At 46.9% G+C, this 144,179-nt stretch overlaps 1 protein-coding gene across 4 annotated transcripts; it reads left to right on the top strand.

The window, feature by feature from the left end:
• Window positions 1–38,306: 38,306 nt before the first annotated feature.
• On the top strand, window positions 38,307–127,643 carry LOC142576542 (monocarboxylate transporter 12-like). Of its 4 annotated transcripts, none has more exons than XM_075686708.1 (6): window positions 38,307–38,615; window positions 116,696–116,867; window positions 119,203–119,349; window positions 120,058–120,201; window positions 123,526–124,404; window positions 126,559–127,643. In XM_075686708.1, exons 2-6 carry the CDS (start codon window positions 116,738–116,740, stop codon window positions 126,783–126,785), a joined length of 1,527 nt encoding a protein of 508 aa, XP_075542823.1. In that variant the 5' UTR covers window positions 38,307–38,615; window positions 116,696–116,737; the 3' UTR covers window positions 126,786–127,643. The 4 variants fall into 4 exon arrangements, with proteins under 4 accessions (XP_075542823.1, XP_075542821.1, XP_075542822.1 ...); XM_075686706.1 differs by lacking the exon at window positions 38,307–38,615 and adding an exon at window positions 38,682–39,065; XM_075686707.1 differs by lacking the exon at window positions 38,307–38,615 and adding an exon at window positions 85,983–86,284.
• Window positions 127,644–144,179: the final 16,536 nt, after the last annotated feature.

Raw genomic sequence — 144,179 nt, 5'->3', positions numbered from 1 at the left:
TTTGCCTTGTCGGTGGTGCCTTGCGTCGCTGAAAGTCTCGGCATGTCTTGACGTAACGGGCAACGTCGGTGATCAGGCGCAGCCAGTAATACCTTTCGTGCATCCTCGATATCGTCCAGGGGAATCCGAGGTGCCCGGCGGTCGGATCGTCATGCAGGCCATGCAGAACTTCTGGACGCAGCGCTGAGGGAGCAACAAGAAGGTAGTTGGCGCGGACTGGTGAGAAGTTCTTTACGAGTAGGTTGTTTTGAAGTGAGCACGAAGACAATCCTCGCTTGAATGCCCTAGGGACAATGTCGGTGTGCCCTTCCAAATACTCGACAAGGTTTTTTAGCTTGGAGTCTGCTCGTTGCTGTTCAGGTAAGCCTTTAGCAGTTATTATTCCAAGGAAGGCGTCTCCATGAGTCGTTTGAGTTATTCAAGTGTGTCGGCGTGCGGCGTGTCCCACTTGAATTCGATGTCACATTTAGTTAGATGTGTCAACCGCTCAGTGATGGCTGAAAAGTCCTTGACAAAGCGCCTGTAGTAGGCTTACATGCCAAGGAATCTACGCACTGCTTTCTTGTGGATGGGCTGCTAGAACTTTGCGATGGCGGCTGTCTTCTGTGGGTCGGTGCGGACACCATATTTGCTGATGACGTTGCCCAGGAACAGAAGCTCATCGTAGGTGAAGCGGCACTTTTCCGGCTTCAGAGTGAGCCCTGATGACTTAATGGCCTCTAGTACTGTCGTAAGCCGGCTAAGGTGATCGTCGAAATTTCCGGCAAATACGACGACGTCATCAGAGTAAACAAGACAGGTCTGGCACTTCAACCCTGCTGACACCGTGTCCATGACGCGCTCGAACGTTGCAGGCGAATACCACAGTCCGAATGGCTTGACCTTGAACTCGTACAGGTCGACTGGCGTCATGAAGGCGGTCTTTTAGCGATCTCTCTCGTCGACTTCTATTTCTCCAGATTGCTAGATGTCCCGGTAGCCTGACTCGAGCTCCATCGACGACAAGTATTCAGCGTTGCAGAGCGTGATCTCTGTCCATGGGAGGATGTATACGACCTTCTTTGTGATCTTGTTAAGCCGACGATAATGCACGCAGACACATAGGGTTCCGTCATTTTTCCTCACGATGAATACAGGAGATGCCCACGGGCTTTTTGACGGCTGGATGATGTCGTCGCGCAGCATTTAGTCAACTTGTTGCCTAATAGCTTCACGCTCTCGTGTCCAAACTCGGTAAGGGCTCTGGCGGAGTGGTCGATCGCAGTCTTCGTTTATTATGCGATGCTTTGCTACTGTTGTTTGTCAAATCCTCGACGACGTTGAAAAGCAGTCTTTGTGTTGTCGAAGCAGACTGCTGAGATGCTGCTGCTTAAGCATGGGGAGACTTGGTTTTATATAGAAGTCTGGTTCGGGAACTACGATCGTCGGGGTAGATGCGGCAGAATCCGACAGGACAGACGCACCGCTGGTTTCCAGAATTTCCTCGATGTAGGCGATCGTCGTGCCCTTGTTGATGTGCTTCAACTCCGGGCTGAAGTTTGCCAGCAACAGTTTCGTTTTTTCCTCTCCGAACTGGACCTTGGAAGCCAACTGGCGACCCTCGAACAGGCCCGGCGAGCCGCGATCACCAGTGGAGCCCTGTCAGAGGGAACCACCCAGGAATAAACCACGCAACGGTTTCTGTAATAAAGTTCATCCTCCTCCTCCGTGCAGCCGTGCGATCCCTGTCGCGACACAAATTTCACGGTCGAGTAGTAGACGTAGGTCACTCTCGATGGTGCCTACTACGTCAGCGGGTGTTTCTGTGCCGAACGAAATAATAATGCTGGAGCGCGGCGGGTTGTTCAACTCTCTGGCGGTATCGCCTGATCTTCCGACAGCGTTATCGATTTCGACTTCCGGTCTATGATCGCGCCGTGTTTGTTCAGGAAGTCGATGCCCAGAATGACGTCTCATGAACACTGTTGGAGAATAACGAACATGGCAGGTTAAGCGCGGTCATGAACGGTAATTCTTGCCGTACAGATTAGAGTCGGCGTCTTCCAGCGGTGTGAATTTGAGAGCCTTCCTCTTCAACTGGGCGGTGACATGTCCACTCATTACGGAGTTATCGGCCCCTGTGTCCACTAAGGCGGTGACTGCGCCGCCGCCGAGAAGCACGTTGAGGTTGGTGGTTCCTTGTCTTGCGTTACAGTTAGGTCTTGGCGTCGGATCACGGCTACGTCGCGTTCACCTGTAGCTAATACGTGGCGTGGTCAGGTCGTCTTTCGTCAGCGTATTATTTGCTTCCAGACGTAGCGACGGCGGCGTTTCGTTATTATGTCATCGAGATAGTATGTTCGGCTTCTTTTCGTCGGCGGCGGAGGATATTCGTCAGTTCGACGAAGAGCAACCGCACCTCCATCGGTTTCTGCTTTTAGTTTTCCGGATATTGTCTCGCAGAGCGGCGCCGGGCTGGGCCAGTGTATGGACTGTGCTGCGGTGGTGCCAATCGAACGGCCGTCGAGAGCTCGACTGAGTAGCGGCGACGTAGTCGGCAATATCGCGAGGGCGTTCACCTTGCTGCGGGCGCAGAGCGTTGACGGCGAACCTTCGTAGTCCCATTTCGTGGTATGGGCATCGGCGGTAGATATGTCCGGCTTCCCGGCAGTGATAGCAGAGCGGGCGGTGGTCGGGAGCAAGCCAAATATCCGTCTTCCTCGGGGTTTTGCACTAGTCGGCGGGCGGGTGTGCTGGCGGCGGCGGCGGTGGTGGTGGTTGACGGAATTGTGGCGTTACAGGGCCCTGGTACAGTCGCCGAGGGGGACCTTGGCGACGGGCGACGGCTGTGTAGGTCATCGTTTCCAGCACGGGAAGCGACGATTCGGGCTGCACTAGGGTAACAGCCAGTGACCGTCGAACTTCGTGCTTGACGATGTCAGTGACTGAGGACACCCGAGGTTGCGACGAAGAGAACATCTTGCGCAGTTCGCGCACAATAGACCTGATGGACTTTTCGAGGTCACTAGAGCCCAGTGCTTGGATGGCGCACTGCGGCGTGAGCACTTGGCGGTTATATTGTCAAGTGCGCATTTCTAGAGTTTTCTCAATCGTCATTGCCTCTGTCAAGAACTCAGCTACGGTCTTCGGTAGGTTGCGGATGAGTCCGGCGAGAAGTTCTTGCTTTACGCCTCGCATCAAGAAGCACACTGTTATCTCTTCGGACATTTCCGGGTCGGCGTACCGGAACAGGCACGTCATCTCCTCGGTGAAGATCGCTATTGTCTCGTGGGGTAGTTGTACTTGGTGTTCCAGTATAGCTCCGGCTCTTTCCTTTCGCACGACGCTTGTAAATGTCCTCAGGAAGCCGCTGCGGAACAGGTCCCATGCTGTCAGGGTTGGGGAAACCATGTTCTGGCGGCGTCTTCTAAGGCGAAGTATAAATGCCGCAGGTCTCTAGCAAGCTTTGCAAGTATTCAGATGATCCGTGGAAAGTCGGTAGCTCCATGGGCTGTTGCAGAACGATGGGGGACGCTGTGGCTACCACTCGGCTTGTCTTGGCCCCAATCTTCTTGGACTTCTCAGGTAGAAGTCCGTGCTCCCGGAGAGCTGTTTTAGCCGGCGGTTTGCTCAATTCTCAGGGACTACGTTGGTGTTCTCTTTGCGGTCCGGGCTTGGATTAGGGCTGGTCGGGGTCGTCCGCTACATGAAAGAAAAGCACCTCCACCAGATGTCACGTGGCAGTGACGTACAAAGAACACAGTAGAAATACCGTGACAGACGAAACTAACGTTTATTGAGCGAACCCGTACCCACAAAAACAGGCTACACTTCAAGAACGGCGACAGCGGCGAGCGCAGTCGGCGATCGTGAAAATCCGATCAGCGGGTCATGGAGAAAAGTTTGGACAAGAGCGAACACTCCCATAGAGCCCAGCGGCCGAATTAGCTGCAGCGAACCAAATCGTCGGCATTAATACCTGAACCACACTTCCGGTTTCGGTTTTGGGCGCGCACGTTTTGAACGCTAGCCGGTGCACGTTCCGCCTGCTGCGCAGATCGACTTTCTTTTTTTTTTGCTTCGACAGCTCAACCGCGCGCAGTCTTCATGCGAAATCGTTTTATTATTGAGTAAAATTGATTGCAAATGATCCTTACAAGCCTCCATCGAATATGTGCCACGTGCATTTTCATAAAGGCGCAAGACGCCTCGTGAAATGAGGAAATGTTGATTTTATTCTATATAAATGCTCGTTGCTGGCTTTTTGTGCATTCATCCCACATTGCGATGATGTGTGGTGTTTTATTGAGCAAGGGCCAGGTATGGCCAAAGAGCACCATGACAAAGGTAATGTTAACGGGGCATTGTAAGTTGTGTAGACAACGAATTAGAGGATGAATTTATCGTGGTATATGAGACATGGCTGTAAAAAGGCCTAAAATTGGTCGCTGTGGATGGCGTAAAATATATAGTTGCTTAAATAATGACACTGGCTAAGTAGCTCTCTGGGCTATGGTAATGGGGTTTCGTTAAAAGCATGATGCAACAAAACATAACATTGACAATTTAGCTTCAAAAAGTCTGAGTACAGGGGCTGTTATACGTGCGCTAAAAATTCCCTGGCCAAATGATTTCCAGAGTGTTTGTTTGAGCTAAAAACTCTAAGACCAGTTTCGGATTAAAAAGCGGTTCATTGCTAAGAAAGAATTTTGGGTGAAGAGGTATATTTTCGGGATATGCAGAAATGAAATGCTTTTTCCTCTGTCATTCTATTGCAGGGCATTGAATGAGAACGTGCAGGACTGTGAGATTTTGGTCGCACTTACTACAAGTCGGAGGATACCCCCCAGTCAAGAGGTACGAGTGAGTGCCGTAAATGTGTCCTATTCTTAATCGGCAAAGGAGCACTTCGTTATATCGTGATGTTCTTTCCGATAGCCAATATCCTAATTTCGGTTTTATCAAGTGCAGTTTATTTGACATCTGAGCATTCCACTGTTGCTGCCAGTGGATTTTCAGTTTGTGACGCAAGTATGCTTTAACATCTGTGGCTGGGATGGGTATGTTTATGTCCGTGTCAATAAAAGCTACTGAAGTAGCTTTCTCGTCAGCAGCTTCGTTGCCTTTTATGCCACACTGGCCAGGTACCCAGCATAGGATGATCATTTGTATAGCACTATAAGCTGAATATAGCAATGTATACAGTTCATTAAAGACAGTGTTTTTATGTTTACGTACATTGATTAGGGCTCGCACTACACTCAATGAGTCTGTGAACACAATAGCCCTAGTCAGATTCGATTGCTTGATGGGCTTTATTGCAGAGAGTATTGCACATGCTTCTGCTGTAAAAATACATGTATGTGGGTTCAATGTACCGGATAATAAAAAATGCTGGTCCTAGTGCTGCGAAAGCAACATCAGTAGGAGACTTAGAGGCATCTGTGTAAAAATCAGCACAATAATACTTCTGCTGAAGCTCAATAAAATGTGAGCGTATCTGTGCCTCAGCTGCTCGTGTTGATATTTCTGCAAACGACACGTCACATTCCATAGTCTTCCACTCCCCGGGCGGTGGAAGGCGCGTGGTTGCCATTATGACATTCTCTACAATCGACGCGCCCGTTTCTTCGGACAATGCTTCCAACCGAAGGGACAGTGGAGGTTTAGTGCTTGGGCGGTTACGGAAAAGCCAAGCCATAAACAGGTCGCAAATAACTGAATGACATGGATGATGGAAATCTGATTTCAGCTTGAAGGCGTAAGAGAGGCTTAAATATGTTCTTTGAAAATGTATGGACCATTCGTTAGATTCAGCATACAGGCTTTCTACGGGGCTAGTCCTAAACGCACCAGTAGCGAGACGGATATCCAAGTGGTGGACGGAATCGAGCATCTTCAAAACATTAGGCATGGCAGAGTTATGCACAATGGGTCCGTAGTCAAGGCGTGACCGTATAAGACTTTTGTACAAGCTCAACAGGCATCTTCTGTCACTTCCCCAAGATATGCGGGACAAGAGCTTCAGTAGATTCATTGTCCTCAAGCACTTCCTTTTCAAACATTTTAAGTGTGGGGTAAAAGTTAGTTTGGAGTCTAAAATAAGGCCTAGAAATTTAATTTCATGACTCACAGATAGCCGTTCTCCATTAGGATCAATAACGAGTTCCGGTATTACAACTCTCTTATTGGAGAAAAGAATGCATGTACTTTTGTCAAGGTTTAGTTTAAAGCCGTTCTCGTCTGCCCAATTAGAGAACTTATTCAGGCCAAGCTGCACTTGTCGCTGCCAGATGCTAAGATTACATGACTTGTAACCTATTTTGATATCATCCACGTATACGGAATAAAACATAGTACGTGGTATGATAGTATGGAGCGAATTCATTTTTACAAGGAATAAAGTACAGCTCAGCACTCCACCTTGTGGCACACCAGTCTCCTGAGTAAATGGACAAGATAGGACGTTACCAATCCCAAAATGAAATGTGCGGTTGCACAGATAATTTTGAATCACGTTTAGCAAGTTACCTCGGACGCCCATTCCAGCTAGATCACGAAGGATTCCGAAACGCCAAGTAGTATCATATGCTTTCTCCATGTCTAAATGTACTGGCAAGAAAAACTGTTTCTGCACAAAGGCATCGCGGATATTTGTCTCGATGCGGACAAGTTGATCTGTTGGGGATCTATGTTCCTTGAAGCCGCACTGCAAGGGATCTAGTAACTTGTTACTTTCAAGAAAATGCACCAGGCGCCGTTTAGTAATTTTCTCAAAAAGCTTACATAGGCAGCTTGTTAGAGCTATAGGCCTATAGCTGCTGGCCAAAGACGGGTCCTTGCCCTCTTTCAGCATAGGGATTATGACTGCTTGCTTCCAGGCTCACGGGACTTAGCTGGCAGAGAATATGGCGTTAAAAAGAGAGAGGAGTGTTTTGTGTGCTTCGGGGTGTAAGTGTTCAATCATCTCGGAAACTATTCGATCAGTTCCAGGGCCCGATTTATTACAACTGTGTAGTGCAGTCTGAAACTCCGCCATATTAAAAGGACGGTTGTAGGATTCATTGTTCTTGCCTTTTCGATCCAGAGGTAGTCGCTCAGCTTGTTGCTGGTGTCTAAGGAATGAATCGGAGTAATGCAATGAGCAAGAAATGTTTACAAAATGTGCCCCTAGAGAGTCAGCTTGTGGCCTTAGAAGTATTTCCTTTCGTGTTTACTAATGGTACAGGGTGAGTTTGCCGACCTTTGATTTTATTCACTCTGTTCCAGGCTTTTCGTTCGTCAGTATAAGAGTTAATGCTAGAAATATATCTTTGCCAGCTTTCCCTTTTGACACGGCACCGCGTTCTTCTACCCTCAGACATTATTTTCTTGAAAATGATCAAATTCTCTGAAGTTGGAGAGTCTCGAAGGTTGTTCCAAGCATTGTTTTTATTTCTACGCGCTTTCTTGCAGTCCTCATTCCACCATGGACCACGTCGCTAACAGGGCGATCCATTTGCTATGGGGATACATATCGCCGCCGCATCAACTATGCCACTGCGTCTTTGATAGAAAGATTACAGATGTCATTCCATGTCAAATGTGTCAGCGCCCTGTATCGTGTCCAGTCAGCACAATCGACTTTCCACCGGGAGACATGTAGAGAGCCCTCATCATCTTTTGTTAGTTTGCTGACAATGGGGAAATTGTCACTCCCTTGCGGATTCTTAATCTTGTTCCACTTCAGATGCGGCAAGAGTGGACTCGATGCGAAGCTTAAATCGATAGATCAAAATGTTTCGTTTGCGACACTGTAAAATGCAGGAGAACGTTAACATAATCCTAATCCATAAGAAAGGGCCAAAGATTTGAAAAATTATAGACCGATCAGTTTACTGTCCGTTGCCTACAAAGTATTTACTAAGGTAATCGCAAATAGAATAAGGAACAGCTTAGACTTCTGTCAACCAATGGACCAGGCAGGATTCCGTAAAGGCTACTCAACAATATACCATATTCACACTATCAATCAGATGAGAGAGAAATGTGCGGAATATAACCAACCCTTATATATAGCTTTCATTAATTACGCGAAAGCATTTGATTCAGTCGAAATCTCAGCAGTCATGGAGGCATTACGGAATCAGGGTGTAGACGAGCCTTATGTAAAAATAATGGAAGATATCTATAGCGGCTCCACAGCCACTGTAGTCCTCCATAAAGAAAGCAACAAAATCCCAATAAATAAAGGCGTCAGGCAGGGAGATGCGATCTCTCCAATGCTATTCACAGCGTATTTACAGGATGTATTCAGAGACCTGGATTGGGAAGAATTGGGGATAAGGGCTAACGGAGGATACCTTAGTAGCTTGAGATTCGCTGGTGATATTGCTTTGCTTAGTAACTCAGGGGACCAACTGAAGTATGCATGCTCACTGACCTGGAGAGGCAAAGCAGAAGGGGGGGTCTAAAAATTATTCTACAGAAAACTAAAGTAATCTTTAACAGTCTCGTAAAAGAACAGCAGTTTACGATTGGTAGCGAGACACTCGAAGTGGTAAGGCAATACATCTACTTGGGAGAGGTAGTGACCGCGGATCCGGATCATGAGACTGAAATAATCCAAAGAATAAGAATGGTCTGGGGTGCGTTTGGGAGGCATTCTCAGATCACGAACAGCAGGTTGCCATTATCCCTCAAGAGAAAAGTGTATAACAGCTCTGTCCTACCAGTACTCACCTACGGCACAGAAACCTGGAGGCTTACGAAAAGGGTTCTACTTAAATTTAGGATGACGCAACGAGCTATGGAAGAAGAATGATGGGTGTAACGTTAAGTGACAAGAGCAGATTGGGTGATGGAACAAACGCGAGTTAATGACATCTTAGTTGAAATCTAGAAAAAGAAATGGGCATGGGCTGGACATGTAATGAGGCGGGAAGATAACCGATGGTCATTAAGGGCTACGGACTGGATTCCAAGGGAAGGGAAGCGTAGCAGGGGGCGGCAAAAAGTTAGGTGGGCGAATGAGATTAAGAAGTTTGCAGGGACAACATGGCCACAATTGGTACATGACCGGTGTAGTTGGAGAAATATGGGAGAGGTGTTTGCCCTGCAGTGGGCGTAACCAGGCTGATGATGATTATGATGATGAAAATGTAGGATCTTTCCCATTTAGCAAGCAAGCATCTGCATTTACGAGGAAGTTTTCAACTAAGCGGCCTCTGGCATCACAACGGCGGCTTCCACAAAGGGTGTTGGGTTCATTAAAATCTCCAACGACAACGTAAGGTTCGGGCAGTTCATAGATAAAGGTGTGAAATTCTGTTTATGAAAGTTGTTAGTTCGGGGAGATATATACAGAGGTAATTAAACAGTACCGCACGGACTGCAACTGCCTCTAAGGGTGTTTTAAGCTGTAGTTGCCGGAAAGCAACACCCTTATCTACAATTATTGCCACACCGCCAGACAAGGCAAGAACGTCGTCGCGGTCTTTTCGATAAACAGCATACTGCCGGAGAAAGTTTGTGCGTGAAGAATCAGGATGCGTTTCTTGGACACACAGCACTTTTGGATTGTACTTATTTAAGAGTTCCTTAATGTCATCTAGGTTGTGGCGTAATCCCCTGACATTCCATTGTATTACCTGCGTGTCCATAATGTATGTGTTTTGTGCTGTCTGTCTAAGAAATATAGATCAGATTCGCTCACGAGACCTTTACAGGCGCCACGATGCGAAATCTCTTTCTTCCCGACGCGCTCGAGGGAGCTGCGCCGTTCCTTGGGCGTCTGAGACGCCCGATTTGTGCTCGTATCCATCACCTCGTCTGAGGCGGTGAATACCGCCGGGCACCTTCGCGGGAATGTTGGGCCGACCTGCTCGGACGGTGACCCTGGGTTCAACAGGCCGAGGGTCTGCTTGTCCTCCTTTGCGGGAGCCGGTACAGCACTAGCTGTTCCAGCCGGGGGGGGGGGCGCTGATGGGGTGACCGCCGTCACACTCCGTGTGACTTGGGCGGCCGCCGAAAGATGTAGCGCTGCCCCCCGGCGCGCCACATCGGTGTAGGATGGACTAGACTGGCTGATGGAGAAGCGCTTGCGCGCCTCTTGGAAGGAAAGGCTCAGTTTGACTTTTATATGGAAGATTTGTTTTTCTTTTTTTTCAAGATCGGCAAGAACGGGAGTACGCGGGGTGATCCCCTTCACAGTTAGCGCAACGGGTGGTGGAAGTGCAAGTGTCGGACGAGTGCTCGTTTGATGCACATTTCGCACAAGTAGTGCGCCCTCGGCAGCTTTGCGAACCGTGCCCGAACCGCTGACACTTGAAGCATCGGTGTGGGTTAGGAATGTAGGGCCTTACACGGAGTTTGCAGTATCCTGTTTCTATTGAGTCTGGTAAGTTGATGGTTCTAAACGTGATGATTATATGCCTGGTTGGTATTTCTTTGTCATCTTGCCTTATTTTTATCCTTTCTACCTTGACGACGCTCTGTTCTTGCCATCGTTCTAGTAATTCCCTTTCGGTAAGTTCGAGAAGGTCATCTTCCGAGATGACAGCGCGCACTGTGTTCATCGACCTGTGTGGTCCTACAGAAACGGGAATGTCCCCAAAGGCGACAAGTTTTGAGGGTTTGTCGTATTGTGGCTTGTCACCAACTTCGAGTAGAAGATCGCCACTTCCCATCTTTGTTACTTTATAACCTGGCCTATAGCTTCAGTGAGAGATTTGGCTACAAGAAATGTGATATCATTCGGACTGTCTTCATTTCGTGCTGACTGTGGACAACGTGGTACTTAGGAAAGGACACTTTCGGTTGTATAAAGAAGTTGAATTGTGCATCGGTGCGCCCCCTGTTCAGGGAGCGATCAGGTAATGGGGGAAAAGCTTCTGCCATAAAAAATTTGAAAATTCGGCGGCAATGGTGGCCACCCACCACCAAGCCCAACACGGGGACGCTACAAAATTGGAAGCCTGCAGACGCCAGCCATGCATCGCCACTATAATCTAATATAAAATACCCATGGTTGGATAATTACTGCAGTTTAACCCCTGCCGCCCAGAATACGGAAGTGAGGACAAGTGAAGAGAAGACAGGAAAGATGAAAACGGCGAGAGAGAACGACGAAGATCGGAGAGGAGGACAGGAAAAGGCGACTGCCGATTTGCCCCAGGTGGGTCAGTCTGGAGGCGCCGTCTATGTGAAGCAGAGGCCAAAGAGGTTTGTTGACTCCGCCGGGAAGGCATAAAGGTCCGAACGCCCGGCATAGTCTCAACCCCAGGATCCCTCCTTCCCCAGACACGGCTGAGCCACGCACGGCTACACGCGATAGGGGCCAACCTTCGTGTCCTCCGGTAAGTGGTGTCGCAACGCACCAAACGCCTGCCGACGCAGACGCCCCTGCGGGCATCCTACATTGTGGCACCACTTAAGCAGCAATAGTTCCCGTCAGAAACTTGACCGGACGACGTCAGCTGAAAAATATTTTATTACAAGCAAGTGTCATTCTGGTATTTATATACACGAACAATACGTGTAGAAGCGAGACGTGGAAAAGCGGTGAATGGGCGGTGCTACAAACAAAAGCAGTTCTCTTTTACATACACGGCCTATAAAGTACCTGACTCATCCCTAACACTACCGTACAAACCACGAAAACCTTGTATTTCCTCTTCTCAGCCATTACTTCCTGCACATTAAGAGCAGGAATACACGGGCTACTGCGCGTTTACGGAACGTAGCTAGAACCGACGCTATAGAACGCTACGAATACACAGAGGTGGCCACAACAGAGGCTGTAAACCAGACCATGGTGGACGCTTGCAGAATTCCTTCTACTCGCACTCTAGACAAATGCGTGGGTGCAAAGCCTGTCTTCAGTCGTTCAGAAGACAGAATTTTCGACTTACTTGTGGTGTTTGAGCTCCTTGGTGTTATCTTTTGCGTTCTGCCGGCGCAATCAACACACTCCCGTGTTATCACTCTTGGCAATTGTTGGTAGCGTTTTCCACAAGCGTGAGTAGTGAAAGACGGCTTGAATTGGTTGCGGCGCCATAAAAATTGTCGCAAACTTGTCGCAATACGATTCAGTACGCGCCGAACTATGTCACCATGGCCGAGATGTTTTTTTGAGCGTCATTACAGGCGCGGCGAGCGTGCCTCATAAGCAACAAAAGTAAGTATCGAAATAAATTTTGGACAATGTTGGGCGTCATAGAAAGCGCCACGAACTTCTTAGTGCATTAAAGTACGAAACTTAACTGCGCACCACGGCCGAGCTGTTCTTCGCTAACAGCGTCACAGCACCTGGCGCGCCCACTGCGCTAGAAAAGTACCCCAAGAAGTAACTAAATTAGTCACAATAATGTTGGGGGTCTACGAAAGCCCCAAAAATTGTCGCTGTAAGACTCAGTACACGCGAAACTGCGTCACAGCGCCCTGTGCGATTAGCGTGCCCTCAAACTACCGAAATAAGTTAAAATAATATTGGAGCTCATAGAAAGCGTCGCAAACATCGCCCAGTACAAGTCATTGATTAAAATTAACTGCACCACGATGGCCGCGCTGATTTTCATTAACCGATTCACAAGTCTAGGTTAGGTGCCGAGCGATAAATAAATCAGATAAATGCGTCCCAGACTGTCGAACAAAATTTCTCACCTTGCCGTTGTCCAATAGTGCAGTGATGCCATGTCGAAGTTCAGAAAGAACGCAAGAATTCGCCGGGAGTCCACCCAACCAAGCTAAATCTAAATATAGAAAAACAGGCAGATGGGTCGCCGAACAGGCCAACGATAACATGTGCAGCCGGTCTCGCTCGCTTCGGTGGTGTGTCTGAAGAATGACCCATGCAACTGGCTCGTCATTCGCCGATTCGCCTTTAGCTGGGCGACGGAAGTAAGCCGCAAATTTTAATTTATACGCAGCTATTTTTACTTTTGCCGGGAAATAAAAAAGTAATACGATTTCTTTTCACCTCATTTCACATTCTACCTATTTTTCTATGCTCGCGGCAGGAAACGGCCGGCGTTATAAGTAGCGTCACGTGTTTCCTGTTGCCACCTTTCGCCCCGAGTGTGCCCTCTTCTTTAATTTCTCTATGAGCGGCTCCAGCGCGTCGGCTTTTATACATCAGTCGTCGAATGATCCAGAATAATCACTGGGACCCACGTGTCTTCCACAAAGTTCTACTATATTCGGGTCACGCGCACATGCGATCAGATTACACATGGTTCCCTCACAGACAGCGGATGGAGCCATGGATAACATTTCAGAAATGTCCGATACATGCGGGTACATTCTGCGCTGTGCGATAACATTTGTTAGGCGGTGAAACGTGGTCGCCCGATAACGCTAAACAAGTAGACGTGTCAATATGAGCAGATGTTGACGCACCATTTATGGCGCCGGTTTCTCCGTAGCTCTTGAGTTGGTCTAACGTACAACATACAGGGTTCAAGATTTCATATCAAACAAGCTTTTCATAGAAACACGAGAACTTGATAACCAGCGTTTTCACAGCAACACTATGATGTAAGAAATGCATGGTGCATATAATATTCAAGTTAAATTATTGAACAGTTCTGTAGAAGAAAGTCTCAAAAAGACAAATGATACTGTTATCAAATAATCCCTTACAAAAATTTTTATAGAAAGTCTATAGACAGTCTATAGTCTTTAGACTTTCTATAATACATTTTGTAAGGGAATAGTCTGTAGTCAGTGGGTGGTGCATAAATCATGTAAATGGATTATCACATATAGTCACAACAAAATAGTCAACATAACATAATCCACCAGCACACACATGTATACAGCGATATTGAAATGAAAGGAACATTAAAACGTTTAATAACAGCCAACAATTCCGCAGGCCTCGAGAAAAGCTTTTTAACGCTTTTAAAGCGTTCTTTGGCAAGCCCGCTGTCGGCCAAGGACCCAAAAGTTTCTTTAAGCTGAAAGGTCTGTGGTCTAATGTAATTAGGGTTGATTTAAGTCGGCGTCTTGGTGCGTCGTGATGTGGGCAATCTAGGAGGTGATATATATCTCAATTTACAAATCCACAATCACATTCAAGAGTTTCCGCACGGCCAATTCTATGTAAGAAATGTTTTGTGTAGGCAGTGCCTAGCCTTAATCGATGAATGAGGGTTTCCACATTTCTGTCTAATGACTATGGAAATTTGAATTCAATAAACGGATCAATATCATATAAGTCCGAGCTCTCACAATTCTGGTCAAACTACGTATTTCCGCACAACTTGAAAGACGTTGCCTTTATAATAAAGCGTAATTCATTCTATGATATCGGGAGCGGAACCAGATCTCCTTTGAGATGTGCTTGTCGTACTGCTTTGTCGGCTGCTGTGTTGCTAGGAACGTTACACTGCCCTGGCATCCACCAGAATGCTATTTCATGCTTAGCTTGGCTTGCCTTTGTGAGGTCTTGGAGTGTTTAGTATATTATAATATCGCTGATTTTTCTTTCCTTTTGTGCTGCAGAGTAATGCTAAAGTCGCCTGTGAATCGCTCAACATTACGTGTTTTCGCACATCTCTTTCAGAAGTTATAAGCTTTATGGCACATAAGATTGCGAAAACGACCCGCCGTGGCTGCTCAGTGGCTGTGGTGTTTGGCTGCTGAGCACGAGGTCGCGGGATCGAATCCCGGCCACGGCGGCTGCATTTCGATGGGGGCGAAAACACCCGTGTACTTAGATTTAGGTGCACGTTAAAGATCCCCAGGTGGTCGAAGTTTCAGGAGTCCTCCACTACGGCATGCCTCATAATCAGAAAGTGGTTTTGGCACGGTAAACACAATAATTTAAATTTTTTAAAATAAGATGGCGAATAGTTTAGCCGTTGTCTACGAAGTCACATCAGATAAATGGTTTTGCTTATTGAGGTGTGGTGTAATGAATTCTAAAGTTGAAGAGGTTGCTTTATACGACCCATCTGGTTAGACGTGTCCGTATCCTGAATATTGCATATACATCTTGTAAAGTGCTTGTTGTTGAGCAGCTTCAACGAGCATGTCTTTTTCTAGCTATCCCGTCTACTGACAATTCGATTTGGGAAGTGTAAGCAGCGATGGAGGATATTCGACATTTGATTTCCAAAATTAATTTTCTCGCCATATCTGAAAATGTTCTCGAATTTCTTTGTGAATAAACCTTCTATTTCATTTCATTATGTCTAAAGCCAATGGGTGGCTTTTATGCTGTGTTTGAAGGCGGAAATAATGTCGGCATGTTTCTGAAGTTCTCATAAGTGGAAACGGTGATTGGCGAGACTCAGCTATTACAAGATAGCTAGAAGTCGCTGATTGAATTCCTACACATATGAGTAGTCCTCCAGGCAGAAGTCTTTGAAGTCGCCCTTCTGACGTGTGGGAAAGTCCGTGTAAGACGGGCACGAAATACGCTATAGTCTGTCGTATGGATGCATTGTAAACAGCCAGCATGAACGGCACTCTTCCGCCCCATGATGTGCCTGCAGGTCTACGAAGTACAGTCAATATCGCATTGAGCTCGTTTTCGAATTTTTTTATGTGGGGTGCCCAGGATAGCTATCAAGTCCAATGCCAAGAAATCGGTGCCGCCTGACGATGATTAGAGGGTGTTCTTCTTGTTCTTCTCGATTAAGAGTTAAATTTTTTAACTACCCCCGAGTGAAGGGGAGTGCAGCTGTCTTTGCGTGTGATAGAACCATTCCTTTCTCGCTCTGAAAGATTGGTTAATGATATTTATGCCGTGCGGTGATACCATCTGAAGTAATAGAACAATAAACCCAGATGTTCAAATGCACACATCATCTTCATACAGTGGAAATCTTAGCTGTGGTGGCAGTCTTGTTAAATAAGCCATGACGCAGTTAAAAAGAAAAGAGCTGAATACGATTCTCTCTGGTACTCCCTGTTTGACAACATCTTCAGCACTCTTTCCTTCAGCCGTCTGAATAAATATTTTACGACCTAATAAAAATTCAGAAATCAATCGCAAGTACCTGCCAGACATTCCGAGTTCTAACATACTTAGCAGACCATTAATGTGACTAAGAGTGTCAAAGGCCCTCTTGATGCCTAGGAAAATTGCTACTGTGACGAAGAAGATGGGCAGGCTGAAAAGCCGCGATGCCATCGCGTGGCACGTACCCAGTTCGTTCGCTGGCTGCGCCCTACCTACTGGTACTGAGTTTGTCGCTGCTGCTCTACGAGCCGAATAAACCCCCCTTTACAATTGGTGGAGCTGCTGGGTACAACCAGAATTCTGGAACTTCGTAATTGGACACTGCAACCCGTCTTCATATGGCCGGAAGAAGGACCACCACAACCACAACCCGCTGCCCCGGTGACTACCATTGTCTGCCCCGGCCCGTTGCGGCAACGCGACCCACCCATCTTCAGTGGTACCGAAGACCATGACGTCGAAGACTGGCTCGCTGACTACGACCGGGTGAGCATCCACAACCACTGGGACGACACCAAAAAACTTAATTACGTGTCGTTTTATTTGAGCGGTGTCGCCAGCGTGTGGCACCGCAACCACGAACGTGATCTGACGACGTGGACGGCCTTCAAGACTAACGTGACAGAGGTATTTGGGCGCCCCGCGGTTCGGAAGCTTCGCGCTGAGCAACGTTTGCGTGGCCGTGCGCAACAGTGCGGGGAGACATTTACGAGCTATATAGAAGATGTTGTCGACCTCTGCAATCGCGTTGACGTCGCAATGCCTGATGCCGAAAAGATCCGCCATATCTTAAATGGCATTGAAGACGACGCCTTCCAGATGCTGTTGGCGAAAAATCCCTCGACAGTCTCTGAACTCGTCAGTCAGTGTCAAAGCTTTGACGAACTGCGCCAACAACGCGTAGCCACCCGCCAATCTACACCTCAGGCCACTTCAATGTCGAGCTTGGCTGCTGCCCCGGATAACACTTCGCTGCTGCTACAGATCAAGGAGTTCGTTCGTGAAGAGGTGGCTCGTCAGCTTTCCTTGATTCCACTTGCACACGGCCAGCCGAGTACTCCATTGGCGCCCGCTCTCCAATCTGTCATCAAGGAGCAGGTAGCCGACCACATTTCGCCTTCTCTTCAGCAGGCTCCGACGGCCGCTCCCCTAATGTACGCCGAAGTCGCGATGAGGCCTACGCCATAGACCTACGGCCCCCTTCGCCCACCTTTGCGCCCGCCCGTACCCCCTCCAGTCCGTCCACTGGTGAACTATGCGCGACCTCAAGACCATTGGCGCACGGAAGACAACCGTCCGATTTGTTTTGATTGTGGCCGTGCTGGACACGTGGTACGTCACTGTCGCCTCCTTACACCGAACGTCCCCAACAATGTGCGTCCATATGCGCAACGTTTCCAACAACGCCGCAACTATTCGGACACCTTTGAATCTCCTTCTGCCGTCGACACCGCATTCTCTGCCGCTCGCCGTTCACCTTCTCCTCGCCGCCGCTCGATTTCCCGCATGCACCGGCGGCGGAGCCCTTTGCGCCAGGAAAACTAAATATCGCAGTTCAGGAGGCGAGAACTGCGGTGCCAGCGAAATGTATAAGGCCTCACACTTCCCCGAAGAATGCTATTGAAGTCGAAATCGAAGGAACATTGACGCTAGCACTTGTCGACACCGGCGGTGCACTTTCAGCGATAGATGCCCGTATTTGTCGCAAGATCGGAAAAGTGACGACGCCGCTTTCTGGACTGTCGCTTCGAACTGCCAACGCGCAGCACGTCGAGCTATCCGGCGCCTGCACTGCTCGTGTCGTAATTCAGGAGGTCCTCTATATCATAGAATTCATCGTGTTGCCATCATGTTCACACAACGTCATATTAGGTTGGGACGTTCTCTCCACACATCGTGCGATCATTGACTGCGCCCGCGCTGAAATCGAGCTGTTTCAGTTTTCAACCGATATTATCACTGACCATAAGGACCATTGTCGCAAAGTCGCTGTTTCAGACGACACCGTTATACCTGCCTGGTCTTCCACTCTTGTCAGTATCTCTTGCGAATCTGTAGATGATGGCACAGTACTCTTCGCTCCGTCCGAACTCTTAGTTCGCCGCCGTTCACTACCACTGCCTTTCGCCGTCCTCGAGTTCAAAGCTGGCGCCTCTCATGTGTGTCTCCAACCCATCGGCTGAACCAATTACTTTACGCCGCCGTGAAAGCCTTGGCAGAACATAGCCACTGACCTCATCTTCAATATTTGACACGATGGACGACTCCACTTATCTTGCTGCTGTCGAGGCATCGCCTCCTCAGTCACTGCCGCGTTCTTTTACGCCAGCTATTGCCAGTGACCTTACGACGACGCAGCGCGACGAACTTCTTCGCTTGCTCCAAGGCTTCTCTTCGTCTTTTGACTGCCAAGCAACCTCACTCGGCCGCACAACGACTGCTTCGCACACTATCGACACTGGGAGCCATGCACCAATCCGACAGCGTCCCTACCGAGTATCGGCGACTGAAAGACGCGTTATCAATGACCAGGTGAACGATATGCTCAATCGCGATGTCATCCAGCCTTCTAGTAGTCCTTGGGCATCACCAGTCGTCCTAGTTAAAAAGAAAGACGGCACCATACGATTTTGCGTCGATTATCGAAGGCTTAACAAGATTACCCGAAAGGATGTATGCCCGTTGCCACGTATTGACGATGCACTTGACTGTTTGCAAGGAGCGGAGTTTTTTCCCTCCTTAGATTTCCGCTCTGGCTACTGGCAGGTGCCCATGGCTGACGCTGACTGTTCGAAAACCGCGGTTGTAACACCAGACGGCTTGTATGAATTCACTGTAATGCCGTTCGGTCTGTGCAACGCGCCCGCCACCTTCGAACGCATGATGGACGGCATCCTACGCGGCCTGAAGGGGCATACTTGCCTCTGCTACCTCGACGACGTTGTTGTCTTTTCTCCTAATTTTCCGACTCATCTTCGGCGTTTACATCAAGTTTTGACCTGTCTCCGGGTTGCTGGTCTCCAGCTTAACTTGAAAAAGTGCCGATTTGCAGCTCGAAAACTGACTATATTAGGCCACGTTGTCTCCAAAGAAGGCATTCTTCCTGATCCTGCTAAACTTCGCGCCGTATCCGAATTTCCAAAGCCCACTAACTTGAAAGCACTACGCAGCTTCATTGGCCTATGCTCTTATTTTCGACGTTTCGTTCGCTATTTCGCTACTGTGATCGCACCACTAAACCAACTTCTCCAAGGCGACAATGAACTCATCATCATCGTAAAGGCATCATCAGAGGCTTTGTCGGAAGCCTCTGATGATGCCTTTACGACTCTTCGTCACCTACTCACGTCTTCGCCAATCTTGCGCCATTTTGATCCCAGCGCACCTACAGAACCTCACACTGACGCCAGTGGTGTCGGCCTTGGTGCCGTGCTCGCACAACGCAAGAACACTAATGCCGAATACGTAGTCGCCTATGCCAGTCATGCCCTCACGAAACCTGAGGCCAATTACTCAGTAACAGAAAAAGAGTGCCTGGCTATCGTATGGGCTCTTCAAAAATTTCGTCCATATCTCTACGGTCGACGCTTTGACGTGGTGACGGATCATCCCGCTCTTTGCTGGTTGTCCAACCTAGAAGACCCGTCGGGCCGCCTCGCTCGGTGGGCCCTCCGAATTCAGGAATATGTTATCCGTGTCGTCTATCGCTCTGGACGCAAACACGCCGACGCCGATGCCCTCTCACGCTCCCCAGTTACTTCAGACAGCAGCACTTCTACCGACAGACATGACATCTCACGACTTGACATCCTGGGCATAGCATCAGAGCAACGAAAAGACCCATGGATAGTCATGATGTTTGACTTTTTGTCAAATCCTCCGGCAACTTCGGCACCTCGAGCGCTACGCCGACAGGCGCAGCATTTCACAATACGGGACGGACTTTTATACCGCACCAACTACCACAATGACGGCCGCAAATGGCTCTTAGTGGTGCCTCGCCACCTACGACAAGAGTTCTTCTCCGCTTTTCATTCTGACCCGCAGTGTGGTCACGGTGGAGTGTCAAAAACTTACACACGGCTTCGCCTACGATATTATTGGCGAGGGATGTACACCTTCGTCCACAAATACGTACGCTCCTGCATTGCCTGCCAGCGACGCAAGTGTGTCCCGCATCTCTCCACCGCACCTTTCCAACCACTTCCCTGCCCAGTTCAGCCATTTGACCATGTCGGCATTGATATATATGGGCCTCTTCCATCTACTGGCGCAGGCAACCGATGGATTGTTGTCGCCGTAGATCATTTGACACGGTATGCTGAAACCGCCGCCTTGCCTGCCGCATCAGCAAAAGACATCGCCTCGTCCATTCTAAACAACTTCGTTCTCCGCCATGGCGCACCTCGTGAACTGTTGAGCGATCGGGGCCGCGTATTCGTTTCAGATGTCCTGCAGTCACTCCTATCTGAATGCCAAATTATTCACCGCACTACTACTGCTTATCATCCACAGACCAATGACTTAACAGAACCATTCAACAGAACTCTTCGTGACATGCTATCAATGTATGTTGCATCTGACCACTCCAACTGGGACCTTGTACTTCCGTTCGTCACTTACGCATATAACACTGCCTCTCAAGCCACTACCGGATTCTCACCATTCTTTCTGCTTTACGGCCGCCATCCGTCCAGCACCATTGATACGGCTCTCCCGTACCGGCCAGACCCTGCTGAATGCTCACCTGTTACTACGGTTGCTCAGCACGCCGAGAAATGCCGCCAACTGGCCCGTTCTTTGACGTCTGCTCAACAGTGCCGCCAAAAAGAACGCCATAACCTCAATCCTCCCCCTCACCCCTTCCCCGTCGACTCACTAGTGTGGCTTTGGGTCCCGCCTGTTGCTGCTCCTGGCCTTTCGTCCAAGCTCCTCCCGAAGTACCACGGATCCTACCGCGTGGTTGCAGAAACATCACCCGTGAACTACGGGGTCGAACCCGTATCGACATCTTCCGATCTGCGTCGTCGGGGGCGAAAGACTGTGCACATTGACCGCCTGAAGCAGTATTACGATCCGCCCACCTCTTACTAGGTCGCCAGGATGGCTACTCTTCAATTCCGGGGGTGATTGTGACGAAGAAGATGGGCAGGCTGAAAAGCCGCGTTGCCATCGCATGGCACGTACCCAGTTCGTTCGCTGGCTGCGCCCTACCTACTGGTGCTGAGTTTGTCGCTGCTGCTCTACGAGCCGAATAAAACCCCCTTTACACTACCATCAAGTTTCCACATGCACTTTCGTGTTCCACACAGGTTACTATATCCAATATTGCATCCATTGCGCATCTGTGTTTTCTACAACCAACTAAATAGTTGGACTACGCATTCGTTCCATTACACCACCACTGATGTCACACGTTGATCATTTTTTTAATTACTTTGCATAAACAACTTGTCAAACTAACTGGGTGGAAGGATTCAAGACACAAGGGCATTTACCCGCTATTAAAATTGGCATGAATTGAGCAACTTTCAAAGAGTCTGGTACAATTTGTTCTATTCATAGATTTTTATAGATGTCTTATAGAGTATTTGTACCTGTCGGCCGAGGTATCTTACAATACTGTACATAATACCATCCGGCCCAGGAACAGACTTTTGGCGACATGAGACAATTGCGCATTGAAGTTAACCTAATGTGAAAGCAGGATCTAATTGAGAATGTTGTACCCAATAGCAAGCGTGAGTTTTCTGCTTAGCGCGCAAAATTCATCTGCGACTATAATCTTACACGTGTCCCGAAGTACAGCCAGAGCACGAAATGGGAAGCTCTGTGTTAGGTCCGTTTAAAGAACGAATTACTAGAAAAATTCGTGGGACAGACGTGTGAGGAGACAGCGCGCCGCAGAAATCGCGCCAGCGCAGTTCGCTTAAATTTTCCATACATCTGCGCATTACAATTGTCTGAGCGTTTTTGCGCGCTTCTAAACATCCGCTCCGTCGGTGCACTCTTTTCGATCGGCGTCTAATGGTATCCGGTGTTCATACTCTCCGCCAACCGCCGCATGATTGTTTGGAAGTGAGACATTCTTCGTGCATATGTTCACATTGTCTCGCAAAAAGCAATAAATCTTTCAACCGTTCTATGTCGATTAATTCGATCCTTTAGACGGTACCGAAAAGCCTTCCAGTTGGTTAGTCTGCTGTAACGCCTAATATCATTGTGCGTGCTAAGGTGATTTATATCGATAGAAAAATTATAATTTCCGCGCGTTTCCAAATACGTTGTCCCTCTCACACCACTGACTACATCTTGTGAACACAGTGTGCTATCTGTGGAGCTTCAATAATTATATCCACGAAGCAATGTTGAGGAGCCGTTGCTTAACACAGCCAAGTTGCATTTGTCTATGGCCAATCAATAGCGTTACCACGTGCGTCAGAATGATCGCTGCCCCAGATAATGCTGTATGCATTGAAGTCGCCGCATATAAATGCATTAGAATTGAATCTTGAAGATATCATCATCATCATCAGCCTGGTTACGCCCACTGCAGGGCAAAGGCCACTCCCATACTTCTCGAACAACCCCGGTCATGTACTAATTGTGGCCATGTCGTCCCTGCAAACTTCTTAATCTCATCCGCCCACCTAACTTTCTGTCGCCCCCTGCTACGCTTCGCTTCCCTTGGAATCCAGTCTGTAACCCGTAATGACCATCGGTTATCTTCCCTACTCATTACATGTCCTGCCCATGCCACCATTTCTTTTTCTTGACCTCAACTAAGATGTCATTAACTCACGTTTGTTCCCTCTTCCAATCTGCTTTTTTCTTATCCCTTAACGCTACACCCATCATTCTTCTTTCCATAGCTCGTTACGTCATCCTCAATTCGAGTAGAACCCTTTTCGTAAGCCTCCAGGTTTCTGCCCCGTAGGTGAGTACTGGTGAGACACAGCTATTATACACTTTTCTCTTGAGGGATAATGACAACCTGCTGTTCATGATGTAAGAATGCCTGCCAAACGCACCTCAGTCTATTCTTATTCTTCCGATTATTTCCGTCTCATGATCCGGATCCGCCGTCACTACCTGCCCTAAGTAGATGTATTCCCTTACCACTTCCAGTGCCTCGCTACCTATGTTAAATTGCCGTTCTCTTCCGAGACTGTTAAAGATTACTTTAGTTTTCTGCAGATTAATCTTTAGACCCACCCTTCTGCTTTGCCTCTCCAGGTAAGTGAGCATGCATTGCAGTTGGTCCCCTGAGTTACTAAGCAAGGCAATATCATCAGCCAATCGCAAGTTACTAAGGTATTCTCCATTAACTCTCATCCCCAATTCTTTCCACTCCAGGTCTCTGAATACCTCCTGTAAACACGCTGGGATTAGCATTGGAGAGATCGTATCTCTCTGCCTGACGCCTTTCTTTATTGGAATTTTGTTGCTTTCTTTATGGAGGACTACGGTGGCTGTAGAGCCGCTATAGATATCTTTCAGTATTTTTACATACGGCTCGTCTACACTTTGATTCCGTAATGCCTCCATGACTGCTGAGGTTTCGACAGAATCAAACGCTTTCTCGTAATCAATGAAAGCTATATATAAGGGTTGGTTATATTCCGCGCATTTCTCTATCACCTGATTGATAGTGTGAATATGGTCTATTGTTGAGTAGCCTTTACGGAATCCTGCCTGGTCTTTTCCTTGACAGAAGTCTAGGGTGTTCCTGATTCTATTTGCAATTACCTTAGTAAATAGTTTGTAGGCAACTGACAGTAAGCTGATCGGTCTATAATTTTTCAAGTCTTTGGCGTCCCCTTTCTTGTGGAATAGGATTATGTGAGCGTTCTTCCAAGATTCCGATACGCTCGAGGTCATGAGGCATTGCGTACACAGGGCGGCCAGTTTCTCTGGAACAATCTGCCCACCATCCTTCAACAAATCTGCTGTTACCTGATCCTCCCAAGCTGCCTTCCCCTTTGCATATCTCCCAAGGCTTTCTTTACTTCTTCCGGCGTTACCTGTGGGAGTTAGAATTCCTCTAGACTATTTTCTCTTCCAGTATCGTCGTGGGTGCCGCTGGTACTGTATAAATCTCTATAGAACTCCTCAGCCACTTGAACTGTCTCATCCATATTAGATATGTTTGCCGTCTTTGTCTTTTAACGCATACATGTGATTCTTGCCAATTCCTAGTTTCTTTTTGACTGCTTTTAGGCTTCCTCCGTTCCTGAGAGCATGTTCGATTCTGTCCATGTTATCTTCCTTATGTCAGCTGTCTTACGCTTGTGGATTAACTTCGGAAGTTCTGCCAGTTCGATTCTAGCTGTAGGGCTATAGGCTCTCATACATTGGCGTTTCTTGATCAGATCTTTCGTCTCCTGCGATAGTTGACTGGTATCCTGCCTAAGGGAGTTACCGCCGACTTCCATTGCACACTCCTTAATGATGCCCACAAGACTGTCGTTCATTGCTTCCAGACTAAGGTCCTCTTCCTGAGTTAAAGCCGAATACCTGTTCTGTAGCTTGATCTAGAATTCGTCTATTTTCCCTCTTACCGCTAACTTATTGATCGGCTTCTTATGTACCAGTTTCTTCCGTTCCTTCCTCAGGTCTAGGCTAATTCGAGTTCTTGCCATGCTATGGTCACTGCAGCCCACCTTGCTGAGCACGTCCACATCTTGCATGATGCCAGGGTTAGCGCACAGTATGAGGTCTATTTCATTTCTAGTCTCGCCGTTAGGGCTCCTCCACGTCCACTTTCGGCTATCCCGCTTGCGAAAGAAGGTATTCATTATCCGTATATCATTCTGTTCCGCAAACTCTACTAATAACTCTCCCCTGCTATTCCTAGTGTCTATGCCATATTCTCCCACTGTCTTATCTCCAGCCTGCTTCTTGCCTACCTTGGCATTAAAGTCGCCCATTAATATAGTGCATTTTGCTTTCACTCTACCCATCGCCGATTCCATGTCTTCATAGAAGTTTTCGACTTCCTGGTCATCATGACTGGATGTAGTGGTGTAGACCTGTACAACCTTCATTTTGTACCTCTTATTAAGTTTCACAACAAGATATATACTAGAGCTTCTATTGAAATACAGTTTGAACGTTGTAGATATACGTTAATCACTGTTATGCACAGCTTACCAAAGGATACTTTACATGCAATGAATTCCAGAAAATCTCAATCACTGGACTGGATTTGCAAGATGGTAAGTCCTTTCTGACGCACAGGAGCACTCTGCTAACAGCACCTTGACGAGACGTCTTCTATACCGCATAATTTGAGAGGGGAAAATTGTTCCCGATTCTCGCTCCTTGAGTACAAATTATTGGCAATTTGTATTGTAGAAGCAGTTTACGAAAGTCAGTACGTTTTCTTCGAAGACTGTTAGCATTCCACTGAAATATGGGAAGATTTTCGGAGAGGTTATTTATGTACTGCTTGCTGCAGTTTTAGCCCGGAGTGTTGACACACTAGTGCTTCCAGAGGTAACAAGGCTTTCACTTCTGGTAGGTTGTTTGCTTCCGGCAGAGCAGATAGGATTGCCTTAAGAGCTGCGAAAAGCATTGGCAAAATCAGATGCGTCACTTATGCGACGGTATGGTGGCTATTAACTGGTGTTACATTTGCAGTAGGTGCACAAGGTCGCTAAGAATGATGTGCGCCAATATTGGAGCTTTCCGGTGTATTACTTTCTGCCTGTTGTCGTGTGGGCTTCCGTAGCATTGACGCCTAAGACTGGGTGGGCGCTTGATTTTGATCCTCTTGATTGGTCTCTTGATTGCACTTTTGGTTGCTCTCTTGAGGAGTAAAAGCTTGTTGTTTCTCTTGGCTCTGGAGGTTACGGTACCCGCTTTGGAGGGTGACTTTGTACTGAATGAAGAGTATCAAGGTTTGGGGAGGATTCACTGCATCATGATTCTCTTCCATGGATAAGGTCTCGTCGACACATTTGCGCCACTGCCCTGTTCTGAGGGCAGCCTGTGTAGGAGGTGGCATGGTTCTGTTAACAGTTCACACATTTAAGCTGAAGGGGTGACTTAAAACTCCATGTGGTCATGATCTTCTGATCAGATTTTGCATCAACGTGTGCTGCGGCAGTTTTTCGCCATGTGCCCAAATCGCTGGGCTATTATAGCAGCTAAGTATTGGTCCTAGATATTCATTGACAGGTAAGTAAATTCTCCCTGGAATAGGGCAATCGTCTCTGAAAGCGATAATTACTGTGGGAAGTGGACGCGACTTTACTGCTCCAACTTCCTGGCGGTAATACTTTATCTGTCTGCGTGCCGATATATCTCCTGCATATTTCAAGAAGTGTAGGAGTAGCTCTTCTGTATACTGCAGAGGGACATGTCTTTCATTGCCAACATTTCTCGTATATGACTCTGGGAAGAAAGGGCTTGACGTCTAGGCCACCTACACTAGAAAGCATGAGAAGGCGTTTTGCGGATGCTAAGGAAGCAACGCGGACACTGAAAGTTCCATCTCTGGTCGTCCTGAGAGACTGTACTTTTTCTTTGGCAACCGAGACTCTTTTGGCAGACACTCGGTTTGGATTAACTTGCCACAAAGTAGCACCTTCTCTTTGGGCCAAAGATAACCGGGATGCCTTCTGCTTGTTTTTTTCTTATACGTGACCAAAGTAAATGGCGCATCCTCACCGATCTCTTCTGGACCACTTACCTCATAATTCGATGTTGTATCGTCCTACTTGCTGTCCTATATTTCGAGTTGTGTAAAACCAAAGGTGCCGGTTTTGTGGAGCTTTGGGAAACCTGCAAGCCCCGAGGCTTTTCATTATGGACTGTAGTATCATTCATATGGCTTGCTACACTTACACGAGCATAAGGCTCGTGATGCAGTTTTGGGCTTCCGCCCACTGTAGTGGCTGGGTAATAATGAAGTTATCAAAAAAGAAACGTCCCGGCCCGCTGAATCTTCACCCGACGTCTAATATAACTAATTTATATAACTCAACTTATATGTTGTGAAGATGCTCCGGTCTCAGTATGCCCTATGGCAAGCAAAACAATTTTGTTGTGAAAAACAGAAAGCATATTTAGCGCCATCAAACAAGGACGGGAGGTTGACGACACCACAATGCACTAACTTCAACAACTTGATTTTCAGGAAATACACTTATATAACCGATGCACAGTGGCGCCACCTCATCCAAATCTTAACCGTCCAAAACAGCCGTCTCCATATCTAACAAGTTGACCGAAGGGGCACTAACACACGTATCACTATTCTGCCAGGTAGCCTGAGCCTCAATATTCTCTCGCACGTCTTTATCTTTGTGCATCGCAAGAACCCGGCAGGATCCGTACACCGGCGCAGAGCCGCATTCTTGACAGTGAGTTGACAGATAACCGTATTGCTTATTTTTCACGTTTAGGCTATGTTCCCGTAATCAGTCATTAAGACATCTCCCTGTCTTTCCGATATATTTTTTCCCACAGGACAGCCGAAGCTCATATACAAGAGCTTCTACGCAACCCACTGGTGCTTTTCGATGATTCGTAGAGCATCCGGCAGCTGGCTTACGGTACGGGTCCGTTAATCGACACATTTTTGCCAGCTTTTCTGGTGCTGAAAAGATCACTTTTGTGTCCACCCGGCTGGTCATTTTCTTAAGAATATGTGCCGTTCTATGCAGGTCGGGCACTACCGCTACCTTCCTTCTGCGTTCCGTCCGTTGATTTGCCGCGTCCAGAATTGTGCTATCTGACCTGCACCTTTTTCGCAGCCCCTCTACGACCGAAATTTGCAGTGATTCCGGAAACCCTGCTGCTGATAACCTTCCCGACTGGTCCATATGACTCGTATAGATCTTATGGTGGCAAGACTTCGTTAAAGCATTTCCAAAGCATAAGTTGTCAATGCTCCTCTTGACGAGCTTCGAGTGGGCTGACCGATACGATAACAAGGGCTTATTTGCTCTACGCTTATACTCCCAACACGTGTGCCGTTCTATGAACTCGAGCTGAATATCTTGGAAACGCAGCACGTTATCGGTGGGCTCTTCAATCGTGAGAGTAAGTGGACTAAGACCTGCAGAAAAATCTTCGTAAAGTTTGCCTACTGTAAAACGTGCGTCTGGATCAAAAAGGACGAGATAATTGTCAACGTATCTGACAACTTTACCCACCCTGTGCTCCGACAAGGTACGGGACAGGTTTTTGGTGTGGTGAGCTAGAAAAATGTCACTTAGTATGGGCGCCAAACAGCGAATTGTGTATGGATCCCGCCGGGTTCTTGCGAAGCACAAAGATAAAGACGTGCGAGAGATTATTGAGGCTCAGGCTATCTGGCGGAATAGTGATACCTGGGTTAGTGCCCCTTCAGTCGACTTGCTAGATAAGGAGACGGGTTTTTTGGATGGTTAAAATTTGGATCAGGTGGTGTCACTGTGCATGGGTTATTTACGTGTATTTCCTGAAAATCAAGTTGTTGAAGTTAGCGCATTGTGGTGTCGTCTCCCTCCCTTCCTTGTTTGCTGGCGCTGAATGTGCTTTCAGTTTACCGACGCGCCCAAAAAATGGCAATCTGAAAAACAATAGACTACATGAACGGATGGCGGCGTAAGGCTCGTTAAAAACATTTGCGTTGAATATCTTCCTGTGCTTTGACACGAAAGACGTATAAGCGAGTCAGTTTTGCAAAATGTGCGTTTGTCTATTAGTTTGTTTTACATACTTTTTGGTTGTCTACAGAACCCATATTGCGATTACTCTATTAGTGCTCCTTCTGATCAAAAATAATTTTTCCAGTGTATTTACGCGCTCCCAGGCACCTCAAGCCACCTTCAGCCGATTTTCATCTGAGTGTCGCTCAAGAGAAATTAAAACTACGCCTTTTTTATTCATGTAACGAAAGATCCTTTGATTATTTGAATATACATGCCAAATTACAAAAGCCAAGACCGCATTTTGAAGTCTTCTGCATCACTAAATGAAACACGTGTTTTCCCAATATGATTCGATTCAGCATAAACTAGTTTTATAGTGAAGCGAGTAACCCTACTATTCAAGCCCTCAGAAACATGCTCCAAAAGTGCTCCAAAACCCTAAAATGACAATTTTACGCTATTTTTACCAGTCTAACGAAGGAACTCTACGTTACGCAAAGTTTACATTTCGCTAAAATATGGGAAATGTTATGTCTTATGTCTACACAGAATTCAAAGTGTTTCGTATAGTCACAGCGTGCGCCCGAAAATACGCATTCAGGCGCTCCAGCGCTATGATTGACCTTTAGGAGTGGAGAAAAATTTAGGTCACAGCACTGGCATAACTGCAAATACCACCAACAACAAGTTTAGCCGAAATTGGCCAGACAACTGTGGCGAATCCCTGTGCGACTATAAATGCGTGTGCACCAAGTACTGCTTCTGCAAAAAAAGAAAAAAGAATGCAAGCAACCTTTGGAAAGCGGACTGGTGCCCTTATCAGCTAGCTTCTTATGCTTTTCTATGAGTTTATACCTCATAGAAATGCGGGACCTCTCAGGTGCAATGTGTCACGAAATTTTAACGTTTCTGGCCATTACAGAAGCGTAACAAGTATTTCTTGAACTTGGTAAAATACCAGCAGAAACACACGAGAAGGGCACGACGATGAAGATGACGGGCCAGTTAGTCCCGCTGTCTTCTTCATCTGGTCTGTCGTGTGTTTCGACTAGTTTTTATCCGTTTTCACAATGTACCCACTAGCCCAGTTCAGCGCTTCGCTAATCTTGAAGCCTCGTTTTATCGCTATTTTAATTTATTATAGGAAACTTGCCCAGTGAGCTTGGTGAGCTCCACGCAAAATGCTGTATTTTTTGCTGCTCAAGTTGCCGAGGTCTACGGGCTTACATGACCGATTTTAGGAAACCGGCCCGCTAGTGCAGTGTAGTATGCGCGGTTTCATTTTTTTTTCGCGCTACTCTCCCTGTATATCCCCTTGCGCTCTCTATCTTTGTATCCTCGTATCCCCTTCCTCTCGTGCAGGGTAGCCATCCCGAACTATTTTTGGTCATCCTTCCTTCCTTTGTATACTGCAAGCCATTTCTCTTTCGCTTTGTAGTATTTGTGGCGATTCAGAAGAAAGAATTTCGCCTCTTGCGGCCACGTTCAGAAAGTCGAGTCCCACACAACCCGCCTGCATAACTAACGAAAATGAGACACCCCTCTTCTGCCCTCGTCTTCGTAAGATAGAAAATCTGTTGCCGCCTACTTTATGTGCCTGTATCTCTCCTTCTGCATTCAAGTTGAACACCTGGAATTCAGGTCGACACGTAAGCCAGGAGCAATGCTGCTGTCTAAGCGTCGGTACGGGCGCTAAAACAGCGAGGAAAAAACGCTGTGAGTTTCCATGTGGAAGCGTTTTTGTGTGAAATATATCAAAAACGTTAGTCAAGATTATCGCGTCAGTAATTGATGATTTAACCTTTTTGCGCGTTATAATGAGGGAAACTCAGACTCTTGAGGGCGCCTATTGCTTCGCTACGCTATAAGCGAATACCAGTGGATAAGGAGGGCACTGATCGGATCACTTGGAAGTGATGCACCCGTACTCGAATGGTGATTTAGAATGCACCATATTTTGTCACTAACGTAAGCGACAATATTGATATTATAAACAACCTCATGGAGAGATAGTACATGCGCAATCCAATGTTTGCTGGAAACGTTACAGCTTTATGCAGTCTGTTGAAACACGCAGGTTCTGTAGCGTATATGTGAAAAACTAAGTGATATAGCAGTCTTTACCAAACCAGCCGGAATTAATGTGCATAGAAATGGCTTTAACCGCGTAAAAGTGGGGACCGAAAAGTGCCTGATGTTATAAAATACAAACATACGCCTAAAACGCTTCATTGAGATGCTTTATTCCACTGTTGTAACCGTACCCGCATTCGCGCTTCAACTAGTTCTAGAAATCAGACTGCTGCTTCAGCACCTCGTCGAGAAAACACACGAAATCATGTTACAGTTGATTTCGAGCCACTGTGGCATAATGGGCAGCGAACACGCTGATGCAGGAGCACAATCTGCACATGAGGAGGGTAAGATTCCATACCATTCTCAAGAAGAGACACAGCAATAAAAATTCGTGGGCTCGCAAATGAAGCCATAAGATATTTATGGAAAACAGGAAGACTGAAGAACACACGTGTGCACGCACTGGACCTGTCCCTTCGACTTCGACCCTCATCTGGACTCTCTCGACTCGAGACAGCAGTACTTTGTCGCTTGTGGCCTGGTGTCTTTTTCCCAAGATCGTCTGCCTTCCGAGTCGGTATGGACGAAAGCGTGGCTTGCAGTCACTGCGGTGGCGAGGAGGCTATAGAACACGTACTTTTCCACTGTCCTCAGTACAGCGCGCACCGACTGTCGCTAGCGGCCGTGTTGGAACGCCTTGACGACAGGCTACTTTCAGAACAGAGAGTCTTGGAATGCTGACATGAACTGCCGTCACACCGAAAGTCGGTCAAGGCTTTGTTCACCTTTTTACGTGGCAGCGGCCTATTAGAAAGGCTATAATGACCGCGTCCTTTTTTTCTCTTTCTTTTTGGCCCTGCTCTTCTTTCCGTATTTACTTCCCATTTCCCTTCCCCTAGTGCAGGGTAGAAATCCGAAAGCTTTAACTCTATGAATCACCCTGCCTTTCTCCCACTTGCATCTCTCCCTCCCTCCCTCGCTCCCTCCCTCTCTCTCTCTCTCTCTCTCTCTCTCATTGACGCTTCGTCGTGCGGCGGTATCGCATTAGTTTAAGTAGGCTGCCATTGTCGCCGCAATTATGTTTAGGGTCCCGCATCGAGATAATTTCTTAGCTGTATCGATGTAATTTTTCTGCACGAGTTGTGTGGAATAAATTAGCCCTTAGTGCCCCAAATTCATTCATGCCGGGTCGCAAACGATTCTGAGAGCTTTAAAATGTTGAAACTGAACCCGCCTTGTCCGCCTAAAACAATGCGAAGCTACTCAGGAGCAGCAACAAACATATCAGTTTGTATTCTTTGCAGCATAAGCAAGAAAGGTTGTAGGAGAAATCTCAGCGCCGGTGCGACGAATGTTACGCCTGCCAGCGAACGATGGTTTCCGCAATCTTGTTTTATAGCAATATCTGATAGGTCACACAGCAAAATGAATCGCTAAAGCTCATTTATTCGCCATAGAGCAGATATTTACGAAAAAAAAAAGAGAAAGAAGGAAACACGGCACAAGAAGACAGGTGCAGTCACTCAAGGTAGGTGCAGCAAAATGACATTGAACACGACTCCAGGATTGTGCCTCTTCACTATTACACTTCACTCAGACGAATATTCCTGCACGGTTGAGTTTCATCGTTATATATTAGATTTTTCTGGACGCTTTTTACTGAACTTGCTAAACTACGCGTCCTACATAGATGGAGAATTTTCGCAAGTACGCTTAGTGTTACTAGAAAGGCTTTCAATAGGCGCGAAGTCAAGCGCATTTCCATAATTATACTACACGAACACTCGCATGCCAACACCTTACCACACTGTAGGTATTTCTGGAGTTTACAGGTCGCTGGAAGGCGTTTATCAAGAGAGTTACAAATATAAGCGTACGAACTAGAGATTGACTGCGAATTTCTCAGGGAATGTTTCTTTATGCCGCTTTTGACACCCACCAAACGACCATAGAATAAGTTCCGTTATCAGGAATATTGAAACGTGATAATTTTACTGGCCCTATTTCTAGGAGTGAAACTGAAACTTCAGCGAAGATTTTGAGTGCTGCGCTCTACTGAAGAAACAAGCGACCAGAACTTCGGCGATGCTTCCAATAAACGCCACAACACGATTTCGTGATTCGAACTGCTACCGTAGCGCTTACGCTGGAACTGGCGGCCCAACCGATTCGACAATTCTGCCTTGGCCAAAATCAATTGCAGCTAGATATGACCAATATTACCAAGATAGTGCGGTAAAAAACACGACTTTGGTGTAGAAAGCGTAATTTTCGAACCAGTTTCTCTTCACGTCAGGGCATGAGGACAAGCTGAAATGAAACCTATGCGTCTATGTTACTTGTCTCTCCGGGCGTATTTGATGTTTTCACCCAGTTTTTTTTTTCAGTTTTTATTTCGTCCGGAAAAACAAGGCATTATTTCGGTAGCTTCCACGCGATACCATTGTTCGAATTTTACACGTTACCGCTGGTAACGCTGAATGTGCCTTTCTACGGGCTTTGTAGAACTTGCGCCTCCACGATTTTTTATCACAGAAAAAATAAGCCCGTCCCAGTAAACATGGCGGAGCTTCCAGCGGCAGCTCCCAGCGAGTGCCGATTAGCCAGCGTCCCTGAAAGCTCGATCAGCACAGGCAAAAGCGCCTTCGCGGCCTGGCCGCTGCACTTCTCGGTTGATGTCTATCCCTGCTTATATTCATTGTCTTAACTAGCGTCCGAATCTCCTTTTACTAGAAGCACTGTCCCCTTTCAATTTCACACCCTTGCAGGTTTATCTTTTGCAACGTGCACGATGCTGTAAGCCCTTGCTTGAAATCATTCGTGAGATCGGTAACCCCTGCGGCATTTTACTTTGCGATTCCTGCCCCTGGTCCCTGCTGTACGGTAATTACTCCTCCTCCCCATTTCACCACTACATTTGTGGTGATAATGAGACAATGGTAATCCTTCATTGTGTCCCACAGGTGTTGCTCCGAATTAGCTGTCCCTTCCCTGACCGGTTTCCGCGGAACCGCGCTGATTGGACTCACTCGCCGACACCTACTTTCTCCCTTTTCACCGGCACTACTCTAAGCACGTCGGAATCTCCCGCAGAGACAACTCGATCCTGTTACTCTAGCTCGTCTCCGCAAGCTGAGCCTGAGAGATCGTTGCCCTCCTCCTCTGTTCTAGCTGCGCCTTTCCCACTGGATGCGCACTGGACACGCACACTGAATGCTGCCGCCGTGAAGTGCACGCGTGGCACGTGTGTGTCTATGCAGGGTGTTTCAGCTAACTTTAGCCAGAGTTTCAAAAATATGTCGATGCACTGTAAGAGGACGCGACCAAATGCATCTTGCTTACTTTTGTTTAATAATAATATTTGGGGTTTTACGTGCCAAAACCACTTTCTGATTATGAGGCACGCCGTAGTGGAGGACTCCGGAAATTTTGACCACCTGGGGTTCTTTAACGTGCACCTAAATCTAAGCACACGGGTGTTTTCGCATTTCGCCCCCATCGAAATGCGGCCGCCGTGGCCGGGATTCGATCCCGCGACCTCGTGCTCAGCAGCCCAACACCATAGCCACTGAGCAACCACGGCGGGTTTACTTTTGTTTGTCGTGTGTCACGCTATTTATTGTATTTGGCATGATTTGATAATTAGTATACAATAATTGACGAACTTCTGAAGCAACGAAGCTGGGGAAGAAATTCTAATTAGAAAGTTGCAGAGCGGTTTGCACAATGTCTGAATATACAATTTCTGTCTTTCTATCTATTAAGTAGTACCGTTTTTCAGCTTCGGAAGCCCGCGGAATGAATAAAAAAAAAGAACACCACGTGACATGCCCGCTTGCGTGTCGTGATTGCACTGCTCCCAAGCGTTCCGCGCACAAACGAACATAGCATTTAGCCGGGTGCGCTGCATCTGCTTATCGCTATCGTGAACTGCCGCGAGGGAAGCACATCACTGGCGCAAATCGTACAGCCAACGCCTTCGTCACTGCCCTGTCGCCTTTTAAGCGGCAGCACGCCCTTTACGCGGACAGTTTTCGAGCGTTGCGATCACGGTGCGCAAGCGGGTAGGTCCCGTGGTATTTTTCTGTATTTCGCAGGCATACGCAGTAAAGTGAAAAACAATATTACGCAATAGATAGAAAGACAGAACCTGTTTTCTCGGACATTTTGCAAAGCGCTCTACCACTTTCTAATTTGAATTTTTTGCCTAACATTCTTGCTTCAGAAGTTGGTTAATAAAGATTGACTAATTGTATACTTAAGAAAATGCCAAAATACTGACACATACTACATACAAAAGCGAGCAACATGCGTTTGGTCGCGTTGTCTTACAGTGCATCGGCATATTTTTAAACTCTGGCTAAAGTTAGCTGAAACACCCTGTATATATTCATACAAGGTTGTATGTAGATATCTGACGCGGGAATTAATACCGCCCATCACTGTAAAATTATTGAAGGACTATTTCTTTTTGTCATTAAGTGCATCACACACTCAGTAGCACTGCCCAGTGACCGAAACTAGCGTCACAGAGTTTCACTGATGCGCGGCACATAACCAATAATCGAATTTGGGCCGCTGGCTGGTTTCAAACCCGGGTCCCACGGCAGAGAAGCTGCATAAATGGACAGCCAGTAAACCAAGTTGGTGGGAAAAGGATTAATCGGGCGACAGACAGACAGACGGACGGAGGGACAGACAGACAGACAGACAGACAGACAGACAGACAGACAGACAGACAGACAGACAGACAGACAGACAGACAGACAGACAAACAAACGGACGGACAAACGGACGGACGGACGGACGGACGGACGGACAGACAGACAGACAGACAGACAGACAGACAGACAGACAGACAGACAGACAGACAGACAGACAGACAGACCGGCAAACAAACGGACGGAAGGACGGACAGACAGAGAGACAGACAGACGGACGGACGGACAGACAGACAGACAACCGGACGGGCGGACAGCCAGACAGACAGATAGACAGACAGGCAGGCAGACAGACAGACAAACAGACGGACGGACGGACAGACAGACAGACACACGGACGGACGGACGGACGGACGGACAGACAGACAGACAGACAGACAGACAGACAGACAGACAGACAGACAGACAGACAGATAGACAGACAAACGGACAGACCGACGAACAAACGGACGGATGGACGGACGGACGGACAGACAGACAGACAGACAGACAGACAGACAGACAGACAGACAGACAGACAGACAGACAGACAGACAGACAGACAGACAGACCGGCAAACAAACGGACGGAAGGACGGACAGACAGAGAGACAGACAGACGGACGGACGGACAGACAGACAGACAACCGGACGGGCGGACAGCCAGACAGACAGATAGACAGACAGGCAGGCAGACAGACAGACAAACAGACGGACGGACGGACAGACAGACAGACAGATAGACAGACAGGCAGACAGACAGACAAACGGACGGACGGATGGACGGACGGACGGACAGACAGACAGACAGACAGACAGACAGACAGACAGACAGACAGACAGACAGACAGACAGACAGACAGACAGGCAGACAGACAGACAAAAGGACGGACGGACGGACGGACAGACAGACAGACAGACAGACAGACAGATAGACAGACAAACGGACAGACCGAGGAACAAACGGACGGATGGACGGACAGACAGACAGACAAACGGACAGACGGACGGACGGACGGACAGACAGACAGACAGACAGACAGACAGACAGACAGACAGACAGACAGACAGACAGACAGACAGACAGGCCGAGAGGCAGGCAGACAAACAGACAAACGCACGGACGGACGGACAGACAGACAGACAGACAGACGGACGGACGGACGGACAGACAGACAGATAAACGGACAGATAGACAGACAAACAGGTAGACAGACAGACAAGCGGTCGGGCGGACGGACAGACAGACAGACAGACAACCGGGCGGTCGGACAGACAGACAGACAGACAGACAGACTGACAAACGGACGGACGGACAGACAGACAGACAGACAGACAGACAGACAAACGGACGGACGGACAGACAGACAGACAGACATACGGACGGACGGACGGACGGACGGACGGACGGACGGACGGACAGACAGACAGACAGACGGACAGACCGAAAAACAAACGGACGGACGGGCAAACAGACAGACACAGACAGACAGACAAACGGACAGACCGACAATCAAACGGACGGACGGACGGACGGACGGACGGACGGACGGACGGACAGACAGACAGACAGACGGACAGACCGACAAACAATCGGACGGACGGGCAAACAGACAGACAGACAGACAAACGGACAGACCGACAATCAGACGGACGGACGGACGGACGGACGGACAGACAGACAGACAGACAGACAGACAGACAGACAGACAGGCAGGCAGGTAGGCAGACAGACAGACAGACAAACGGACGGACGGACAGACAGACAGACGGACAGACAAACTGACGGGCGGGCGGACAGACAGACAGACAGACAGACAGACAGACAGACAGACAGACAGACAGACAGACAGACAGTGTCCTACGAATGGTCATCGCATTCGCACTTGTGAAACGTGGGCTTGGCCTAAAAGCACTTGATCTAACCCTTTTATACTTACGGCAATAACCGCAGCGTTAACACGGATGACACGAGAAAGTTGACGGGGCGAGCATCGTTTAAGGCAAGTTCTGTATAGCTGAACACCCTGCACTGAACAGAAACTGACCCACATTTTATGAACAGATTGGGTGATTTAGAAGGGACTCAATGACCTCAGTAATTTGCTTTACCACAACTGCGAGTGAATAGAAGAGAAAAAGGAGACGTCATGTACAGAAATGCTTTCACCCCAAATGAAGTGATTAAAGATGTTATATGGTTGGCGCAGCCGAGCACCTTTCAAATTTGGCTAGACCAACTTTCTGTTCTAATAGAGTTAAATAAATCGATGGTGCAAATGCAGGCGTCACTTTGAACACCGATTCCCTTCATACAGATCCAGAACACCAATAAAATCGATCGAACAACGGCTGGAGGCCGGGCAGATATTTTTGTGTTACCGGGCAGATATTCTTGAGCACTGGTGCCCCTTTTAGGCCGAGCCCGCAAAACGCACTCACAGCGCTCGAAGCATCCTTGCTGACCGTTTGTTGCAGCTGGGGCGTAATTTGCGCCCCAGGCGAGCGCGCCGCACGCTGGGTGAGGCCACGCACCGGCAGGCTATACCCGCAGGTGCGCGTCGTCCCGTAGTCTGGCGAGCGCTCTTTGGGACACTAGCGCCGCTATCGTCAAAACGTCGAACTGTAGCTGCAGTTCTCAACGTACCGGCGCCCAGACGTGACACCGAAATGCTCCGCTGTGGTATTCCTCCAAGGCTATCTAAGTCGTTAGCGCTAAGCGAAGCGGAGAATACGCGAAGGAAACGAACACCAGAGATAACTTAGTTCTGCGCGTATCAAACTAAGGAAAAGGAAGTAAGAGAGAGAGAGAGGGGGGGGGGCACCCTTCAAATGAACCGGATGATAGGCACCGAGGCGTGCCGCGGAAAAGAAACGACCACGGGAACGATACATGACTGTCAGGGTGGCCGCGCGAACTGCCGGGTTAACGAACGCACGGCAGCGGGCGCCTTTACAGCTAGCAGCTCGTGGACGCCAAGGTCGCGCTGACGCCTATGAAGAACCATTCACGCACGCAGGCCACTCGAGTGGGAAGGTCGAGAGTCCCTCGCGATGGCGGACCGAGGGGCCCCGCAAAAACAAGATACCGCCCAGACAGCTGTGTATCCTAGCCAACTTGCCTACAAAGCCATATCTTCGCCACGTCTTCGCACCCGCGTCGCCCTTTTGAGAGGAAAACGAGGGTTAGCGCCGAGAGCGTGGACGAGTGCAGAAGGGCGCCCTCTCGCGAGCTTCAAGAGACTTCAGGCCATCGTTTCACTGCGAGGTACTGTCCCAGCTCTCAAATCGCGCGCTCCTCACACGACCCCGTTCACAACGACTGCGTACCGATAACTCATCGCTCGCAAAACGAAACGAAACGGCACTGCAGAAAAAAAAAAGAACGGCATTGCACCTTGGCCCAACTAAACAAACAGTTTCGTCAGCGGTGAGAATGCGGGAGGAGAGGTCTGCAGACCTTGTCTTGTCTACGTACACCCGACGCTCGCTCAGTCCCCCTCTCTCTATCTGTGCGTCTCTAGGTAGGGGAGGGAAACAGCAGCCCGAAGCCTAATGTAACAAGAAAAAAAACTAAACTACTAAAGAAACACATGCAAGCCGAGAAACACCTCGCCGCAATTCGCTTCGCTTTAGAATGCAATGCGCGTATATACCCCCAGCTACCCCGCTACGGTCCTGACGGCACGGTAAATCCATCTCTTCACAAGTGGTCCCCGTAAGTAAATTTTCAATTTCTTTTTGTGGCATCTGGTCATCGATTTTAAGATATTTTACCGTCGACTTCTCTGCCGAGGTTGTAGTTCATAGGGAGAGAAAGGCCACTTTAAAACCTTTTGTAAAATGTGTTGAAATCCTTCTCCCGCATTTAGTAGACTTCCACTGTATCTAGAGCTGCGCGCCATTTCTTCTTGGAACAAATGCTACCTGAAGAGTCGTATGTGTTTTACGCATCAGGCACGTCGTTACGTGGAGAGTAAAATACGTTCAGTTTTTGTCAATTCGTGCAATGCGTATGTGAGATTAAGGAAAATACGCTTCCGCGATGGCGGGACATAAAACGTAAACGCCCTTCTTTTATAGTGGCGGCAAGTTTACTGTTTCGTATCTCAAGTTGCTGTCTCCTTAGTCTTTTGCTCCCTCTTCTACGTGTTCCGTGTGTATACGTGGTGATAATTTTCAAGTTTTGTGATATTTTTAAGTCGCCTCTGGCAGATAACATAATCCTAGCCTTTGAGCTGGATTATCCAGTGGAGCGGACATGTACCAAAATCTGAAACAGATATTGCCCCTACTGATTAAAATTTACTAATGAACTTCTTACTTTATTATTTGCCGCAAATATTGCGGATCACGAACTTTAGGCCACGAATACATACATATATATATATATATATGTTCTAAGTGTATATAGCTTGCTAGGCACATACACTTGGAACAATCTCTGAGCATGGCACGAGTTTCAAGTTATGCGCCATCAAACTCGCGGTAAAAATGCACTGTTGTTTCAGTTAACCTTCTTTTTACGAAACTCGGTTTTATGCATTGAAACACAAAACTAACTGTAACGCCCATGTATTTAGCCACACACTTTGGCAGTGAGTGTATTGAAACTAGTATCATCTCGAAAATAAATTTTAAGTGTATACGCCTTGCGAACTCACCGGCTAGATTTCGTAAATCGCATTGTGCCACCAAATAATTAATTAAGAAGTTAAAGCGCAAATTTTTCTCAATTAGTTGAATATGTGTTTAGAATTTTTTGTGAAGGTAATGTCCGCTTTCTTGAGAAATCCAGCTCAAGGACTAGAATTATGCTATCTGCCACAGGTGAGATTAAAAAAAATTCGGTAATACCTAAAAAATTATCTACTCGTATAATCTGCGCTATCCTTACGCAACGCCGTAACCGTTGGAAGGCGAGCAAGGATAAGTGTGACAGGAGAAAAAACCCACTTTTGAGTGCTCGCGGAGTCGTTGCCCTCATAATGACAATGCAATTAAACAAAATGCCGGCTTTCAAATCTCGAAACTAGTCAGTAGGGTCATGAAGGACGATGTTGAGGATTCCGGAATAATTGTAAACACGCAGCGTTCTTTAACGTGCACCGAAAGCGCGGAACTCGGGCGTTTTGAAATCCGCCGTGTTGTATTGTGGCCGCCATGGTAGGGACTCGAACGCTCGACCTGTCGGCGAGCAGCAGAACGCCATAACTGTTAAGCCACCACGGCGAGTCCATCGCAGTAAGAAACCTTGCGCGCTGACAACAAGCTGTCCGCACGAGCTACAGCATGACATAAAAGCGTCTGCGGCATCAGCCTCAAGGCAGTATTCGCCCCTGATAATCGGTGCTCGTGGCAGCCGCAGGAAATTTATGGCCTACTTAACATTTGCTCAATGACGTCTTACTTCAATTAGGTATAATTACCGGTTCGTCATCACCGATTTAGAGCGAGTTGCCTTCCGGCAAAGGAAAACGTTGGAGGGCGTTCAGGCTTCGTCTTTAAGAGTGGCACGCGATAGATTTAAGCGTTTCCTGACCGCTTGTCACGCCTCCCGGCAACCGCAGCTTTCACGCGGTTGCGTGGAGGCGAACGCGACGACGTTGTTACAGGGAACACAGCACGGTGTACGAATATGCTTCTTACACCGTGGAACACAGCGAGCCGCCCCGCCCGGAAAAGGGGGTTTGCTTTCGAGTTTCCGCGTAACAGAGTTATGCTTTCAGGCATATTCAAATTCAACTCCAACGCAATTGTATACGAGAATATATTACGAGTATACGATTATACGAGTAGATAATTTTTTACGTATTATCGATTTTTTTTTAAACTCGCCTGTAGCAGATAGCATAATTTTAGTCCTTGAGCTGGATTTCAGTAGGGTGCGTTTAGGTCGTACTTTTTACATTTTTTCTACGCATTTTACCTTGAGGAACGCAATTACTTCAGTAGCGCATCTACGCCACCCGACCGGGCCTCCATGGTTGTGGTGCGGATTGATCTTTCGCCAAGCGACGTCCGACACCAATATCGCATTTCTTGTGGCACGGGGCCCTTAACGCTAGCACGTTAAAATTCCACCACTGTGGCCACAGTACTGTCATCTCTAATAGCCGACCGCGCCCCAAGACTTCGCGTATTCTACAATGCGGAGCCCTGTCCTCGGGGGCACCCACTCCGAGCGTCAACGAGGGCGGCCGAAACTCTGCGCCGTAGTTTTATATATGAGCACGGCAATCAAAGTATTAAAGCCAAACCGGCAGGACTGGGAAATATGCTACATAAAACCGGAGGGAGCAAAACCTGCTGTACTCCCAGTGGCCACACGACTCTTCCAATGACAATAGACAGTTTCAGCCGAGCCTCACTTACGCTTCGCACCGCTCGCGTTTGTCGCGCCGAGAAACTGCAGGTAGCCCAGCAGATTTCGCGTCTGATAGAAGCGTCTTGCAAGACGCCAGCGACGCGCTATCAGGTCGGCTGTAAAACGATCGAGAATCCTAGTAGACTCGTGCTCCACACAGTCGGCGCTGTACGCGGAGCGATCTTCGTTCCGCTACCGGCACCAGAGCTGTGCGCAACCGCACTAGCGTTGCCGCTACGTGGAAGTAACAAGGATATTCCAGCCCGAACCCCGCGCACCGTAAAGCTTCACCTAAAACAGTATATTTAACGTTCGCACAACGCTCTCAATGCCTGCGGAAGCTAATCTTTTCTCGACACCTTGCAACATCTAGTGATTACCGGTCGTTTCCTGTTGTCACCCCATTTTTTTTTTCACTGTAAGGCGGTGTCGGCTAGGCATAAACACCCGACGATTTGACTGCGTTTCTCGGCGGATTGCTGCCGCGGTAGCTTAGCGGCTGTGGTGTTGTGCTGCTATGCCCGAGGGCGCGGTGAGAAATCGCGGCCGCGGCGGCCGCTTGTCGATGCAAAAGCGCCGGTGTCACTTGCATTGGGGGCACGTTAAAGATATCCCGCTGGTCAAAATTAATCCCCCACTACGGCGTGCCTCACGATCAAAGCGTGGGTTTGGCACTTAAAACACCAAAATTCAATTCATTAGAGAAACGTGGTATACATCAGACGAGGAAGCATTTCCAATGCCTGGTTATCAAACTTTCTTTTCGAATCTATTCTTTTCGAACACCACACACGACTTCGGCGGCAATCCTAATATTAGACTTTTACTAAATAGGCCCTAGTCACGCAGCCTTCTGATGGCTTTCTTTTCATTTCACTGCTGAAACAATCATAGCACCTACAGGCATCGGCGCTAACTCCGAGAGCTTGCTTGCCTTGTTTGTCATAGATAGCGCAGACAGATATGCACATTGTGCTGTAATTGCAGGAAACATAGGTGACCATTCGCACGTGTACACGTTCTCTATAGGAAATCATGCATCTAGAAGTTCGCATTATTCTGAGTCATTTCGTATTCAAGTAATTAATCTGAAAAATAAGAAAAACATATCGCACAGAAATCGAAAAAAAAAATTCAGCTCTGTAGACTGCACAGAAGCGCGTCACGGTTACAACACATAGATATGCGCACTTCTAAACATTTAGGAATGCTGTCTTTCGAATTAAAAATTAAAACAATAAAAAAATTCGGAAACGATGACTTCCAGATGAATGCCTCCGAATGACCGGTGATAAAAATTTGTTATACGCAAACTTTGTGAAAACTCGGGAACCCCTGCATTTCTCTTCGTTAAAAAGAAATACCCAAACCTTGTGAATAATTTCCGCCAAGGACAAATACTTCGAAAACCTCTTTAATAGACCGGGAACTCAGAGTGAAATCACGGGCGCGAAATAAATAAATTTGTACTACCAGAACCTGGTAGTAGAAGTTGGCAGCTTATAACAAGTCCATTATTGGTGACACATCTAACAAATGCTTGACATCTCTAAACGTAAGCACACATGAAGTAAACGTAACTTCCTTTCTGAGAGCTGTAACCGGCACTCAACATTTTTCGAACCCACAGCACAATAACAGGTACACTCGACTTAAATGTCATTAAAGAAGTGCACCACGTGCGATATAAATGGACTTGATATAATGGGCCTATTAAACTTGTGACTTTTCATTGCAAGGACTTACTCACGCTTAGAATCTATGTTTATTGTGTTGCGTCTTCCCTGAGAAAGTACAGCACGCGAAAGTGATGGTTTTATTTCAGTCAGGAAACAAGGACGAGGGAACAAGCTATAAGCAAGTATCTGTGCTAAGTGTAATTTCTGAAGGCCTAGAAAAGATAACTTGCGAGAGGATTATGCCATTTTTTTATAAGTATACTATCTTATGAGATACGCAGTTTGGTTTCCGGCATGAAATGTCTACAAAGCTCGCTCTGTGAGCACAAAATTAATTCAGCCCAAATAACTTCGTCAGCAAGTTATTCACAATAGGCCCTTTGATACACTTTTTTCCAAGCCTTTGATTGTACAAAGGAACAAAACCCTATTCGCAACATTTAAGTATTAGGGCTTTCGCGGTACTCCCCTTGAACTTTACAAATCACACCTTCAACACGGGAAATATTGCATCGCTATTAGATTGAAACTTTTGATCAGTAAGAACACTAGCAAAAAGCGTTCCCCAAGGAAGTGTACTTGGACCTATTCTTCTAAATATTTTTAATAAAAAAATACTGGTAATGTTAGTAATCAGCGCAATTCGCAGTCTACGCGTTGATACTAGCCTTTTTTTATCATTCGACGTTGCGCATTTTACAGCGTTAGCAAACGCGACCTTAAACCTATCATATAAGTGCAGTCATTAGACTTCACTAGCGTACATTAGAAATAAAACCAATGCTGTACTGTTGACGCCTTCGCAAGAGCACGTAAACTATAACACTGCCCATTATCTAATCGCGCAAAAAGATAGAATGGCTCGATAAGGCAATAACATTTAGAAGAAATTTTCAGAAACATTTAATTCTTGATACACAAGTTGATTATATTACGTCTAGCCTAGTGAGAACATGCGCCATAACTCTAACGTGAAGCTATGACAGTCTATACAACCGCTATAACAGTTATAAAAAGGTCTCTTCCTTCTGCATGGTAATTATTGTAACTAGTGAAGTGTACGACATCGCAAGGAAGCATTCATATTGAAAAACATAAGAAAGACGTCCGACAGACTGCTAACGCTCTACTTAATGTACCGGCACTGGAAATATTACGCGCGTTTAATGTGTTGCCCACTGAGCACTTTCATTAATATAACCTGCACTTGAAAATATTGTATATATATATATATATATATATATATATATATATATATATATATATATATATATATATATATATATATATATATATATATATATATATATATATATATTTGGCCCTACGAATAAGGCACAAGAATATTTCGCAAGAAACGCGAAGTCCTCGTAAGAATTCAGAAATAAATGGGTTTCAAGAATTAATTAATGTTAAAAGCAATTGCGGTACCAAGTACGAAGCGCATTATTCTGGTTACATGCTTCTAATACTGAGTTATACAATATCACTAGTAAGTCGCTATAAACAAGTTTAATAAATAACGGTAACGTTTAGGCTAGAGCGCCGAATTGGGGACCATTGGGGTGTTCAGGGTAGGACAAGAAACGCATGATAAATTTTAGCCAGAACAAATTTGTAAAGATCAGCGAGGCCACCATGCGTAGGCTGCAAACTGCTTTCCGAGTATTCGATGTGGGGTTAAAAAAATAACGTAAGAAGGTGGTCACGTGTGATTTTTGTGGTAAATCCCTATTTACATAATAGCCACATTGCATAGTCGTGACAAAGAACGCATCGAGCCTAATTAAAGGACTTATATAGCGTGTAGGAACCACAGGATATCTAGAGGAAACAGGAGATGAATCAAAATGCCACACGTACATTTCAATAAAAAACGTGCGACATTATATATATATATATATATATATATATATATATATATATATATATATATATATATATATATATAGTTATTGCTAGAGAATATACACAATATTTATAAGTAATATTAAGAATACATGCAATAAATATAACTGGAGACGTTGCTTTGACATGATTTGATTGGACAGTACTTAGTTAGCACTCAGCGTCGCGAACCCACATGGTATGAACTTCTAAAAACTGACTTCAGGCGTTATTTTGAACAGTTCTTTTTCGAATGCACGCGTGCAGTTGTAGAATGAAAATCAATGTTAGACTTCGTGTTCTCAGAGAGACGAGTTGAAAATGATGTCCTTATTGTGCAACTGGCCTCACGAAGCTTAGTATAGTTTATTTACAGATAAAGCTTAATGTTGTATGGCCCAAAGTCAGTACTATAAGAAGCATGTTCGAGATTTGATAAAAACGATGACGCGAGCAGTATGATTTCCTTTGCTTTAGACACATTCACTCTTCACCGCGAAAACGCATAAAGAAGGCATTCCTCTCCGAGCCATCGTATCGGAACGTGACACGTGGCAGGGGATGGTCTCTAAGTTTCTGCAGAAACACTTGCGCTAGCTCAGATTTCAGGACCCGTTCATGATAAGGAATTCTGAGGAGCTTATCACTTTTCTTCGTGATCGTGAAGGCTCGAGGGAACCGTTGTTTTCGTTTTCCATTGATGTAATTGACCTATTTTATTCCATTCCACAAGATATATTGGCTTGTGCCATTAGAGATTCCATTGATGACTACAGCCCTGTGGCCTTTCAGAACGCATGTGGTGTAAGTGTGGACGACTTTTTAGAAATTCTTCATTTTTATCTGGCATCGACCATCGTTAATTTCGAAGGAAAGAACTTCGTCCAAAAGCGCGGAGTGTGCATTGGTTCTTGTATTGCACCTTTATTAAGTGACATATATTTATCATATTGTGACAAGCGAATTGCTGAACGTATTGACACAGCCTACTCGGCTAAGATTTTTAGATATGTTGACGATTTTGCCATTTTTTTGAAAGGGGTTGGGGAGGGAGGCGGTTCAACCGCAGTAGAGCGTGTTCTTGAAATTTTCCGAGAAAGCGCGTTTGGGTTGAGTTTCACCTTTGAATTGCCTTCACATGGATGCCTGCAGTTCCTGGACATTTTCATTATTATTGCTGGAACCCATGCGTGCTGGAGATATCAGCCTCGATCAAAAAAAGGTATTTTAAACTACCAGTCTGCTCATTCGAAGCTTGTAAAAAGGGGAATTGCATAAAACTGCCTGCGGGCTGCTCTTGATAAGTCCTGCCAGCACGAAATGCAACATATCGTGTTCTTACAGTTGCAAATACTGCACAACACAGGATTTCAGTATGATATGGTCACCTCGGTGCTGGAAACCCTTGCCAAGGAAGCGCGGGGCCCATCAGAGCTCCGCGCAAGCGTAGAGCCGCAACGTCGTAGACCTGTTGCCATCCCGTATTACCACCAAATATCCCACCGCCTCAAAAAGGTGGCTGAAAAATGTGAAGTACCGGTGGTTTTCACGGCGCCCAAAAAAACTGGCGGGCATGTGCAACATGGTGCAGGGTAAGAACAAAAGAAATGAATGTGGTATCAAGCACGTCGAGAGGTTCGTCCCATGCAGAATAGGGGTAGTGTACCAGATACCTCTCTCTTGGGGCAATAGCTACTTAGGGCAGACGGGACGGTGCCTAAACGTCAGACTGCAGTAGCACCGCGCAGGAGCAGAATGATTGGCGGGGGGTGGAAAACTGGCTGACCATTGTCGCCACTGTCGTAATTGCACGCCTAGGTTCCGCAACACTATAGTCTTGAAGATGTTTGCGTCACAACTGAGCCGAGAAATCTATGAAGCTTATTGTATGAAAATACAATCTGGCAGCTGCGTAAGCAGCTCTTCAGTGTCATTGAGCGATAAAGAGTTCAAATATTTACAAGCAAGTTTGTGGCACTCACGCCCGCATGCCAACGTCGAGTGATGGCTGTCTGATGATTAGCAAGTGTGATTATGTTACTTGTATAAATGTGGGATTTCCCGGAGTAAACCTTAGTTGAAGTTCCGCGCCTGTCTTGTGTGTTCCTTCTTTGTACCTTGTTTTTGTGCGGTTACATGATGCATTCCAATAACATTCAGTCAAATGAATGAAGTCAATGCGACATCGATTGCATTTGAAGGCGTTATTTTTTATTTCATGAATAGACGTGTGCCACTTCGGAGGAGAAAGAGAAGCAAACACAAGGCAAGAATGACTGGTGGAATCACAGGTCTAAAACGAACAATTAGGGAGGGAAAGACAGAATTTAAAAAAAAGTCATCATAAATTTTCAGTCTTGGGTATTCTATGGCTCGTTAAGTTGGCTGGTGCTATGAGACGAAATATTATGAGCTAACAGTACCTGATTTCAATGAATCATGATCCGCAGTGTTTTTCACTCTCTCGCCGAATAACGAAGGTATCAGTGACGTAGTTGTGAATGATGAACTTGTGTCGGACTGCTCGCGTATTGCAACCTAATTAATGGACTTTTCAATCTATTTTTGGTGATACTTCTACAGATGTGTCAGCCTCCGCACTGAAGTCTCTGAATATTTCAACAAGCCTTATATGCAGGTTTCATATGAGGGAGTTTTAGTTCTTTTAGTAAATACTAATGGCAAAAAATACATTTGTCCAGACGGTACACCAAGGGCCTTCTTACTGATGTATGCTCAATGAGTAGCCCACTATCTGGAGATCATTTTTAATGTTTCATTGACACAGAAACGGGTTCTAGATGCCTGGCTAGTAGGAAAGGTTATTATTGTACACAAATCTGGTAAAAATAACGATTTTGGAAAGTATCAGCTTCAACTTTAACTTTATTATTTCTTCTAGTAGACACTAGAAACGTCCTCCATGGCTAAAAGCTGCCGTAAACAGTTTGAGTGAACCCAGGAGGTCTTGTAAACGAAAGTGCGATAACAGGCTGTACTTTGTAATGCAAACACCAAACGGACTAAAGCAGTTCATTACGTTCCAAAGTTGAACAAAATCAACTTTAACTTCATTCATATATAAGCCTCTTGAGATGAAGCTAAACATTCAGACAGAATTGCCTGTCTGGTTGGGAAAATTGATTAGGACTTTGACAGTGACTCCAACCAAATAAACTAAATTATTAGCCCGATGTTTCGGAGCGCATTCGGCTCCTCCTTTAGGAGGTATTCTACGGAGGTGGCGGTGTGCAGCTTTTAAAAGGTCCTTCGTAAAACAAGGAGGGGAGAGCGCGGAAGGTGGGGAGGCACTTGACTGAGAACCTTTTCTTGACAGACGGGAAATGCGAAAGGGTGGGATGGCTGCGGCGGTGCTGGTCGGCTGGGATGACCGATGCTGGGGGCGCTTGACTTGCGTGAATGCCGTTGAAGGGAGGGGGAGCGCAGACGTTTCAGTGTTGACGGCATAGAATGGTGATCTACCTGTCTGGGCGTCTTTTTTTTATTTTAGTTGTGTCGCCAAGGCCATAGATATACACAGATGGTAGGTTGCCCTTGAGGCGGTTTATATTACCTGCTTTATTCTCAATGTGCCACGACTCCAGTGGGAGCATTTTGCGCTAGTTCGTCTCTGTTTGAAGGATTTGGGTCTCTCGGAGAGCAACTTTGTGGCCGGCGTCTTCGGAATGTTCAGTGACGGCGGTGCGTATTTGGTTGCATGTTCTGATGTTACTCTGATCTTCTCTCATTCTTTCTTTTAGATTTTTGGTTTCCCGAACGTACGTCGCCGGACAGTCGGCACAGCTGATTTTATAGATGACGCCTTGAGCATTCTCTTTTGGCAGACGGTCTTTTCGTTTAGGAAGAAGGATACTGAAATTGTTTATAGCTTTGTGCGCGACTATTAAGTCTTCTTTTTTTCAATATTCGGCTGAGAGCTGCGTGGGCACCTTTGGCGTATGGGAGGGACAATCGTTTCTGGGGTAGGGGGAAGTCAACTGTTAATGGTCCTTTAGTTTGTTTTGTATTCTTTATTGTCGAGTGGTCCTTCGGATTAAGTCCTTTGTGTCGCCATTCCTTTTAAGTTCATTGAGAACCACTCTTCTTTCTTTGTTATGACCTGATTCCAATGAGAAATGAGCTTCGGCTCTATTTAACAAAGAAATTACAATAGACGCCTTGTGGTTTGCCTGATGGTTGGATTCAAAGTGAAGGTAGCGGCCTGTGTGGATTGGTTTACGGTAGACTGAAAATATTAGAATGCTGTCTCTTCGTGGAAAAAGAGGCGACCGAACCGAGCTATCGCATTTCACGCAAGCTTCTTCTTCCGTCAATAATTTAGCAGGGAAATCACCGAAAATCGCCGAGATTTTGCTACCATTCTCCAAAGTTAGTCATTGTAACGGAAATTCAGGTCCCCATTGGAGTTCCTTTCACCTGTCTGTATACCTGCCTCGGAAGTTAAAGTAGGTATTTGACAGGCACAGCTAGAGAAGGCGGCAGCTTTAGTCTACACTCAAGGGGTTCTCTCGTTGAGTGTATCATCTTGTTCTAGGGCATCCTTAGTTAAGTATATAGCCACTTGAATCGGTACGCTGGTGAACAGAAAGATCACATAAAAAAAGACCAGGCATTCATCCTCTTAGATACGTGTGTTTGATGAACTTCTTGAAGATGCGCTCATGCTGCGCTTCCTTCCGGTGAGTGGTGATGTAATCTGGTGCAAGTATGTGGTTAGTGATCGCAGTGGGGAGTACGAAATTCCACGATTGGCCGTAAGGGCATTCTGGGCTCATGGAGTTTTAGCGAACCGTAAAAAGCTGCGGTGGGTCCATTGCTGCACATCAATTTAGGTAAATATTTGCAGAACTTGGGTGGAATTGGCAAACTAAGGCTAGCATCCCCAACAGTTAACCAACGCGTATAGTTATCTTGCGTTATTGTTACCATACGCTAATATCATATGGCATCCGTCCCCATCGGGATTAATTAACCAAATTCCGAAAACACTAAGTCAAGCCGCAAGGCTAATTCTACCAGGTAGTTTGAAACTGACTGTTTCCGAAATGCTGCAATTGCTTGAAGTGCCTACTTGGCACAACGCCGGAAACTAAGCAGTCTTAAATTTTATGGCGAAGCTGTCTTGCGGAAAGTGTGCCGTCGTTGTTGGAGCTAGCTAAAAGCATCATCATCGGCAATGGCTCAAGCGTCGTCGTCTTCTTCCAGAGCTGGCTTGGTGGCGCGCCTCGGCGCGACCGCGCGAACGCGCTCGTGTCACTGCTCGCGCGTTCGTCGTCTTCCACATCCCGCTCCGTTGCCGCTCGTCATTGCAGCAAAGAATTTCACTTCTCTTTTGTCGTCGTAATGTGTAGGCCGCGTTCACGGTGGTATGAGCCATTTGTCAATGGAGTATGAGCCATTCATTGTCGTACGTGACGGGTACATTTAATTTTCAAACAAATTAATTTTGATGAATCGCAAGCGGCAATGTCGGGCCCATGCTCCTAACCGCTCCGCCGAGCAAACTCGGGACAGCGAATCCAAGCGACAACGGCAGACTGCGGGCATACCGTAGCTGACGCCATTTTCTCCGTCCTAGCTGAACGTGCGTGTAACTTCATTAAGAAACACAATGAGGTCAATCGTCTAGCCAATGCAACCAATCTTAAAAACGATTGCAGCGCCCGCACCTCCAGTGGTGAGCCACGCGCCCAATATACGCAGCTTTGTATTAGTGGTTCCGCAGATTCTATCCCACCTACAACTATGGGAAGAGCACGAGTAGTGCGTACTCCCAGGACGAAGCTGCCTACCACGAGCGCCTGCGAGAGTTCGCTTGTGAGCGAGCTTGTCGTCTTAAAGCCTGCCTAAAGAGCAAAAAAAAAAGCACTGGGTGGAATCCTTCGCTATAAGCCACATTACATACGTTGCTGCTTTCCACAATTGGAGGCAGTCCTAGCGAAATAAGATCAATGCGCTCATACGCATAGCGTACATGGCTGCACTCGGACTTCTCGACTGCACAAGCACCGACAAGTTCCTGGCCCTGGGAGGGCATAACACCCTGGAGGGAATCGCCGAGGCGCAGAGGACCGTTCAGCTCGCGCGGCTGTCGGAAACAAGAACGGGCAGACAAGTGCTGCGTGAACTAGGCCTGGGGCCAAAGGAAAGGGGACCCGAAAATACAGAAGTACCTGTACCGGACGCAATTAGTAGACGGCTACGGGTATGGCCGGTGCCAAGAAACATGAACCGTGAGTTCCACAACGAGCGGCGGGAGGCGATGGTCAAGGCGCTCATCGATCTCCATGCCAAAGACAGGGGTGCCGTGTTTGTGGACGCGGCAGAGTATCCACATGACAGAAAGGCATTCGCCGCTGCAGTCGTTGGGGCATCGACCGGTGCAACGAGAACAGCGGTGAGTGTGCGGACTCGAGGGGCGCATCCAGCCGAGGAGGTGGCCATTGCCCTGGCCATCGCCAACCCCGAGTGCACGACTGTGCTCTGTGATTCTAGGACGGCAGTGCGAAATTACGCCAGAGCAAGGGTGTGTGGTGAAGCCGCGCGTGTGTTGCGTGCGATCAGCCTCGCGAGTTCAAATCGGTGTGTCGTGATAAGTGGTTTCCGGCCCACATGGGCGGCGATGTGTCGGATCGCGGCAACGCAAACCACAACGAGACGACGAACGCGGCGGCGCGAGGACTAACAAACCGTGCCGCTGCTACTGCGGTCGACCCGTCGTGGTGGTGGGAAACCAAGGACAAAATGACATCCTACAACGAAATTGTGAACTGGTACAGACTAGAGCAAAGGACTATGCCGCCACCTCATCCGGGCTTGACCCGTAAGGAAGTGGTTTTATATCGACAACTTCAAACGGGGTCGTTATTCACCCCGGTGCTGATGAGGCACGTGTGTCCAACTGTTTATGTAAGTGACCTGTGTTGTTTGTGCCGAAAGGAAAGAGCCACTGCAGCTCACATCCTTTGGGACTGTGCTAAGGATCCGCACGAAGCTGCAACGATAACAACGATCCCGCCGCTCTTCGAGGCCGCAACGAGGTGCTATGATCAACATGTCCAAGCCCAGGCCGTCCAGCAGATCTCGGCGGCCCTCGAAAGGCAACGACCGAGCGAAACCGGAGGGAGGCTGCCACCCCAAAATAGGAGCAGGCGCGGTTGACCAAAGGGAATAGTGCGGCCGCAGCCGAAGTAGAGGCGCCACACGCCGCGAAGACGTCATGGCCACGTCACGGTGACGCCTCCCTGACAGGGGAAAGGCTAACCCTTCTGCAGGCATTCATAACGAAGTTTCTTCACTTTACTTCACTTCACTGGGAGAACGACAAAAAAGTACTCCTAAAGCATGCTCACCACGCGAAGCACGCAAAATCGAAAATTCGTGAAAGAATAGTGGAACAAAAGATTTACTATGTAGACTGCTTGCGAAGTCTGACTTGCGTGGTGTAACTCGGTGCGTAGTGACACTCGCTGTAACTAACACAGCTTCGCTGTTCGACCATCTTCGCAGCCTGGAAGGGACGTTGATTTCTTTTCTGGCTGCCAAAAGAATGCGTCAATTTCACAACCACACCCTACCTCATTTCCAAGCAAACTAGAAAGGTCAGATCAAGCCATCATCGCATGTTTGCAATTCCACGCGCGTTTCTTGATGTGTACGCGTATTCATTTTCATCACAAACGATTAAAGAATGGAACTGTTTATCATTATCCGTTGTACATTTCAGTAGTGTTGAAATTCTCGGCGAACGAGTTACAGGTATTTCATGAAATGTGCGTTTTGTAACTAACAAGCAGACATTCACATAATTGCTGAATGTATCCTGCAGTTGGGTTGTTGGAGAAGTATGGGAGAGGCCTTTGCCCTGCAGTGGGCTTAACCAGGCTGATGATGATGATGATGATGATCCTGCAGTATTTGAACGGGATAGCGTTAAGGGTCCCGTGTCGCTGAAAATCCGGTGTCGGCGTCGGAAGTCTTTCTGTGAAAAATATTTTTGAACCACCCATACCCAAGCGCTCCATGTGTTGCAAGGAAGTTACTGAACTAATTGTATGTCTCAAGCTAAGGTACGTAGAAAAATCGTAAAGTACGACTTATATACAACCTACAGACATGTTAACGGCGCATCGTAATTTGAATATAGGAGAAAACATAATTATGTTACAAGAAAACTCAAATGAATCCCTTTTCCAGTGGTTCTACCATGCATAGAAGGGCCACTGCGCCCACCATTTGCGTGCATCGGCGCGTGAATATATCGGAGTCCACGAAGAGGCGCGCCCGTTTTCTCGAAACGCTTCCAGATGGCGCTCGCCTCCGCCATATCGCGGCCCACGCAAGAGACCGCGTTACTACCAGAAAGCGCGCTTTCGTGCGTAGCGTTTGCCACGAACGTTTCCCGGTAAACGTTAAGGTTACATACGCCACAGTTACCGGGGAGCATGAGAAGTAGTCGGGGATCTTTGAATGCTATCGCGTTCCACTCTTAAAGGCGAAGCTTAAGCGTCCTCCAAATTTAAGCCATATGTTACACACACTACCATTGCCATAGTGATACATATATCTATGCTATCCGAAGTATAGTCCTTTTCTTTTTCGTTTCCTTTCTGCGTGTTCTGTTCCCTCATATTTACTTTGCCATGTCATGTTGCTGCATTTCACATTGTTACGACGGCCAACAGCATCCTACTTTATTTTGCAATGTCATGGTTCTGTATTCACATTGTTATGATCCAGACGATCAACAGCGTCTAGAAATAAATACTATGCATGAAGTCGGAACTAAAACCTTACCTAATTACGAATGTATCTACTATGTAGTTTTCTACTAAGGATGGTGGTGACTGCTGACCACAACGTACACAATATGACACTTTACTATAGGAACAGCGCCAGTCGGAACTGACATAACTTCCAAGATATTAACGTCAAACGCGCTGATTAACAAAAAAATAGCAAAGGTGATAATGACGCTAATAAATAAATCTGGTGCAGAATTATCACCAAGAAATAACGAGGCAAGAAAATATTCACACATTCGATTTATCACAATCTGATATTTGCAATATTGCCTTTCATTTTATTTTATTTTTCGCACTGTCAGCGTGGGTGTCAGGATTAAAGTAGCAGTGGGCGGACGTAGTTTTTATTGGCAAAACAACTGCAACATATAAAATCAGAAGACCCATAGTGGCAAAATAGAAAAATAACTAAACACACTGAACTTGCGTTATCTACAATGAGGGGCAGCATTATACAATCTGTACAACACATAGAATAAAAAATACAACGATAAATAAAAAGAAAAAAAAGAATGAAGAGGCAATGATAAAAATAAATTTAGGACCGTTTCCAGGGTGCAGTTACATATAAATAGACAGTTTCACATACTATAGCATCATCTGATGGACGATTCCACTCACGGAATTTTCTTTGAAAAAATGAATATTTGATGGTATCAATGCGATATATAAATTCTGCAATTTTCTTATAGTGACAAAAGCGCACTGCGCATTTCGATGCTGGTCTTATGCACAATGTCTTATTAATTCCAATTTTTCCATGAAAAATTAAATACATGAAATTCAGCCTTTCCATATTTCTGATTTGTAGCCCCTCGAGTACCGCTTTTTGTAGGGCGAATGTGGGTGACGTCTGCCAGCTATAACAATGAAAGACAAGTCGGATAAGTTTTCTTTGAACCCTTTCTAGTTTTTTATGTTGAACGCAGTAAAGCGATTCCGCACTGCAGCTGCGTTGAAGTCCAACGCCCGGCGTGGCTTTTCCAAGCCTCCTTTTTGGATATCGGAGCTTCTTCAGGGCCCTGTTTTCGATGTTTTCGACATGGTCATTCCATTTTAGGTGAGGTGTGGTTATTATTCCTAAGTATTTATTTCTAGAGACGTCTCACAAAGCATGACCATCAGTGCGGCAAGTAAACAAAATGCGACAGTTTTTTCCGTGTCACTCTCAATATGAAAGTTTCTTTTGTAGTTCATTTTCATCTGCAAATTTACACACAGGGTGCAGGGCGGCTAAAGTAGGATTTAAGGATTATTGATTACTTGGACGGCGAATTTTCCGATGTAGCATGCAGTCCTCCGCAAAATATATATTTTTACAGATAACTTTTCTATGATATCACTGATAAATATAAGGAGAAACAATGGCCATACGATACACCTTGAGAAACACCTGATTTCATGCGGGCTGAGCTTGAGTTCACACCATCGACTGCTATACATTAGCTTCCCACGGTAAGATATGCTGCTATCAACCCAAATAATGAGTTCTTTTTCGGAATTCGTTTTAGTTTAAGCAATATTTTCTGGTGACTCACGTAAAATTATAGTGACCCACGGGGAAACATCCGACCACAGCGATATGCACTATGTTTGAATGCAGGGGAACTGTCTCTGGCGGCCAAGGCGTAGGGCGGGTACTAATGTGAGTGGTTGACCTGACGCTTTGATTTCATTACTTCAGTAAACTGTAGCGGCAAGACTGCTGAGCCGATAATGAGCAGATAATTGAGGTGTTCGTCAACTAAAGTTGCCCTGTATCTTGACGTGCTATTTTTTTTTTTCGACGGAAACTTTGCTTACGAATACAGATATTGCCGGAAAATGGCGGGTATCAGCGGACTTATTAACTGAAGTTCGGGAACTCTTCAGAGCCTAGATTTTATATAAATTAAGTTTCATTCTTTGTAATTGTATTTCAAGAAGTCATTTGGCTGTAGCTCAATTACATCTCAATAGGCGAAAGCTAGCGCACCTATATCACAGATAAATTGATTATGGAACATTTCTAGTTCCTTCTTTATGGCATCAAGGTCTGGGAGGTATTCGCAAAGTTGTGTTTGCAGATCGCCGAAGCTTGAATTCATGAACAATACGGGAATGCTCTAATATTTTTTACTTTTTCCCCAAAAAATTGCGTTTTGCCCTGATACTTTTGATGTCCATGCGCAGGTCACGAGTGAGCTGTGCCTGTCCTAGCAGCTTGAACATTCAGCTTATCGCATTCAGGCGGTACGTTAAGTCAGTGCAAAATGCTAGCGTCTAGAGCCACTCCTAACTAGGGAGTAGTGTTGTGGCTCGGGACGGTAATTCTGCGCAAGGAACTCTTTATTTCGTCACCAAAGTTGAACAAACTACACAAACTTTCTTTAAATTGGTCATGTAGCCGTCGCGATGCATGCGTTGTCATACCGCCCTCTTGATGCCATCGCAGTCGTTCCATCGTGGCTACGTAGCTTCCACATCCGGCTAACATGATGCCATCGTCGTCACGTTGACGTCGTCATACCACCTATGTCCTTCCATCAACGTCAATCCTTCGTCATTTTACCGTATATATGCGGTGGCCATCGATAGTGATTATGCCGCCATTGTCGTACCATCGACATCATTGCGTCATCGTCAGACATTTGCTATCATGCATCCGTTGTCAAACCGCCGTCGTCATGCTGTAGCGGTCGCGTCATCGTGGTCCCTCCAGCCTCGTCGTTCACCTCTCGTCTTGCCGTCGGCGTCTTACAGGGTATGTGATACAGTCGTCATCGAACTATTCTCGTCGTACACGCGTCATAATCTCATTCTCCTCATAGAAGTTTCATGCCATCTTCGCCACTGTGACATCATCGTACAGTCATCGTCATGCATTCATTGTTCACAACAACGGTATGCTGCTGTAGTAATGCCATTGCCGTTGTTCCATCTTAGACATCATTATTTCAACATCTAGCCGCCGTCATGCCATCGCCGTCACACCATCATCTTTCCAGAGTCATCATCATACAAATGTCATCATGCCGTCGCTGCCACACTGATGTTCTACCGTCGTCTTCCGAAATGTCATTACATTGTCGTCATGCGTCGTCGTCATATCGCCTTTGTAGATCAATCAAGGTCATTGCTCCTTAATAATTCTTGCACAATCATATTGTCATGAATCAATAGCGAAGATCCACCGTTGTCATACTGTCATCCCCATGCCGCCTTGGTCATATTACCATAACCGTACACTCGCCGTCATTCCATTGTCCTTATGTCGTCGTCGTCGTCACGTTGTCGTCGTTATACCATCCTGGTAATTTAAGGATCAGCATCTCGTTGTCACCATGCCGCCGTCGTCATATCACCTTTGTCATTGGAATGACGTCATCCCTTCTTCGTCGCTCTTTCATTGCCGCAGCGTTGACGTCACGCAGTCGTCGCCATGCCACCAACCTCACGGGCGATCTTGGCAAGCGAGTGCCATAGCGAGATGAGAGGAAACCGGGTGATGGCGAATATGGCGATAGAACAAAAGTCTCAGAGTGACCAGTACAGATAATAAAAAACGTGACTTTAGAAATACGGAGTGTCGCCCCATTGCTCGAACAGTAATTGTATTACCATCGACAGTCATGGTGAGGTGAATTTCTGTAAGCTTGTCGCACGCACCGTCAGCGTGTTCATCGTCCTTATGCTTCTTCGCAAAATCAACCAGTAAAGCCACAAGACAAGATTGTCCGTCCACGCTAAACATTTGATCGTTGCCCGCGGCATCAGAGACGTCTTGCCGTCTTGAGATCCGTCGTGTCGTTGTGATTTGCGGCTGTGGCCATTTAGCAGTTGCTGTAATCATTTTTCTGCCATGGTCATTATGTGCGGTTGTCTACGTGGCTAGCTTCGCCATCGCTCTCGGCGCCATTGTGCGCGTCGTCTGCATTATGCCCCGGAGGCTGTCCTGACGGGGGATTATTGAGCGGCTTGTCTCTGCTATAGCATGTCCGTCCTCCCCCAGGACGCCAGAGAAAAGACCACAAAGGATAAAGATCCGGACCGGTTATCAGCCTTACACCGCTTTCACGTTGACACGCTATATCCGCGGCTTAGCATAAACAATGTACCCCGATTTCACAACTTTGTGCACCCCGCACAGACGCTGCGATCAAGGGGCGGAACTGACTAAGGTGCGCTCGTCGTACGCAGTATCTTAGCCAAAAGTTCCTACGCTGAGATAAGGGTGCAACCGAGGTGACAGCGCACTTACGGCGTCACATGAGAGTGAGGAGGAAGCAAAGCTCAGGTTAAACGACAAGAAATGAAAGAAGTGCCAAGGTAAATATTTTTGGTAGCGAAGCTTCCATAGAAGCACAAAACTTCAGAAGATGGCGGTTCATCAGCGGTTGATGAGGCTTAGCGCCACCTGTGTGAGGAGCGAACACATCCAGCGAAAAAAAAAATAATGGGACGCCATAGCCGTTAAAAATAGAAGTGACGTCATCTTGTTCTCAAAGGCTCCAAATTGGTTATCGGGGCCTGCCGCTACATCTGTGTATTTGAATTCCTCCCCATTCGACTTGGTGGGCGTCCCGAGCTTTCAGAGCAGAAAGCGATGCAGTAAAAGGTCAGCCGTAGGGCTCTCGAAATCACACTCCTGCACAGAGCATACTTTCTTTGGTGGCTTGCGAAAGGTTCGAGTGCAGTGTAGTGGTCCCATCGTCGGACCCAAGGCCCGTCGGCAAGGGCAGTCCCACGCAAAAAGCTAAAGTAAACAATTATCTGGCGGTCGTAACTCCCTACTTCCCAATAAATAGGTTAAGCAACAATGTAACCGCCCGCGCCTCAAATTCAGACAAACGTCGAGAAGTAAAACAACACAACCTGTAAGGGGGACGTGTTGTACGAGCGCGCTTTTCTGCACACTTCGAGAGATGCATTGCACTGCAACTGATAGCAGTGCTGAAAAAAAAGATATATATGTATTGATAATGATAACGCTAAATGTAGTTGTCTTTTCTCGTCACACGAATTTAAATTTGAATGGGAATCTTATTTTCCTGGAATTAATATAGTTATGTCTCGTTTTAATGAAAAAACGCCTTTTCTTTCCCAATGTTTGCTCCATCCTCCCATAGTCGCGCTTCAATCGCAGCTCCCATAGCCATCCTTGCTGATGTCGGTGACAATTTGTTCTGAGCCGCTTTCCGCCCGAAGCTTCGTGACCTATTTTGATCGACCTTGGGAAGTGCGGTCAACTGATAGCACGATCGCACATCACGCATATCTAGTTGAGAGCATATTTTTACGGCAAATCACTGCACACATCTATTCGACAGCTGCCTTTTCCGGGCGTCTGCTACAGCGTCGACAAGCGCAACAGAACTCGCGCGTTCACCGCATCGCCGTTGAAACAATTGCAGTGGAGGTGTTGCGCTGTTACGCATTCCTCTCACATTTCTGCGACAGGCAGGGCTGATTGACACATGGTGACATATTTGGCGCAGAAAGCGATGCTCTGTCGGAGCAACTCCCGGCTAGGCTAGGCTAGGCTAGTGTACTAGATTAGGGGTAGTAGGCCGTGAGCAGGCTCCGCGGGGAAGCAGTTTTCCGAGAAAGGTAAAGGTGGCGCTGCTGCGCCTTTCACCTGAGCACTTCGTGCATGCATACGCGATGGGTGTCTCCTCGACCGGCTGGAAAAGCGTATTTCAATACAGTCTACCGTGTTCTCTAATATACAGGAGAGAAGTGGGGGAAAGAAACCGAACTGCTTAGTTTTCTTCTCTTGTTCTTTTTTTCTTGCGAGGACACAAGTTCAAAAAGCTTCATTGGTACATGCGAGTCCAAGCACGCGCCGGTATCACGACTGGCTTATCGGAACCTGCTTCGAAGAAATAACATTAAGCGTACAGACAGGTTTAGTTCTGCAGAGAGCGCTTTATTTACACAATAAAAAGAATGGGCTCCAATACTTGTAAATGTGGTTGCACAGCGAAGCTGTAAACGACCGCTAGAACGACTATCCGTTGCGACTACCCGTTGCTCGTATGAAAGTGTAGTTACATCCCTCCCTGCTTCGTATTCAACAGTCAAGCTGCCGTAGCCGCGGCAGCTAACGCAACGGTAATTTTTACTGGGAAACGTATGCCGGGAGCGCTATGTGCTTCGTATTGCATGTACGCGTATGAGTGTCTCATCATCATCATCATCAGCCTAGTTACGCCCACTGCAGGGCAAAGGCCTCTCCCATACTTCTCCAACTACCCCGGTCATGTACTAATTGTGGCCATGTTGTCCCTGCAAACGTCTTAATGTCATCCGTCCACCTAACTTTCTGCCGCCCCCTGCTACGCATCCCTTCCCTTGGAATCCAGTCCGTAACCCTTAGTGACCATCGGTCATCTTCCCTCCTCATTACATGTCCGGCCCATGCCCATTTCTTTTTCTTGATTTCAACTAAGATGTCGTTTACCCGCGTTTGTTGCCTCACCCAATCTGCTCTTTTCTTATCCCTTAACGTCACACCCATCATTCTTCTTTCCATAGCTCGTTGCGTCGTCCTCAATTTCAGCAGAACCCTTTTCGTAAGTCTCCAGGTTTCTGCCCCATATGTGAGTACTGGTAACACACAGCTGTTATACACTTTCCTTTTGAGGGATAGTGGCAACCTGCTGTTCATGATTTGAGAATGCCTCCCAAACGCACCCCAGCCCATTCTTATTCTTCTGGTTATTTCAGTCTCATGATCCGGATCCGTGGTCACTACCTGCCCTAAGTAGATGTAGTCCCTTACTCCTTCCAGTGCTTCGCTACCTATCGTAAACTGCTGTTCTCTTCCGAGCCTGTTAAACATTACTTTAGTTTTCTGCAGATTAATTTTCAGACCCACCCTTCTGCTTTGCCTCTCCAGGTCAGTGAGCATGCATTGCAATTGGTCTCCTGAGTTACTAAGCAAGGCAATATCATCAGCGAATCGCAAGTTGCTAAGGTATTCTCCATCAACTTTTATCCCCAATTCTTCCCACTCCAGGCCTCTGAATACCTCCTGTAAACATGCTGTGAATAGCATTGGAGATATCGTATCTCCCTGTCTGACGCCTTTCTTTATAGGGATTTTGTTGCTTTCTTTGTGGAGGACTACGGTGGCTGTGGAGCCGCTATAGATATCTTCCAGTATCTTTACATATGGCTCATCTACACCCTGATTCCGTAATGCCTCCATGACTGCTGAGGTTTCGACTGAATCAAACGCTTTCTCGTAATCAATGAAAGCTATATATAAGGGTTGGTTATATTCTGCACATTTCTCTATCACTTGATTGATAGTGTGAATATGGTCTATTGTTGAGTAGCCTTTACGGAATCCTGCCTGGTCCTTTGGTTGACAGAAGTCTAAGGTGTTCCTGATTCTATTTGCGATTACCTTAGTAAATACTTTGTAGGCAACGGACAGTAAGCTGATCGGTCTATAATTTTTCAAGTCTTTGGCGTCCCCTTTCTTATGGATTAGGATTATGTTAGCGTTCTTCCAAGATTCCGGTACGCTCGAGGTTATGAGGCATTGCGTATACAGGGTGGCCAGTTTCTCTAGAACAATCTGACCACCATCCTTCAACAAATCTGCTGTTACCTGATCCTCCCCGGCTGCCTTCCCCCTTTGCATAGCTCCTAAGGCTTTCTTTACTTCTTCTGGCGTTACCTGTGGGATTTCGAATTCCTCTAGGCTATTCTCTCTTCCACTATCGTCATGGGTGCCACTGGTACTGTATAAATCTCTACAGAACTCCTCAGCCACTTGAACTATCTCATCCATATTAGTAACGATATTGCCGGCTTTGTCTCTTAACGCACACATCTGATTCTTGCCTATTCCTAGTTTCTTCTTCACTGTTTTTAGGCTTCCTCCGTTCCTGAGAGCCTGTTCAATTCTATCCATATTATAGTTCCTGATGTCCGCTGTCTTACGCTTGTTGATTAACTTAGAAAGTTCTGCCAGTTCTATTCTAGCTGTAGGGTTAGAGGCTTTCATACATTGGCGTTTCTTGATCAGATCTTTCGTCTCCTGCGATAGCTTACTGGTTTCCTGTCTAACGGAGTTACCACCGACTTCTATTGCGCACTCCTTAATGGTTCCCATGAGATAGTCGTTCATTGCTTCAACACTAAGGTCCTCTTCCTGAGTTAAAGCCGAATACCTGTTCTGTAGCTTGATCCGGAATTCCTCTAGTTTCCCTCTTACCGCTAATTCATTGATTGGCTTCTTGTGTACCAGTTTCTTCCATTCCCTCCTCAAGTCTAGGCTAATTCGAGTTCTTACCATCCTATGGTCACTGCAGCGTACCTTGCCGAGTACGTCTACATCTTGTATGATGCCAGGGTTCGCGCAGAGTATGAAGTCGATTTCATTTCTAGTCTCACCATTCGGGCTCCTCCACGTCCACTTTCGACTAACCCGCTTGCGGAAAAAGGTGTTCATTATCCGCATATTATTCTGTTCTGCAAACTCTACTAATAATTCTCCTCTGCTATTCCTAGAGCCTATGCCATATTCCCCCACTGACTTGTCTCCAGCCTGCTTCTTGCCTACCCTGGCATTGAAGTCGCCCATCAGTATAGTGTATTTTGTTTTGACTTTACCCATCGCCGATTCCACGTCTTCATAAAAGCTTTCGACTTCCTGGTCATCATGACTGCATGTAGGGGCATAGACTTGTACCACCTTCAATTTGTACCTCTTATTAAGTTTCACAACAAGACCTGCCACCCTCTCGTTAATGCTATAGAATTCCTGTATGTTACCAGCTATTTCCTTATTAATCAGGAATCCGACTCCTAGTTCTCGCCTCTCCGCTAAGCCCCGGTAACACAGTACATGCCCACTTTTTAGCACTGTATATGCTTCTTTTGTCCTCCTAACCTCACTGAGCCCTATTATATCCCATTTACTACCCTCTAATTCCTCCAATAATACTGCTAGACTCGCCTCACTAGATAGCGTTCTAACGTTAAACGTTGCCAGGTTCAGATTCCAATGGCGGCCTGTCCGGAGTGTCTATATATCATCAATTATGCACGTGGTTCGGATGCTTGTTTTAAGCTTGTTCTTTACTGAAACGTATGCTGTTCTGTATGTTGTGTGCGTGATTCCAGAGAATATGTGCACTGTTCGCTTCCCTTTGGTAAGTGCTTGCAGCTTCTCCTTTACGGAGATATGAGCCATAGATTATGATAGTTTTCTGTCGACGTTACGCGACGAAGACATCCCGGGATCCTAGCCATAGACAACTTCGCTGTAAAACAGGACGAAAAGAGTCGCGCAGCACCTGTTTTGCTTCTTACATGGTGTGGGAGAGTGGTTGTGATATTAACGTACGGCAAACATACGTCCGGCAGACAACGTCGCCTTGCGTACTTCCGGAGCTCCTGAAGACATTCTTTTCGATCGTGACAGCTTAAGACTGACTGTTAAAAGAGGCGTAAACATGAGAAGCACCACCATAGTTGGGAAATTTATGAGCAGCCCAGTGCTCTGTCGATTCACGAACATTCCATAAGTCAAACGACATGTACTGCACGTCAATTGCCGGCCCATCCGTTTGGGGCTCATCAACTTGCAAGCAAGGTTTCTTAGACGGGCCACACACTACAGGTTCTGCGCACATATTTTTTCTTAGAGGTCTTTTGTGTGCTGGCACCTTCGATAGGTACTTGGGAACATGGAATGGTCGGTATTGCATCCAATGAAAGCGACGTGGAAACGTGATATTCGCCCTGCCTTTCTATCAATTACGTGTACATAGTCTCCTGAGACGTACTTTTCTTCGAACTGTAGCTCACACGCAGCTCCAGGGACTTATCAGCACGGTGAATGTTCCAATTCCAAGCACAGTGCCTTTCGTCGTCCTCGGGGACATTAAACAGCTTCGGCGCGTTCTTCACGCCGCCCTACGCACTTCTGCAACCGGGAGCGAAGCAGTCGTTCTTCCGACGACGCTTCGTCATGTCACCTCATCGGTGAGAGCCGAAACTGCGCAGGAAATAATAAATGCGCACACAAAACACAGAACAACACAAAGACGTGGACGAGCGCAGGCGAGAAGCCATAACGCGCCAGCGCGGCGGTGGCACGAAGGGCCCCAGGTGAAATAAAGCCTTAAGGTGAAAGGCTCCACGGCGTCGCCTCGCGACGGCAAAGATTTCCAGGCTTTTCGCTTCACGCGCGCGCGTTGCCCGCGCCTTCCCTCTCGGCCCACTACCCCTACTCTATTGCGCTGTACTAATATATCACCACCACCATGTTACAAAGCGAATAAATGTCTTTATTTCGATACTAATTACGGAAATGAAAAAAAGAAAGTTATGCAGATCCCACGCACTGTGGGAATCGATGTAAGCGAAGCATTCTGTGCTGGATAGTTTGATTGACGATAATTGGCTTGATGTTGACGCCTAAAGCTTAATTTCTTCAACGTTTAGTCTACCAAGAGAGTAGTGAGTTGATTTTAAACGATACCTTGCGGGCACCGCTGCTGTTTGACTGCGTAGTGCACAGAACACACAGGGCGAGGTGTTTGAGGCGTTGTTGTGCGCCATATTTTATAACCTCTGAGAGGGTTCAGCGTTGTCATATCCTCACATGGCACATCGCATTGTGGCAGAAGTCTTAAACTTGAATTGGATTATGGAGTTTCACGTACAAGAACCACTTTATAATTATGAAGCACGCCGTAGTGGAGGACACCGGAAATTTCACCTGCCTGGTGTTCCTTAACGTGCACCTAAATCTAAGCACACGGGTGTTTTCGACCCCATCGAAATGCGGCCGCCGTGGCCGTGATTCGATCCCGCGACATCGAGCTCAGCAGCCCAACACCATAGCCACTGTGCAACCACGGCGGGTGGTGTTCTTTCACGTGTCCCAAGATCTAAGTGCACGTGCGTTTTCCACTTCGCCTCCGTCGAAATGTGGCTTCCGCGATTGGTATCAAATCCACAACCTCTAGCAATGCCATAGACGCAAAGCTAACGCGGCTGGCACAGAAGTGTTGAGTTGACAGTCGACCGCCTCCGTAGGGTCTCCTGGACCCTGCGGTGCGCTTGAATTCATGTGCAGCGTGCTTCTCAGCGTGCTTCTCAGCTTCTCTGCAGCGTGCCCCCCCTATGCAGCGTGCTTCTCAGCAGCAGCAGTAGGAAAATCGACGGAAGAGGCAAAGAAAGCTTCACTTTAAAAAGCTATGTAATATATAGTTCGTATGGCCTAAAGGGAACGGGCCCAGTACAGGTACGTTCACCGGTATGGTATGCGATCGCGCTGCACACGGTTGCAAGTGCAGTTCTAATGCGACAGATAGGCTCAATATCAGCTCCCTCGGCAGCCCGTACTGTCTAACGTGTTGGTTGACGATGTCGTCGACCGCCATCTGACGACGAAACGCGCACTCCATTCGCATAGGATTACTGTCAAAGTCACGCAGAGCTACTGAAGCAACCACAAAAAGAAATGCGTAAAGAAGCTGTAGCTATAGAAACTCCCAAATTATGACATAAAACTTCACTATTTACAATTCACACGTGCAAGTTTTGCTGTCTATCGCACTTTCACATCCCACCTGTCTTGATCGCTTCTTCCTAGCTTCTCATCAGCTGAGAAAACACGGGAATGCCTCGCACAAGCTCAACGGATTGTTCTTGCAGGTTCAGGCGCACCCATTCCCACCGCTAATAAATGATACGTTGGTTAAGTCAGCGCCTGGAGCCCCCTAACTATGCTGTCTGTCAGAACTCAAGTGCCACCTCATACTAGTCAAGGCTCATGCCCGAACATGACCACAATGCTCAATGCCAACGCTGCCGTAAATTTATCAGCCTCAAAGGAAATCAAGTGCAGGTCAGACAAATGCGCAGCACCGTAGATGCAGCACGTACCGGTTCAACATTGTAGCTGGTTTCGGTTCAAGTAAGTTCAAGTCGTCGACCTTGCGACACTGACGCCCTGCTGTTCAGAGCAGTCACTGCACATATAGTACGATGTCAAGTTGGGCGGGGGGGGGGGGGGGATACAAACGGCGCCCGACGCCGTTCTGCGGACATACGAATGCGGCATCGCAGTACGAGGCGAACTACGGCTACGGCAACAGTCCCTTGAAATTCCGGACGAACTTTCGATGTTGGAGAACGTCATCAGCATACTCTTGTATTCACTGCAGGACGACGACCTCTCCCAGCGATCTATAATTACCCCCGACCTGCACTAGCTGATTCCAAGTTATTCTGCAAATTCCATGATTGCATTGCCTCACCTAATTTTTCGCCGTCCGCCACAACACTTTCTTTCCCCTAGCACCCACTCTGTTTCTGATGGACCAACGATTATCTGCCCTTTGAATTACGCGGCCTGCCGAGCTCCCATTTTTCTTCTTAATTTCAATTACCACTAATTCCGTTTGCTCTCTGATCGACACCGCTCTCTTCCTCTCTCGTAGCGTTAGGCCTAATATTTTTCGTTTTATCGCTTGTTTGAGCGGTCTTTTACTTATTCTCAAGCTTTATTGTTAACCTGCAAGTGTCTGCCCGATATGATAGTACTTGAAAAATGGAATGACTGTGCTCCTTTCTTTTTCACGACAGCGGTGAGCTGCCGGTCACGATTTGGGTAATGCGGGCCTCATGCATTCGGATCTCGTTTCGTACTTCTATTGATTCCCATCAGCGTTCCCTGTGATTAATCGAACTAGATATTCTTACTCCTGTACATACTCTAGAGGCTGACTGCCAATCATAAATTCTTGTCCGCTTAATAGGCTATTCAACATTACCTTTGTCTTCTGCTTATTATTCTTCAACCTACTCTTACACTTTCTCAGTTAAGGTCCTCAATCAATTGTTGCAATGTGTCCTCAGCGTTTCTGAACAGGACAATGTCATTGGAAAGCTGAATGTTCTCGAGATAATAGCCATTACTCATTGATCTTGATCGTTCCCAGTCTGATAGCTTGAATACTTCTGATAGCTAAAACTTGTGAAGCCAGAACGATCACTGAGGCAGAGTCGAAGCCTGAAAAGTTGCGCATACGCGCACTGTCCCTACTGAAAATACCTTCATATATAGGACCCGTACGTGCGATATTATTGGATATAGGGGATGTTTGATACGGGTAAACGGGGACATAGAGGTGATATACGGGCATATGGGTGATATGGAGGCATGCCAGCAATATACGAATGCGGGTTTCTTTTTTTTTCTTTTTGTGGGGAGGGGTTTGTATGGGTAATGTGGAATCTGCAGCAATGTGTGTTCTAGTCATGGATTTCATGAGTACAGAACACCGTGTAGATGTTTGCAGACAGAATTGTGCACCATATAGAAGAAAAACGAGTTCTAAATTATTTCCCCCTGAGCACCATTTATTTGAATCATTCAGCATCTCTGCGGGTCACCTTTCACAGTCAATACGCTGCTGGCACTTCCAACGCTCTGTTGTCGACGTAGGCTGCAAAGCCATCTATTGAGAAATAGGAACGTGCAGCACATTTTCAATATTTAAATCAGTTGCTCATCTATAAAATAAAGTAATATTCCAAAATACGCTAGGTTTAAAACACTTACTCGTGACAGACTGCAGCTTCTCAAGTGTCAGTGCCTTTCTTGGTGGTGCCTGTTCATCCCACTTGACGAAGCGTCGACAAGCTGTTCCTGTGAGGCTCCTATTCCTCAAGTTATGGATACGCCATCAGAGATTACTTTCTTGCAAAACAAGGAGTCTTTTGGGCGCGACAACAGCCACGTCCACTGCTCCTCTTTAACAGACTCATTTGCCATGGTGCACTTGCATGAAAGAGTAATGCTCTGACCCAAATAATAACTCTATTCTTTAAGAAATATCCCGCGCTCAAAAAATGATCCCATTAAATAAATGTCGCGTAAAAAAAGTAATAAGAAAGTGCTTTACATGAATGGCACCTACTTTTATTAAGTTAATAAGGTGGCTATGTATACGTTGCGGAGGGCACTGAGAAATAATAGATAACAGCATTTAGAGCAACGTGGAGCTTATTGCAAAGACCTCTCCTGAAAAAAATTGAAGCTGGCAAAATTTTTAAAATTACCTCGTGAAAACTAATGCATCCACACAGGACTGATATCAGCGGTCTCTTAGTAAACTTAGTCATGTAGTACGGTATGTATTTTGCATCTGTGCAATCCACGGAAACATCTATAGTATATTGTTTAGCCCAAAATTTCTATTTCCCTGCAGCCAAGCTAAAATGCACCCCCAAAAGCACCCTCCATAAATGCCAAAGCTTAAACGCGTTGCTTAGGCTTGGATTGCAGGGCTAACTAATCATACAGCAACGGCTTTGTGTTTGTCACGGAAAACCTACATAGCGCCAAATTTAACAACTTCGCATATTTATGTTTTGGTGCAAAATGGCAAAATTGGCACAGCACTTCCACTATCTCTGCTATAAATGAACTAATTTGAAGAATTCTCGCCGTAGAACACTCCTTAGAGGGTATGTAACAACTTCAAGGTATAACCAAAATTTGCTATGCAGCCACGTGAGGGGCCCTTCAAGGCAATCTGTTTATTTTTGAATGCCACCTAGGCATCCGGCTGGCCATAGGCGCTACAGGACAAGTCCTGTGGCAAGTCTCTATGTAGAGGCGAAAGAGTGGTCGCTCCATCTGCAATGTTCATGCTTAAGCTGCACTTATTTTCTGAAAGTGAATGCGAACACATAACATCCGTCTTATCCAAGCGTAAACGATGTTACAGCTGCAACGCAGTTTCATAATCGACCTTCAACAATTTTCTCTGCGCGCAAGGAAACATTCTGAGGAAATGGGAGTTCCGATTCATCAGTCAAGCCTGATGGTCCTAGAAAGCCATTGCCGCCGTGGCAGTGGCAGCTCATAAAAGGCGGCACATCCTTCATAGAGGCTACAACACACGCACCAGAGTCAGATATTAGGAAGCATTTCCTTGAACTGCAGTCCATATACTCGTGCACAGAATTTCACTTCACTTCAATGGCGCTCGCCTGCATTTCTTATGCTGCAGTTGGCCCATTCTTCTCAGAATCGGGCTGTTTGCATTCGGAGAGAAGCATTTTTACGGCGGAGGCCTACGCACTCTTGTCGGCTGTAGGCACATCAAGGATAAAAAAACCAGAAAAAGGAATAATATTTACAGATTCATTGAGTGTCGTCAAGCCTTAATATCCCTAGAAAAGAATAAAAGTCCCGTCTTTACTGAACTTTATGCAATCCTTTGAGTTTTGTACGCATCTCATCTACTATATTAGGCTGGGTACCTGGCCACAGAGGCATCAATGGTGATTTGATTGCTGACCGTACAGCCACATCAGTAACCACAAAAACAAGTAATTCTTCCATAGCTGCCCCTGCCATAGATTTAAAGCCCTTCCTATGCAAGAAACTGAGGGGGCCATTGGCAACGTAACGCACGTGGAACACTGAATCAGTCTGAAACTTTACGTTATTAAGCCAAACGTAGGAAGCTGGCCACCAGTAGCAAGAATATAACAAACTGACGTTAATATGTGCCCTCTCAGAATAGGGCATACATATGGCACTCACTCGTACTTATTAATGGTGATGATCCTCCTGTATGCGATAAATGTCGCAAGATGCTAACAGTCGTTCATGTCTTCTTAGTGTCGGGAAGTAGAAACTCAAAGAAAACTATACTTTGTCCTTGCATAGAGTTAACATACTCTCCTCCATCCGGCAATGTTTTAGGCATTGATTTGCTATTTGACAATATATCAGTTTTTTGACAATAAACACAGTACGTTCAAGGTATGCTACGCAGAATCATGTGTCACATTCAATAATGTTAGCCTTCAGAATATTTGATTGCCTGATCATCAAGGGAACACCAAACAAATGCTTACAATGAATAAAATTACTAAATTACCGGGCGGAGCAATTGCCGGCCTTGTTCGCCAGCCTAAAGCCGCCTGTTGCTACAATTCACCACCACCACCACCACCACTTACTAAATTACTACATGAATCCACAAATCCCGTATTTATTTCGCACAAGTGAAGTGTGGAAGCTGCAATTACCGTCATCATTACTCGATTAGTTAGCCTTCGCAGTAGCGAGCACCTCTCGACATCCTTATCGGTGAGTCCGCAGAGCAAGAAAGCCACACCTTCATCTGAGAGGTGCTTTACTACAGCCTGCACATTCCAGTTATTTTTTGGCTAGTGAGCTGGTCGGAAGCAGATTGTGCGTCCATTGCAATGCAGCCGGCAGATTGGATTCCAGCGTGCAGGCCAAGGTAGAATAACTCTTCATCCTTGACCGCTTAAGCTGCATTTGTGACATTGCGCGCGCGTTGGATTGAGCTAAGCAATACTACTGTCTGTTGCAACCGTTGCGAATGAAACAGTGGTCGCTGTCGACGCGATTATAGATGGAGACTACACAGTTCTGAAGACATGCAATCTGTCATGAGTATTAAATAACACCATTAGCTCATTTTTCAGGACAACAGTGCTAATACTTGAGCTGATACCTTATCTTTTAACTTCAGAAGTAACATAAATGCGGGAATCATAAAAAGGGCACTAGATTTTTTACTATGTACAAAGAGACGGTGGTGGTAAATCGATGAGCAAAATTGCAATCGTCATAGATTCTGCAACTTATAAATCCCAAATTATGCGTTATGCAATTTTAGCGTGCCGCCAAATAGGATACCCGCACACTTGTTAGTGCACATTTATCTGTTCGGGTGAAATATCAAACCAATACATACAGTAATGACGCGCGCATATGCCCAACTGCGCCAGGCATACTGCCTATGAGGACTGGGTTGGCATAGAGCATTTGACACGCATTTTAAGTGAACAAGTACCTTTGATGACTTTATAGCACAAAATACCAGTCGACGAAACACCACCCGATGTTAGTGATGCCGCTTAGATATGAGGACACATGAAAAGTATCCGTGAATGAGATGACGCGTAATGCGCACACCACATGGGCGGCATCGGTTCATCATACACTCACAAACTCTGCTTTGTCAGCGACAAACATTACGAGTATCTGTGCTGTTAGCTTGATGCCTGTTTTGAATCAGTGTCTCGCTAAAGTTGGGATTCACAACCTCTGTTATCACGATTGTATCGACGTTTTGCTTTCCTTATTCACTGTCGCAATAGTCATGGTATGACAACTGTGAAGATTGTCTTGGGATTGGCAAGAGCGATTACAGAGGTGGTATAATGTGGTAAGAAAATGACGAGGTATACCCCCCCCCCCCCACTATGTATTTAGGTCTACAAAAAACTTCAAAGCAATCTTAGCAGTACACAACACCAGTGGCTTATATGTAACGTAGCTCCTCATTATCCGCCGGTACCTCCAAATTATCAGAGCGTACATGGGTTCTGTCGAAATTAACGACTTTTTCCTACAGTCAGTCGTAGACGGCAAGTAAACCTGAAGCAATAAGACTTTTACAGTATCGGCTTTTTTTTTTTTTTATACGGCATTCTGTATTCGGGCTGTTCGCTCAAGTTAACATGGCATTTCGTGACTTTCCACTATATAGCCTTCACCAGGGGTTATATAAGAAACCGTGGAGAATAATGCCACTTGCACAGTGTATATTCAGCCTTCGTGTGCTTCGGAAGTAAAAGTTACCATGGAGGATGCAGCTCAGACTAGCGTGCGTCAGAGATTCCGTGTAGAAAAGGAGTACAATCCTGGATAAAGCTACGCGAGCAGACCTTTAAGCTTCTAATTATGTGATAAACTAATAATTAATGACCACCCAATTCAATGACAAAGTTTAAATGGTGATCCTTATAAGTTTTCTCTGCAGATATTCTATAAACTGGCACTTCGCTAAAGAAATAGACAACCGAAAGACGCTTGTTTATGGAAGGCTTATACACCGAAAAATATTCAAAAAGAGACAATTTAACTTTTCACAAGAGGAAATTTATAGACTGGGAATAGAAAAAGAAAAAATCACCTTATCAATTTTTGTCTATGGAGAATCTATAAACTGGGAGTAGGGAAACGGAATCAACACCTTACGGTCTCTCGACTATAGACATATATGGACAGAGAATGAACAAGAATGAATAGAAAGTGTGTCGACTTTTCTCCATAGGTAGTCTATACAGTGGAAGTAGACAAAAAGAAACAAATGCCTGATCGACTCTTTTCTATGGACCGACTATACAATGGGAGTGGAAAAAAAGAAATAGACACCTTATCACTTTTTGTCAACAAGCAATCTGTAGATTTCGTATTCAGAAAAGAACAAATCTACAGAAAGGCAAAGTCGTGTACAAGAAGACTACAAACACTATATAGACAGTGTAGACTCATTTTTGTAAGGAATATGTGCTTGTGACCAAGTTCAATCTTCGGCTCAGCAAAATTATAAACTGGGCGAGGAAGAGAGGACGTGAACAGAAACATCGACGCACACGCAATAAACGGTAAATAAATAACTTGCCTTCATTGCAACAACACTTTTTATGCAGGCCTCATTTCAATGAGTTGAACTTACTATATACGCTTAACCACACTTTATTGAAGCGAAGATATATATTTGGCTCTTCCTCTGTTGTTGGCTTTCGTCGTTACCTCCCCTCGTGTATTCGTACATACAGAAACACTACTTCGGCGGCTAGGTATGTGCTTACTGCTGCCGTGCCGAATAGACAACTCGGATCACCGGATATGTGCCTATTCTTGGCTAATACCCTAGAATGGACGAGCTAGTATTCCGGCACAAGCAGCTTGAAATGACAATTGCACCGTTAAGTACGTGCCACCGTAAGTATGCGCGCAATCTTGGCCAATCAACCCAAAAAGAATGGGCCATGGTGGTGTGACGGGTAGGAAGATATAATTGAATAAACTGAACTTCTCGCTCCCCCGGGCTTCGGCGTACGTTGTCGTTTCCCTGTGCAGTAGGTGACGTGATCACTGAAAATCGCTGCCTCTATGTGAGTGAAGCTTTCGCAGTGAGAGCTTGTCATGGATCCCCAATCGCATTGTAACTGCCGAGGAAGTGGGCGTTCCGCTGAACGCGCACGTACACTTGATGCCGCGAGACGTAAACGTATACTTACGCGCAAACGAGGGCAGCCAGCAATATTTGCAACCGGGAAGAGCGAAGAGCGCAGCCGCAAGCGATAAGTGTTCTCCTTCAGCGCCAAGATGTAATGTCGCCTCGTCGAAGAGAGAAGCGATTTACTCAAACTGTTCGTGCACTCTTTTGATAAGTATGTGCGGCCACGTCCGCACGAACATTGATGAACTTACTTATGCACAAACATTGTACAAACCTTCACTTCTCACAGACGCCAACATGTGCCTTTATTTGCACGGTTTTTTAAAGCGAAAGCTATGCTGGCCACGAACTTGCGATTTCACCGTGGCGGTGCTCCGAGGAGGCACACGACGTCACAACGCGCGCTTCGCCGCGGATATTTCTCTCTCTCGCTCCCAAGTAACTACTGCGCATGCGCCAATAGTAGCACCGAGTCGCAGGTGTTCCGCCGCTGCGCAGCGCCGCGCCTTTCGGCGCCGCCGTTTGGTATGACGTCACCCGCGTTCCTCGTCGTCGCGCTCGCTACCGCTCGCTTCGCCAGCTGCGTCGCATGCCTGATAACATGTCGGAGGATTGAAAAGAAGAGCTCGCGTGCGCCGCAGCTACAGCTGAGGTGGAAGTATGGACGGCGACAATTCTGATAAGCAGGAGGAGGCCTGGAAGAGGAAACGAATCGCCCAAGGAAACAAACGAAGAGCCCGCCGAACTACTGGCTAAGCGCCGCAACATAGCTAGACAACCAGACTAACCTGGACTTGCAATCAAAATTAACCAAGGCTAACTATGCTATTTCGCTTCGCTACATAGCCGAGCTAAGCCACCGCCAATTTTTTTCTTTCATATGCCCATCAGCAACGTGGCTAATTCAACTGATGGCAGATGGTACGCTTTGCCTGGCTTATAAATTTGAAATAAACAACCGTGAGCCCTGCGTAGCATTTTATTTGGCAATTTTCATCAGATCATCGCTGTCCTACGTTGTACGTTAGGATGTTTTTGTGTTTGTGTGTGTCTGTGTGGTTTGATATGCACATAGATCTGGTTAGAATTCTACCACAATCATCTGTTCCTCAGGGGCAATCGTAGAATAGTAGTTACCATATATATTTCACCATTAAGCCCATGTGCGGAATTCTGTTGTCAGCTTAAGGATATATTCCGTGTGTTAACCAATAAAAATTCAAAAAGATAATATGTGATGACATACGCTGTATGTAGTTATTCTTAATTTCAACGGCCAGTTTTGATCTGACTGGTAGCTTGTCTACGTGCTTGATTAAAATTCCAAGTAGGAGTGATTCTAAGGCTTCTGCATGCTAACTGATCAGATTTCTTCCTCTTTTGATTCCGACTACACTTCTGGATAAATAGATTATTGTTCTGGATAAATAGATTATTGAATTACTTATCACTGCCCTTTATATTTCTGCCTAAGTTTAGAAGCAATTAGCAAACGTAAACAGTTAGTCAAACCTTTGTTCAGTAAGGTACATATTAGTGATCATAGGCGCTATAACATGAACCGATTCCCTTCTATTTCTATTCTATATACTTCAATACCCCTTCGTGAATGATCAAACATTTTTCGAACCACACCAACTTTGAATGTTTCCCGCGAGACGTAATGACTACCACGAAAGCTCCCCATCTCGGGATGACCTGTGCATACTAAATATGCATGATTAGACCAAACACAGAAAAAAAACCTTTTTCATCGGTTTCTGCAGCCTAAATTGACACGATGTTTTCAAGCCGCGCCTAGTCTGCCTGTCTGTCATGCGGCATCACAAAACCACAGAAGCTCACCGCATCAGTTAGACATGCGGGCACTAAATATGGATCAAACAATTTGGAGGACGCTTAAGCTACGCCTAGAACGCGATAGCATTCAAAGATCCTTGCCTTCTTCTCACGCTTGCGGGCAACTGCAGTTTATCTAACGGTAATGTTTACAGGGAAACTCTGGCGGTTTACGCTATGCGCCAAGGCGAGCTGTCTGGTAGAAACACTGCCTCCTTCGTGGGCCGCTATGCGGTGGAGGCGAGTGCCATCTATAGGTGTTGCAATGAACTGGGCGCACTGCTGCGTGGACTCCGAGATGCACGCGCCGGTGCGCGTAAATGTCGGAAGCCGTGGCCGGTCTATGTATGGCAGAAAAGCTAGAAAGGAGGTTAGACTTGAGTATTAGCGTATCAGAATTATGTTTTCTCGTATATTCAAATTACAGTCCAATGTTATGATCTCTGCAGGTTGTGTGTAATTCGTACTTCACGATTTCTCTGACGTATCTTACTTGGAGAAATTCAATTATTTCAGTAACTTCCTTGCTCTACACCGGGCGTCTGTGTAGTTGGGTATGCGTAATTGAGTTTTCATGGTTCGGAATTACTTTGCCGAAACGAATGTACACGCTGGACGCGGGTCGCCGACGCCTAATTTTTTGCGACATGAGGCACTTAACGCTTTCGCGTAAATATGCCGATCAAAGGGAACACTTCAATAGCCAGAAACTTCCCTGTGCTGAAAGGAATAGAGGATGGCTTTTCATGGGCCCATCCAGCGCTGTGTAGTCGCAGATGGCAGCGGGAAATAATTTCTTTGCCTAAAATAACAACTTTGGCTGGCAGTATAACGTTCCCAGGTCCTTTCAGCCAGCACGCGACATCACTCTGCCAAGTGTTCTTTACTAAGGACCTGTACTGGTGGCATTTCTAATGCCCCGCTGCGCGCAGCCTAATTTAATTAATCAATTTAATTATGGGGTTTTGCGTGCCCAAACCACGATTTCACTATGAGGCACGCCGTAGTGGGGGACTCCGGAAATTTGTTCCACCTGGGATTCTTTAACGGGAACTCAAATCGTACGCGACGATGCACGCCTGTTTTCGCATTTCGCCCCATCGAAAAGCCCGCCGCCGTGGGCGCTGAGATTCGATGCCGGGAGCTCGAGCATGCCGCCGCAATCATCGACGAACCGAGGCAAGCTATGCAATAGGAAACGGGCCAATCGGAGCAGCAGGCGCCACTCTCCCCATGCGGTTATTTACTTTCACTGTGCTCGCTTCGTCGCACTAACACTGCCTCCCCTTGTGAGCGCCCCTCACCGCTCGTCAACCAAATAGATAAGGAAAACCTGTAGCGGTGGGCAATGCTATATTCGCTTTAAAACCAAAGAAAAGTCACTTCCAAAGCAGAACTGCGTTTGACTGGGCTGTTTAAGCAACCTTGAGGGTCAACATCCGTGCTTCTCTCGGCGATTGCTGCAAGACAAAGGCTGATGTAAGAATGAGCGCTCGTGGGTGCGGGTTATCTCGCTCAATGCGTATCACGTTCCCACGTAACACTTTCACCAAGGTGAACGACAGCGTTTTTATGATAGAGCTGATAAGCGGCAACTAGCAATCTCAAATACCTCAACGCATTAGAGCGGGAGAAAAGCTTTCCTGGACATAATGACCTTGCGCATTGCGGAGTTTCAACCATGCGACAGAAACTTTTGACTTACGCGTTCATTGTAACATTTTTAAAATTCTACTTTTTAGTAAGCTTATTCGTCGGTGTAAATTAGAATGCCGTTATGAGCGCCTGCCTGACAACCTGATTTCTATGGCAGCGTTGCTCTGTGTTCAGGCACTTTTTTTTTGAAATATTTAACTTTACTAAAATAGAAACTTCCCGCAAGCTTGTTTCTCTGTGTGAAAATGGCCACGAAATGATACCTTTGGCCCTGGGCCGTACATCAGTTTTATTTGTAAGGTGTTTCATGTGATGTTCTGTTCATTCGTTCTAGAAGAAAAATGAGACCACCGACACCGTTTAAGTGAAGTACAAGGTGCGCTTTTGGAGGTGCATCCATTTTTAAACACAGCACGAATAGGAACAAGCATGTTAAGACACAAGCGCTGGCACAAGAACACTATGAAAACAGTAAAGCCATTGTGTTCGTAGAAGAGTGCTCCCATCACTTCTACTTTTTATTAATGTGAAGCCTACCTTCCGATCCCTCCCGGATTGACATACTCACTCGCACACACACACACACACACACACACACACACACACACACACACACACACACACACACACACACACACACACACACACACACACACACACACACACACACACACACACACACACACACACACACACACACACACACACACACACGCACGCACGCGCACACACACACACGCACCCACACACACACACACACACGCACGCACGCACACACACACTCACACACACACACACTCACACACACACAAACTAAATTATGTAACCGACGCAGGGATCGAACCTGTACACCAAAGATGCAGCAGCGAAATGGAAAAAATTACAGAATTTCAATAACCGCTTCACTAAGCTCCCTTCGCATAGATTCCGCAATGTCCGTTGGATTTACATAATCTACTTTACTCGGGTGATTTGTGCAGAGCATTTATATTACAAATAAATAAATTTGGCAGCCCTATCCCGATTTGTGCGCTACGTAGTGAGAAATATTGTTTTGTTGAATTTTATTGGTACTGCAAGGGCACTCACGAAGCGTGCTAATTCTCTCAAGCGAAACGTACAACGCAAGTTGTGAAGATGAAACGTTTATATCGCATTGCATTGCTAGAGATAATGAATGTTGTGATTGAGGTTCGTGAGGCCAGGGGCTGAACACACAGTGCGGAAGACGTGGCGAAGAGACATTGCCTTTATTTGTTTTATATCAGGGCTCGCATCGCATTTGGAAACACACACTTTAAAACAAGAGCACGACAAACACTTGAACAAGTCTAGAAGCGGCTTTGCAGAGCGCACCTAAAGTCCGTGGCCATGCGATAGAGGTCGCCGGCTTGAAGCGTCCATTCCTGCTCGTCGGGTGACTCACCCACGCGCAGTACCACGGCAAGGTCACCACGGTGTGCAGGCTCACCGCGGCCGGGACGTCAGGCGAAGCAGTCGAGACCCAGGCCCCGTGGTTGCGGAAGAAGCTCACCGCTCGGGCTCGTGGAGCGTGACTGGCCGTTGACGGCGAGTTCCGCTGGCTCCCGTCTACGTGCAGGGTCGTCAGCACGGCTGGCAGCCGCGCGAGCTGCAGCGCTGTCTGGTTGCGACGGCGGGCCTCGGGCGGGACGGCAGGCACGGCCAACCGGGCGAACCGTCAGCTGCCGGAGCCGTTCCCTGGCCCCAATGATTCCCGGACGGCTGCCCGAGGGGACAGTTACCCGCTCGTGTGTGGCCTGACCTGGTTGTGTTCCATGAACAGGCAGGCGACCAGGTCCGAGCTCCTTCTGCCGTGCCCTCCGAGATCCAATCGCGGCACGAGCTCTCTGCTCGCGTGCCACGCCGCAGCGCATCATCACACACCGTTTCTGCACTGCGTCCGTCCCGCGCACTCGGCTCCACTCGCCACAATATGTAATGCTTTAGAAATCCGCCTAATTGGAACATGTACAACTATATATACGTACATCACCTGACATAATTAGTCAATGTCCATTGATTCACTCATTGTTGCTTCGAGCGCGTCTTGCCGATGGTATCCCCTGTGGCTTCACTGGTAGAATTACCTGTCGGGAGGGAGGATGGAGGAACCAAGACAATCATTGGTCATTGCCGATGTCAGTGCGCAATAGAAGAAGAAGCCACGTGCTCAATGCCTAAAATATCGAAGCGGGTGTGTCAAGCAATAAGTGATTGCACTTTGTTTCACTGGCGCTCTACCATGTCCGAAGGTCACATTGAGCGCTGCATAGTCGTTTGATAACAGCTGTTCGCTTCAAATGCACTGCCACAGAGCACATGCCGATCCAGTTTAGTCTAACACGCCGCGTTAGACTAAACTGCCTTCCAGATTGGCCCAAGAAAACTGTCAGATACCTGGAAGGAATACAAACAAAACGTCATACAGTAGAGTAGCACGCGCCGTATCAAAACAAACTGCACTCACATGGACTCCCGTTTCAGTCTAGTTGCGTTTCCTTAATATCTGTACAGCTTATTGGGTGAAGCTGAGAGTAATAAATTACTACCATCGCGTCAATTACATTCTGACAGGCCACTCAAAAATCGAAGCTCGCGTAGCCATGGTCAGTCCACTCTTGAGAGCATGCGATCGGCTAGCCACCGCTTGTGTGCAGCAAGACTCGGCTCCTTTGGGTGTGACGCGGCAAAACTTAATCTTTTGTTGATAATCAGAAGCTACAGCACTTCTTTTTTGACTGTTCCCGTGTCGACTATTTTTCTTTGTCCCCTGATACAGCCAATAATTTCTTCACTAAAAAGTATCTCATCTGAGCAAATGCTCGGGCTCTTGGGCGGCCACATAGCGAAAAAAAAAAATGAAATCGGAGTCCTAACGCACATAGCGGCATCTGTGTCAAGCGCGTAAAAAAAAAGAACAGTTCTCGGTCTTTGATTTCCACGATGTTGAAGTGCCAGCTAGTCCAAATCGCTGCCTTGATCCAATGAGGCGATGCTTCCCGATGTGCTTAATAAAAATATTGTGCGACTAATTCGCAGCGTACAATCGCTTTCGATCCCATGCAATCTCATGGCAGGTTCGTATTTGTGCGCAGCACATGTTAAAACATTATAAGTCTGGGAAACACTAGGAAAGCGGGAGATGGAAATTCAAGATGATGAGAAAAACGAGAATAATATGAAAGCAGGACCCAACGTTTCGACAAGTGGACTTATCTTCTTGAAGAAGACAAGTCCACTTGTCGAAACGTTGGCTCCTGCTTTCACCTTGTTCTCGTTTTGCTCATCGAGATTATAATTCTGTAATATTCACGTTCATGCCCTGCTCCGGTCACAAGCTGTGCCGCTGAAGTACCAACCTCTAGGCTCTGCTAACCTGTTTCTAATGCGCTTCGTTAACAGCAGTATAATATGTCGCACAATTTTTGTGGCGTGATGAACGCCGACACTGGTGAGACGGCTTTGCTTTCAGGTTAAATCAAATTCTCGGGACTTACGTGCCAAAGCCATGATCTGGTTTTTGAGCCCCACCGTAGTAGAATATGTTTTGACCACCTGCGGGTGGGGGGAGGTAGTTCTTTAAGGCGCACCTACATCTAAGTACACGGGAGTTTTCGCATTTCGCCCCTTCTATATGCGGCCGCCGCAGCCGCCATTCGATCCCGCGCCCTGGTGCTTAGCAATCCAAAACCATAGCTACCCAGCAACGAAGGCAGGTTTTCAGCGACTTGCATTGATGCCGCAACCGCATCGTAAATCAGTTGAACTGAAATTCATGAATTTCCTGTTTTTTTTTAATTTCCTGGCCTGCCACCTGTAAAGCCCGACGGGCTAACAATGGGAAAGACGAAAAAGATAACAATTCCCGGCCTTTGCATATCTGAGTTTGCGGATGCCTGCACTGTCGCAGTGTTCGCGTAGGCGACCTGCTAGAAATGCTAATGGCGAGACGCAGTATGGCGTTCCATCGTTTGCGACTAACGCCAGCCGCGTAAAGCAAGGTGCACTCAGCCCCGAAGCCACACCCTCTCGCGGTGAATGTTAACATTAAACGTGCCGAACGAATGCCCACTGCGTAGAGGCCCTCGCAGATAACGTTTCCGCTGGTCTAATAGAGCAGTCGACCGTTCTTTGGGCGCGGTGTCCTTGTGAGCGGAGGGGAAGAACAAAAAAAGTAACCGGACAAATCGCGACGTAGAACACGCTGCGACGCTTCGAACAAAAGGTGCTTGTTTGGAGCTGTTTTGATGAGGAACCTGGCTGACGAAACACCCAGACACAACAAAAGCGGGTGGAGCTCTCTGGTATAGGAAAAGCCATCGCGTGCAAAATGTGCCAGGTCATTCTCGAAACAAGCTGTTTGTGTTGCTCGACGCAACGAGTCTTGTCACAGTTTGATAGCCGAAGAAACGTGTGGCATGTTAAAGTTTTGTTAGATTCATCTTAAAAGCGGTGAGTGACAGATCACGTGCTAGCGAGTGTTGAGCTATCAATAGCCCCTGATCGCTAGCACGCGCATACGCGCATGCGTGATCTCGGTTGAATGAGGTTTGATTTCATAGTGATTGAGTGTCGCTGTAATGGGGAAATACTGAGTAGCATATTCTTCAAGAGATTTGTGAAGGTCCTGAGAAAAAAGAAATCGTAATGGGTTTCTCTTGAGTGTGTACGTGTGTTAGCGTTCGACATCATTGTCTTTTTTTTAGTTCGCAATGTCGCACTCGAAGCTAGGATGTACATAATTGTCTCAAACAAAAGATGAGAAAGAATGCTTTCAATTCACGCTTAGATTGTTCTTACTTTGACCAAACAACAATGGGGCACCGGGATGAGGTGTCCAAAGAAACAGCGGGTGCTACAACCACAACGGAACGTAGGCGGAGGCCGTATTGTCTAAAATGTTCCATTTCATTGTCCATTCGTTTTGCACTTCGTAATTGGCTCAAACCTGACTCATACAGCGGCTTTATTGATGGGATTGGCGACGCGACGCGCCGTCTGATACAAAAATAAAATAAAATAAGAAAATAAGTATATCGTTGCAAAGCACGAGCCCACGAAGGGCCGAACCGTCATTATTGCATGTCAATTACTTGGTGCGGTCAACAAATATCGCCATGACTTGCATACCTGCTTTTTCCTGTCTAGAGAACCCTCTTCCACTGCTCGAGTCCTGTTTTCTCTGCTTCTGCGCTTATTTGATTGATACTGTAAATTCTGACAGTTTTCATCGTCGACTTTTCCACACTTCAACGCCGAATAAATATACACTGCTGACATGAAAAAAATGAACAAACGAGAAAACGCACACGCCTTCAATGATGAGTGTTTAGCGTCAGCGCGCTTGAATCAATGAGCAGTGTAGTGGGCGCAACAAGACATTTGGTACGAGTGTGCGCATAGCTATTCCTGCAAAAAAAACAAACAAAGAAAACAGTGGAATAGCCTCTGGAAGTACGAATAAATGAAACACCTATAGGTGCACTTGCTATACGGATACAGAAATTGTGAGCAAAAACAATTTCGTTGTCACGATCATCATTGACTTTTTATGACCACTGCAGAAGCCCCGAAGGCCTCTTGCAGCGATTACTCTGTCTTGCACTAACTGATTCCAGCTTGCGCTTGCAAATTTCATAATTTCATCACCCTGCCTACTTCTGTGCCATCTTCGACTGCGCTTCCTTTCCCTTGGCACCCATTCTGTAACTCTATAATGTCCCACCGGTTATCTACCCTACGCATTACATGGCCTGCTCAGCTCCCCTTTTTTCTCCAAATGTCAACAACAATATCGGCTATACACGTTTTCTCTCTGATCCACACCGCTCTCTTCCTGTCTTTAACGTAACGCCTATCATTTTTTGTTTGATCACTCTTTGCGCGGCATATATTTGCACATATGGCGCAAGAACGTCTATGTTATCAAAGAAGTACAATTTACGCATACTCTAAATTGATATCTAGGAATAAATGAATAGGCGAATGGACAAATCATCTAACTTACATATAAAAAACCAGAACAAACGTTATATAGGAATAAATATTCAGAAATGTACGGTTGAGAAATCTAATAAATCTTTCGAAGCTCCGGTTTGCGCTCGGCGATGATTCCGTGGTCCCAGCACTTTTCCGGAAGCAAAAGGAGAATTATAAACGCCATTCAGCCTTGCTCCCCTGCAACGTATACTCTCTCCATTGCTGCCTTCTCAGATAGCTGTCAGCGCTGAGCCTATGCATTGCCGTGCAAATTATAGACCGGAAGTAAGCCTGACGCGCGTTAGAACGAACCGCGTGTGCATAATCCTTGGCGTCGCCGCTTGCGACAACCCGGCGGCGATGCGTCATTGAAATGTGCGTGCGTTGCGGTTATCTACAGTTTTTGAGAGGCTCGCAAGGATCCATTGCTGCGATTAGTGCTCCAACAACTGCCGGCGTTGCCAGCGGGCACACGCGACGCACTGCCCAGATGTCGCCGAATGCGAGTGCTAAATTTTTACGCCACATTCCATATAGCTCCGTGAAGCTCCAACTGAAAGTTGAAGCAGCCGAATCGGCTTACCTCTTCAGCCTAGCCGGCTTTCCCTTCCGCCTTCGACCTTAAAACCCCTGTCGAGTCTACCACCAACGAGGCCTCTACAGACAGTGATTTGTAAGCGGTTTTGCGCGCTGCAGCTTCGATATTTCCAACCTTGCTGGGCAATCGAAGCTGCAACATCCTGCTTGGCCAACAACTAAGCTGCAGTTGGCTTAAGAAGGGCGGTTCCTCGAGCGCGAAGGAAACGCTGATCCATGATATACGGCTTCCGTAAGTACCTAAGTAGTGGTTGAAGTAACCTACGCACTGATGGCTTCCTAGTGCAAGTACTGACGACAATATTTCCCACTCAATGCTTGCGTTATTGTCGGATAACTTCAAGCTGGCTTTACATATCTGGTCTATGTCAACTCCACCAAATATACCATTCCGCTACTTAGAGGTCCGTGTAAAGGGCGCGAACGGCTTAATCTGCGCAGTGTTACACACTAAATAACAATATAGAACCTATGGAAAGATTACGATTGCTGATACTTTGGTTAATTCATGCTTGTTTATATCAGATTCATCCCGAAGTGTTTTGTGGTGCAGTGTCAGTGAACCCGATCGTTGCAAAAGATCGCCATGACAGGAACCAATGAACGAACGTCTATAACGATGGGGCATAGTGGGTGTTGTTGTTCTCTAGTGTGAGTTAGCATGCCGCTAGAAGGCCCTGTAACCCATTGTTCTTGTTGTCAAACGCAATTATGTTGGTAGGAGCTGACGATCACTAGGGCGCTGAAAAATAACGTCATGTACCACTTTTCTGTTCATTTCTTCTCATTTCTTTTCACAGAGCCAGGAATCGCGATGCTACTGAATAAAGAATTGAGGGGTGATTAATTGTTTCAATCAGTATGCTACAGCTCGAGAAAAGACACGCGAACCCTCCAGCCACATTTTCTCTGCTACTGTTTGCGTGTTGAATGCAGATATTACCTTGATATTAGGTTGTCCTTTCTTTACTGCACAAGACTACAACCTATGCATAAGCTAGACGTAGCCTACCTTCCCATGACTGTACATCTAAGCAAGCAAATAAACAAACAAACAAACAAACAAACAAACAAACAAAAAGGCTACAGCGTTGTAGGCAACCGTCATGTCAGCCATACAGGATGCGGTCGTCAGAATTTGTGCTTATTAATCTATATGCCAATCTCGCCTCTACCATGAGTGAATGGTCAGACAGATACAAACGCCATCCCTAGTGTGAAGCAGTACGGCTTCGAAACAAGTTACTTAGCTTGTGTAAATCATGCGTACCCCCTCCCCCCCTAACAGAATGCCATCTCAAGTGCACTTGCGCACTGCGTGTAGTCTAAAATTATGATCCCGCCCAATTTCACACGTTCGTCGTGCGGATGGGGAACCATCCGCAGTAGCCGTGAACCTAATATGTAACGTGTGCGTCACTATTATCCCTAGCTCGCAATTTAAGCTACGAGAATTCCCCACATCTCACCATCAAGCGCACCTGCACAGCTATAGACGACTTGACAAATGCTGGTTTTCAGCGCTAACGCAGATATATCATCTATGCTACGCCACTTTCCCGCAGTAAGAGATAATGCCAGCTCTAACGAACAATCTCCTCATCACTGAAAGCGCACACAGCTTGCCAAGCTCGTGCGAAATAGATGCACAACAGGAAAAGAAACAGAATGTCCTCAGGGAGCAGTGGTTAGACTTGGCCAATCCCCCAGATGGGGTACGTGCCAGTATATCACAAGGATCTTCATCTACATCTAGTTGCGCTGCTGTTCCGTGCGACCGCCAGGACTAACTTGCTTTTCACGTTGGGAGCTGTTCTTTCGCGCACCCCTCAAGGATTGCCCTGCCATCGCGTGCCTCTGTCGTGCGTTCTTCTGTCCTCACTGGCGTCGTTCCGTGCCGCTTTCGAGTGCGCAGCTGCAGGCCCTTATCAAGATTGCCACAGCCTTTTTTTCTTTACGTTGCCGCCGGGCAGCGGCCGCTTCAAAGAGACCGTGCAGTCAATGGCCTCCGAGAGGCAGCGTAATATGTTGCGACAGAATGGAAATCAGGCGCGCGTGCGAAGAAAAAGAAAAAAAAAGCGTGAACAATTCAGCGCGCCGTCGTGACTTTTAAGGACACCGAGAGGGCAGCACTGATGCCGCAATTACGCGGCGTAATTCCTCGCTTCGTCGTCCAGAGCCTCACACCACGTGAGTTAAAGAACAGTGGATACGGAGTGCACGTTAAAGTTCGCGTACTTTCGCTCACGCCATTCGCAGGCACATCGCTGAACATCGAAACAGGAGGTTGACAGCGAGCCTTTCTGGCTAGAACGAAACGTGAGGTTACTGCTAATGGGAGGTCGCAAGCAGCGCGCGTACGTCGGTGATTGTCGTAACGCTTGTAACCAGGGCAAACCATTGAGCGTCGCCGCGCAAAACCATCTACCCGACGACGAAACACGCGTGATAGAGGGCGAAAACACAGAGTCGATACGTGGCCTGTTTCGAGGCGGCTCGGGGAATGTCGTGAAGAGAAAAAAAAAGTAAAAGTCCGCCGACACAGAAAACAAGTCCATGCAGCGACATCGAAACGGATAGACGGTATGCGTCGGGCCGAGAACGTTACATTGCCGTTGGTTTCTTCACGCCATCGGAAACACGCCCAACGGAGAATTATCGCGACCAGCTTGCGGGACCAAACTGAAAGCTGGCGCTGCGTACGCTTGGTTCAGCTTTGGCGCTTCCGGCGAGAGTGGACGAAGAATGACGAAATTTCTAGTCATTAATGAAAACCGACGAAAAAAAGAAAGCAGCACGTGTCTTGCCCGCGTTTTCTGCCACCAGCTCGCACAGCCGAGGTGGCGCAGTTGGCGACCGGTGCACGCTAAGAGCATTATTGTTGGTGCCTTGAACCCATCTCTGGTGACGCTGCTGCTACTAATGTCAACTTACGCGAGTGACACAACTCCTGCGCCACGCCTGAGGGACCGGCTAAACACTTGCTGAGCGTGGGCGGATTAGTGAAGAAAGGGCAATTCAATGGCTTCCGGGAGATGTCCGAGGGCGTGAGTACTTTTACTAAACTTCTCTCTTATCTTTCTTTTTATTTTTTTTTTACAGGTACTCATTTTCAAGCAGAATTTTGTCCTGCGGCATAGGGCTACCCAAATAAAAACGTGCACAGGATTCTTATGTAGGGATTAAAAGAGTGACATGCAGAACTGTCCATAGGTCAACGGGAGTAATTGTTTATGTTTAGATGTACTTGCCTTCGTCAAACTTCATCTCGTCTATTTTGGTGATGCTTGCCCTTTCAGACCATGGGGTCTCTCCGCGTGTGCATTGAAACAGGTGCGCATAGGGCTGTAATGGTTTAGGCCGCCTAGCGATAATATTGGCTTTTTGACGTTTCACACGTTGGCTTCCGCAACGTTTGCCCCCCACCCGTGTCTCGTTGACAACTGCTCTAGCTTGTACAGAGAGTGAGAGAGAGAGAGAGAGAGATAGAGAGAGAGAGAGACGAAAGGAAGGAAAAGGTAGGCAAGGTAACCAGAATGATAAGCCCGCTTTGCTATCCTGCAGTGAGGAAGAGGAGAGGTGTATTCCCCGTGGCTCATTGACTATGTGCTCTTCGTAGTCCACATGTGTACTCGTCATACTTACTCTCGTTGAAACTGACATGCTCGTGAGGCCTGTATGTTGCAAGGCACTACAATACTTCACTACCCGTCCGGTTTCGCGTTTAGATAGGCGACACGCGGCACGATGGTGGAACAAAGGCAACTAAGAGAGCTAATCACCGAACTCGAGAAATGATCACACGGTGAGAGTTTCAAGGAGTGGTTTGACAGTGATATACAGAAACGCATTCCGGCTTCCATGCAGCAGACAGACAAAATGCGAAAGTGTAGCAAGACACCTGTATGCGTGCGTAGCAAGTAGGGCGAGATGATCATGCTTGTCTTCCTTCCGTCAATTTTCGTAGACAGTAGGCGTAAGCTTTTTATTGCGATTAGAGCTACGCGCGCGCTCGTGATTGTGTATGTGTGTTTGGCAGAATCAATGCGCCTACAGGCACGTACCCTGGGAGGGGGGTCCCGGGCCTCCCCCCTCCCCCTAAAAAAAATTAAGCGGCAACCCTTTCCCTCTGGCCGCGCACGCCACCACTATTCACAGAGATTCCTAAAGCACCGCCAAATCAACGTTGAGATTTGACAGCTATTCGGCGGTAAAACACATTGCTGCCTTTTTCACTTATTTTGGATGGCGGTAGTTATCGGCATCTGCTGGGATCTGAAGGCCAGTTTCCTCATCGATTCGCCCACGCGATTAACTCAAGATACATTCAGTTGGCACCGTCTATTCAACGGTCACGCGCATAGTTGTTGCTTCGTTAGTTCAACCTTCTTCGTTTAGACTGATCCAGGGACAAGGAAACGGATTCGGTTCGTGGTCAGCTAGTCTGTACTGCTCGTGGAACTAGTTGTGGCGGGAGAAAACGCCAGTTGTGTTTAACTTTTCCATTTGCTTCGTTATTTCTTTGAGTGACGGCTCGCTGCGACGCTGGCAGATCCTTGGAATCATATGCCCGCGATATGGGTTAGGTAAGCTGGAAAATGAAATAATGCGAACCAGCGTCCATGATCAAACCCTGCCATAACCAATAAACCCATAGGCAATGTGACTGTCACCCGTTACCTCGTCTGGTCTTTTCCTAATTGTACAGCACTTTTCGTGTAAAATTGGCAGCTGAAAACAAGAGTCCCAAGGAGTTGAGAAGTCAACCGACAACACAACACAACAGGGAGCGAGCCAAGGCAACAGCCTAACTTAAAGAAAGAGCGAAAATTAACCGTTCGTTATGAAAATATCCACGGATGAATCCACTTCCTTTTTTATTTAAAAAGGAAGTAGAAAAAACGCCGCCGGAAGTGGAGAACTATTCCGTGTGTTTTGAATGACGCTTCTACATGTATCAGACGAGCCACCTGACGTAACCATTTCTCTCCTGCGCTTATGTAGGTGTTTTTCTAACCATCCGCGGTGGGCGCAGTACGTCTAGAACCGCAGCGTCCTGCGCTCTACGGGGTTTTACGCGACTGGCGGCCACGCATCGTTACGTAACTTCCCAAATAACAATACGAAGCTGTTTTGGCGCTTAACTTGGTATAGCAGTGAACGAGGAATCCAGAAGAACTGTGATTGTTCCGCAAATATATATTTCTCTATAATTCCTCCAGAGCTACTTCAAGAAACGCTACTACTGTTGTATACAACTTAAGTCAGCAGTGAAGCCCCGCGCACGGCGTCATAACCGCCAGCCACTGTTCCTCCGCCCCCCCCCCCCCCCCGCGAAGTTGCAAACATTGTCTACTTGAAACATTTCCTGTTACCCAAATAAGGCTGTGACCACAGAAAGAAAATTGTTAGCGCGTAATTCTATACGTTTTCCCTCGCCTAAGATAGTGAAACGATGAAAGCCGAATTCTTTATGGAACTGAAATGAAATGCTTCTTTCGCTGCAACTATTTATTTTCAAGTTTCACTTCAGTTGGCAGCTAATTAAGTTTCATGGCAAAATGGGTTCAGCAGTGAAATGGACTGTACCGCAGACTTTTGAAGAGTGAAATACTCAGACTCCATACAATTTGTCCATGTCCGTTGCACACCTCATTGCTTCAGCCGATCGATGAAAAGACTCTCTAAGAACAGCAGACGCTTCCGGGGTATCAAGTGCGACGCCATTTTGAAAAGGCCGCACGATGACGATATTGTTTGCTTCTGTGATTGCCTGGTGGAGTAGCACAATCCCGCGCAGCCCATGTGCCTTGGTTGCCAGCTGCTGTTTCTTGAAGTCGCTATTCTTGCATAGTAATCTTTATTTCATACTTTCGCTTGTTTACTTGTTCTAAGCATTGTTCTTCCTGCACTTATTTCCTGCGCAAGTCCGTTTAACGTGGTGCCTTGTTTGCCAAGTAAAGGAAAGGTGTATCCCACAGGCTTACCTGTAAAATACAGCTTATTTCATTTCACTTTTGTGGGTTTACGCGTCTTTATGGAGAGTGGCGGGCGTTATTACCATTTGTACTAGTAATGGTACCCGCCCCCACATTTCCATAGAAAAGTTACCTTGGGTTGGGCTCTCCCCCCCCCCCCCCCCCCAGAAGAAGAATTCGGGATACGCGCCTCGTGCCTATACTTATAAAGCAGAAATTTCACTGTACCCGTGACATGTGTAATACAGCCAAACAGCAAACGGCACCTTCATGCTTTGGGCTAGTCTCTTTCTTTTCTACCTGTAATACAACGCGTCGCGATCAGCTTATTTCAAGTGAAGCATATTTTTTTTATTTCCGTGCTTCAAAAAATTAAAATTTCTTTTCTCTAAGCTTTGTATCCGAGGACCATTCGTGTGTGTGTGTGTGTGTGTGTGTGTGTGTGTGTGTGTGTGTGTGTGTGTGTGTGTGTGTGTGTGTGTGTGTGTGTGTGTCTAAACGTGCGTTCCTGCGCCGTATTTATGAATCGGGCGGTTACAGGTCCATTAAAAATTAAAATGCGGGGCTTTGCATGTGAATACCACAACGTGCTTATGAGGCACGCCGTAGTGCAGGACTTCACATTAATTTTGACCCCCTGGGGGTTCTCGCGCGAGGACCCTAAGCGCGTTACACGAGCGTCCTGGCGTTTCGCTCCATCGGAACGCGGCCCCCGCGGCCGGGATTCAACCTGCGACGTCGAGCTCAGCAGCGCAACCTGGACACCTGGCTACCGCTGCCGTGTATCTGCCGAGAGCAATCTTTCTGTGTACTTCTGACTGAGCAAAAAAAAAATGCAATGCTGCGTGCGTGGTACTTGCCGCACACATGTCTGCGATATCACGCACTTCACTGATTTCCCGGCGGCGACCGGGGCCCTGCGTCTTGCTTTTCGCTATTCAGTCTGGAGAGTGCGACGTCTTCTATCTGCAGCCGATCGCTGCGCTCCTTCCGCCGCGGTACGCGCTTTCACGAAGGGTAGGGTCATCAAACAAGCAGCGTGCTTGGTGGACATACGTTGTCGGTCAAGTATCGTCAAACTGCTCAACACGTGCTACCGCTGATTTCCTACCTGCTTTTTTCTTGTTACCTGAGCTTTCGAAACAGGCGGACAAGTGCTTCGTAGTCTCGTGGTGTCGTCTATGGGTGTAGTCTGCTCCTCTGTGCTGTGGATATTTACGACTTTTTGTGCCGCACTTCGGGCAGATAAGCGCCACGATCACAAGGTTGCGTGAATGAATGTTTGGTAAGTGTTTCTTTTGCCCGTAAATATGTGTCCTTGGCGATACGTGTTTGGCATTAAAAAAAACCTTTTCATGGAGGGCGCCTGAGCGGATGTACAGCAAATTTGGCGCTTGAACGTCACTATCACTATCAGTTTAAGCATTGGCCATGCCTGGCCCTTGCGCCACTGAACATCACACATTCATTGAACGCGACTATGAATTATGACTGAATGGCACGTCTGTTGCATTGTTCCCCCCGGAACAATGCAACGGCATGCAGCTGCTACGTTGAAGGTTCCGCAATGTGGTGACTTCGGTGCTACGAATTTCGTTGTGTTTTTTCAACACTTGACATATATGCAAGGCGATGCAGTCAATCAAATTTAATTAAATCTGATAGAATGAAACTCATATTCACGCCCGGAAAATTTAAACTCCTTCCTCTCTATCTCCAGCCATAGAGGGTATATACACATTTGTCAAAAAAAAATGTAATGCTATTTGAGTAAGAATATAGTATAGCAATTAATTACTAATCGATTTGCCTAACTAGCTACAACTAAAATATCTTTCGAGTGCATCAAAAACGATACTGCATGCTGCGGCAACCCGTTCTGAGCAGTCAGCGAGCTTAGTTTGTCGTCAAAATACGCCCCATAAACAACGTCAGCTTCTCAAGAGCCCGTGTCGCAAAAAAAAAAAAAAAAAACTGGTATCGGCGTCGGACGTCATTACGCTGAAAAGATTTTCGAGCCACCAATAGGCAGACCGTCCATGCGATGCAAGGAATTTACTGATTGAATTTCTCAAGCTAAAATACGTGGAAAAAATCGTCAACTGTGACTTACACACAACCAAGAGGCATGAGAGCTCTCGGATTATAATTGTACTATAAGAGAAAACATAATTCTGTTATGCGAAAACTCAAAGTATCTCCTTTTCCAGCGTGTCTACCATTCATAAAACCCGCCGCGGCGTCCGCCATTCGCGTGCTCCAGCACGCAGCTGTCCTCGGTGGGCCACGGAGCGGCGCGACCGGTTCCTTGCAATACCTCCAGCTGGCGCTCGCCTCCATCGCATCGCAGCCCACGCAAGCGGCCGCGTTTCTACCAGAAAGCTTGCCTTCGGGCATAGCGTTCCCGGCCAGCGTTTCCCGATAAACATTACGGTTACATACGCTCCAGTTCCCGGGAAGCGTGAGAAGCAGTCAGGGATCTTTGAATGCTATTGCGTTCCACTCTTAAAGCGAAGCTTAGGCGTCCTCCAAATCTTTTTTTCTTGCAGCTTTCATTTTCTCGTGATCGATACCCTTAACAATTTTGCAAGAAAACATTTAGATTTTGTGTCAGCAAACTCTTAACATATTGTATATGTCGCTTTTTTAATGATATCACGGTAATGTAGAGGACCATTTTTGGCCATAGTTCAGGAACCGAATTTATTTTATCACGCCTAAATGAAAGTTTTGTGGCGCAAAATCGATCGTACCATCGATGAAATATTCGGCGTTATACAGAGTCCTCTTTGCAGGGCTCGTCCTGATTGAATTTATTCGCTCTTTCGCGGTGGTTTTGCGCTGCCCATAATTGTGTGCAACCTTCCATTTGCATATTTTCCCGTTCATTCGTTACTTCGATCGGCCCTTCCGGAAGAATTCCTCCATCTTACAGAAAACGCGAAAGCACAAAGGAACAATAAATTATAGCACCAGTTGCCACTCGTGGCGAAAGGCTATTTTACGCGTAGCTTTCGCGGACAAAGAACGCTTCCCGCATTGAAACTACAGAGATGGTTATATTTATTACCTTAGGCACCAGCTGGAAATATTGAAGGCATACGCTTCCTACTATTTCTACTCACTTCAACATGAAATTGCGGTGACGCGCGAGATGATGTACGAGGTTAAAGTTTGAGATGAAAAAGAAAAAGAAAGAAACGTAATTACACTTTTACCACATGCACACTCACTAAAAGAAGTAAGAAAATGTGTACGCGCGATGAAGCGTATGCACGATCAGTACTTTGATGCATGTCCGTACAAGGCAAAAACAAGAATTCCGAAGCAAAAATAATAATAATAATTGTAATGAAGAAGAGCACAGGAACAAGGCCAGCCAGATCGTCTCTTCCATGCCTGCTGTGCAACCAGTGGGCCAGCCGGATCGCCAGTGCTTGGCACGAGTGTGAGCCGTTCGAGCTACCAGCTGTTCCTGCTCTGCGTCACCTGCCTCCTCGATTACGAAGAGACGTTACCATCGGAACTGTTAAGTGCACCCATTACAATTGGTGGAAGGTGCGGGGTACTCAAGAACATCTACATCCTGGAACTCCGGTCTCGGACTCTGCCTCCCGTCATGCCTGACTCTCGCCAGCCGACGCCGCCGCCACCCCCCGTTGCCTGCTCTGGCGCTGTCCCGCAACGCCATCCAGCGGTTTTCAGCGGTACGGACGAACAGGACGTCAATGACTGGTTGGCTACGTACGAACGGGTGAGCTTGCACAATCGATGGGATGATACCGCCAAGTTAAATGCCGTCATATTCTACCTAGCGGGAGTGGCTCACCTGTGGTTTAAGAATCACGAAGCCGACTTTCAGTCCTGATCCGCGTTCAAGACCAGTTTCGCTGCAGTTTTCGGTCGCCCTGCCGTCCACAAGTTGCGCGCCGAGCAGCGGTTACGAGAGAGCGAGCGCAACAACCCGGTGAAACATTCGCCTGTTACATCGAAGAGGTTCTCGACCTGTGCAAACGTGTGGATGCTTCTATGCCCGAAAATGAGAAATTAAAGCACATTTTGAAGGGCATCGCCGATGACATTTTTCAAATGTTGATCGCCAAGAGTCCGCGCACCGTAGCAGAGCTCATAAACTTGTGCCAAAGCTACGACGAGTTGAGAAGGCAACGCACTTTGACCAGGCGCCCCTCAGTGGCTGACGAGGCCCTCTCTTCCATGCCCGTCCTCCCTGATCGCTCCCCCCTGCTCACACAAATCCAAGCTTTCGTGCGGGAGGAAATTGCACATCAGCTCTCTCTAATCCCTTTTGCTGAGCTACCCCAACAGCAGCCGCTGCCTTCACAGCCTCCTACACAGCTCGCCCCTACGCTCCGGCGGGTTATTGAAAAGCAAGTTGCTGAGGCCCTACCTATGCAGCATCAGCAGTACCCTGTCGCCGCGCCACTTACCTACGCAACCGTCGCCGCGCAGCCTCAAGTTGCTGAGGCTCTACCAATGCAGCATCAGCTGTACCCTGGCGCCGCGCCACCTACTTACGCATCCGTCGCCGCGTAGCCTCCTCGTCAACCACTCGTTGCGCTACATCCACGGCCGCTACCACCCGTTCGTCATCGCGTTCATCGACCTGCTCCTGCGTTTGTTAATCCTTGGCGCACACAAGGCAACAGACCCATATGTTATGCCTGCGGTATTCCCGGCCATGTTGCACGACTCTGCCGCCGCCGCATGCTGCACTCTGATGGGTTGGTGCAGTCGCCTCCCTACGCCGACGTGCAACCTTTTCCAGACACTTATCTTAGTCGGCAGTCGAACAGGCCACCAGTCGAGCGCCCGGTCCTTTCACGTCGTTCGCCTTCCCCGCGTCGCCGCTCGTTATCCCCCTTGCGTCGGCGCCCTTCACCCACGCAAGAGGAAAACTAAGCGCCGCAGTTCAAGAGGCAAGACCTGCGTCGCCATCGATCTGTACAAGTCCTCCATTGTCGCCTTCGAACGTTGTCGATCTAACTGTGGACGGCCTCCCTACCGTTGCGCTAATTGATACTGGAGCAGCCGTGTCTGTCCTAAACGACCGCCTCTCTCGCGCCTTACGAAAAGTTACGACGCCACTTTCTGGGTTTTCTCTTCGCACAGCAAGCGCCCAGCCAGTGCAGCCTTCAGCAGCTTGCACAGCTAGAGTTGTTATTCAGGGCGTTGTCTATATTGTGGAGTTTGTGGTTCTTCAGTCCTGCTCTCACGACGTCATACTTGGGTGGGACTTTCTTTCGTGAAATAACGCCGTCATCAATTGTGCACGTGCTGAAGTCGAATTATCGCCTCTGTGTGACGTACCCCTCGTCGGCGCCACATCTCTTCCCGCTAAGCTAGTCCTTCAAGAAGACATCACCATACCGCCGTACTCGTCTGCCGTTGTTCCCGTCTTCTGTGGCGCTGTCTCTGGAGGCACTGTCCTCTTCACTCCTTCAGAACTCTCCATAACCCGCAAAGATGTTCCCCTCCCTTTCGCCACGCTTGACATTTCAGCCGGACTCAGCGCCATCGTTGTCTGCAATCCGCTTCCTACAGCCCTGACGGCTCTTTGCGGTGAAGCGCTTGGCCATGTTCAGCCTCTTGATGACATGTTTATAACCGACGTGCCGGACGCTTCGTATACAGAGCTCACTGACTTCTGTGCACTTTCCACTTCTGCTCCGCCATCAGGTGACTTATTCACACCTTTCATTGCCGATGACCTTACTTCCGAGCAGCGCTCCCAGCTTCTTCACCTGCTTGCCCAGTTCCGTTCTTCTTTTGATGTCGCTCAGCCTCCTCTGGGTCGCACGTCAACCGTCAGCCACCACATCGACACAGGCTCCAATGCGCCATTGCGGCAGCGCCCGTACCGCGAATCCGCCAAGGAGCGTCAGGTGATCAGTGAGCACGTGGACGACATGCTTCAGCGCGGCGTCATTCGACCTTCCTATAGCCCGTGGGCATCACCGGTGGTTCTTGCCACAAAAAAACATGGTTCCATTCGGTTCTGCGTCGATTATCGCCGTCTCAATAAGATAACGCGCAAAGACGTATACCCTCTACCGCGCATGGACGACGCTCTGGACAGCTTGCAAGGCGCTAAATTCTTCTCTTCGTTGGATTTACGCTCGGGCTACTGGCAGGTCCCGATGTCAGCAGTTGATCGCCCTAAAACTGCATTCATTACGCCAGATGGTTTAAACGAATTTAATGTGATGCCATTTGGCCTATGCAATGCACCTGCTACCTTTGAACGAATGATGGACACTATCTTGCGCGGCCTAAAATGGAGCACGTGTTTGTGCTATCTCGACGACATTGTTGTGTTCACCCCTGATTTCAGCACGCATCTTCTTCGCCCTAGGCAAGTGTTGACGTCCTTGACCAACGCAGGCCTGCAACTGAACCTGAAAAAGTGCCAGTTCGCCGCGCGCAAGCTCATGATTCTGGGTCACGTCGTATCACAAGACGGCATTTGCCCCGACCCATCAAAACTTCGCGCCGTGGCAGAATTTCCGAAACCAAAGACACTCAAAGACCTCCGCGCCTTCATCGGCCTCTGTTCTTACTTCAGGCGCTTTGTTCGCAATTTTGCCTCGATAATATCACCTCTGACACAACTCTTAAGTGGCGCCAACGACCTATCCTCCTGGTCTCCTGCATGCGACACCGCGTTCGTGACCTTACGCCGTCTCCTGACGTCTCCACCTTTATTACGACACTTCGACCCCACCGCCCCAACTGCAGTGCATACCGATGCCAGTGGTATTGGCCTTGGCGCTGTCCTTGCGCAGCGCAAGCCTGGCTACTCCGAGTACGTCGTTGCTTACGCCAGTCGTGCGCTGACCAAAGCGGAACGCAATTACAGCGTCACAGAAAAAGAATGCCTGGCCATCGTTTGGGCACTCGGGAAGTTTCGCCCCTATGTATACGGCAGGCCTTTCACTGTGGTTACTGACCATCACGCCCTTTGTTGGTTATCCTCTTTAAAAGACCCGTCTGGACGCCTTGCCCGCTGGGCTCTGCGCATTCAAGAATACGACATACACGTCATATACCGCTCCGGTCGCAAGCACACTGACGCTGACGCTCTGTCCCGCTCTCCGCTGCCAGCCGACGCGGCCTCCCTCTTCACCATTGAGGCGGTATCCTCGGCCGACATCGACACGTTCGCATCAGAACAGCGCAAGGATCCTTGGGTGGCCTCTCTTTTGGATCTCCTTTCTGGCTCGCCTGCATCTCCCATCTCCCGCTCCCTGCGTCGCCAGGCTGTCCATTTTGCTGTCCGGGATAAACTCTTGTATCGACGGAACTACCAGCCCGATGGTCGCCAGTGGCTCCTGGTTATCCCTAAGACTTTGCATTCCGACATGTGCGCGTCTTTCCATACTGACCCACAATGTGCACACGCAGGCGTTTTGAAGACGTATGAGCGCCTGCGCAACGTTACTACTGGCGCGGAATGTTTACTTTTGTTCAAAAGTTTGTCCGCTCGTGCCCGCAATGCCAACACCGCAAATCTCCGCCTCATCCAGCCCACGGATTATTGCAGCCGCTTCCGTGCCCTGCTCGTGCCTTCGACCGTGTGGGAATTGACCTGTACGGGCGGCTACCACTAACACCCGCTGGAAAACGATGGATTATTGTCGCAATTGACCACCTTATACGCTATGCCGAAACCGCTGCTCTACCTGCAGCGACCGCCAGTGACGTTGCATCCTTCATGCTCCATCGTTTCATTCTTCGTCATGGCCCACCTCCGGAGCTGCTGAGTGATAGAGGCCGTGTGTTTCTGTCGCAGGTGGTTGAAGCTCTGCTTGCTCAATGCCGCATAGTTCACCGGACCACCACGGCGTACCATCCTCAAACTAACGGACTTACAGAGCGTTTCAATCGCACCCTTGGTGATATGCTCGCCATGTACGTTTCATCGGAGCATACAAACTGGGACATCATCCTCCCATTTGTCACGTACGCATATAATACGGCTACACAAAGTACCACAGGATTTTCTCCATACTTTCTTCTCTACGGTCGCGATCCTTCCCATACCATCGATACGGTTTTGCCTTATACACCAGACGCGTCAGAATGTGCTCCCGTTTCAGCCGTCGCCCGATACGCCGAGGAATGCCGTCAATTAGCCCGAAAGTTCACCTCCGCTGACCAACAACGACAAAAAGCCAATCGTGATGGCGACGCTACGAATCACAACTTCGCCCCCGCCGCCCTTGTCTTGCTGTCCGTGCCTTCTACCACGCCTGGACTTTCGACAAAACTTCTCTCGCAGTATGATGGACCATACCGCATCGTCGAACGCACCTCTCCCGTCAACTATGTCATAGAGCCGCTTACATCGACATCCGACAAGCGCCGCCGTGGACGGGATGTTGTTCACGTGCGCCGCCTGAAACAATTCTATGACCCGCTCGTCTCCTCGTCGTAAGTCGCCAGGATGGCTCCGCTTTTGCACCGGGGGTAATTGTAATGAAGAAGAAGAGCACAGGAACAAGGCCAGCCAGATCGTCTCTTCCATGCCTGCTGTGCAACCAGTGGGCCAGCCGGATCGCCAGTGCTTGGCACGAGTGTGAGCCGTTCGAGCTACCAGCTGTTCAGGCTCTGCGTCACCTGCCTCCTCGGTTACGAAGAGACGTTACCATCGGAACTGTTCAGTGCACCCATTACATAATAAAATGTTCCCCGAGGCCTTGGCACATAGCCCCGAATTCAAAGCTCTGAACTGCAGTAGCTTGCGTTACCCACACAATGATTATATTCGTTTTAGAAGCAGTGTGCCTTTAAAAGAGCAGAGATTCGTGTCATTCGTACAGCCTGCGTTCCGTGACGTTCGGTCGCCGACATTACGACTCCAAATCTAGACCGTCAAGCAGCACTATTCACTAGCGCCTGGCGTTTACTAGACAAGCGCACGCCGATATAATCGTACGCTGGCTGACCCGAGGACAGGACTGTTACGGACACAGCTGTAAATAAGTCGGAAACACACGGAAGACGACTGGACAAGCATCTGCTTGAGGCCTTTGAGCCACGCACTTCTTAACCCTTTTGCCTTGGTGCAGCTGGCGAGAGTTCTGGAGGCAATACTTACCATAGTGCACACCCGTTGTCTGTTTTGGAATTATACAACCCGTGCGTGTTGATATCTACAAGCTTTTGGTCTTCCGCGGCGCGCTACGCCTTCCTTGACGTGCGTAAAAGTTGCGGGAGGAACTTAGTGAGGCGGTTCATCGACTTTCATTTGAACACTCGAAACGGAAGTTGCGGCAGTGTAGGCAAATATAGGAATATGTGGAATAAACGAATGAACGTACCAATCGATTGCGTCATCTTGCGCCTCAACGCCTTACTTCGATTTCTGGACTAAATTTTCAACACTTGGGTTCGTTTAGCCGCGCACGAAGCTGCACTCATTAATGCCTTGCATTCCGCCCAGCGGGAATGGGCATTCGAAACGAGCTTTGAAAATGGCGCGTGTTTCTAAAATAGTCCGAGTATGCTAATTGGCCGAACGAAAGTCCTCAAGCGTATGCGTAAGTCATAGCACTTTTATATTCAAGAAAACAGCAAGCTGCCATAGAAAAATGCCATGGTGAATAAACTTGTATGTAAATAATAGACGCTGCTGAAGAAAGCAATCAATTAAAAAAGGAAGAGAAAACTAACTATAGAATCAGTAAACTGCTGGTTAATGGCAGGCGCGTTGCTGCGTTTACTGCTGTTTCCTTGTTTCGTTTATTTACTTTACCTAAACATGCACCAACTGGACTCAGTTTTGTACGTTGTTGAAAGTAACTTTTCTCACGCTAACTTCATGAAATTCTCATTCCACTTGCAGCAAAAATGCAGTCATGTTCTGCTTTATTCACGACGCCTGTTACGATTGTGTTTCATAGACAGGTTCAATTAGGTCGCATATACAGTTCATTCCATTCAATTTTTATGGGCTCATACAATGCAGCAAAAATAATAAATTTTGCATATTCAAGAGTGCGTCTTCCGTATATGCCGGCAAAGGGCAGATAACTTGAGTGAAAAAAATGAATAAAAGAAATAAAAAATGAGAAAAAAAGTGCACGGACAGAAAAAAGTCAAGTTAACGCAGCGTCATACTTCGCTCAAACTATTCCGCAACCCTTGTGTGCATTGGGCAAAATATTGCACTTTTTGAGCGCATTATGAATAATTCCAACCGCTTCCATTTACCCACAAAGACCAGCTACAGGGTGTGTGCACCACAATGGCGCCCATTCCAACACTCTATAGAGAGAGACAGCGAGAGAGAGGTGGTACTATCCAGGGAGGTTATATAAAACTTCTGGAGTGGCAATCCCTGGAGCCGCCAGCGGGAACCACTGAAGTCGCGACGGCCATAGGCAGGAGAGGACGCGTCCCGAGCACAGGCGGCCGCGGAATATGCGCGGGATTCGGTTGCATTTGCAGCTCCGCGAGCAGAATTGAGATGAAACGTCTTTAAGATCTATATCAGTTCACAATCGTCTGTTGTTCTCGAAAAAAAAAATTCTGCATCCAGTTATTATCGCAGGTTTCAGGAAAAGCAAACGGCGGAACGCTTCGCCAATTACATTTCTTCGCAGTGTTAAATTACGAGCGGTCTCCCGTGCGATGTGACTGCGTAATGTTCACACGCTGCTTGGCGAGAAACATTCTACAGCCACCATTTGTGAAAACACTTTCCACCAACAACTTTTCCCTTTACGGCGCGACCACTGTCCTCATTTATTGGCTTGATGTATCTCTCCTGAGCGCTATTACATGGCTGTGGAGTAACTGTATGTCGTATTAACGCGATATCGTTAAGGGCCCCCTGTAGCAGAAAATCCGGCATTGGCGTCCCTTGAGCAAAATTATTTAGGTATATGTGTATGCCACCCCTTGCTATATTACATGCGATATATGTGCGTCATATTGCCACAACATTCTATCACTAAAGTGGCTCATACCTTGTCTTACATTCTTGATAAAGTAATTCCTCGGAATTTTCAGGACAGCCCACTTATGTATGTCATGAAACAAAACACCAGAAGCTCCTGGCTTTATGTTAAATCTTCGTAGACTGAAATATTAAAAGTGCGAAACAATATCTCGGGAACCTGTAATGATTTAATTTTCTGGTACGGCTTTGCACAATCTTCGGGATCGGCCCACGCAAGACGCCGCGTTTCTGCCAGAAAGCTCGACTTCGTGCATAGCTATCGGCGCCAGCGTTTCTCGGTAAGCATTATGGTTACATAAGCCGCAGTTGTCGGAAAGCGTGATAAGCCGTCAGCGATCTTTGAATGCTATGGCGATCCACTGTTAAAGGCACAGCTTAAGCCTCCTCAAGTTTCTCTTTATTGCGATAGTAAATACATGGGCACTCCAGGAGCATTCCTGCCGTCGGCGCGCCGTGAGGTTCCGCATGAAGTCCAAGGGCGATAAAATCGTCGCTGCGCGCTGTATGCTGTATGCGCAAGCGAGAGCATGCGATGGTGAGTCGGCGATCGCGGATGAATCCCGCCCACGCAACGGCGGAAAGCGGGAAGGAAGCGTGCCGCCTTCCGTCGCGCGCAAGGCTTCGACGGGAGGGTGAGGAGGGGGGGGGGGGAGGTTTGGAGGCGTTCTACTCTTGGCAGCAGCAGGCACCCGGCCGGGCCGCTGTATCTTGAAAGCCATCTGCGACGGCCACAGCGTCGGCGCTGCGCTGTGCTCTCACACCATATTTCACGTTGATGTAAGCGGCTACACGGAGGTCAATTCGCTCGCTGCTGCTACCGCGTTTCAACAGTGCAGCGTTTTTACAGCGAGTTACCGCGGTCACCGAGTGAGATGTGTTCATGCTGGCTTGTGCGCGCGTGACACCATGCTTGTTAACTTACTTAGTGTGCCTATATTTACAAGTTTATACAGCCGATGAAACTGCCATCCTTACTTCGTATAGCTGTCTACTAATTTGCTATCCCCATCGATGCTACTACCGTGCGAAACTGCGGCATTTTTTCATCTGCTCTCAGTAGGCCCTAAAAAAAAAGAAACTCGCGCCATTGGAGAATCTTGTAATGCATATACACCTAAAGAAACTGATGCCCTTCATTCATGGCGTCGAAAATATTTGTTAATGTAACATACGCATCGTACTGGCCTATTTGGAAGCATCCAGGCAGCGTAAGCATATATATTAGTTATCGATGCATGCAGAAACGTAGGAACACCAGAAACGATTTTCGGCCACACTTGAACTATTCTAAAAGTATATTGGTTTACCATAAGCTCAGTGGGGAACTTCCGTTCTGTGTTAATTGATTCTTAAATAATACAAGTCTCGAAAACAGTGTTACGTACCGTTCTTCATATTGTGTTCAATTACATTCCTGAGTGATGTGGTGTGTCCGGAACATTATATAACACTCTGCAACCTTGCAATTGGAGTTGAGTACAACCGCTCTTGTGTTTATGTTATAATACAATATAATCTTCTGCTGGCGAAGTTGGTACGCATTTGTGAATACACAGGAAGTCTTTGAGGCAAGCACACACGTACTCAAGGGATGAGCAGGGCTGGACATTATATTCGATTCACCTGTTTTCCCAGATAATTATGCCAGGATGAGCCCTGCATATCCAACCCTTCTCTTTTTTGTCATAAGTCGAGTGCTTGTCTTTCTTGTGCAGGCGTCTCAGCCGTTTCCTTATTACGAACACAGGCGTTGCGCTTTACGTACAAACTAAACATAGAATGTCGTCGAAAATGGGCACCACAAGTCAGAACCCGATCTAGCCGCGCTAAATATTACCACTTGCAGTGACGTGCCAGTGGCTGCTTCACGCGTAAACTCTATCCGTTTACGTGCCGGCCCCTTCCTAACCGTTGCGAACTAAAGCGAACGTACCCACAACGTCCGGTCGTGAACAAACAACGACAGCTTATGTTACAGCCGGAAGATTAAACCAGGGGCGTCTAGTGTACGTGATTGCATCGCAGCCATGACGAACTAAGATGTTGTAATGCCGTCGAACAGCATGCCACAATCTGTCAAACACTGTTCCGAGTGCGTACAATCAATAAGCGTGACCAACGCCCTCAACGAGGTCCTAAAGCGGCTACGATGACTCTGACAATGGCGGAAGGAAACAAAGCAGGAGAGGCCCTGACGTCTCGTATTGGAAGTCAGGCGTGCAGCCATGTTGGTGTGTCATCTGCCTTTGCGCCTCCAATCAGCTCGTCGGTGCAGATCGGTGCTAGCTTTGAACTTGCATTTCTACGAGCCACCGGAAGTGTGTGCTACCGACGCACGTCAGAACAGAGCCTACGAAACTTCTGTAACAGTTTAGTGACGCAGACGCGCTCCCGTGCTTTCCTGTGGCACGTTGAAGACGACGAAGACCTGCGCCGTAATTACTTGAGCGTTTCTGTTGCTTTTTGACACTCACACTCATAGACCCTAAACGGAACTTGATGCTTGCACACTACGCTCCAAAGTCAGCTTGTCTCGCGAACAGAATGTGCTGGGAGAAAGACACGGGCCGAACAATCTTATGTCACTTTTCAGAGGCCGAGAGCAGCAGCGAGAGCTTTAGGAGCGCGGTTGCCATGGCAACGTTAACGTTTAGCATGCCAGTCCCAGCGCTCCTTTGTGAAAGAAACAGCACGTGACTTCCGCCACACACTCTCCAACACGTTCGTACTGGCCGGGGCCTGTCCTACGTTTTCCTTCCTCCATGACTGGTTTTCGCCTCTAGCAACATGGCGGTGAGCGGTCTCACTTTTGGAGACTATCCTCCGCTCCAGAAGTCTGACCTCTGTATTCGTAAAAGTACTCCAGCTTGAAACCCATGCTTACCTTGACTTATATGACGCCTGGCATGAACGTGCTCAAGATGCTCATTGCATTTCCTTTGGCGCGTTCACCACAGAAATAATTTAAATCAAGTCAAGCAAGGGCTTCAAGATGCATTTATGAATACGGGGGTAAGTGCATAATCTCCTTGGTACTATCGCGGCAACCCATGTCTACGCCACATGGACTGCAGGTTGCGGAGCGTGTTTGTTTCCACAGTCTACGGAGCGTCTGTTGTCGAGATGGGCGTGTCGCCTTGCCGGCTCACCACGGCTTCGCTTAGACCGACTCCGACGATGCGCTTGATTTTAAAGTGACTGACGGAGAAGAATCTGGCCTCTGTGGAGTTGAAGAAGCGAAAAAGAAACAGCAGGCGGGCAATATTTGCGATGCCACCGTCGTCACGCCGTCGTTATTACTTCGTCGTGATGTTGCGTTTGGTCATGTTGCCATTGTCGTCGCATCTTCACCTCTATCGTCGTCACATCATCGTCGGTCTGCCACCGTTATCGTCAACCTGTCATTTCACCTACCAAAATATGCCGATATTTTGCGACGTCATCAGGAAACAGCATTGTTCACATCAGCTGTACACTTTGAAAGTGTTACTGGTGTATCCACTAAATATCTGAAGTCCGAATATAATTAAGCTATTCGCTTACTTCCACAACTATCTTTCGCGTTTTCCACAACCATTGTATGTTATTTTTTTCTGATCTGATTACTGTTGCTTTGCGGAGGCCTGAGGTTAGGCGCACATCACCGACGCTAACGTTTGTCGCTGACCAAAGTGAATACCAGAAATCTCTGCAAAACGAAGATAATATCAAGCATGGCACTGGGCTTAGAAAATAATGAAGGTATTTCAATGTGACCCGCCTGCAACCTCTACACTTAGAAAATTAATCTACAACACTTCTAGGAGCCGAAAAAACTAACAAGAAACGACAAAAAGATAACACAGTGGCATCGAAGATCTTTGTAGGAGAGCAGTAAGTCAACGGTGATGAAACCGTGTTCATTCCAATTTATTAATGCACAAGTCTTCACTTATGTTTAAACCTGCCCGTGCGGTAAAACTAATTGTCATGACTTCACCATGAGCCCCTACTTTCACTGAGATTGGTCATGCAGCAAACTGTTGTTACTGCCGACGCTTGAGGGTTATGGGTTCTAGTCCGCTGCTTTTCCTATTCGTTTATTTTTTCTTTCATCACAGTGTCTGAATTTTCTGTCAGGTGATGTAATAAAAAGGCAAATCCGTCCCCTTACTTAAACACTCTTTCACTGATGACGCTGACTGCTCTAATCGTCGTTTGTTTTTTAGGACATGTTTCGCTGTCAAGTGCTTTGAAAAACTCTTGTTATTGGGTGAAAGGCTGTTCAAAGCCAAGGGTGACGTGCGCGTATAGAAGTAGACCTAATTGCGTTTAAGCGGTTTGGAAACGCTTGACATGAAGAACTTAAAAATTTAAGAAAATATACTCGTACTTTCATATATTTTCTTCCCATGAACAGCGGTGTTACGGAAGAATCTGTATTCACTTAAGGGACAGAGCGATGGAATGGAACCGGTGACTGAAATATTACCTGGTGGGGGAACTATCAGTGATTCCACGTGTTTAACGGCTATTTTGTGTACCGAGATTTTGACGGTGGGCCACGCGCATCTTGCACAACTTTAGGTGCTGATAATGTAAACACGTTCTTTTTTAGAGGCAACAGTGGAGCATGAAGTTTTTGTTGTTTTCTTGGGCCTTAGAAGCAGCCGTAGGTGCGATGCTAATGGGCCGCAAGTGAGGCCGGTGAAATACGTAATTAAGAAAACTGCTCCAATGGTGACGTATGTATTGAACTTACGTATTTCAACGGGGATTTTTCCATCCAAAACGCAATTTGTGCGTGTTGTGGCTGTATGTGAGAAGGCCCGTTCCGATATTGTATGTGTTTTCCAAAGGACTCGAGAGAATAATCTATAATTGACTATATCCTTTCTGTAAGAAGTTCGTGATAAGGAAATATCAGTACGGATATTCTCGACCAGAAACAATATGTATAAGAGAAACTTGAGGAAAAACTATTTGTTCTTAAAATCTTTGTTGATTTTACGTGAGCATTTCATTACATATATCATAAACTTTATTTCACAAATTAAGTCACTGTGGCATCCGTGGGCTTCCCCTGATGCTACACAAAAGTCATCTTTCAGAAAGACGTTATTTTGTATTGATGAATAAAACAGTATCTGACAGAAAGAAAATAATCTCAGGTGTACCGCGGGATAGCATTCTCTGGCCTTTGGTCTTTAATTTATACGTAAATGACATAGTCTATATACCTTCAGAAGTTAAATTTATAATATATGCTGACGAAATTAGCATATTTGTTTCGTCTTCGATAACATGCTGACCTTTTTAATAAAATTAATGCCGTTTTAGAGGGATTAAGCAAGTGGACAGCTAATAAACAATAAAGGTAAATACAACAAAGCGCTGCGATTTCCCGTTTTATAAGTAAGCATGTTTCTGTAATAGGTAACCTTGTTTTTCACTGCTCAAAGATAGAGCTAGTTAGGTTTATTAGGGTACTTCTTATGTATTTTTCAGAATCAGTGCAGTGGGATGAGCATGTCAATGCGATATTGGAAAAGTTAGGTGCAATACCTGAATTCTGAACTGAAACCGCTACTTAATTTCGAAGTAAGTAAAATTGTTCATCTATAATGCCCTGTATGCTTCGTTTATAAACTGCTGTCAGTTGGCCTGGGGGATTATTACACAATCGAACCTCTCACGGCTATCAGTAATGAAAAAAATGTTTAGAGAATAGTTTTAGAATGTACCAATTCTGCATTCCACTGCGCCGCTCTTTAAAAAAAAATTAGAATATTTGGAGCACAAGACAGATATGAGTAAAATTGTTGCGTGAATATCGCCTAAATGATGGCCGTCATAATTGTCTCTTCCTAGAGTTGGTACATCTGCACCCAAAGGAAGTACCATATAACACAAGAATAACATACCTATGGCATGTTCCGTGTTGTAGCTCTCGATACGGTCGGCAAATGCTTCACAGCAAACTTCCGCGTTTACTAAATGAATATAATAATAAAAAAACAAATCGATATTCGCGAAGCAAACTTATCTGCCTTCTACGCGTTCTTTCTAGCCTGAAATTGACCTTCAGCGCTGCCTTTGGTTTGTATTTAATTATATTGTTAAACGTCACTATTACAATGCGTACGTGGTAATGAAGTGTTGCGCTGGTGCTTGGTGCTGATGTGAAGAGATGTATGCTAACGCATGGCGCTCTGTGTAGGGCGCTAATTATTGATTTGTTTAATTTTAAGGCTTCGTCAAAGTGTACGACAATGTAAACAAGATGTGTGTGCCTCTGCTGCTGTCTTTGCCAGTATGGGGGCGAAGGATTCTCTCAAGCCACACTTGAATGGCTTTTGCGTTCGCCTCCCATCACATAAACCAATGAAGAATCAATCAAGCAATCAATCAATCAGTCGATAAATAAATAAATAAATAAATAAATAAATAAATAAATAAATAAATAAATAAATAAACCTTTTGCAATCAGTGCGGAACCGTTTAAATGACACAGTACGTGCAAAATTACTTTTCCCGCAAGAATCGCGAACAATGAAGGAGGAATGGCTAAAGACTGCGCTTATACTTTTTTTCTGCGCTCGAGACAGTGTATAAGTCCGAATACTAAGAATGTGAGTACACGACGGCTTAATTCGTGCAACACATCAATGTACAGCACGTTCGGGACCCAAAAACAAGACACGAAAGGTCAGCGCAGACACCTTTTTTTCTTTCTTTTTCACAGAGTATCTGCGCATGAGGAACTAGAAAACACGAGCTACACCACTTACCCTTTAAGTTTCCACGAAGTAGTAAGCGTCAGAAACGGGAAAAACAAATCCCCTACAATAGCACGGTTTTTACCCCGTGTTTTATCCAAGGCCTGAGCCTAATTCTCGGGCCGTTTGCCGCTTCCTGACACGTGCGACGAACGACCGCTTGCGCATCTGAGAACGCCGAATGAATGAACGCGTGCAACCACGGAAAAGCCCACTTCCCGTTCCAGAAACAACATCGCGTTCGAGTCGGTCCTCGCGCGTACAAGTGAAGGGGGAGCACTGGGAGAGGGGCGGGCGCAGGAGCGCGGCAGCCGCACCGGACCGGCTGGTTTAGTTGACGCGCGCCCTCGCCTGCCCTGACGAATGCGTCGTTTTGTACGACGTTGCACGCTGCAACATTCGTTTGTATGTCTCTCTCTTTCTTTCTTTCTTTCTTTCTTTGCTTCCCATGTTTTTTCTGTTTTTTTTTCCTTTTACTTTCCTACGAGTGTAGCGGCCGGTTTGCTCTTGGGCGGGCCGCGTCCACAGCGCGGGGATTTTGAAAGCCCCGATACCTCCAGGATCCGCTCTCACGAGCCGCTCTTCCTTGATCTGTCTGCAATGCGTCGTACTCGGCGCTTGCCTGCTATAAGCCTGCGTGGAGAGTAAAAACGGGAATGACTGAAATGGAAAGGTCCCAGCACTCTGCGCACATGATGTGGGTGGCAACAAGACTTCGCGCTCATGGCGACAGTCTCTTTCCTCATCTTCGCTAACGTGCCGTCGGCTGACTCGGAGGAAACAGAACGCGCTTGCATGTTTAGACAGTTGCGGACGGGATCCTTTGGACAGGTCAGTGCCCCGCTAAGACCCAGTCGTGTGCCCGAAGAATACGTTAGACGCATTTCACTGGCGCTTTTTCTTGCTACTTTCGCGCACGGAACCTCGGCTGGTTTTGGACTATGAGTGTCGCCGAAGAGCAGATCCGTGAGTACAAGCACGTTCCTTTTCCTAGTAAGGGGGGAATTACTGTTCTGGGTTAAAACCACACTCTGCTTTAGTGAACGTCAAAAAGGTGGCGAGGGGCTATTGAAGCATTAGGAGTGGTCGTTTTTTTACTGTAGCATATTGCAGACGAATAGTTCCAATGGTTCTCGTGCCGTATTCCTCATAAGCCTCCCGTAGTAACTTCATTTGCAGCTACAGATTAGCGAGGTTACTTAAGGTGCAGGCCTCGCGCATGCCAATTAAGTTGTATTGCCTGTCTGCCTTCCTTTTCTTTCGTGGCTTTTTATTTGTCGAAAGTTTTCCTTCGAAACCTAAACATTGTCGAACATGGGGGTAGGTTGATTTCGGGAGGCATAACGGAGACCAGGTTACGTGTAAGTTCCGAAGGCATAGCGCTGAATTCGGATCTTTTGAACTTATACGACCATAGAAATGATACAGCGCGCTTGAACAACACGACCTGAAATAACGCATTCTTGTTTGTGTCTGTTGTTTTTACTTTTTTCATTTCCTTCTTTCCTTTTTTTCCTTCTCCACTGTTTCCCATGTCTTTTCGCGAGATCCTAATTTTCTAATGGGTATATGTACGCGGCTATGAACGCTCGGATTGTGTATAGGTATTGACGTTTTGTTTATATCAGCTTCCTTCTTTGCGCGTGAGATTGTTTTAATTACATTCTTTTGGCATCGTTAGTGTCAGCGCTCGGCTAGAACCTAATTTCAATCGCTTACCGCGTCACACTTGTACGCGCCCGTGCATTACAACTACACAACCGCTATGGACTTCACCTTGTACAATAAAAATAATAATCACGGCAGTTTTGCTCAAAAGACAAAGTACTCGCAGCGATGGCAAAGTACAAAACGCTGTTAAAACGCTGTAAATAAGTATTATACAAATATATTTGCATATTATTTATATTTGCACGCATTATGTGCCTATAGGCACATCATTTTCATTTCATTTAATTGTTTCATCTATTTTCATTTATTATTCATTATTTCATTTCATTCATTATTTCATATATGCATCAATTTCATTTTATTGTTGACTGCATGCTCACAGCTGTTCACTTCCTGCCCGCATCGCAGGAGTATTGTGCTATACGGCTTCGCACCGACGTGCATGTTACTAATGTGCGCGCTCGCGCTATTCACCGCGTTTTGTGGGATGCTGAATGCGTGCCAGCCGAGGCAAGAAGCGAAGGCCCGGAGACCCCCACAAAGCGATCGACGATTACGTTGTCTCTGGCATCGGTGCTGTTTCGATTACACCGTCTTCGGGGCAGGCAAACTTTATCGCACTAAAAAACGACCGAGCAGACGCGCGAAACTGCGCTGAGGCATGAAAGAGAAATTTTCGCTTAAATAAAAGAATTTTGCACATGGAGGCGTGCATTTGTCGCAGCGAAGTTATTTGCATACCGTTGGCGGTTTCTTTGCGAGATTCTGCACGGGATAAAGCCCGTCACTCACACATGTGTAGAAGAAGTACGGATCGTTGCATCAGCTGATTCGTCAGCCTCGCCACCGTTGCGCCGCCCACTTGGTGAAAACCACACGAACTCACGTCGCACCCCTAAACATTGCCACGTCTCTCAGCCTACGAAGGTGTTTTAGGCGAGAAACACAGTTACGAACGAACGCGTCCCTGCATATGGTCACATCGGCAGTACAGAACCCCTGCGTATCCCAGCTTCATATGTTTGTGCACTATGTAGCTGTATCAGAGCCGATTGCATGCTGTCTGTTTGAAGAGCGCACTCAGACAATATTTGATGTTCAGCGTGTCACGTGTTTTAAATTTTGGAAGAGAGGCGCAGAACGTGTCGTTATACTCACGTTCGTGCTGGTGTCACCGTGCTTGCGAGCTGATGTAGCAGTGCAACCAGCTTTAACATAATCAAAGCCATCTACATAGCGGGTAAAGTGTCTTCAACGCTGTAGTAGCGAGTGCGGGAAGAGCTGTTCCTTTCAGTCAGAACTTTTGGGCCGTAATCTTGTGGGAATCCCTTGCACCGATGTCTTAATTCACACACACACACACACACACACACACACACACACACACACACACACACACACACACACACACACACACACACACACACACACACACACACACACACACACACACACACACACACACACACACACACACACACACACACACACACACACACACACACACACACACACACACACACACACACACACACACACACACACACACACACACACACACACACACACACACACACACACACACACACACACACACACACACACACACACACACACACACACACACACACACACACACACACACACACACACACACACACACACACACACACACACACACACACACACACACACACACACACACACACACACACACACACACACACACACACACACACACACACACACACACACACACACACACACACACACACACACACACACACACACACACACACACACACACACACACACACACACACACACACACACACACACACACACACACACACACACACACACACACACACACACACACACACACACACACACACACACACACACACACACACACACACACACACACACACACACACACACACACACACACACACACACACACACACACACACACACACACACACACACACACACACACACACACACACACACACACACACACACACACACACACACACACACACACACACACACACACACACACACACACACACACACACACACACACACACACACACACACACACACACACACACACACACACACACACACACACACACACACACACACACACACACACACACACACACACACACACACACACACACACACACACACACACACACACACACACACACACACACACACACACACACACACACACACACACACACACACACACACACACACACACACACACACACACACACACACACACACACACACACACACACACACACACACACACACACACACACACACACACACACACACACACACACACACACACACACACACACACACACACACACACACACACACACACACACACACACACACACACACACACACACACACACACACACACACACACACACACACACACACACACACACACACACACACACACACGCACGCACGCACGCACGCACGCACGCACGCACGCACGCACGCACGCACGCACACACACACACACACACACACACACACACACACACACACACACACGCACGCACGCACGCACGCACGCACGCACGCACAATTGTGCGTGACTCTGGGTCGCCCAGAGTTGGTCGTCGAGATGGGAGCTGCGCAGGGCGGCGTGCCATCTCGACGAGAGGGTCACGGGATTAATGTCTGGGTATTGATGTTTGCACTCCCATAGCATGTGGGGGAGTGTTGCTGATTGAGTTTTCTAGATCTTGCACGTCTGGCTCGGGTAGATGACGGGGTATATGATGTGATAGCGTGTGAGGGAGGGGTATGTATTGGTTTGTAACAGGCGAAGGGTGGTTGCCTGTGCTCTGTTTAAGTTGCGGTGAGGGGTGGGGAATGTTCTTCATGCGAGGTAAAATGACTTCACAAGGTCGTTGTACCTTGGAAGGCGGTCGCGTCCTGCGGGTGCACCTGCACCCTCTCCGGCACGGTTGACTAGTCCTCGTGCTACGGAGTGTGTAACCTCGTTGAGGTTGCTGAGGTGGGGGTGTACAACGCAAGCGTGTGCTGGGATCCAGATGAGGGTGATTTGATTTTCAGACGAATGCGGAGCTTGTTGTAAGATACGGAGTGATTGTTGAGAAATACAAGAAAAAAACTATTCCTGAATGTTGCCTGTACGTTGCCTGTGTTGACTGTACGCAAGAGTCGTCAGTAAAGGTTTACAACTACAGTATGACATCTTTGAATCAATGGATGGTGGTAAAGACAGAAAGGGAAGCCGCAAGACGGCTCACTGGCTATGGAGCTCTGCTGCCAAGTACGAGGTTGGTGTTTCGACTCCCAGCCACGATACTTGCATTCCTATGTAGGAACGGCACGGAGGAATGCTCTCGTAGCCTGCTTTGATTGCGGCGCCCCTTATAACTTTTTTTCGACACCACACCTCACTGCCTGTGCATCCCTTATACAGTTGCGTCGATTGCACCGCCCATTATAGGGTGGGCGAATATTCGAAGTTTAAAATACGAATCAAATATTCCTAAATGTTGGTGTTCGTATTCGAAAAGCAACTATACAGTCGAATGCCTCTACAACAAAATGACTTGTACAATGAAGGTTTTCTCATTACCGTCCAAAGTAATATCCTTTATGTGTATCGCGAACGCCCCTACAGCGAATTTGCCTGTATGCACCAAGGGATATCGGAGTCCCCGATAGTTGATTTGTTGGTGGTAAAAAGAAAAGAAAGAAAAGAACACGTGGCGGCAGCACCGCTTCAGTCCGCAGCCACCACACAGCCGCGGTGCGCTTAAGAAGCGCCGCTGGACAACACTTTAGCAAATACCGTCTGGGAAGGTACACACGCCTCAGGAGCCATGCATGGTAGCTTCCTCCTCCCCCATCCTCCCCCCCCCCCCCCACTCTAAGCCGATGCGTTTATTTCGTCGGAACTGAGCACTGACGACATGTCTGGGACCGTCAAGGAACGTATGAAAGCAAATATCGACGACGGGCAGCAGCGACGAAGAAACTGTGCATTGACCAAGCAATAAAACATTAAATTTGATTTGATTTGAATATTGGCGAGGCAGGCGACAGTCGCACTCGATAATCTTGAGCTGTAACATGCTTCAACTACCAATTCCGCTGATGAGCATTCCTCAAACCTCGATGACACTGCGTCTACTCCAGTCGCGCATTTCCTCGCAGGAAGTGTGCAGGAAAATATTGGAGGCTTAATTAATTCGCACAATATGTACTTAGTTCATAGTAAATGAAGATTTTGACATAGGTAGATTGCTTCGCCTGCTCTATTACGAACGGTGCGGCACCCGAAGTTTACAAGGGAGTGACCTGCGTAATGAAAGATTTCGGAGGTGCGAAGCGCTTCGTGATAAAGGCGTTTGGCTTTATTAGGTATTTTCGAATATTCGAAACTAAGAAAGTATCTCGCAACAACCGACAATTGCCATCTTGTTGCTTTCTACGTTTGCTGAAAGAAGCGTAGCAAATTGCAAGAAGTAAGACCACGAAAGAAATTTCGAACCAGTGCAGTAACAAAATTGATAACGCAAATTTTGCTTTTTGTTTCGCCTTGGGAGCCTACATGATAACTTGTGTTTTTTGTTTGGAGCCTGTCAATAGTGTCTTTGACAGACTAGTAAAATAGCACATTTGTATTTTACGCTATGACCAGTGTTCTTTTTTGTGTGTGTGTGCAACGGGCCTTCTACGTGTGTCTAAGCCACCCAAGTCCTTCAGCAGCTCTTCTTTTTTTCTGTCTACAACTTCTGATCTTTTATCGGCAACCATTTATTTAGCGTTTTACACCGACCATTCATTGCATTTGCAAACAGGCACTGAATATGTTTAGAAGCTATTGGCGCAATTCTTAAATCAAAATTAGGGAACTTGTCTATAAAACTGATCATTCGATTCTGATAGATAACAATAATTTCTTGCACTAGTCGCTTCAGGGGTATACTACCTAATAACAGTCAAATAAATATTTTCACTGTATATACCTATGTGCGTCTTCGGTTGACTATTCAATATTATATTTGTATTTGAAGAATTTGGTATTCGTCCACCTGTACTTTTCGGTTGGTCACTAAAGGACTCAGACATCAGCTTATACACCTCTCTCATTGAGCGCGCGTGCGCTTGTTTGTGTGTGTGTTTGTATCCATTCTTCGGGTCAGCGTAGAGAACCACATCAACACAAAAAGGGCAGAACACAGGACGAGCACTGTTTCTTGGCCTGAAATGCTTTGAATCTCAATGCGTATTGCGTATGAAGTACAATTATTTCGATTTATTTTTGTTCCACGCTAAGCCAACAGACGTGCCATAAGAATGATTGTCTTTTTTTGTTTGTAATTCCGTCATTGCTACCGCCGAGCAACTTTTTGTGTAACGCCGTGTAAGCCATTTGTCACATAATCTACATAGCGCAACCTCAACCGGCATGTAGGCCAGTGTAGTGGTAAAGACAAGGTCCGGTTGGTTAACTCCGAATACGCATGTTGCCGAGCCAGTCCTGTGACGCACTTCTAGATTTGTCTTGTGCGGGGGTTCCCGCATGGTAGTGGTTTTAGCAGGCCACGCCGTTGGTGCGTAGCCTGTTAGTGGTGGCTGCCATTGACTCGCGATGTTTCCACAAAAGTATAGACATGCAGTTGTGTGAGCTGCGGCAAATTGAAGGTGTTTTAAAATTGAGTGTTTTTATTATGAAACAATTTTTGTGTGGTTGTCCACGCTTCAAATTTTTTGTAGACAGTCTATATAGTCTGTGAACATTCTATTGACACATCTGTAGATTACTCAATAAACAGTCTATAGACTTATAGGCTGACATCTTTGATGAATTTTGGAAACAATCGCAGGTGAATGCGCTAGTTCTCATTGGAGACACATGATATTCGAAAAAAGCCATTTTTAAATGTGGACCTCTTAAGCCATAGCAGCCGAGAACGAAGAAGGCAATGCTATATTTTTCAAGAGAAACAGACCTTCACCAACAAGTGAGCCCTAATTGGTGTTTGTAATGCCGAAATTTCTACTGTACTGTTATAGTGTGCGGTAATTGCGAGCGGCTGTGATCGTGTCTTTATTGTTTGTCATTCTCTCTGCTTATAATTATGCACCCTCCTTTCTCCGATCCCCACGCGTAGGGATAGCAAACCGTAATTTCTCTTCTGATTATCGTCTCCATCTTTCTACTTTGCTGCACATTTCTTCTCTTCTATTTAGGCCGGTCTTACGGTATCTTCTTTTATTTAACTATCCAATTATTCTAAAAATTATACGCTGGCCCTGCCCTTGCATCCTGACATACCAATACTGAATATCAGTTTTTTTGCGGATTCACCTGAGTTGATGAGAACAGTTTCAAATGGTGTTTTTCGACAGCAGTTGGTCTTATCAGAAAAAATGTTGTTATAAAAACAGATCGTCACCTGAGAAGCTTACTTAACGACAACGCACTGCCCATCATCGCGTAGGCTGCGATCGTTATGCGGAACTCGCAGTTCGCTATCAGCCGAGGCCAACACCGACAGCTTGCCGCCTCCATGCGGTTGTCGAGGACCGGGGCCGCATTCTCGAAGGATCACTTTCTGCGATAATATCGCTTCCGCGTGACGTAGTGCTCAACCATCCAATTAGCTCACCCGGACTTCTTCATCTAGCCAATGAGCGACCGTATGAGAATAAGCCACCAAGCAGAGCCGAGTGAGATTATTCGAATGACTTTTGGGGCTACTGGTGTTGCGGCATAGGGGCGCGTATTCACGCGGTGCTTTTTCCATTTCCCAAGCTACCAGTAAAGCATGGAAAAAAATAATGACGCAGGACACAGCGAGCCGAAAATGATGATTGATGTGATATTACGTGCCAGAACCCCGATTTTATTATCCGCCGCGCAGTAGTTGCAACGAACGCCGGTCACCGGAGTTGCAACGGACGCCGCCTTAACTTTGACCACCGGAGAATCTTTAACGTGCCCACAATGCACGCGACACGGGCGTTTCCGCACAACACCATATATCCGCTGAACCAGCGCGGCAGTTCGAGCCGAAAATGACTGAATGCGATCTTTAAGGAAGCAATAACAGATTTGCAATCGGAAGTCATGCCCTTAATTCAAAAATTAAGAAGTTTATTAATTTATTAATTGTTTTTCTTGAAATAGCCGACTAATTCATGCGCAAAAATTATCTGGGGAGTGAAAGTGGGCTGGCGACCGAATACCGTAGTTCTCATATTTGTGTACTACACCAGTCCTTACTTGTGTCTGCCAGCTTGGCTAGCGTTATCTGGGACACCCTGTATTATAGATGCGGAGCATCTCGTATAAGTCTATTTCGTTGCCAAGCAGCCGCGCACTTTCCACCACTCTGTTTCTCTGTACCTGTGTAGCGGAATGGCTCTCGTGGCGTTGCTTGGACACCGAAGAGAGCCAGCGTACGAACCTGCGCAGCGGGCGAGCAATCGTTTTTTGTGCCGCCACGCCGTGTCATAGAAGACGAATTTTGCGCAACGGGGCACAACCGAAACAAGCTTGCTACACCCTCATTGCCATTTACGCGCACGTCTGCAGCTTACGGCGAGTTCGGTCCGTAAGCTGACAGGACGTCTTAGAGCGGCAGTCAGGGAAGAGTGCAGACAGTTTGAAGGCTCCTACAGCAAAAACTCGTGGGCGTCTTGCACATATGCGGGCGGCACATGTTACTTCTTGTGACAGTACAATTGCTCAATAGCATGAAATAACGCTGGCACCGTACCAAACAGAGCAGGCAAGACGGAGCGTGGTAATGTTTGGTTACCAAGAAGGGTCCGTCAGAAATGAATTGACGTGGTGTATCGGCGGCCGCTCCACGTGTTCTCGTTCGAGAAAGGGGCTGCGCATTGCGGAGATTGCTCAACGTGAGCATTCGAGATTCAATGATACGGCCGACTGGCCGCACTCGCAGGTCGTAGTTGATTGGCTCTGAGAGCGTTGAAATAATTATTCGCGTGTTTCTTTACGTTAACCGTCATCTGCAGTGCACGGCCCGTGATTAGAAGCACCTGTCATCCGTGGTCGCCATGACAGTCGCGGACCAGACGTCCGCCTGTGCCGACAAGAAGAAGGAACGCGCAGCCGACTCTCCGAGGAACGGAAAGAAGGGAATACCTCGCTACGGTCCGGACAGCGTGCACAGTTGGATGACGGCAGGTAGGAGGAAAGAGCTGTTGTCGCTTGTCATTAAACTACTTCCTTTTCCGACTGGCGTACGCGTAATGATATAGATGGGTCACTTGTTGTAATAAACGAGCATAAACAACTTTAAGTGCTTGTTGAGCGCTCTACATAGGCTTACTGTTTGCTTTGTTGGTTATTCCTAATTTTCGCTCTTTACCGGTGTTCGCCAGGTAAAACCATTATAACTGCCGCGTTCCTAAAATGTGCAATGAGTTCCTACATTTATACATCATTATTTCGTTGCGACGAACATACATTTCTTTCTCAGAGGAAGAAATAATAGGATATCATTTCGTCTAGTGGAAAGCTGTGAACTTGCACTCTAGCTGTATTTTTCCTTTCTATTTCGCGACATTTAATGGTATACAATTATGCCGTAACCTCGCTCTTATTCTCATAATAAGAGATACTATGATGACAGGGGCAACATCTGCCAGGTTGTTGCAAAACCACTTGGCTCATTAACAAAAAAATGTTACAATCTCTCAATCACTGAGGAAAGCGCCAAATGCCGCGAGGACAGCATGTCTTTTCCTTTCGTGCGTAAGGTTGGGGGCTGCGATTTGGGCGCAAATACTACGCAGGTGACCTGCAACCACTGTTGACGCGAGCCGAACTCCGGTGTACAAAAGCCTGTACTTCTCAAGCAATCATGACACGATAATACCTTCTCTAATTATCTCCGCACCCTGTAGAGCAAGAATTGAATCAAATAAGGGGCTCTGAATCGCTGTGCTCGAAAGGTTCCCACGACCGAACAATTTCCACTGAAGCGCTAAATGAAGAGCCGCATATTCGCGAAGTACCAAAGGCCGCACAGTTAATACTACCAACTACAGAGGAGAAATTCCCCGTAGTGCGTTGAAATCGGTAACTGAACGGGCGGGGCGCCTCAATGTTGCTGCCCTGTGCAGGCGCGCAGGCGCAGACAACGCGATCCCGAGCCTTTCTTAATATAGTGGCGCTATTTAGTTCAGGCGCTTGCAAATGCATCGTTTCAAGTACCGTAAATTTTACTTCGAAATTTACAAATAGTAATCGTATCGTCTTAAAAAACACGCGGAAAGAATTTTACACATTGTCCACACGTACGTTTTTCGTGTGAGCGCTTCTTTTTGCAAGATGTTTTGATTACTTTTGGTTTCGCAATGACAGATATCAACATGGTGGCGTCTTTGTGGTTTCCAGTTTTCTTGGAAATCTCTTTCTCTAGAGTCAGCATAGTAACTGTATGCTGAATACTAGTGCTACGGGAAAAAAAAATACGTGTGGGTATATCAATAATCTATTGTTTTGGTGTAGCGCGAGAGACGTGAGCCCAGAATAAGCACTATTTTCAAGATTGAATTATTTTTCCGAAATATCGTACAGACTCGTGTAAGTGCCGCATCCGCAAGTTGGAAGCCCAAAATTTGGGGAAAATACATTTCCAACGGAGAAGCAATCGCGTTTGGAGCCCCGATACCGCGCGCGCGCATCGGCGAATGTTCGCGCCCTGCGTACTTCGTGCCACCATTAGATCGCGAGAGCCATTTGGTAGTGGCATATAGTATCTAGAACCATCTTGTAGCGGTCCTTAGACAGGACCGAACCATTTAGTTCGGTCCCGTCTAAGGGCCGCACCTCGTCAAAATTGTGAAAGAAAAAGTGCGGCCCTTACACGAGTCTACACGTTATAAGACAAGAAATATTTTGACTGCTTCAGTGCAATCAGCATCGTTTCTGAAGTTTACCAACTTTGCAGTGCTTCTGTTTGTATCTAACCTCTTTCGCATACCCGGAGACCCAAGTCGTCTACTAGCGTGGACCACTAAGGAGGCCTATGTGCTGACTGCTGTCTTGCCAAGCAAACAACATGGGTCAACACGGGATATGTGTCTAAGTGGATAACTTGCTGGTACCTGCTGCGGGACCTGGTAGACAACTTGGGTCACTGAGTACGTGCCCGAACAGGAAAGTACGGCACAGCGTATGTGATATCAGTATGCGCCCACTCTTGGCCAATTCTCCCGAATGGAGGTGCTCTGAGAAAATCATGTATCCTGACACTGCTACCATATCTTAGCCTTGTGGCAGATATTTGCCGATATTTTGGTGGAGCCCAAAATACATGAGTCGTGAACAAGCGACATCCCTGACTTCAAAGCACTTTGTGAAAAGTATTAGATAAAGGAATTTTTGGTTGTTTTCAGGAGGATAATGAAGAAATGGTAAAATAGAGTCATTTTCGGTGTGATACATAAGGAGCACTTGAATACAAAGACCACCTTTCTGCAAATGATAGCTCGTGCCATCCGATGTTTTCCAGGAGCATGCGCTCTTGCAACGTTTTTCGGTGTCGGTGGAAGAAGGTCAAGCGGCTTCTTGTACGTGGCTATATTGGATACGTTCAACGCCACCAGGTCACAAGCTGCATGGCCCATCATATTACTTGGCGGTGTCCTACTACTCACAGGTAAAGCTCGGGAACGTTATTATCAATATTGGTAACAGTACGATACCTATACGGAAGAGCTCAGGCAGAGCGTAATAATCTAGTATTGGTATCAATCATTTGTTTGCCTCTTTCGAAAGCTTACGAAAGCTACTGGCATAATGAAGTAATATATCAGAAAATAACTGAGCCCCTTTCGAATTCTGGGCGCCGATGTTTTCATCTTCTCGTACGAGAAATAAAAAAAATATTAGGTCACAATGTATTTGGTCCTCGGAGTACGTCAATTTGTATGCAGACAGTGGCGAAACCCAAACATGTGCATTGATGAACTCGCTTTGTGAACCAAAAATGTTCATTATATGCCTACCTAAAAGTAAAAAAGAAACAAAGCACCAGATTATTGAAGACGTCGTCCATTCAAAAACTCTCTGCGATTGCGTATTTTCATTTGAGTAACACCCTTTGCGACAAGAAACCTCGTACATTATGCAAACTATTGGTGCTCTTTCAGCACATACAGCTGCGAAATTATATGCGTCAAAGTTTCTGCAGAAAGTGTGCATGCCTACCTGCACAATGTCAAGCATATTTTACCATCGTTGAGCTAGTGCCAAGCTTGCTTAAATAAAACAGTAGCGTACGTCGTAGCATACTAACGAACATATTTCCGTGATGTGTGAACTCAGTGCCTAACAAGCTATACTTAAAGCTCTTGTCACTTTTCAGGTCTCGTTGCTGGGCCATTAGCGCACCGGTACACAGCACGGCCGGTGGCCATAGTCGGCGGTACTATTGGAGCCCTCGGCCTCATCGTATCCTATTTCGCAACCAATATTGAATACCTCGTTTTCAGCTTGGGCATTGTCCATTGTAAGTACGCCTTCTCCTTGCATTTAGGCTAATCCAAAGAGCACTATCCAAGTAGGTTTATTACAGCCAATTTCGTTAGAGCTCAATATTTTGTGAAATTCATTAGACAGAGGAAATACAGATTCAGTTAAAACTCTTCTTTCTGTGTCATTTGTTTCGAGTAATAAATGCAGAAAAATGCGCCGTTTATTTCAACAAATGAACACAAGGAAAGAACCCTGGTTATGCCAGCTTAGCGGGTACACTAGGGCCACACACGTCAGGAACTGACAAACAACTTTTACGGCTTCCATGAGCAGATAACTGAGGTCTCTGCGCAGCCTAATTGCACGTCGTACAGGTGCTCTCATGCTTCCATTTAATTATATTGTCAACGCAGTGAAGATACCAGCGCAATTTAATCTGAGGTTACCCATATATACAGTAGGCGCATCTCTGTAAACCACATTGTTCACCGCGTAATTTACACGTGAATACACAATTTTATCAGGCACTTTACGCACGTAATAACACCCTTGAGGTGTGACCTCGCGAATAAAAGGTCACTTGTGTAGCGCGCTCAATGGAATCAAAATGTGCAACTACCAAAACACTCACTAAAACAAAAGTGACGACAGTGTCGAGAACCGGCTTGCAGCGCGTCAGATACAAAATTAATGGACAACATAATTATTCTAATTCTTCTATGCCCTTTCGGTGTAGCGTGTTCGCGCTATCTGGGTTTGCAAGCGACGCAACGCGCAGGGCGAACATCGCGCCTGGGCTTCAGGCTACCTTTCCTTGTAGCGTGACGTGTCTGCTGCGTTTCTTGTTTTGTTGTTGCTGTGCAGCACACGTAACCAGCACTTTCCGGAAGATTAGAATCTGCACAACAGGCACAAGGTGAAACGCCATTGAAAAGAAACAGGCGCACTCGGTGTGCGCGAGCCTAGTCGCCTATAATGATCTGATTGGCATTCATGTTTCGGCCTGCTAAGTGCAGGTAACGCGTGAAGGATACGAACGCTCAAATAAATGCAGTGAGGCCCTTGAATTCATTTCTCTTTTTCTACACAGGCAGGGTTCTGTTCCTGGATGGCCGTGCGGCCCACACAGGGCGCCACTGGAGAACCCCGAAATGGGACCCACTCACAGTACACTACCTGATCCACAAAATCCACTTAGTGGCATTTGCTTACCTAGATTAAAATGAAGTGTGTTTTCAACTGTCAAGACGGTAAAGTTAAAGCCAGACAAGAGCTATCGCATGTCGTATAAAAGGAATTAATTTCGTATAAACGGAATGTCGTGCATTACGGTAACAATAGCATGTTTATCTTGAGTAAAAGAGACGCGTACGGCGGCACTTCGCCAAAGCCACCGTGGTTTGCGCAACAGGTATTCTTTCTTACACTGCGAAACACGCTCACGCAAATTTGAGCTATGCATAAAATACGGCTTTGCATGCATTCCGGCTTTGTGACAACATAAAAAAGAAAGACACCGAATGAGACAGAGGTGAAGCGACCAATAGGAGCTGTGCTTATCGGCGATTTCCTCAAAATAGGCACATTCGCTGTGCTGTGTGAGATGCCGATATTTCGCGATGCAGTTCGTAACCACTCAGTCTGTATGCCGTTTTCTCAGCTGAATAAGCTTGCGTGGGCGATTAAAGGAAAATGAAAACCTCCGGTATTGCCGATTTTGCGTGCAAGGAGGACAGACAATTTAATTTCACAGATGGCGGTTTGCCAGACTTCTTTATCGCGGCGAATCTTGGCAGAGAGGTAACACCGAAGGGGGTACGTGTCTTATTTATCAAAAATGGGCAAAGTTGTAAATACGGTCTAGCCATTCTGTTGCCACAGGGGATAAACGCTTGACATCATCACGAGAAAAGTACGAAGGTCGGTAGCGGCGTCATATTCACTATGAAGACACGCATCCACACATTTACCTCTGCTGCAGCATACCCAAAATCAAGCAATTCGCATCATTACATGTAGCAGCTACACATCGGAAGCATCTCTATTGCTCAGCTCTAACGGTACTTTATCGTTACAGAAACTAAATAACTACTTACTTGGAATACTTGTTTATAAATCTGTTAACGGAAAGCTCCCATGCCCTATAATTACTAACAGCTAGCATGCACATTCCACGTCTACCCGTTTCGCTTCTACCAACAGCTGTTTACTACCAAAACCTAGAAATAATTATGGTAAATTTACTACTAAAATTTCAGCCACACTACTTTGGAACTCATTACCATGTCATATTGAGATACTGTCTCATGTTACACATTCAGATCAAACCTTCGTAAATTTTTACACTCAATATAACAATTTGATCGTTATCATCATATTAATAATTGCTTTGTGTCATTAAATATTTTACGGCGTTGGCTAGTGACTAACTTAATATGGTGTCTTGTGTGTTCGCATACAGGTGCTTTCTATTTACATATCCCATTCACTTGTGATGGGAGGTCCCCTCTACAGTCTATTGACTATGGGAACTCCATCTGTATGTATGTGTAATCCCCATTTGTGACCTTATTATTATGCACGATATAGGAATTCCACGGGAACGTTAATTGGCTTGGAACACAGAAGGAGCACGAGCAACGGTCGAATAAGCGACGAAGCACGCATCTCAATCAAAATATTGTTATGCTGTGATTTGTCTCATGCAGCTGCCTCTCTTGCCACAATGTGTTTATTTTCCACAGTCCAATTGCAAGTTCGATATTCGTAACTCAGTAATCCAGACCTGTTTCGACAAGCGCAGTAAACGAGCAATGGTTCGCGAAAGCTATTGGCATAAGTAGCATGATCTCTGTCAAACGATGGTAGAAAAGAGGAGTGGTTGTCATTCGCTTGTCGTGCCAAAGGAGGTTCCTTCCCAGTCAATGAAAGAGAGCGCAATTGTGAAAGTCATCGTTTCTTACTTTAGCTTTTGTTGGCTCGAGGACGTGTTACTCACGGGAGCGTAAAATGAGGCATGTTGGCTGATGCAGAGTGCGGAAGCAATCGGAGCCGGTACTGCTGAACCGAGAGGTTGAAAAAAAGAGCGTTTGGCTACGAGGCCGATTTGGCCGATTTGACGTGGCCGCTCAATAAGGCGTCGACCATGCGCATCGCAATAAAAATGTTGGAACCTGAGTCTGTGATGTTCAACCTCTTGGTACATGTGACCCGTTTCACCCCAAGCGCAGTCGAGCGGGTGGCTGTCGGCCGTGTACCAGCCATTTGCTCTGGTCTCTTCTTTTGGGTCCTCCCGGGTGGCTCGGCGTTGTGCATTATGCACAGCAAATTCTCAAACTATTCGTCCTTTCCTTTTCAGCCATCGGCAGTGGCATGCTGTTCGTCGTTATTCCCACTGTCATCAACGAACACTTCGTTCGGTACAAGGGCCTTGCCATGGGCATCAATTTCGCCGGCGCCACCATGGGCACGTTTGTCTTTCCAAAGTTCCTCGAACTGGCTACCAACCAGTACGGATTCAAAAGTGCCCTTCTGCTCTTCGGTGCTCTTTGCCTCAATGCTGTTGCTTTCAGCCTGTTCCTGCGTCAACCTTCGTGGCTGAAGAAAAAGCTGAAGGAACAGAAGGAACAGCAAGTTCAGGCGGAGAAGTTGCGCAGCGTAAACGATACTTCGGGGCACCCCGTCAATGGCTGCCGCATTGCTATTCCGAACGGGTTAACAGACGACAAGACAAGCGTCAAGAAGCTGGAATTAGTGCCTGGATCATTTCGTCACGGGCTCACTGTGTTCTCGTGCCCCATGTTTTACGTGGTGATGTACTCTTACATTGCGTTCAGCTTCGCGTTCGAGTGCTACATCTCGCTGCTGGTGGACTTCACCATCGACCGCGGAGTCAGTGTGTCTAACGCGGTGACCGTGCTCTCAACCAGTTCCGTGGCTGATCTGATCGGTCGGCTAACACTTCCTGCGCTGGCCGACAAAGGATACTTCACTCGGCAAGCCCTGATGACCGTCAGCTTCGCGTGGATGGGATGCCTCTACATCATGCTTCCCTTAGCCGAGAGTTACGCCGTGGTGTTCGCCATGGCAGCTGCTATTGCTTTCTGCATCGGCACCACTGTAGTGCTTTTCTCTGTGCTGTGTGCAGAGTATGTGGGCATCGAGCGAGTGTCTATGGCCTACGGCATGGTGTCCGCTTCGGCAGGGATGACGTCGCTAGCGAAGCCACTCGTCATAGGTGCGTATTGTGGTCATTGTATGAAGACATGCTATTCGCTATAGGGCAACAGTATGTTTCTGGTTGGTTGCAAATGATATGTGGACTTTTAAAGAACACAGATGATTGCGCAAGAAATCTTACATTCTGACTGCATCTAAGCCTGGAAAAGGGCAACATATTAACAAAAGGGCAGCATTTCAATACCATAGCAGCAGAGGCCACAATTCACCTGTCATATTCAAGATAGCGAGGACACCGACTCATAAAATATCACCTTGAATTTCACAAGTCTTTAGAAAAGTAACAATGAAACCCAATTTTCACACATCGGAAGTCAGAAGAAATATTGCTTTTTGCACTCGTAAAATCATGACCATACAAAATGGGAATGTTAGCTCTAAAGGCAAACCCCGTATTCAGAAATGCATCTAATAATAACAAGGTTCATTTGCCATTATACATGTTAGATGGGAGGGCGGAGGGAAAAAAGCTGCTCGCAGGCAGCTTGACGAGCCCACAACCCCTGGTCTGTTTATTTTGGCAAGCACAGCAACAAATCAAAAGCACGCTAACAAAACAAAGCAGCAGCTGCTGCTGATGATGCTACTGACTTAAATATCGAACAGTAAAGGATTCTGATGACAATACAAACCACGGAATAACATGAAGTCACTGCGAAAGGAAGTATCCAGAATCGAGCACTATACATAAGGCGAAGATTCTGGTAAGAACAAGAAAATAAATCAAATCTATCTAATTTGTAGGCGGTCAAAAGAGAGTGTAACGTGTAGGATAAATGCCGTTGTCCGATAGTAAGACGAGAAGTATTTACTAACCAGCTATCGGCACATCTATTTGGGTAGCATGGAAATTTGTTTTGCAATTTTGCAAGAAGTTGTAAACTATTGAGGTTATGTCTCATTTCAGTTTTGAACTTCACACTCAGTCGGTACTTACATAAGTCGTGTATACTAATTCTTCTGGAATTGTGAAAAAGTTGAGCTATGTGTGATCGGTATGGTGCATTGTAAACATGACGAATGTATTTTTCTACAAAAGATGAATGCGTTGCAGGCTAGAGGGCGCTGAGGTTACCCATACGAATGGATAGTAGTTGAGGCGAGAATAAAAAAGGGAGTTATAAAGAAGAAATTTAGTTTTTGTTGATAGCTGATGTTTCAATCGGCTTATCATATCGGTGATTGGGCTGTCTGTGTGGGCTGTCATGTAGATCATGCGAATCCCATGCTTCACTTGATGTACATGACGCTACGCGTGAACGTGCCGAAGACGCTCACTGCATTTTCTCTAGGGCCTTCCCGACTGGCGTCATTGAGATCAAGTCCAGCTTGCGGTTTAAGCTAAGATACACTTCATAATACGGGGGTTAGTCAAAATACCGTTCGATGTATGCATCGCATCTCCTGAGATTTACAGCGTATTAAACTATGGGCGCGGATGTACATCGCTGCGCTTTTATTTATTTTCGCTAACCTACGTAACTAAATAACGGTTGAAATAGAGACGGAACGTGAATGTTGTCGTCGGAACCGATGTGCCCGTTTCAACCACCTGGACCTTTGCGCGTGTGCCTTTTAGCTTCAAGCCAGTTCGCAGTATCGCAGTCTTCGATTTCTTTCTGCGGTTGGCGTTATGAAAGGCACAAAGACTAGCGTAAGTACCGAACTATTATCTTCTTCTAGAACTCGCACACAGCCCATGCGCGTGTCTATTAGAGAGATAAAATTACGAAGTATGCATTCAGCCCAACTAGTTATCGTAAAAGTAAGGAAGACGAAAATATCGCATAGAGTATCATGAGTCATGCTGCCTGTGACTCGCCCGTAGAGAATTCGCAAAGGTAACCCTGTTGCTGAAAGTTTTCACGGCTGTTTAAAAACAAGCAGGGTTCATTCTTTCGGAGCCGTAGAAGTGGGATGTCTGTCGCCTGTTAATTTAGGAGGTGCGAGCGAAGCACTCGGAACACAAGAACACACTTGCTCCCACTTTTTCGATTAAAATCGTAGGCGCGGCATTCGCGCCTGCATCTGCGGCAGCATCAAAGCTGGCAAAAATACAAGCCGGAAACTAGGATGCATAGAATTCACTTTCACGCGATCACATTGAGTTGTTTACAAACTCTGCTTCATATATTTCGACAATATCACGCAGGTTACTTCAGGGACAAGGTGGGATCCTACGACAACCTCTTTCGCCTGTGCGGCTCCACAGTGACGCTGGCCGCCGTCATCTGGATCTTCGTTCACATCAGGATCTGCGCCACCTCCAAGCATACGTGGACGTTGGGAAATGGCACACTGTGTGGCTCACAGGACGCCAGTGTAAAAAAGAAGAACCAACCGCAGATCGGCCGTTCTCGAAGCGAACGCGAAATATGAGCGCGTTGCGAATCACACATGCGCTTTTGCGCCAACGCCCCTCGTTGGCGCCTGCATTATCTACATGAATAGGCTTGCGCGAGATTCCTATTGCTGAACCACCATTCGCGAGCGTAAATCACTCCGGCGCGTGCGGGTTGCGTGCGTAGGTGAATTCCTTCTTATCGCCGCGCGCTATAGAAGAAGCGAAGGAGTGACCTGCTTTAGTTCCGGACAAACATCTGTCTACAGCGCCACCCACACACTACTATTGTCCACTGAAAGACCTATCAAGAGTTTTGTTTAGTGCGGCACGCGCTATCCGTAGTTTTAATGAAGCCACTTCGACTCGCTTGGAGCTGAAATTATACGCAGTGACGAGTTTTGCGTAGAGTGAATGTTAGGTCGAAGGACAAGCTCAATGGGCGGAGACCACAAGCGTTGCATGGTGTACCACTGTACCTTAGCTATTTTTCTGGCTGTCAGGCACCGAACGACTGCATCACAAATTACTTGCATCCCCGACAATCGGTGCTGGCCCATTACCAGTGGTGCTCATGTATCGGAGATCTTGAATTGTGATTGGGTGTTGCAGCGGCATTTCTGGACATGAAAAGGTTTTCTTAAATTCGTATTACGGAAGGGTGTGTCCGAAAAAAAATTAAAATAAGAACTTCTATTAATAACTATGCATACATGCTCGACACTGCAGACATTCATCTAATATATTGCGAATGACTTGCGCCATCATTTTTGTCATCAATTGTACGGCATCTATGGCTCTTCATCGTAAAGTGAAGAACAATACAAGCGAAAACTACCTCCACACAAAACATTGCAATAAACACGAATAAAAAGAATTTGTTTTCCTCCCTGTGAGTTGCTATTTTAATAAATATTAATTGGTGCGTCTGGTACACGTCAAAGTTAACATGTGCTATTACACTAATAGCTGTACTGAGGAATGACGGTTCTCCACGAGCCCCGAACAGACGACGCATTGCTGTCATTTCCGTCGGCTGTCCAATCTTCACGACTGAATTTCTTGTATTATTGTACGACGTTCGCCAGCTCGATCGGGGCGAAATGCTAAAACACCACTGCACTTAGGTTGAGGCACACGTCAAAGAATGCCTGTGGTCCAACTTATTTCGGAGTCCACCACTGCGGCGTGCCTCAAGTAAGATCATGGTTTTGCCACATAAAACCCCATAAATATTTTTTCGTTCCGTAACCATTCGAATAGTTATGCCCACAGTAAAATTATTATTAAAAGTGACCAGCACAACATAATAGTTAGAAACAGAATGAAGGGGGTGGTTTATTTCTGTTTATATCTCGAATTTCAGATCGCTTTGAGCAATCACAAAGAGCAGTTTGTTATGTACTATGGACATAGTACATAACAAACTCAGTGGACATAGCGCTAGATCAAAAACATGTAGGAGCTTCTTTCTCCAGGGCAGGCTGCTACCATGAAACCCGGCTCCGGTTGACCGCTGATGATTGAAGACACACTCGAGACAAATGCAGTTAATGTATTGCGAGATGCGCACACGCTGTGTTCAGAATTGTGTCTCCCCGACGCTCGCATTTTGTTTGCTTAAAAAAGAAAAACCTCGCCAGGTGTTTCCGGCAGCTCATCCATGGATGTCCCAAGCGGAGACATGTTTCCGCAAACGAAACCAGGCAGAGTAACGCCTCCAGCCATAGCGATGTAATACCAGCATAACTGTCCCTCTGTCGAAGTGGGCAGAATCGCAGTGGCGCAGCCTTAACTTTTTTGTTTTACGGGGGTGCAGGAGAGGAAGCATGTTTTGTTTATCGGTGTCGCGTTTAAGTCAAGTGGCCCATGTGTAAACTGCGGAAAAGTTTCGCAAGCTTCCTAAATACGAGCGCGTCCACTCTATGCTGGCCCCTTTTCGGGATGATGTTTGCTGGAGTATCAGCTAGGAGAAGCAGTACCGTTTCCGCAGGGAGGTTATCTAGATGCACTGTAATTGCTAGAGCACGTTTTGAGACCAATCAGAAGGGCAAATTTCATAGTTATTTTCCGTAATTTCTACCTGCGGCGCTCGAGCCTGCGAAGTGGCCACGTGTCAGAAAACGGCTGCTGTAGTAGTTCGCACTATAGTCACAATAGCCACTCTTTATTTTTAAGCACAGTTTAATCCGTTGTCACGAGTCCTTACACTAACAACTGCGTCTAACCATCACCAAAAGAAGGATAAGCTACTATTTTAAATATGGCGTTCACCGTCTATTAAGTACTGCTAAGCATTTTCTAACTACTCAAGATAATGGGGACGTCAAGCTTAACGTTTCCCTTTTTTGATTAAACGTGCAATGATCACACAACAGAAATTCCAGTCCTGCACTTCCCTTTCGGTGCTTGCACGTGGCGAGACGTGTGGTTACTGTGTACAAAGTCATTTAAATCAGTGGTACAGAAAATGGCGCCGATGTTTCTGAGCGACCTTTTGCATACTGCTACACTTACCAAAAATCAACGGCGCTCCATGAGTCTTAATAGCCTGCTGCATAGCGGAAAGATATCAACAGCCTTCTTTTTTGTTTCGCACAATACTAAGCACGGTGACTTAATAAATGTGCGCCAGAGGGGCTTAGATTTCCATTCTATGCGCTACGGTGTTTTCAGTACTGACCATCATGTTTTCGTTAACTGTGTAGACGACGCTTTATGCTTGGTGCCAAGGACGTTTTCGCGTCCCTTTCCTACGCCGTATTTCACAGTCGGGGCTACATTAGCAAATGACGTGCAATGTTTGCTGGTTTGCGCTACATGAAGTGAAATGATACCGATGCCCTCACAGGCCTTCGCCGTGTGGCTGGGAGCGTAAATACGATTTACAAACTGCAGAGTAGGTGTTCCCGGTATTATTTCGGTTTGATAATGGCTTTATAAGATGGGAATATCAAACACGTACAGTTACGACTCTCTTTTCAATACGCTCACAAGATTTCTTTATAGCCGTCAGGGATCAAAACAAGCGCTGCCACAGGTAGGCCAGAGCTGCTGATAACTCGTGAATGTGCTGTAGTGGGCTGCATATAACGTTTGGTTTAGTGTAGAATAACGTTTCTTCAAAAACCAGAAAGTTACGCGAATAGAGAAGCACAGCCAGCGGGAGAATTGATTAATAAAGAGAAAATGAGACATCCGCCCAATTGTAGCTTAGTGCTACAAAGGGAACCCAAAAAGGAAATTCGCCCCTGACAAGGACGAATTTTTATTCAACTGCGAAGCTTTTCTTTCGAGGGTCAAAGATAAAAACTAAATTCAACCCGGAGCAGGACGAACTTTTCTTCAGCTGCGAAGCTTTACTATCGAGCAACGACCCGTATGGGTTTTCTTTGTAGCACCGAGTTAGGTTTGGGTGGACGTCTCACTTTCCCTTCATTAATTAATTCTCTCTACCTTGCGGGTTTCCGCAGAACTATTACGTCAAGCGAGAATTGAGTCCGCAATTTTTGAGTGGAAGACAGAGAGGGTATCATTACCCTAAAGGTGAGCTTTTCCTGTTTACTCCACGGAAAAAACAACAGTAGAGTACATCTTTCCAAGCAATGTCGAACTCAAGATTGCTGATCTCTGATGGACATTTTCTCAAATTGTAAGGCAGGTTCTGCAGCCCTCACACCGCTTTGTTTTCGCAGGCTCTTGTCTTCTTAAGATAAGCGTAGAGGTAGAACACCCGCCTCGCGTGCAAGAGGTCCGTGGTTCGAATCCCGGTGCCGGCAATTTTCCACCGGATTTAAAAAAAAAAAAAAAAAAAATCCGCGTGTTGATAAAATTGCACAAAGAGGCCTGGAGTGTGGCCTGATCCCGGTGACCAGAACCGGTAACGCCCTCCCTCACCAGAGCAGGATTGGCCACCCTGGTGCAGTACTTGGCCACAACCTCCTATGAACACAACAATTCCTGCTAAATTCTTGGCCAATTATACACAAAACTTGGCTCCCGACGAATGCGCAACTTGCGCTTGCCGCTAAAAGCGTCTTCGTTTTAAAACTGCCGGTGATAGCTGTGTTGACCAAACAGGTTGACAAGACGTCTGCAGTCTCTCCCGCCGCCGTTCTCGCTGTCGCTCCTCGTAGATACGCTGCTCTTCAGGCGTACGCATTACGCGTGGTCTTCCCATAGCAACGGCGTAGCGAAATGGTATGAAATTGCTTTGGTGGCCTTATCAAGCGCACACTACGTCACGCACCACGTCAAACATTCACAGAGAGACAGCTGCGACGGAGCGCTATTTTAGTCACATCATCATCATCATCATAATCATCATCATCATTAGTCTATTTTATGTCCATTGCAGGGCGGAGGCTTCTCCCTGCGATCTGCAATTGCCGCTCCCTTGCGCCATCCGATACCAACTAGCTCCTGCGAATTTTCTCATTTAATCACCCCACCTTGTCTTCTGCCGTCTTCGCCTGCGCTTCCCTTCACTTGGTACCCATTATATAAGCCTAATGGTAAACCAGTTATCTAATAGGACGCATTACATGGCCAGCCCAGCTCCATTTTTTTGCTCTTAATGTCAATTAGAATATTGGCTATCCCCGTTTGCTCTCTGATCCACACCGCTCTCAACTTGCCTCTTAACGCGACGCCTAGCATTCTTTGTTCCATCGCGTTTTGCGAGATCCTTAACTTGTCCTCGAGCTTCTTTCTCAATCTACAAGTTTCTACGCCTTATGTTAGCACCGGCACAATGCACTGACTGTCCACTTTTCTTTTCAATGTAGTGGTAAACTTCCAGTCAGGACTAACAATATCTGCCGTATGCAATCCAACCCATTTTAATTCTGTAAGTTTTCTTCTCGTGGTCAGGGTCCCGTGTGAGTAATCGGCCAAGGTAAATGTAGTTCATCTGAGACTCTGGAGGCTGACCGGCGATCCTGAACTCTTGTTCCCTTGCCAGGCTATTGAGTAATATCATTGTCTTCTGCATATTCATCTTCAACCCCACTCCTGCACTTCCTCTGTTAAAGTGCTCAATCATTTGTTGTAATTCTTCCCTAGTGTTGCTGAATAGGACAATGTCATCTGCAATCCAAAGGTAGTTGAGGTATTCGCCGTTGATGCTCACTCCTATGCCTTCCCAATTAAATAGCTTGAATGCCTCTTCCAAGCATGCAATGAATAGAATTAAAGAGGTTGCGTCTTCTTACTTGACATCGTTCTTGATAGGTATCTTCCTACTTTCCTTGTGAAGAATTGAGGTAGCTTCTGAATCTCTGTAGATATTTTCTAAGGCATTTACGTAAGCCTCCTATACTCTTTGATTACGTGATGCCTCTTTGACTGCTGGTATCTCTACTGAATCATGTGCTTTTTAGTAATCCATGAAAGCCATATAGAGAGGCTGATGGTACTCTGCATAATTCTCGACTATCTGATTGATGACATGGATGTGATCGATTGTAGAGTATCCTTTCCTGAAGCCAGTCTGTTCTCTTGGATGACTGAAATCCAGTGTTGTCATTATTCTATTAAAGTTATCTTGGCGAATATTTTATGCAATACTGGAACTAAGATATTGGGCCCATAATTTTTTTTAATTCTCGAACCTGTCCCCTTTTTGTGGATTAGTATAATGCTGGCATGCTCCCACTTCTGAGGAACCCTTGAAGTCGTAAGACATTTGTGTGAAGCGCCGCAAACTTTTCAAGCATGACATCTCCTCCAACAAGCATGATATCTCCTTCAACCTGTTATTCTATCTTCCCCTGCCGCTTTTCCCCGTTTCATGTTTTGCAAGGCCCTTCTAACTTCATCACTAGTTATAGAAGGAGCCTCCCTAACCTGTTCATTACTACTTCGAATGGAAGTATCGTGGCCGCTCTGGGTACTGTACAGATCATTATAGAATTCTTCCGCTTCCTTTACTATATGTTCGAAATTTCTGTTTATATTAGCCTGCTTGTTTTCAGTGCATAGATCTTTGCTTGTCCTATGCCGAGTTTTCTTCTCACTGATTTTATGCCGCGTCCATTCTCCATTGCTTCCTCAGTGTTTCTCACGTTGCAATTTCGAATATCCCTTACTTTCTTCATGTTGATCAGTTTTGACGTTTCTGCGAATTCTATCTGATCTCTTGAGTTGGGCACTTCCATTCTTTGTCGTTTATTGAATAAGTCCTCCGTTGGTGGGAGAACCCGCAAACTGAAATGGAAATTGACCCTGGCAACGTCCAGCGCTCGGACCCTCTTGAGTGAGCTAGCTTAGCAGGACTGTTTGAGGAACTATCAGTCATTGTTTGGGAAATGATTGGCCTTAGTGAGGTTAGAACTGGTGGGGCTTATGCAGTGCTGATTATGCAGTGCGTCCTCTGCTATAGAGGACTTCCAGCTAAGAAGCAATACGGTGTAGGATTCCTAATTCATAACGACGTAGCAGGCCACGTTGACGAATTCTGCAGCATTATTGAGAGGGTAGCAGTAGTCGTAATGAAACTTAATAAGAGGTATAAAATAAAGGTAGTACACGCCTACGCTCCGACCTGCAGTGACGATAACGATGAACTAGACCAGTTTGATGAAGATACTGAATTAGCGATGGGAAAAATGAAAACTCTGTTTACTGTAGTCTTGGGCGACTTCAAAGCGAAAGGGGGATAAAGCAGGCTGGCGAATAAGCACTCGGTAACAACAGTATCAATTCTACGAACACTAGAGGAGGGATGTTAGTTGAATTCGCCGACAGAAGTAAGCTGTGAATAATGAACACTTCTTCAGGAAGCGTCGCAAGAGAAGGTCGACCTGGAAAGCCCTAATGGCGAAACAATAAATGAAAGGCGTTTCACATTCTCTGCCTATCCCAGCGTACTGCAGGAGGTAGAAGTGTTCGGTACGGTAAAGTGCAGTGAACATAGGTTAGTGAGGTCTCGAATTCACCTCAATACCAAGAGAAAAGTGTAGAATTGATCAAGAAGGATAGGCCAACCTAGACGCAGTAACAGTAAAAGCAGACTAAATCAGGCCGTTGCTTGTAAACAAATATGCAGCCTTACAACAAAGAGATGAAGATGACATACGGATAATGAATGAAACAGTAGCTAGGCTAGCTTCGGAGGTGGCAATTGAAGTGGGAAGTAATATACCAAGGCAAGCAGTAGGTAAGCTCTCCCAAGTAGGACACAGGTGGCCGATAATCCGAGTTCTGAGACTAGCGGCGATATGCGTTTGCTTTTGTTGTTGGCTGTTTCACTCTCACTTTTTAACGCGATAGCGTTAAGGAGCTCGTGTCACAGAAAAGCCGGTGTCGTCGGCGTCGGTGTCGGTGTCGGCGTCGGCGTCCGCGGCGTTGGCCGTGAGCGATAAATCACGGCAGGCACTTCATAAATAAAAAGCAACTTTTAAGATGGGCTGGGTGGGAATCGAACCAGGGTCTCCGGAGTGTGAGACGGAGACGTTACCACTGAGCCACGAGTTCGATGCTTCAAAGCGGTACAAAAGCGCCTCTAGTGAACGCGGTGTTGCCTTAGAAACGAGCTGTTTCTAAGGCTCAGGCGTGCGTCGCTTTGTCAGGCGCACATTTCGTTGTCGCGCCGAACGCTGCGTTGCTCGACGCTCACCGCGTCCGATGCGGGGCGCGTAGTCGCTGCGCCGTAGCCCATTGTCTTACACCCCTTGGCGGGTCGACGGGAACGCTGTCGCGTTCCACTCTTGAAGGCGAAGCTTAAGCGTCCTCCAATTTTTAGGGAAGAGTTTTACCGCGCAGACGCCATAAGATCCCGCATCCTAGCCGTAGACAGTTACGCTGTAAAACATGTCATGCATATCAACGAGATCGCTTGGCCATGGGTTCATAGCTAAGAAGGACCACTCAGCGGTGTTCAATTGGACAGTAAAGTAATACTGAAGAAAACTTTTGCCACCTAGATTTTTAGCCCATATAAAAGGTTCGGCGCTCCAATCGGTTTACACAACCTTGTTTTCAGACAGAAAGTAGCGGAGAATAACGCATTAAATGCATTTTTCGCGTGATACCCGGTAGCGTCTAGCGGCCGTGCCGTGAACTAGAGGAAGTGACGTTTTTGCGACGTTGTCATTGCTGGACACCGGCGTGCCAGCCATATGCCGCGTCTCTACAGCCGCATGGACGGCACCGGGTGGCAGCGACCGAGGTCTCAACTACGTAAGTGCTCGCGGCCGCATAGTTGTTTTCGCAAGCAGAGCTTCTGCCGAAGTCTTCAAGATTTCATACCGCCATTTCTGTTGTGTGCTGCTTTGTAATGTGATCAGTGAAGCACCTGGCCCAACGCAGGAGAATGCCCCTACGCTGCTGCGCGCAACCTTGTGAGGAAAGTATTGTCCGGCTAGATAAGCCTGCATAACTTTCCGACATAGCCGAAGCTTCATAGGATATGGTTTCGTGCTGCACGCCCATCGCAGCCAACATGGATGCAAAGGGCAAAGCGCGCGGACGCCAGGCAACCGCCGGCTGCACACCTCTGTTGCTGCCATAAAGGTTCGCAAATAATTACTAGAGGGAATTCTCGCGCTATAATCTACGGGAGCTGCCATGGGGGTGTTTGCCCCATCATGGGGATTACGGGAAGTACATGGATTCATCTAAACTTCGTCCTTCTAGCTTCAAACGGCTTCGTGACTTTGTAAACTCGTCATGTTCAACAAAGAGCTGCGTAATAAATAATGAACATTCTGAAAATTGTCCAAAGCCAGAGTCGAGCGCAGGACTTGTTGCCCAAAAGCCCGATATTAGACAGTTCTGGAATAGGCACCACACACATTTGGCTCCCCAAAGAAATAGAGTCGAAGCTACGGCGCATGCGCGATACGCAAGCTGCGTTTGGGTTTTGCGTCGGGCATGCTATTTTACTCATTTAGCGGGAGCCCCAAAAGCTGCCCAAAACATTTGCGTAAACAAACATGGCAGCAGCCATCGAAGCGACGGTTCTAACCTAGCACGAAACTGGGCTCGATTCGTGGTAACGCGTGAAGTTCGCAAGCTAGGAGAAGTGACTGCGGTTACCGCTTTCTCTCAACTAGCATGTGGTATGAAGATAGATTCGTTAGACGCCGCTGATTCCGAATTCAATTGCGGATTTCATGGCTCGTAGGCCTAACACGGCTTAGCTTGGCTGGTGAGGATACGTAAAGTTGGTTACACAAAGCTAAGCGCAACTAATTGTTTGTTGCTAATAGAATAGCCTGTAAATTGTAATTTAACGCTGAAACACGAACTTCAAAATTACTATTCTTATCATAAAATGGTACATTTTATTTAATTATTTCTAATAGCTTCACTTTCACCCCGTAGTGGCGCTGTCAGCGCAAGACACTATCCGCAAACGCAAAGTCCTATTCTAAAACACTTACTCCGGGGTGACCCGACGCTAACATCCGCCAAGCTATTTTGGGCACCAAACTATTGGCGCCCCTATTCTAAAACTCTCTGTTGAACCCGTTACGCCACAGGCGCATGGATCGACAACATAGAGTTTCTCACTATATTACCTAGAGGGAAATCTGGCGCTGCTGCCCTGCGGTATGCATGGGAATGCCAGTATCTTGTGACTTCGGATTCGCATCGTTCTCGGAGAGCCAGGAGACCTTGAAGACGCGCCTGGCAAGCGCAGTTCCGTCGGTCACATCATTCATATTATACTAGAACAGCACGTAAAAAGCTGTTTTAGCTTTATTATACCACAAAAACATGTTTTGTTGAAATATGAGAACTTGTTATTGCGTGTACAATAATATGAAACGTAAAAAGTATCAGTTGGCCGCTAAAGTTGGAGGAACGACGACAAGGTTCGCGCTCGCTTTGAAACAATTTGTCATCTGTTCTTGCTTTACTTCGCTTGGTCATGCAGTGTAGGTGAGTAAAGATGTAATATGCGTGAATGGAACAAAATTTATGAAGATTTTACTTTGAGAACGCGTTATTTGTGTAGCCATATCCACGTTTTAGACGGAGCCTCTTACAACAACAGCCAACACAAGCCTCGCAGACACATATACCGTCATTACCATGACGGCACGGTGCACCTGGGAAACTCAAATCGACGGTGGCGCCGGATTTCACTCTTGGCGTTATAGTCAGAAACTCTATGATCGACAAGAAACATAAAACGCCCTCTTGAATTTATCGCGGGCAAGCGAATACCTTGACACCCTCGGCGCATTTCTATTTTGCCACCTCTACAAGCAACAAGTATCGTTTGCGCACGTTCACATCGTCTTCGGCCCTTCGAATAGTATAGATTGCTGTGAAATTTATGACAACGAATGCATAAAAAGCGTAACAAAGCCACAAGAATGTCTGAAGGCACAAGCGCAAAGATCAGACAAATTCATGTACTTATCATTTCTATGGTGGCTGAACAATCGCAGCGCAACTGAGTTACTTTGTACGAAACTCTATGGTTGCTGCTGCTGCTGACGCTGCTGCTGAAAGCCAGTACACATGACGTCAAAACAGTCGGCGCGCAGCCCCATCCGTGCCATTGTGCACCCGCCGCGTGCTCCCAATCCTGCATAAAGTGAATCCATCCCGTCAAATATGTGTGAAATAAACAATGTGTATCGGAAGAGTCACGTCTGCCGAGTCGAGTGTCAATGCTTCATTCCATATTTTTCATGTTTTGTTCAGTATTTCGTTCATATTTTTTTATTGCTTTCATCTGAGGCTTATCAGCTGCTTGCTTTCTACGATAGACCACGTCTTCCGCGGCAGCCGTAATTTCATGGTACGCCGCATTGAAGAAGTGGAGTCAGCCGATGTATGACAAGAGAGAGAGAGATGCAAATGAGAGAAAGGCAGGGAGGTTAACCAGACTTAAAACCTCCGGTTTGCTACCCTGCACTAGGGGAAGGGAAAGGGGAAGTAAAGACGGAAAGAAGAGCGTGACAAAAATAAAAGCGTGAGAAAAAAATATGAAAAGGGATGAAATGGGGTCATTATAGTCTTTCTAATAGGCCACTGTCACGTAGAAAAGTCAACAAAGCCTTGACCGACTTTTGCTGCCACGACAGTTCACGTCGGCATTCCAAAACTGACTGTTCTGAAAGTGGCCTGTCGTCAAGGCGTGCCAACGTGGTCGCTAGTGACAGCCGGTGCGCGCTGTATTGAGGACAGTGGCAGAGCACGTGTTCGATGGTCTCCTCGCCGCCGCAGTGTCTGCAAGCCGCGCTGTCGTCCATACCGACTCGGAAGGCGAAGGATCTTGTGTAGGCGACACCAAGCCACAGTCGGCAAAGTACTGCTGTTTCTAGTCGAGAGAGTCCAGATGGGGGTCGAAGTCGAAGGGATGGGTCCAGTCGGTGTAGACGTGTATGCTTTAAGCTTGGTGTGTTCCATAAAGTTTTGATGGATTCATTTGCAAGCACACGAATTTTCGTTGCAGCGTCTGTTCTTGAGAACGGAATGGAGTCTTGCAAGCCCTCCTCATGTGCAAATCGTGCTGCTGCGTCGGCAAGTTCATTGCCCATTATGCCACAGTGGCTTGGAATCCACTGCAACGTGATGTCGTGTCCTTGCTCAACGAGGTGGTGAAGCAGCAGTCTGATTTCTAGAACTAGTTGTTCGTGGGGTCCTCGGCGTAAGGCAGAAACCAAACAATGAAGTGCAGCCTTGGAGTCAGTGAACACGCTCCATTTCTTGGGTAGTTCTTCAGAAATTACACGAAGTGCACAACGAATAGCAGCAAGCTCCGCGGCAGTCGATGTAGTCTGGTGAGAGAGTCGAATCTTTATGGTGGAAGGTTTTGCAGGAAAGATCACCGATCCTGCAGACCCATTCACCGTGGTTGAAGCGTCAGTATACAGATGATGATGATCGTTGTACGTCTCGTACAGCAAGAGCAGTGAAAGCTGCTTGAGTGCTGAAGACGAGAGTTGGGCTTTTGTTCGTATGCCTGGTACGATAAGTCGAACCCTTGCTTGAGCCAAGCACCATGGTGGAAACGGAACTTGCGCTGGAGCTGTGTAACCTGATGGAAGGTATGAACGATAGGGCAGGACAGTTTCACAAAAGGAAGCACGTGGTCGATCCCCTGGCAGTGAGGCTAGATGATGGGCAGGGGCTCGAGCAAGGTGTCTTACGTGTGCTCTGAGTGCTTCCATGATTATATGGGTCTTGGCTGGGAAATCGTGTGCAATCGCAATGGTTTCAGCCGTTGACGAACACCGCGGCAATCCAAGACACAGTCTAAGCGCCTGGGCCTGGACGCTTTCGAGTGTACGGATATTACTTCTGCAGGTGTTGGTCAGCACAGGCAAGCTGTATCGCAAATACCCAAGAAAGAGCGTCCTGTACAGTTGCATCGTTGCATGTACTGAAGTACCCCAGACATTTCCTCCAAGAAACTTAAACACATTAGAGATATCCGTCAGGCGCTTCTTTAGGTAGGCCACATGAGGACGCCAGCAGAGGTCGCGATCAATGATTACTCCTAAGAATCGGTGCGTCCTGACATAAGGAATGTTTTGACCGTCGATAGAGACATCGTATGATCTCATTGGCTTCCGGCTAAACGCGACCAATGCGCATTTTTCTGGCGAGATCTTGAGGCCTTGTTCATTTAAGTAGGCCGATGTTGACGTGGCAGCTTTTTGAAGCCTGGCGCGTACTTGCGGCCGTGTCACACCAGATGCCCACACGCAGATGTCATCGGCATACATTGAAATTTGAACTGTTTTCGGAAGTCGTTCCACGAGACCAATGAGTACAAGGTTGAAAAGCGTTGGACTCAAAACACCACCTTGTGGAACTCCATGGTGCGTATAATATTGCGAGGTTGGGCCAGCTTCAGTGTTAAGAAATAGAGACCGCCTATGTAAATAACTGCGAGTCCAACGATATAATGGACCGCCTAGGCCCACCGATTCCAATGCTTCAAGTATGGCGTCATGAAGAACGTTGTCGTAGGCTCCCTTTATATCTAAGGACATTGCGACAGATAACCTCTTACATGTCTTTTGGTGTTGAACATAGGTTACCAGATGGATAACGTTGTCGATAGAACATCGGTGACGTCGAAAACCAGCCATGGCGTCCGGGTAGATTTCGTAATGTTCGAGATACCACTCAAGTCTGGCGAGGATCATTCGCTCCATTACCTTCCCAACGCAACTTGCCAGCGCAATCGGTCGGTATGAAGTAATCTCTAAGGGAGACTTGCCAGGTTTAAGAAGCGGTACCAGGCGGCTGAGCTTCCAATCTTGAGGAACTTTGCCCTCTTGCCAGGACTCGTTATAGATATGAAGGAGTGCACTTCGTGCCCGTTCACCAAGGTGACATAGCAAGCGGTAAGATATGTCATCCGGACCAGGCGACGACGACCGATTACAGAGGGCGAGCGCCGCGTCAAGCTCTTGCGTCGTGAAAGGCAGATCCATGCGTGAATCGCGTGAATCTGGAATACGGTTCAATGTAAGCGAACCTGTGCGAGTTGGCTGGCCCGCAATCATAGCACAGAAGTCTTCCGCCACATCAATGTCTTGTCGGCGCTGGAATAGTGCTAGGGCCTTAAACGGGAAACGCTGTTCCGGAACAGAACGTAGACCTCGCACAGTTCTCCATATCTGAGATAGCGGTTTGCGGGGATCTAGCGACGCACAAAATTTCGACCAACGCTGAGCCTCTAGTTTATCCATGCGCCGTTGTATCTTCTTTTGCGTTCGCCTGGCTGTTCTGAGATCCTGAATTGACTTAGTGCGTCGATATCTCCTTTCGGCACGACGGCGAATCGCACGAAGCCGCTCCAATTCCAGGTCGAATTCAGAATACCTTGGAGAACACGTAAGTGTGCGCGTGGCCGTCTGTGCCGTATGACAAGGATATAGGATGTATGTAAGGATGATAGGATAGGATATAGGATGTATGTAAGGATGATAGGATAGGATGATAGGATGTATGACAAGTTTACCAGAGCCCCTGCAATGTGCTCTCCTCAGAGCAGTGTGTCCGAAGCATTTTCACCCAGCTGCCAAGGAGAATGGCAGTGTTCGTCCGCATAGCGCTCAGGCCGGCACCGAGACTTTGAACGATGGCATCGTTCTCCGAGAGAGCCGATTGAGCGGAGTGTGAGGCCTGCGTCCACTTGATTCCTTGACGTTTTGCAGACTGCGCATGCATCGCATATCCGGCAGACGCGCTAGATTAAAAAAAATAGCGGTAAATGCGGGACGAATGCTTCAGAATAACGTTAAACCTCGTTGAGCTACAGGACTCACGTTAGAAACCACTTGCCGCGCATTGCAAAGTGCTGCAAACGCTGGTCCGAAAAGACCACCTTCACTTGCACACACACACACACACACACACACACAAACACATATTGACACGTGTACCTATTTTTATCGGGCGACCACGTTTTGTAGCCTAACAAATGTTATCGCACAGCGCGGGACGCGCTTGCATGTATCCGAAGTTTCTGGAAAGTTATCGATGCTTCTATCCGCTTTCTGTTGTCGCCGAACCTTGTGCTATCTGATTTCATCGCCTGACGCGAATGGTGTAGAACTTTGTGGAAGGCACGCGCGTCCCAACGATTAGTCTGGAACATTCGACGATTGATGTATAAAAGCCGACGCGCTTGACCCGTTGATCAGATTTTCGACGATCGCCAACTGTGTTCGCCGCTCTCGTTGTGCTTTAAGTGTAGCCTGTTTCGTGGGCACAGGTTCGCCCAATAAAAGCTAGTTTTGCCTTTCACAGTATTGCTACTGTGTTCTTGAACGTCACGACCACGTGACTATATATATATATATATATATATATATAGGTATATATATATATATATATTGCATTATCTAGAACTGTCACGTATCACGTGACAGAAATTAGGGTTCATCTTCACTGAGTCTTAGCTGTTTTTCCGAAACTGATCGCAATGAATCTGAAAACTTGCAGTAATTAACGTAGCTTGCGGGTGTGCACAAGTCGCCGCTGCACCGGTACCATTTTCACCAAAAGGTTTGGTCCCGCGTCGCCTCACTTCGTCAACGTTGTGGTAAAAAAAGTGCTGCCCTTCCACGAGTCTATAATCCTTTCTAGGTGGCGCTGACGAACGCCGACAGCATCAAAGCGTTAGGCGCCCCTTCCCTCGGCGAGCGTAGGCGCCGTCGCTGGGCGTCCTCGTAACCGAGGGAAAGAGCACAGTGAAGAATGAAAGAGCGGACGCGGAGTGCTGAAGAAGAAAAAGGTGATAACGAAGAGAGCGCGAGAATAAAAGTGGAGGAGTGAGGTGTAGAGCAACCATGAGGCGGAAGGCGGAGGAGGAGGGTGCATCGGAGCCTCGTGGCTGAAAAGAGAGGAGGGCTTGGCGAAAGCGTGAGAAGAAAAGCATAGTGCCGCGCTAGACAGGCTTTGCGGTGACAATGACAGCGAGATGGCGCCAGAGTAGCACGCATCGTCTGTTCACCTATGACGCCAGTGATACCATATATGGAAACAAAGCGCTGCATGAGCGGAGGTCTGTCTGCGATGCCTGTTGTGAATCGCGCCCAGGCTTCACCTACGCGCTTCCTCGCGATCTCCCGATTAGCGAGGCAGTCATGCCACACTTTGCTCTGTTTGCAACGTGCCGCAAGAGACATTGTGTGCGCCATAAGAATTTGGGGGCAGCTGCCCTGTTCCATTTCTGCTCGGGTCTTTCGCACGCGGGTGTTATCCCTGGGCAGACACGTGGGTACGTACGTGCAACACCGCCCTACTACATTGCGACATGTCCTGCGTTTGAAGAAACCGCGTGGCTTCTTGCGAGGACATCTGGACAGTCTTTAACAACCGCATCACTAGCCTACGAAGAGCGTCAGCGTACTTGAGTTCGGGGTTTCCTTTCAACATGTCCCTTAATTGCGTATACTACTTTTAGCTGCCTCTGTTCACCTTATTCACGTAGTCGACTAAATATCGCGCACATGAGTAACAATCCAAGATGACTGCCAAATTACTATTCGAATCAAGAGCATATTCCACCCACACGTAGAACGCGCTCGACAATTTTCGCTTCAGCGTCCGCTTGAGCAGAAGAGCTGTGTCTTACCGGTACTCACCTACGGGGCAGAAACCTGGAGGCTTACGAAAAGGGTTCTACTCAAATTGAGGACGACTCAACGAGCTATGGAAAGAAGAATGATAGGTGTAACGTTAAGGGATAAGAAAAGAGCAGATTGGGTGAGGGAACAAACGCGAGTTAATGACATCTTAGTTGAAATCAAGAAAAAGAAATGGGCATGGGCAGGACATGTAATGAGGAGGGAAGATAACCGTTGGTCATTAAGGGTTACGGACTGGATTCCAAGGGGAGGGAAGCGTAGCAGGGGGCGGCAGAAAGTTAGGTGGGCGGATGAGATTAAGAAGTTTGCAGGGACGGCATGGCCACAATTAGTACATGACCGGGGCTGTTGGAGAAATATGGGAGAGGCCTTTGTCCTGCAGTGGGCGTAACCAGGCTGATGATGATGATGATGATGAGCAGAAGAGTCGGTCGTCTCATGTGACTCATGTCTGTCATATGGCATGGTACTCTTGCTCTCAGTGCACATCATGTTGGTGCCAGAAGGGCTGCATGTTATCATAGTTGGTAGTTTCAAGGGCATCCTACATAGCAAGATACTTATTCTTTAATTTCTCGCGAAGCGCCTGTTAGTCCTTGTCTTATGTTAAGGATGTAAGGGTAGAATCACCACTGGGTCAGATGGGAGCTTCGAAGAGACAACGAGTTGCGTTATTCTTTTAGGATGTGTGAGTGTGTTGATGTTGCGTGCGCTCTCGCTTGAGCACAGTCGTATGTAGAGTCATGAGTTCAGTCGTATCTGGAGTCAATCAATCATGAGCCATGCGTATTGTTGCAGGGAAGGCGGCACTGAGATATTTGTTAGGAGGTCCGTCCAATGAAGAATGTGCGCTTGCATATTTGCCCTGTGCTGCAATTCGATCTGTTCAACGCAATCAACCACCCTGTATAGCAGGAACGGCGATAGTTTGCGATGTTGTAGTGTGGAGAGTAGCATATTAACCAACTTATTGAAGTAAATTGAGCACATACGACCGGGTCGCTATTGACAAGATTCGTACGATACAGGGCGTGAATGTGCAGATGATCGAGTTCAAGGTTAGGGTTGTTCTTTTGAAGACGCGCTAGCATCGCCAGAATGTGAGGCCTATGAATTTCAGATTCCGAAGGAGTGCAAAAGACGGTGGGCTGATCGACCTAACGAATTATTGAAAAAAATGCCATGCTTCTGCTGCTGGCAATAGTTTAATGTGTTATGTTATTTTCAATAGCGTTTTGAAGGAAAGACGGTTGTTCAAGCATTATATTGTTCAAGAATGTAATGTGGAGGACAGATTTTATACGTGCACAAAAAATGTACCCTAGTACGGTATTCAACGGTGGAGCGGTGGGTAAGCAA

This window comes from Dermacentor variabilis, chromosome 3, assembly GCF_050947875.1.
Source record: "Dermacentor variabilis isolate Ectoservices chromosome 3, ASM5094787v1, whole genome shotgun sequence".
NCBI lineage: Eukaryota > Metazoa > Arthropoda > Arachnida > Ixodida > Ixodidae > Dermacentor > Dermacentor variabilis.
Note: the sequence above shows the minus strand (reverse complement) of the source record. Positions and strands in the feature narration are given on the sequence as shown.

Coding starts and splice junctions, on each gene's coding strand:
- LOC142576542 (XM_075686708.1), top strand. CDS start 116,738: ATGACAGTCGCGGACCAGACGTCCGCCTGTGCCGACAAGAAGAAGGAA. Junction 119,350..120,057: donor CGGTGTCCTACTACTCACAG/GTAAAGCTCGGG, acceptor GTCACTTTTCAG/GTCTCGTTGCTGGGCCATTA. Junction 120,202..123,525: donor CAGCTTGGGCATTGTCCATT/GTAAGTACGCCT, acceptor TTTCCTTTTCAG/CCATCGGCAGTGGCATGCTG.